The 139913-nt window shown below is 40.1% G+C and overlaps 1 protein-coding gene across 1 annotated transcript; it reads right to left on the bottom strand.

Annotated features, from left to right (window-relative positions):
• Positions 1 to 25686: 25686 nt before the first annotated feature.
• On the bottom strand, positions 25687 to 87085 carry chrna9a (cholinergic receptor, nicotinic, alpha 9a). The gene is made up of 6 exons (XM_059988631.1): positions 86896 to 87085; positions 41754 to 41899; positions 40531 to 40685; positions 35528 to 36060; positions 26034 to 26336; positions 25687 to 25985 (listed from the first exon to the last, which is right to left on the bottom strand). The coding sequence occupies exons 1-6, from the start codon at positions 87083 to 87085 to the stop codon at positions 25687 to 25689; spliced, it is 1626 nt and encodes a 541-aa protein (XP_059844614.1).
• Between the last annotated feature and the right edge of the window lie 52828 nt (positions 87086 to 139913).

Below are 139913 nucleotides of genomic sequence, written 5' to 3'. Positions count from 1 at the left end.
ACAAATATAATGTTGGCATTCATTTTGAGAGGATTGGAATATAAAAGCAAGGATGTAATGCTGAAGTCTTATAAGGCATTGATCAGACTGCAGTTGGAGTATTGTGAGCAGTTTTGGGCCCCTTATCTATAGAAAGAGGTGCTAGCATTGAAGAGAGTCCAGAGGAAGTTCAGAAAAATGGTTCTGGTTAACGTATGAGGAGCATAGGATGGCTCCGGGTCTGTACATACTGGAGTTTTGAAGAATGGGGGGGGGGGGGGGGAATCTCAATGAAACCTATCAAATATTGAACGGCCTAGAAAGAGTGGATGTGGAGAAGATGGTTGCTTTACTGGTGGTGTCTAGGACCAGAGGATACAGCCTCAGAATAGAGGAATATCCCTTTAGAGCAGAGATGAAGAGGAATACCTTTACCAAAGAGTTGTGAATCTATGGAATTCATTGCCACAGATAGATGAGGAGGCCAAGTCATCAGGTACATTGACCAAGTCAATAGGTACATCTCCAAAGATCAGTAGGTTCTTGCTTAGTCAGGATGTCAAAGGTTATGGGGCAAAGGCAGGAGAATGGGATTGAGAAGGATAATAATCCAGCCATGATGGAATGGTGTTGCAGACTCTATGGACCAAATGGCCCATTTCTGCTCTTATGTTTCATGGTCTTATGATGCTGTGATTCAAATGTCCAATTTTAGAACCAGTCACATTCTTACAACACCATTTGATATTCATGTTCATCTAGTGTCTTTAGGGCAGGAAAGATCTGAATGAACATGACCTAAAACAAACATGAAGGCCTTGGATGATTTCACTCATTAACATCTATGTCACCAAGGTATTATGTGCCTATGCCACAGGATTCCTCCATTTTGTGGCTTCCAGTTAAGCCAGACCACAGTTCATTCCTGAATTAAACTAACGCTACAAGCATGTCAGTGGAAGCAATATGATCATAATGGAAAAGTGATTCTAATTGGAAAGGACATATAGGAATTATCTTAGAGGAACATTTAATGGGATTCCACTATGAGTACACTTCAGATGTTATTCATGAACTGTTAGATATTCCAATTCTGTGAAAGGTGTTATGTAGATGGAAATCTGCAATTCTTTTACAGCTGCAATTTATCTGGTTATGGGACTTCATACATCAGCTCTAACATATGGCTTCATGATGGAGTCAATTATTGTCAGACCTCAGAAAATTAACCTGAAACAACAAAGGAAAGGCAAAAAAGAATGTTAAGCCCTACCAATCAACTTTAGTGTTAACACTTTAGGGATTTTTAACACTAATTCCATGTTTGTGTTCCATTGCTATATCCCTCCTTCGGTTTTCTATCTTATTTGTTCTTGAATGCTGGCACGACCACTACTTCAGTCATTCCATTCAGTGGATGAAGCTCTTCTTCTTGGAAGTGAGTCGAAGAGCAAGCTTCCAGAATTGAGTAGCTGCTTCAGGCAGTCATGTGGCTGCAGTTAGAGCTTTACATAGCAGTATTAAAACGTGTGCTGGCACGATGAGGGCTTATGATGTAGAAGTAATTACACTAAAATATGAACTGAGTCCAGATTCAATTTGAGTAAGAGGAAGCATCTCATGGTCAGAATATCTTGTCCAGAATCTAGAATCATCCGGCAGGCGACATGATCTAGAATCTGGAATCATCAGGCAGGTGATATGATAGGAGAGATTGAGACGGTGGAGATAGGCAGTGTGATGACACGTGAGCCGACCAGCTTTGCCATCACATAATCAAGTTCCACATCCGAAATTATGGATTTTGCAACAAGGAAACAGGTAATTGCATAGCCACAGGTAGGGAAGTGTGAGTACTGGGGGAGTGGGGGGAGGTGATAGTTCAACAAAGAATTTGTCACTTTAATAGATCAACTAGAAATTGAGGAAGAACCTGATCCTAATATAACTTTGCTGCCCGTGAAGAATGTGTGATAATACGCACAGCAGATGAGGCAACATCTAGATTAACATCTCCAGAATTTCATAGTTACCATTGCAATAGGAGGACAAAACATTTCCTCAGAGGCGTTTTGTGTGTTACGTATCCCGTAACTGGATAACTTACCAGCAAAGATAGAGAGGTCCTTTGAAGTCTGATGTCACTATTTTCAAACGTTTTTATTTATAAAGGGGCACAAAAGTAAGGTTAATACAAACATTCAGATAATGCACGTTGTCAATACTCAATCTAATGCGTGGGTATAGTAATAATCATCATTAAGAAGTGAGCTCTACTGTTGTCTAGGGGTTAATATATTGTCCGTTGGAAATATAAAAGTCACTCAGAAGTCTGCAGGCGTCAGACTTTTGGGAATCGCTGGGTTTCACGTGGGGCGACTGAGAGAGAGAGATTGGGGAGAAGAGGAAAAACTTGCCGGGTCTTTATGAAGCTTCCGTGGAATCGGGGGAGCGTTGGTTCCCTCTCCCCGCTGTTAGTTAAAAGCGGATTTCCGTGATTCCAGCCACAAATTCCAATCCCGGAATCTAACGCACGTGGCTTCCTTCAAAATGGCTTCCCGCTACAGTGGGATCACTCTCGTGTCTTCTTGGTGCGTCTGAAGGGGCTGTCCCCCTTAGACCCTCCTTTATACTTCCTCACGGGGTCGCAGGTATCAATCAGGTTGGGATGATGCAATCTCTCTCTCAACCAGCCCACTTTGCCCGAGGGCTTTTCACGTGGTCTCCATGGGACAATAGTCACTGTCGCCTTATTTGGCATTCCGGGTGGGACGTGCTATTCGGCACGTTTCTCTCTCTCCCACTTCCTGGGTCTATTCAGCACGTCTCCCTCTCTCCCACTTCCTGGGTCTACTGACCCCCCCTCAACGGGTGCTCTTGCAATTCTCACAAAGGAGGGGGCTGGGATCATAACACCTCCCCTCTTAAAAACATTTTTACCAGTGGTTAAAACGGAGTGGTACACAGTCTTACAGGATTTTTGAATCTAGCACAATACACAAGTTTTTCTTTTCACAGAGTACCACCGTTATACATTCAAGTCAGTATCTAAATAGTTAACGATTACAGTGTCCCTTTCTTTAATATCTTAACATCGCATACCATACTAACGTCTTGTAGCATCAGACTTCAATTCAATAACCACCTATTTATTTTTTTTTCCGGGTGTGACCTTAGCTTAGGTGCATTTACAAAAGTTTATGCGAATACTAATCATTTCAGTCGTTTTACTGCAGGTCTCCAAAGGGGCTGTCTTTATAATTCACAGGCTTTGGCACAAACCCGTTCAACCTGCTTTGCTGTTTAACAATGGCATCCCCATTAACCGTCGCCTCTTTTTCGGCGAGACCCCCCCCCCCCCCCCCCCGTGGGGAACTTGAGTAATTTTGCGTGGTGTACTCCCGCCCACCTCGTTCATCAGGGTTATTTTAGCAACACCATGCCCCAAACTTAGACCATTTCCACCCAATTCTTTGATTTTACCCAGGTGGCTGGCCCTTTTATCAGTACCCTTCAGGCTATTGGTGTTTAATTCGAACTCTTCGCTCAAGTAGCATTTTGAAGGCGGCCTCTTCACACCCCATCCTGGCATAACAATAGAGTGGGGGGCCCCGCTATCCCCCGGCTCACTCTGTGAGCGATCTGCCAGGTTTAAGATTTCTTCCTTCGATTTGGAAACTACAGACTTTCCGTTTCCTTCAATAACAATCCTCATCCCCCCCATTCTTAAATTCTGCGTTAACTTTGAACCCACCTTCGAGTACAAACACCGGGGAACTCACACTTCCCCTGATTACCAAGATTAACCCTTTTCCCACTGAACCAAGTCTATCTGACCCACAAGGACGGCTGCCCCGTTCCACTGAATCAGATACCTCAGACTTCTTCTGAGCTCCGTTACCAGGTTCAGCACCACGTGCATCCCCATCTTGGACACACTCAAACGGGACATTGGCCTCTTCCAGGCTTTCAACACCCGTACCTTTTTCAAATTCTAACTTCCCCCGATCCTCCCAGTTACTCTCTGGGCAGCTCCCTCCCGGGGAAGGTGCAACCCTGCGAGCTGAAACAACCTCCTCGGCCTTTTCAGCAGACTCCTTCGAGGCAAGGGTATCCTTTCCATCTAGGACTGTCCTCACCTCATTATCGGGAACACCTTTAGAACTCTCAAGTTCTTCAAACAATTCTGCCAAACCAGACGGATCATCCGTCCAACTCTGGACCTTTTAACAGCTTTATCTGTTTCTCATCTTTATTTCCTACCTCTAGGACCTTTCTCTTCGCTAAGGGCAGATCTATCTCCTCTCCCTTACCCCCTTTCACTTTACTACTCTTCGTCTTACCACCATCTAAACCCTCATGGCACAGGGTCAGCAAAGACGTCTCGGCCAAATCAAAACTGGCCAGATTTAAACTGCTCTTGTTCTCAGCTGCCTCTCTCGACATGCTGCGAGTGACCGCGCATGCGGGATAGATCTGGGACTCTAGGGGCGGGGCCACCACACTCGCCGGTCGCCAGGTTGGCAGCATGGCTGACCAAACCTTACCCCCTGCTAAGTCGTTCCCCAGCAGGATGTCCACGTCAGCTCTCGGGAATTCTGATGGCACCCCTATTTCAACTGATCCATACACCAGCTCACAGTCCAGAATGACTTTATGTAAGGACACCATTTCTATCCTTTTATTTATTCCATCCACCTTTACCATGCCCGTTTTCCGACCAAATTCTAGTACCTTACTGCTGATCAGAGACAGCACCGCCCCCGCGTCTCTCCAGATTCGTACGGAAACTGGTGTGTCTCCCTCCGTCAAAGACACGGTTCCGTGCGACAGACAACTCTCAGAGCCTTCCCGTACTCTGTCTACCCTCGGCTCTCTGGTCGATTTACTGATTACCACGGCACACCCGATAGGGACTGCGGCTTTCCCTCTTCCTATCTCTTTCCTTGGAGCAAAGCATCGAGATGCAATATGCCCCTCCTTTCCACAATTAAAACCGGTCAAACCCGGAAACCTCTGGCTGTCTTGCCTTTCCCCCTCAACCTTACCGCTAGCTCCCGGTGGGACCTCTGCCTCACTCGTCGGACTTTCTCGATCGTTCCCACGGTCTCTCTGGGGACCTTTATTCGAGGAAGTCTTTCTCATGTGGGTTAGGACATATTCGTCCGCAAACCTAGCAAATTCTGAAATGGACTTATCGGGCTTCTCATTCAAATACATCCGGATCTCCTCCGGAACACAACTTTTAAATTCCTCAATCAAAAGTAACTCCCTGAGACACCCATAATCCTCATCCACCCTTTCCGCGGTGCACCAACGGTCCAAGAGCGCCCCCTTCTCATGGGCTAGCTCGGTATATGTTTGATTCCACCCTTTCCTTAAATTTCTAAACTTTTGTCTATTGGCCTCAGGTACCAATTCGTAAACCCGGAGAATGGCCTCCTTTACTTCAGCATAATTCTCCGCTTCTCCCTCCTCCAGGGACAACGCCGCATATGCTCATTGGGCCTTCCCCTTTAACACACTTTGTAACAACGCCACCCACTGCTCCTTTGGCCACTTCTGATTTACAGCCACCTTTTCAAAAAGCAAGAAATAACTATCAACATCTGTCTCCTCGAACGGAGGTACCAATCTCAACTCCCTACTAACATTAAACCGCTCCGCTCGGTCTAACCCCTGATCTCTTCGCTCGTTCCTCATCTTCTCAATTTCCCAGTCATGTTGCCTCTGTTTCTCTTTCTCGGCCCATTCCTTCTCTTTCTCGACTGCTTCTAGCTCCTTTAGCTGTATTTCATGCCGTCTTTGGTTCTCAGCCGCTTCCAGCTCTTTTAACTTAATTTCATGTTCCAACCTGAATTTCTCCACCTCTAACTGAACCGTCCCACTTGATGGTACCTTTTCAGGGGTATCTTCCAATACCTCAGCTTCAAACACATTCTTCCCAATGTAATACTGAGTTATGGCCCTTCGCACCTCTCGCTTTTTCATGGACGACCTCACTTCTGCGAGGTTCAACCCCTTCGCTAAATTTAACAAGTCTGATTTGGTGGCCGCCTCTAGCGCCCCCACAGTCGGGTTTTTCATAAACTCACCCACGTCCATCTTTGCTGGTTTCCCGTCTGGCTACCCGCGTAACCAGATTCAAGTTTTGGACTTACAAGCCCGATTCACTGGCCTCCCAATTTGGTGTCAAATCCCGAGACGAGAAACCCCAAGTTGTTACATATCCCGTAACTGGATAACTTACCAGCAAAGATAGAGAGGTCCTTTGAAGTCTGATGTCACTATTTTTATTTATAAAGGGGCACAAAAGTAAGGTTAATACAAACATTCAGATAATGCACGTTGTCAATACTCAATCTAAAGCGCGGGTATAGTAATAATCATCATTAAGAAGTGAGCTCTACTGGTGTCTAGGGGATAATATATTGTCCGTTGGAAATATAAAAGTCACTCAGAAGTCTGCAGGCCTCAGCCTTTTGGGAATCGCTGGGTTTCACGTGGGGTGACTGAGAGAGAGAGACTGGGGAGAAGAGGAAAAACTTGCCGGGTCTTTATGAAGCTTCCGTGGAATCGGGGGAGCGTTGGTTCCCTCTCCCCGATGTTAGTTAAAAGCGGTTTTCTGTGATTCCAGCCACAAATTCCAATCCTGGAATCTAACGCACGTGGCTTCCTTCAAAATGGCTTCCCGCTACAGTGGGATCACTCTCATGTCTTCTTGGTGCGTCTGGGGCTGTCCCCCTTAGACCCTCCTTTATACTTCCTCACGGGGTCGCAGGTGTCAATCAGGTTGGGATGATGCAATCTCTCTCTCAACCAGCCCACTTTGCCCGAGGGCTTTTCACGTGGTCTCCATGGGACAATAGTCACTGTCGCCTTATTTTGCATCCCGGGTGGATCGTGCTATTCGGCACGTTTTTCTCTCTCCCACTTCCTGAGTCTATTCAGCACGTCTCTCTCTCTCCCACTTCCTGGGTCTACTGACCCCCTCCTCAACGGGTGCTCTTGCGATTCTCACAAAGGAGGGGGCTGGGATCATAACACGTGAATCAAATGAACAGGTCAGAAAAAACTAATAGTTGCTGATGTTTACCCTACTTAAGGGATCTCGCAAGGGAAAATATATATAGCTTAAAATATCACCAGCTTATTGAAATTTTTTGTCATCTTACCAAAGATTTTTTAGAAGTACAATTTCTACATGTTACAATACCATCTAGTGATTGTGGGGAATGCTGATCCAATTGATGGCTTACATGCTTTCATACTTATAATCTATAGTGGAGAACTATCTAGAGCAGTATTCATGTCTTGGGGGCATAACTTATTAACAATCTTGGCCTTAAAATGTCAGCAATGTAATAGAAGCTGTGGAACTGGCCAATACCATAACAGAGAGGCTGTAGATAAAAGACTAAGATAAAATAATGGTAGACCCAGTGCCAATAGCTTTCATTATAGACAGAAATATAGTCCTTTTGGCCTAATCTGCTTCTAGCAGAAAGGATGGGTTTCAGATTTTGCAAAGCACGCCCTGTTCAAATGAACTACAAGCCTGAGGAGAGCTTGCTCAGAGCTGGTCTATATAGCTCAGCAATGACGGGGCAGGGCTGCTACGGGGCTGCAACTCACCAGCAATGGGGAGTTGTGGTGACAATCAGGCTGTACATTGAACTGAGTTACGTAGCCACTGTCACTTCTTTTAACGCCACGTAAATCCCGCTAGAGAGACTGTCCAAAGAGAGCAGTACTGGTTTCAAGACAAGACATGGCAGCTGTGCTTGTAGCCTCTGTGATATTCTAAAGGGCACCAGCAATATTCAGTGTCATAGGCAGCATTGCAGGGAGTGTCATATTAATGAACTTCCAAGTGTTTTGTTGAAATGAGAGCTTGTGAATTTCTTGAATTATTCTCCCCCTGTATTGATTGCAATCCATAAAAACTGGTTGACTTCAGCTGAACTGGTTTGAAGACAGTGTGGTAGATTGACACACCAGATCAAACCAAATTGCTATAGAAGAGTCTGATCTGGTAAAGTCAATACTGCTATAATGTTTCGCTTGGCTGCAAGGACATGCATTAATAGAAATTAAGTTCCTAGAACAGTAATCCGAAAACCTGAATTTAAATCTCACTATTTTAGGGGGTTTGGCTTACCACTGAACACTCTAACAAACCACAGATATATGAAAGTATCCTGTGCACAATATCCTGACTAGTTGCTTCATGACCTGGTACAGCAATTGAAATGCTCAGGAACGTAAGAAGCTGCAGAACGTGGTAGATTCTGCCCGATACATCACAGGCACATTCCTCTCCACCGTTTACAGGAGGCAACACCTGTCAGCAAGGATCTCCACTATCCTGGCCTTGCCACATTTTCACAGCCACCACTGGAAAGGAAGTCCCACACCACTGGGTTCAACCTTTCATTTCTTGAACCAACTGGCCAAACCCTAATCAGTACATTTCAGCAAGACTACTAACACTAACCGGCATGAACATTCAACTCACAGACCTCACTGCCCCCCCCCCCCTTACCCCATCCCTATCTATAATTTTAGTCTGGTTCTCTTTCTCTCTCTTTTACCCCCCTCATTATAATCTCCCCCCAGCCCTTTCTTTCTTTCTCTTTTATTTCCTATAATTCTCCACCTTCCCCCGAGCCCATTTCCCTTCAGCTTATCACTTTCCAGCTCTCTACTTCATCCCTCCCCCCACTTCTTACCCCACCTCGACCATCCCATGTTACTTCACTCCTGATGAAGGGTTTCGGCCCGAAACGTCGTCACTACCTCCTCCCATAGATGCTGTCTGACCTGCTGAGTACTGCCAGCATTTTGTGTTTTTACTACTAACACTTGGATGACTTCACACTGTTGTCTTTGTTCTAGTTGCGTTTTCTTGTAAAAATGATGCATGTTTAGCTTGTGATTTTCTTGTGCATACTGCTTATGATGCAACGTGCCTCAGATGTTGCTGCAAGTAAGTGTTTTATAGTCCCTGTGTATACATGTACTTTTGCGTATTCCAATAAACACAAAGTTGACTTTTGAGTATTTAAAGTCAGTTTGGAAAAACAGCAATTGGTCAACAAGAAGATGAAAACTGTAGATATTGGAAATCATTATGGAATTATGTATTAATAGAATTATACAGCATGGAAAGGTGTTTATCTTGACTCGTTTATGTTAACCAAGATGCTTACATAAGCTAATCAAATTACACTGTGGGTTGTCCATTCCCTTCTTAAACCTACATATCATGTACCCATCCAAATGCTTTTAAAACATTGTGATTGTACCAACCTTTTCTGGGTCCTCCGAGACTCATTCCATATACCTACCACCTTGTGTGTAAAACTTGCCTCTAAGATCCACGTTAAGTTTTACCTCACTCATCTTAAAAATAGGTGGCATTGTTGATAATGAAGTAGGTTTTCAAAACTTGCAGAGAAACTTAGGCCAGTTAGGGCTGAAAGATGGCAGATGGAATTTAATGCTGATAAGTGTGAGGTGCTACATTTTGGTAGGAATAATCAAAATAGGACATACATGGTAAATGGTAGGGCATTGAGGAATGCAGTAGAACAGAGTGATCTAGGAATAATGGTGCATAGTTCCCTGAACGTGGAATCTTATGTGGATAGGGTGGCGAAGTAAGTTTTTGGTATGCTGGCCTTTATACTTTGTAAATCAGAGCATTGAGTATAGGGGGTTGGGATGTAATGTTAAAATTTACAAGGCATTGGTGAGGCCAAATTTGGAGTATTGTGTACAGTTCTGGTCACCGAATTATAGAAAAGATGTCAACAAAATAGAGATTTACTAGATTTACTAGAACGTTACCTGGGTTTCAGCACCACAGTTACAGAGAAAGGTTGAACATGTTAGGTCTTTATTCTTTGGAGCGTAAAAGGTTGAGGGGGGACTTGATAGAGGTATTTAAAATTATGAGGGGGATAGATAGAGTTGACTTGGATAGGCTTTTTCCATTGAGAGTAGGGGAGATTCAAACAAGAAAACTTGAGTTGAGAGTTAAGGGGCAAAAGTTTAGGGGTAACACGAGAGGGAACTTCTTTACTCAGAGTGTGGTAGCTGTGTGGAACAAACTTCCAATAGAAGTGGTAGAGGCAGGTTCGATATTGTCATTTGAAGTAAAATTGGATAGGTATATGTGTGGTGAACTATGTGCCTGTCGGGACACGCCCCCTGCTGACTGCTCCTGTGGCTCCTCCCACAGGCCCCTGTTTAAAGGAGATCTGAGGCCTGACGCTCGGCCTCAGTCTCCAGGACATTGTATGATAGACACTCACTCCTGGTTCCTTCTTCCAGTCAATAAAAGCCGATATCTCGCCTTACGTCTCAGTGTGAGTTATTGATGGTGCATCAATATGGACAGGAAGGGAATGGAGGGTTATGGGTTGAGTGCAGGTCGGTGAGAGTAAGCGTTCAACATGGAGTAGAAGGGCCGAGATGGCCTGTTTCCGTGCTGTAATTGTTATATGGTTAAATCTATGCCCACTAATATTGGACTCCCCTACCCTGGGAAAAGTACTGTAACCATCTACCCTGTCTATGCTCTTCATAATTTTATAAAACCCTGTAAGTTGGCCTACTTTGCTACAGGAGAATCAGACACAGCCTCCCAGAATCTCTTCTTATAACTCAAGCCTTCCAGTTCAGGCAAGATCTGTACGAAACTTTTCTGCACCTTCTCTAGCTTTATCACATCCTTCCTATAGTGTGGAGAGCAGAACTGCACACAATACATAAGTGCAGTGTAACCAACGTGCTGTAACATAACATCCCAACCCTTGTACTCACGGCCATGGCCAATATAAGCCAGCATGTTTTATGTCTTCTTCACTCTGTCAATTTGTCCCATCAACCTGTGTTGCCACCTGCAGGGGTTTCTCTAATTGTATGCCCATGGGCCCCAGGGCCCTACCATTCACTGTGTGTACCCTACCCTGGTAAAACACTCCAGGAAATAAGAGCAGAAAGTGCTAAAAAAGTACTTGAGAAAAATAGAGTTTAAGAGTTAAAAAAGGAGTGTTGTTTTTTTAACTGTATAGCCCTAGTCTAGTGATCCTGATATTTCTTAGTATCTTAATATCATTTCCGAAATAGAAAAATTTTATAAAGATTCATTGTTAAAGCAAACACACAATGCACTGACATGCAATGGCTAAAAAGCAAATTAAGTCAAAATTGATGCTAATTAAATAGAACGGTTGAAACAGAAATGATTTAAAAGTTGTTGGACTTCTTTGAAGAAGCAAGTTGCGTTGTGTGTAAAAGGCAACTGGTACTATAAATAAATCTCCGCAGGACATTTGATACGCTACAAAATCGAAGGTTATGTTGCGAGAAAAGCTCATGCTGTGGGTGATAACCTATCAGCATGGACAGAAGACTATCTGGGTAACAGGAAATAGGTAAGTGTAAATAGATACTTTTCTGGTTGGCAAGGTGTAACAAGTGATAGAGAGATAGGTATTGGGGTGTCAGGCTTTTACAATTTAATAAACGTTTTGGGTGAAGCACTGAAAATTAGTTGCTAATCAGATGCCACAAAGATAGATGGTAAGGTAGTTGGTGAAGAGGAAATCAGGTTATAATGGGATATAGATAGGGTAAGTGAGCATGCAGAGAATTAGCAAATAATGATAAATACAGAGAGAATAGAGAAATCGTCTGTTTTGATTGGAAAATAAAAAAGGAAGCACTTTATCTGAATAGGGAGAGGTTGCAGAGTTCTCGGACAAAAAATGATCGAGGAGTTCCAGTACATAGCTCACAGAAAGCAAGTATGTAGAGAAGGAAGTTATTATTTAAGCCAACAGAATGTTATTATCTATTACTCGGAGAATTGATTTCATCAGTGAGGAGGTTATGCTAATGTTGTACAAAGTGCCTGTGAGAATGGAGCTAGAGTATTCAGTATGCTATCAGCCTTCTTATTTAAGTAAGGATGTTCAGAATAGGTTTGCTGAATTGATATGATAAATGAGCAGGTTGATTTATGAGGAAAATTTAGAGGGTTCGTTTGTGCCTTCTGATCGAAGCACACAAGATTCTGAGAAAAGAGAGTGAATGTGATGAGTGTGTTTCCTCTTATAAAAAAATCTAGGGCTAAGGGTCATAGTTTAATGTTGTATCTAATTATTATAATCTATATCTAATGTAACTCTTCTCTCAGGGTCATGACTGTTTTGAACTTGCTTCTTTAAAAGGTAATGAAAGACAAAATAAATTTGCAGCCCTGAAATGGAATCATTCTTGATAAGCTAGAGAGTTAAAGGTTATTGAGGGTTGGTGGAAATGCAAAGCTGAGGTTACATTAAGATTAATGATGACTTTATTGAACAGTGGACCAACTCAAGGGGATGGATGACGAATTTCTGGCCTTAATTTGCATGTTTGTGCAACAGTATGAAGGTCAAGGTACTTATTTGGACTATGGCATAAAGTTTGAAATCAAAGTAAGCAAATTATGGGGAAATGCAATTTAGAAGGCAGAAGGAAGGAAGTGTTCACACATTCAAGATGCTGAAACAAAAATAATTCATAATTTAATGTAAGTCAATTAATGTGAAGATCATAATTCAAAGAACAGCTTAACCTGTGTGGGAGCACTCTCCAAAGAAACAGCATTGGTTATAAGTAAAACATAAATTATATTCTTTAAATGACCATAAGTAGCAAAGTTCAAGAGATTAGCACTTAGCATACAAGATCAAGTGAAAAAGCAAATAAAGGTACCGAGTCCAAAAAAGACAGAGCAAGCATGCCTAGGGTTCAAAGATCCTGTGGTCAATAGAGCAGAGCAAGAGGAAAAGCTGCAGTACCACAGAAACACCCAGAATGAGACTCTGACATTACCAGGAATGGTCTCTGACTATTGTCTTTGTTAACTTGCTTTTTGGAGTGGATGCAAATGACAAAAAATTTGTTCAACTTATAATCAATATCCATCCTGATTTGTTGCAGTCATGAACAAGATCCTTTAAATTAAACCTTGAACTTAAAACAAAGCTATGCATTGACATATAGTTTCAGGCAAGTGATCTACCAACAGTAGATTGTTATTTGATTAAACTATCGTCAGAGCTTACTGGGAATATGAGAAGTTTTATTATCAAAGGAACTTATGAAAGGTGACTGGCTTGAAATGTTAACCTCTGTCCTCTGTCCACAAATACTACCGGATCTGCTGAATATTTCCAGTAAGTAGAAGCTATACCACACTCACTTAACTGTCCTCCCACAATTAACACATCAAACTTGCTCTAATTTAGTATCTTCCTTTTTGGTGCTCAGACTAATACTGAATTACAGTAGTTGTAATTTGGTTTTCAAATAATCTTCTAAAGCAATTTTTCCTCATGCACCATATATAACATATATATGTTTTATATATATGTGTGTCTGTGTGTATGTATGTATACACACACACACACACACACACACACATATATGTATATTTGTGTTGAGTATTGTAGCACCAAGTGCTGACATGTACATCTTGTATAGATAAACAGACAAAAGTAAATTTCTAACTAACAGTTTGTTTAACTTCTGGTCAGTCTTCAGTTCTTAAAATGTAAAAGGAAAGCAATAACCCATTTGAAGTTAAAAACACAGCTTTTCAAACAAGCTCTGTATTTAGAAGACACTGTCTGTAAGGAGTCCCTGACCTGCTTTGTTATTGCTGAAGATGTAGCATAATTTGGGTTGTTTCAAAGCGGACAAGCAGAACGAAGTTGCTTAGTTCAAGGAAGTTTGCAGAACCAGATGGATAATATCATTTAGCATATCAATAACTGATGTGTCTATAGCTGCAAGGTTTATGTCTTCAAGGAAATTAGCTGCACACCATGTCTCAAATAAGCTTTTAGATCATTTCTGTCAATAGTATCTGAGGATATACAACATGCACATGAAGTCATTCAAGTGGAAGAAAAGGAGTATCAGTGTAGTGAGCAATTCATGCTTATTAGGAACGGGCTAAAGAACATCAAGAAGAAACCATGAAGGAAACACCTTCCTCCATTCCTCCAGCTTCAGTTTCTGTGATGGACAAACTTGTTTACCTGTAACTCTTGGCATGTCTTTTTAGTATATAAGAATTGTATCTGTGTTTTGGAAATCCTTGAAGGTTAATCCTTTGTTTTTAAGAAATGCTTTATGCTTTGAGTTTAAGAAATGGTTTATGCTTTAGTACTTTAGAAATGGCTTGTAATTTGGAAATGTTTTATAAAGTCTCAAGATTCAAAATAAGATAGAAGTCCACTAAGAGTTTTAAGTGTGTTTTAAGAGTGTTGTTAGGATGTAAACATGTATCACTAAATAACTATGTTTTAAACTACTTTGTTAGTTGGAAGCATATTCTCCTTGGTAGGGAGAGGAGACCCACCATTCAAATAATGGGTACTGGCAACTAAAGTCCATGACGACCATCAAGTGCTTTTTTTAAAATAATCCTCTTTTGTTCTGCCCACGTTCCTGGATTTTTCCACCCCGTCCTGCTTGTCCACTAGGTTCAATTTACAGAGGCCAATTGATTTACCATCCTGCAGCCCTTTGGGATGTGAGAAGAGCAGACACGTACGTTCGAATGCTGTTCATAGACTTCAGTTCAGCATTCAACACACTCATCCCTCAGAACCTGACTGGAAAGCTGAGCCTACTGGGCCTGAATACCTCCCTCTGCAACTGGATCCTAGACTTCCTGACTGGGAGCCCTCAGTCAGTCCTGATTGGGAGCATTTCCAACACCATCACACTGAGCACAGGGGCTCCCCAGGGCTGTGTGCTCAGTCCACTGCTGTTCACTCTGCTGACCCATGACTGTGCTGCAACACACAGCTCGAACCACATCATCAAGTTCGCCGACGACACGAACGTGGTGGGTCTCATCAGCAAGAATGACGAGTCAGCTTACAGAGAGGAGGTGCAGCAGCTAACAGACTGGTGCAGAGCCAACAACCTGTCTCTGAATGTGAACAAAAGAGATGACTGTTGACTTCAGGAGGGCACGGAGCGACCACTCCCCGCTGAACATCAACAGCTCCTCGGTAGAGATCGTAAAGAGCACCAAATTTCTTGGTATTCACCTGGCAGAGAATCTCACCTGGTCCGTCAACACCAGCTCCACAGCAAAGAAAGTCCAGCAGCTTTCTGCTTTCTACTTTCTACAGTCTCTACTTTCTGCGAAGGCTGAGGAAAGTCCATCTCCCACCCCCCATCTTCATCACATTCTACAGGGGTTATACTGAGAGCATCCTGAGCAGCTGCATCACTGCCAGGTTTGGAAATTGTACCATCTCTGATTACAAGACCTTGCAGCAGATAGTGAGGTCAGCTGAGAAGATCATTAGGGTCTCTCTTCCCGCCATTACGGACATTTACACTACACGCTGCATCAGCAAAGCAAACAGCATTATGAAGGACCCCATGCACCCCTACAAACTCTTCTCCCTCCTGCCATCTGGGAAAAGGCACCGGAGCATTCGGACTCTCACAACCAGACTATGTAACAGTTTCTTCCCCCAAGCTATCAGGCTCCTCAATACCCAGAGCCTAGACTGACACCAATTTACTATCCTCTACTGTGCCTATTGTCTTGTTTATTATTTATTGTAATGCCTGCGCCATTTTGTGCACTTTATGCAGTCCTGGGTAGGTCTGTAGTCTAGTGTAGTTTTTTTCTGTGTTGTTTTCACGTAGTTCAGTGTAGTTTTTGTACTGTTTCATGTAGCACCATGGTCCTGAAAGGCATTGTCTTGATTTTACTGTGTACTGTACCAACAGTTATGGTTGAAATGACAATAAAAAGTGACTTGACTTGAGATGTACCTGCAAGTCATCACAGAGAAAATGCAGGCTTCATTCAGAAATGGCCACGGTCAGGATTGCACCCGGCTGCACCACCTTGACATACCAGTGCTGAAGGGGTTAAAGTGACTTCTGGAGAAAAAAGTGAAGTAAATCATTTGTAGTATGACGATGATGAATTTGTAACGCAAGTTCTGACAGTGGCCAATGGTGATAGAGAAATGAAAACAGAAAATTATGGAAATAATCAGCAGGTCAGGAAATCACCCAGTTTCAAAATAGATAAAGCAAGTTTTGCATGATCTAGTTGTAATAGATGATAAGAAGCATAGATTGAATGGACAGCCATAGACTTTTACCAAGGGCAGAAATGGGGCATAATTTCAAGGTGATTGCAGGAAAGTATGGGTCAGAGTATGTCATAAGTAAGATTTTGTTTTATACAGAGAGGAGGGTGTGTGGAACACCCTACCACGAGTGATGGTAGAGGCAGGTACATTAGGAGCATTTAAAAAACTCTTAGAAAAGCACATGGATGATAGAAAAATGTAGGGAAGACTTAGATTTCTAAGCTTAGGTTAGTGGGTTGGTAGTAGATCATGGGCTGAAAGACCTATACTATACTGTAATGTTCTATGTAAAATATATCAAATCCTTTTCAAAAAACACTTGAAATAATGAACTCCATTTAATTTGATGCATCTTTACACAATAGTCCCCATTTCCAACTCTCCCCATGACAGACCTTGAAAACGGGGGTCTGCTCCAGAAGTATGATATTAGCTATGCAAGCAATGTGGCCAGCCCAATATGCTCTACTGACGTGTAACTAGTCCACCAGACACTGAGATTAGTTCACCTTTCTTTCTAGAGAATTTGAAGGGTTTTGAGGAGTTAGCACTGACGGTGACTTTCCAGTGCCGTGGGCCTCTTGCTTCGGACATCCCAAGTCTAAGAGCATATTGTAGGGCAGGGATTATTGCCGCTTAGTAAACTATGAACTTTGTGCTTGGTCTTCAAACCTTGCAGAAGAAAAACATTAAAAATATTCAAAACCTCCTTGAAGAAATGCAACGTGACTACTGGGACCCATTGGTCAACTGCCTTTCAATATGGAGGAGTATTGAGAACCTCGAGGTCATGCATTGGGAGCACCGAGAAAATCTGCATATGTAGTGGATACAGAGCATCACCTCACAAAGCACTTTCAGCCTGTGGAGGGGAAGGTAGTGTTGAGGAAACTGGTAGGCTCTAAAAGGAATTAGACAGATGAGGAGAATGGTCAAGAGAGTGGCAAACGAAATACGTTGGAAAATGCACAGTCATACACTTTGGTAGTAGGAATAAATGTGCAGACTATTTTCTAAGTGGGGAGAAAATCCAGGAATCTGAGATGCAAAGGGACTTGGGAGTCCTTGTGCAGAACACCCTGAAGGTTATCTTGCAGGTTGAGTCGGTGGTGTGGAAGGCAAATGCAATGCTAGCGTTCATTTCAAGAGGTCTACAATACAAGAGCAGGGATGTGATGCTGAGGCTTTATAAGGCACTGGTCTGACCTCACCTTGAGTATTCTGAACAGTTTTGGGCTCCTCATCTAAGAAAAGATGTGCTGGCAGTGGAGAGGGTTCTGAGGAGTTCACAAGAATGATTCCGGGAATGAAAGGGTTAATATACAAAGAATATTTGATTGCTCTGTGTCTGTACTTGCTGGAATTTAGAAGGATGAGGTGGGATCTCATTGATACCTTTTAAAAGTTGAAAGGCCTAGACAGAGTAGATGTGGAAAGGATGTTTCCCATGGTGGAAGAGTCAAGGACAAGAGGGCACAGCCTCAGGATAGAGGGGTGTCCATTCAAAACAGAGATACAGACAACTTTCTTTAGCCAGAGGGTGAACTTGTGGAGTTTATTACCATAGGCAACTGTAGAGGCCAGGCCTTTAGGGGTGCTTAAGACAGAGCTTGATAGGTTCTTGATTGGAGAGGGCATCAAAGGTTATGGCGAGAAGGCCGGGAGGTGGTGCTGAGGAAAGATAAAAAGGATCAGCCATGATGGAATGGCAGAGAAGACTCAATGGGCTGAACTGCTTAATTCTGCTCCTATGTCTTATTGTCTAAAATGGAAGAATATTAATTTAAACATTGCTACTCATGTCATCTAGTTAAGGCATCTACACAGAGGGCCAGTTAGGGAACTTATATCTCTTATTGACAGAGGCAGATAGACTTACAGCTTTGAACTACACAAACAATACAGACCATTAGAGATGCAATGCATTATTTAATAATGATAGCTTTTACTGCATCACTTTACTCTCTCATTAATGTTTAATGCATTATATATAGGACTACAAGGAATGTTAGTTTTAATTGTTAGGGCCTCTTAGGATGCAACTCATCGCTAAAGACAAAATATAACAAGGTGCGCATAAGATCATAAGTGAAAATCTACAATGATTTGATAACTGAAGACTACTTTATAAGACTGAATTCTCTAAACTTAGATGGCAGATCTAGAATGGATAGGGAACTACTGAAGAGGGTGTTAATGCCTACTGTTTTCATAAGATTTTGTTTGCTTCCTGCTGAAAAATTCCTGAGGTCAAATGCAAGGTTCAGGCCATTTGGAGATCAAATAACATGTTACTGAGTTCCTCAGGGCCGACCATCTCTGCTTCCATAAGAATCTGCCCTCCATCAAACATTAGAAGTGGGAATACCTGCTGAGAATTGTTGTGTTTGGTTGGAATTGCCTCAGGTAATAAAACAGTTTTTGTCTACTTGCCACTGATCCTGGATAATACCAGACTTCAGCTGCGCGTCACACTCAATGGCAGTGCCATCATCCCAAGTGAAAGCGTCCCCAGGACTGCAGTTGCCCACCATCCTTCCAGCACGCTGACAGGAGTGAATTAGTGTTACTGTTGAATGACTCATTTGTCAAGTATCAGTGACAGAGGTAGAGTTCATTGCCTATTCCTAATCGCCTGTGGAGTGACGACAGTGACTTGCTCCAACAGCTTCAATCCACCTGGTGAAGGAACTCTCGGTGGACGACAGGACCGTAGAGTGCTCCAAGATCTTGACCCAGTGACAGACATCCACAGCAGGTTGGTGTGTGATTAGGAGAGAAATCTTTCCTAGTGGGGTTGGTCCTCCCTTTAGAAGCATAGAAAACCTACAGCACAATACAAGCCCTTCAGCCCACAAAGCTGTGCTGAACATGTCCTTACTTTAGAAATATTTAGAAATATAGGTTACCCATAATCCACTACTTTTCTGAGCTCCATGTACCTGTCCAGGAGTCTCTTAAAAACCCTATCATTGTTTTTTTTTTGTCCAGGTGGGTTAGGGCCAGGTGGAGGGTGATGGCAATGCATCGTCTGTTGAGCGGTTGGGATGGTACGCAAACTGCAGGGGATCCAGTGAGGGGGGCAGCAGGGTCTTGATGTGCCTCATGACGAGCCTCTCGAAACACTTCATGATGATGGATGTAAGTGCAATGGGACGGTAGTCATTGAGGCAGGACACTGAAGACTTCTTCGGCACGAGGACGATGGTGGCGGCCTTGAGGCACGTTGTAACTGTGGCGCTGCTCAGAGAGATGTTGAAGATGTCAGTGAGAACATCTGCCAGCTGGTCTACACATCCCCTGAGCACTCTACCAGGGGTGTTGTCTGGTCCAGCAGCCTTCCGTGTGTTGCTCAAGATTTCTAGCATCTGCAGAATCTGTTGAGTATATGAACCAGATGCAAGTGGCAGTTATAGAAGATAGGATGGGAGAGTTGGGAGGGAGCACAGTGGAGCAGCAGTTACTACTGTTCTCTCAATGTCCCTGAGACCCAGGTTCTGCTCTGGCCCTGGGTGCTGTATGTGTGGAGTAGGCACTTTCTCTCTGTGACACACAGGATGGTTCAGTTAGCTCCCCCATCACAAAAGCATGCTGTTAAGATAAATAGCCAATGCAACTTTCCCCTTATTGCTGGTGACTGGTGTAAGAATTAAAGGGGAGCTGACGGGCATTCAAGAGAAGATAAGTTGCAGAGCTTTGGGGAAATGAGGAGAAATGGCAAATGGGACTAATGGAATCCGCTGGGAGTCGGGATTGACACAATAGATCGAATGGCCTTCCTCTGAACTGCAGTAGGTAAATAGGTGGGAAAGGGATGAGATCCTCCTGTCATTTTATATTACATTTTTATGTTCTCATTTAGACCATTGTCACTAAAACCAGATTAAAAAGGGAAGTTGGAAGGCAATCAAAATGAATCAACAGGATAAAGAGTTTCCATTGTGACATGCAGCCGTGAGAATGTTATATTTCCACAACAGAAAAAGTTGAATTGCAAATGACTTTGTGTCTTAATGTCTTCGGTATTCTTAGAAATGTAAATAGTTTAGGTGATGGGAATCCATTTTAACCTGCCCTGAAAGGAGAAATAAAACAAATATCTGTCCCATGCCTAAAAATAAGAGGCTGGGCAGCTGCTACAGAATGAATTTTTCAGTGCATCGTTGTGCAATTTGAGGCATGGCACCGGGGGGGGGGGGGTGCTTAACAAACAAAATTACAATGAATTGAGAAGCCAGCGCCACGTTGATGCTCTGCATTTTATTTATGTGTGTCAAGCTCAGTACAAGCTCCCTCAATTAAAATGGAAGATTGCAGGATTGCAGGTTTCCTGGAACTTCTCAAATTACAAAAAAACAATAAGTGCAATGTAGGTAATCATAATCACGAGAGATTCTGCAGATGCTGGAAATCCAGAGCAACACGCACAAAATGCTGGAGGAACTCAACAGATCAGGGCAACATCTATAGAAATGAATAAACACTCGCTATTTCGGGCCAAGACACTTCCTTTTCGGTCTTTCCAGTTGGCCTGAAGTGTCAACCGTTTAATAATTTCTATAGATGCTGACTGACCTACTAAGTTCTGCCAGCATTTTATGTGCGTTGCAATGCAATGTAGAAGCCTGATGACTAGACAGGGGTTTCTGTCAATAACCAAGTCAATCTCACAGCTGCTTTCTTCACTGCTTCTGTGAAATGTTTTGGTTAGCACACTTGGGAGGTAACTTCATATATTTACCACATTGCATCACCACTGATAAAGGTCTCTGAACTCTCATTGCAGAATTGAAGCTACTTACCCAGTGTTACCCGGGAATTCAGAAAAAGAGCAGAATGCGAAAAGGCAGGGTAAATACCAGCAGGAATAGAAGAACAGGAACAGACGCACCCTATCCTTCACAGCCCGCAACCCAACAGCTATCAGCAGACCGGTGCAGTTTACAGATAACTTTACCTACTACAAAGGATGCAGAGACAGAGATAAGCTTCTTCCACATGTTGCAAACCCAATGATCCAAGAAACTAAAGTCCAGCTCAGGTGATGATGTTAGACATGCACAAATTGCAAATGGCAACCGTGGCTATCAAAGGTACCATCTGTCTTGTACAAACAGAAAAAAAAATGCTGGCTTCTAATTCATATGTATCATTAGCCATTGCTTTCTCTGTCAGCATCTCAGAATTAAATGTCTACTGCAAGTTCATTAAAGATCAACAAATGGAAGTATGGCTGCTGACATGCATGGTACAGTTACATCTTGTGATTCAGACTGAGTCAAGGCTTTTAATAACATCTGTGGGGCAGGAGAAGGTACCAGGATATATATATATAATTAATTTCCAGGACAAAACAAGTCATAATAGACAAATTCCTTCATGTTTACTGATCGACTCCTAATCGTAACCTAATAATCAGGCTTTCTGTACAGCAATGTGCGTCAACAGCTCAATGTTTTGTGGCATGTGTGTGTGCAAATGGTAGACAGACACTGGCTTATTTACTCACATGGGTCAGGCCGTTTTCTTTTTCACTCTTTGCTGGACGAAAAGGTGAAAATTAACATATGGGTTGTGGATTTTCTACTTTTCACAAGGCAACAAATGAAAACAGAGAGCTGGTGCAAAGAACCGACAAATACTTGAAACATTTGTAAATACCTCACTGTACTGAATTAAGCAGGGTTTGGTGTTTGGAGATTATAAAAAATATGTAGCTTTAGCTTTAACCACGTCAGGGTTTGGGAACAGCCAAGCTTATGTCAAACTTCTACTCTTTCCTTGGCCATCATTTGAATAATTCTAATTTCAACTTTTCTAAACCATCACTTGCTGGCTTATTTAATGTTGTCTCTTACTTTTCTAATGTTATTGTAAACTGAATATTTGATAGTATTAGAGTAAAACAATTACCCTGCAGTTAGGTTACCACAAATGACCAAACATTGAACATTTCACAAAATTTGTCAGTCACTAAACAGCAGAATTGAGAATGTGGTTAATGATACTCACAAGAGAAACCTGATTTAACGTTCACCATGCATGTCTAAGCTTATGGTGGAATTAGGATCACGTCTAGGCATAATTCAGTCATCCAAGCAGCATCCAAAGACAATTGCAATTTTACGACAAATACGTTCACTCCAGCACTTGGAGATCCGATCTGTAATCATATTTATAGCAGCATCTTCCACTACCAGTGGCAAACATTGCAAAAGCACTGTCTGATTAGAAAAGAAAAAATAAAATACTAGAAGATCCTGTTTATATACCTTTATACATTTTGGATACAAGGAGGACACTAAGGAAATAAGCTTCTGAAGATGTGATCACTTCTTTTACACTTCAATTGCACTCAATTCCACCACATCAAATGATTACTTTTGAATTCCAGTTTAATGTTAGCATTTTGAAACACTAACTTTAAAAAAAACTAAGTTGTCAAATTTTCTTCAGAAATTGCCCTAAACTGAAATGCATTAATACCCATGCTATAGAAACAAACAGAGCGTGTTCTTGGCTTTAAATAAGGGAAGAGATCCTTGGAAGCGTTTGCCACAGAATGCAGGTTCAGGAGGTGTCAGGAGGGAAGAGTACTCAGAAAAAACTTTTTCATCTAATGGTTTCAGGTGAGCCAGCTGCAGCCAGTAGAAAACATTTATAACACTTCACTCTGTCAGTTATTTTTTTTTCTAACTTCCAACCAATCTCAAAAGAATTCCCAGTGTTCAACCCAAAACATTTTTCTTTTTAACTTGACCTCATTGACAATGTGAATAAGCACATTTTTACAATAATGATCTGGATAATAAATGCTCTTTGAGGAATTTTCAAAGATTTATTTGAAGGTTAGTGTGATAGCGACCTCACTTCCAATAGCTCTGACACAACTCAGAGTTTTCCTCTTCTCATTGCAACACCACATGTCAATTAAATTTATATGGCCATTCCGAATCAGAGCACTCAAGTGAAGGATTAACTAAGAACTATTTTTATTCATTAGTGCACAAAGAACTTGCTCTGGCACTTACATATATTGAAAAACAATGCCAAAAATCTTCATTTTTAAAATGTTATTACTGATTTTGCAAACATGACGAATGAAACTGGAACAGCAGCTTACAGCAGATTTCATTATTTATACACATTGATTTTTAAATTAACATTTATTTTGTCCCCTTTTTCACGAGTAATGGATTTGCCTCTTTAACTTCGAATGACTTGGAGATAGTAAATCTGCTATGACCCGTTATGCCTGCATAAGTTTGTACAGGGGAAAGCAGAACTGATGCAGAACCTCAGTGGTACAACGAGTCACTATTCTATTTACTTGTTTCACTTTGGTTGTATTCTCTGTAAACAGGAAGGTCTAATAAATTTATGTCACTGTTACATTTTTCCAAGTAATGCTGAATTCAAGAACAGCTGCTTCAATTGAGTGGCATCACAGTTACCCATCTGGTTCCACCTCAGAAATGACTCTTCTGTTATGTTTTCAATATAATCTGCATTACGTTAGAGCTTATTAATCACCACATTCATGTTGTTACAGTGTTAACAGTCCAGTATTGCATATTTTAGGCATCTATTAGTCTCGTGAGACCATGGGTTTGCACCTTGGAAGGCTTCCAGGGTTGTATGGGAGACTGGCAGTTGCCCAAGCTGCAAGCCTTCCCCTCTCCACACCACCGATGTTGTACAAGGGAAGGGCACTAGGACCCAAGCACTGATGTCGTTGCAGAGCAATGTGTTGTTATGTGCCTTGCTCAAGGACACAACACACTGCCTCAGCTGAGGCTCGAACCAGTGACCTTCAGATCACTAGACCAATGCCTTATCCACTAGGCTGCACGCCAACAGTATTGCATAGTACAGTGATTAAGTACTGTATTTTGCTGTAACTGCTAAAGGCACAAAATCCAAGACCTTGTATTCCTATCTCCAAGATTTCTATTGCAACAGTGGACTCCTAGAATAAAAGTCTGCGCTCCTCCCGTCAGTGTAAGCCATTGTCTCTACCACAGATTTACAGAGTTGGTTTGTGCTCGCTGGAGATTACATGCAAAACTGCTGGCCACCTGCACTGTGTAGTTCACCACGTTCCTGACTTCCATGCCTACAAGCTACAGGACAGAAACACGGACTGCACTGGTGCTGAGGCGGTGGTGCTTTTAGAATGCTGCTCTCTACCTCTGCACTCACCAAACCTGAATTGTCAACTTAGGGGTCAGCTAGGATGAGCAAAATTTGAGTAAGGTCATTAAACTTAAAAACATAAGATCTTTTAAACAGTTTTGATTCCTCCATAAGTTTTGTTGTAATTATACTTTAACTTTACTTTACAAGAGGGAATGGTTGTACTTGAAAGAAACAGTTATGTACTGGATCAGGTGCTAAAGTAGGGTAAAAGCTCCAGGCTCCGTGACGTTTACAAGACCCTGCGCTGAACTCGGGCTGAAGCATAGCCTGCCTCAGCTGCTCCGGGCTTCATGCCCATGAACTCACTTTTGTTCAGAACGCCAATTGCTTAATCGCTTGCATGATTTGGTTTCTTTTCTCTCTGCTCAGTGTGTGTTTGACGGTCTTCTTTTCATGGGTTCTTTCAGGTTTCTTTGTAGGGCGACAAATCTCAAAGTTGTATAATGTGCACATACTTTAATAATATATGTACTTTGAGCTGAGGTATTACTATGGTGTAGGTCAAACACAACATTTACATTCACCTTTCTGACTCTTCTTAGGTTACTTAACAGCTTCTACATTGAACGCTTCTGCTGCACTCATAGGCAACCTCCAGCCATGCTCTCTTTCTCCTACGACTAGAAGTCTATTTTCATACCTATCTTTGCAGACCAGGCACCACTCACCTAAAAAATTCAATGCAAAAGTACTTACAGAAATAACAATGCAACCATATTGGTTACAAAGATGCCAATAAATGAAGGAATACTTCTGTTCAACAAAAGCAATGGATTAAAATTTATTCTGCACCAGGTACTTAATGTGCAGAGTGAATGAGTAATTGATCTGACTGACTATACATATGGCCTGAGTACAATAATACATACTTCTTTCCTTTGCTACCTCCACCTTTACAGAATTAGAGGACAAAATTACTTGCCACTCTGATTCCATGAAAGTTGGGAGGGAGTATGAGAAAATGACACAAGATGACCAAACTTTATCAGACTCTCAGTTGTGTAGCAGGATGCAGGTGTTGCTGAACTCAGCTCCAACGTCAGTAGATCTCACAGTATATGTCATGATTCAATAATCTGGTCAGACAATGAAACCTGTAAAACCTAACAGCTGATAGTGTTTGCAGATGAATTCTATATGCCCTAGATTCAGATTCAGGGAAATAACTTAAAATTTCATGAACCTATTAATTTATGAACCTCAAAGGGTTATTCAATTTCCAAATTTCATCAGCACTACATGTGGAACTACAATACTACTGGAATTGTAATTGACAAACCAATTAAACATAATAATACATATCAACATAAAGTCATGTTGCCTTTCCAACAATCAAAATACTCATAAAGAATACCATGACAAAGAAAATCCACATGAAGAAACGATCCATTACCTTAGCCACCTTTTTCCACTCTGCAGATTTTGCATTGTTTGCTTTTTGCTCTCTAAAGCAATTTGCTATAAATTCAATGTTTCTTGCCACCCTACCTCTATGTAAGTAACAGAAACAAGAGGACATATTCAGATCCTCTTCACTGGCACAACTATTTCCTATGCTTCCTTCAAAATGTCCATTACTTTCCTTGAGGTTGCAAACTGGACATCGATGCACTGGTATCATAGGCAGTGCAGAATCTTCCTTCAATATTGTATTGTTACATTGGTAATTTTTAGAAAGTTGGTCCTTTATTGTTAACTCTTTCTCTTTTTTAAGTTTTACATTTGTTTTGGAGTTATCTGACCGCACTTTACAGTTCTTTTTCTCATTTTCCTTTTGTATGGTTGTGCAGGTTTCACCAATGTCATATACAAAGAAGATCTTTGACATGTACTGCAGTATGATCACTTTAGCCCATTTTGGAACTGGCTTGGCTTCTGGCCCACAGTGATGGATATTCATGATGAAAATAGTCAGTGCAGTTGAGGCAGTGATCATTGTCATTGTTGCTATGTAGTATTTACCTGAAAGCAAACAGAAATAAATATTAGAATGATTTAATCAACTTTCTTTCAAAATCGTGCACAGGATTAAAAAGAAACATTCTCATCAAATCTGTTGCCTTCAGTGTAACATGTGAACAATGTTTCATCAAACACAAAAATAAAACTGCAAATTCATTCATTTAATTCTCCCAAATTTAAGGAAGGTAAATTATTAAACACAGATTTTCTCTTATTTTGTCAGCACAATCAATTCATGTCTTCACTTCACTGAAGAGCCTGTGTTTTGATTTTTATTTGCTTTACTGTTTATTCCTCTTTCCTCTCTCTCAAAGACATGGATTTTGTCTCAGATTTCTCCTTGAAGGCCACCACTTCCCAATGTCATGGACGTGACCATTGGAGTGACTAGATTTTGAGATTAACTAATAATTAGATCTAGAGTATCATCAGAAATTCCTCATCTAATGTCACAAGTCACTGCTGAAAGCAACTATAGTTATCAATACATCAAATAATTTTCCTAACGTAGCCAGGATGCAACAGAATCTTAAATACCTGTAATATTGCCCCCCACCAACACTATCTAATTCATTCCAAAGATGTGTAAGTTGATATCAAGTCAAGACCTTATATGTACATTCGCTTCTGCCTTCATATTTATTGTTCTAAATACTGGAGACATCATCATCACAATTTTTTAAAGTCCCTTAAGGCAGTGGTCCCAGCCATCGGTCGGCAGCCCAGTGATTGGGGACCACTGCCTTAGGGGTTCTACCAAAATAGTTACAGCACCAAAAATCACAGCATCAAAGGCACAACCTGGCATATGATGTCACAGGTCCTTCTCAATTAGTTGGTAGCTTTTGACAGAGCTGACCACAGAACCTTCACAATTGAACATTTGCATGGGGGCTTCTTCACCCGATTCCATTCTTATCCATCCACTCCATCACACGCACTGGTTTCTCTTTGAGCTCCTCTATCATAACTACTGATACCAGCCATTGATACTTGTCCTTCACTCGATTACTATTATCATGTTGATTTCACTCAAATGTTTTTCATACCACCACCAATGTCCATATACTTGCTGATTTACCTAACCAACACCTTTCAATCCCTATAAAAAAACCGCCAGATTTAGGGCAAAAGGTCTGCTGGAAGCATTGGGGAGTTGAGCAGCAACAGGAATTGCTGATGTTTCAGGTTGAGACCCTGCACCAGGACTGAGAGTGAGGGGGAAGATAGTTGGTATAAGGAGTAGGTTCTCAAGCTGAGCCTGACTGAGTTTCTGCTTCATCCACCCATCACCCTGTTTCATTCCCTCCTCCTCCTCGTTCCATCCACCCACTCCACCAACTGGACCCCACTCCAGCTGGTTCCACCTGCCCTTCACCTTTCCCTTTATTATTCCCACTATCTCCTTCCTTACTTAACAGATTCCAGCACTTGTTGTCATTGAGTCCCTTCTCAACTCCCTCTAGCCTCTGTCTCCACCTTCACCAGCTCTCCCCCCCCCCCCCCACCTGGCTCATTCTGGCCAGGGCTAGTAGGGGACAGGTGGACTGAAGTGACATGAGAGATGACGGGCAGAAAGAGGCTGGTGGGAAAGGCTGAGAGGCAGGCAGGTGTGATAGATGGGTGCAGACAAAAGGAAGCTGACAGAGGCTAGAGCAGATAAATGGGACACAAAAGACTACAAATTTGATATCTGATAAGGATGCTGATAAGAGTTAAGGGAGAGATGAAGAGCATTCAGAACAGGATGGGGGAGGGACACCTGTGGTGAAGTATGTGGGTCGTAGGTGGATAGAACCAGTTTGGGGAGGGGTGATGAAGATGAGCAATGGTGGGTCTGGAGCAGAGATTCAATACAGCTAAACACTACACCCATCTTGAAAACTAACTCTTTAAAACATGATCTTGATCATCCAATCTACCATTGTATGCTCATAATGTCAAATCTGTTCATCAACTCTCTGGAAGATGTTTTGCTTTGTTAAAACCAGTATATAAATCCTATTTATTGATACGTGAGGGCAGGTAGTCTAAAATCAACATAATTAGGTTAGTTTCCTCACTCACTTTTGTAGCATGCTCCCTAGCTCATTTAAATCAAACTTCTGAACTACTGCAAAGCAATCATTAAAACAGAAGTAAGACAACTTTCATTACAGTCGCAGTTTAAACATATAAATTGTGCTAAAATTACTAAGTAGTGGAAATTCAAAAATTTAAAGTACATTTATTATCAAAGTAAATATGCACTATACAACCCTGAGATTCATCTTCCCCACAGACAGACAACCCATTCAAACAAAAACAGCAAACCCTTCCCCCGCTGCGCCAGAAAAAAACAAATTGCTCAATCAGCAACAACAAAATTAAGCGAGCGGAAAAACACAAAATCGAAAGCGCCCAGGCATATTCAGTTCAGCTCAGTGTTCGTTAGCTGAAAGCCATCCTGATTCAAGGTCGCCCAAAACAACAACGAAAAGAGAAGCAGAGCGCATGATAACGTGAACTACAGAGTCCGATCCACGGATTCAAACTTCCCCAAGAAATTATACCCTGATATTCACAATGGAGAAATAACTTTACGATGTTACGATGGGTAGATAAAGTAGAAACTCAGTCAGGCTAAGCACTACATTCAGCTTGAATACTGACTTGAAAACCGGCTCTTTATGCTAACGATCTTCTCCCTTCACTTTCCATCTTGGTGCAGGGTCTCAACCTGAAACATCATCAATTCCTTTCCATCCACAGATGCTGCTCGACCTACTGAGTGTTTCAGCAGACCCTTTGCTCAAAACCTCTGCTCATCTAGTTCATGTTATACGTATTTTTGTTACTGCTATTTTGCGCAGTTCTGCTCAGTGTGATCTGGCTCTGAGGCTTGCAGTCAACTAACGACACAGCGCTAAACTGAGCCAAACTGAACATTCCTAGACAGTTTCGGGGCCTCTGTGGTCTGATGTTCAATATTTTGTGTGTTAGTCCCTCATTTTTTGCTAATTGCACAATTTGTTCTTTTTTTTCACATTGGGTGTTTGATGTTTTCTCTGAACAGATTCCAGGGTGTTTCTTTGTTCTGTTGCTGTCTGCAAGATGACAAACATCAGGGTTGTATGCTGCATACATACTTGGATATTAAATCTACTTTGAATCTTTGATGCATGGGCGAGTGATTTGGAAGCTTATGCATGATATAGTGGAATCATCTTCATCTGACAGCTACTTGGTGTCTGGCTCTCTGTTTAACAGTGATATATAACAAATAATTTACATTCAATGAGCAAAAATACAATTCAACTCGAAAGCATATTGTTGTTCCAATAAAACACAACCTAAAACAAGTTTAAATACTTAAAACTCTCAATAATAAAAGCAATGTATCTAACTACTGACACTTTGCAACATAAGGAAACTTGCTGCATACAAACTGGCTACAATGAGTTTAACATTATAAACAGTGATTGCATTTAAAGTGCTTCAGTGGCTGGAAAGCAGTTTGGGTAGGGAAAGATGCTATGTAGACGTAGAACACAGCACATAGATTAGTACAGCACAGTGCAGTCCCTTTGGTTCACGATGTCATGGTGACCCTTTAACCTTCTCAAGATCAACCTGACACTTCCCTCCCATGTAGCCCTCCATATTTCTTCCTGAGTCTCTCAGATGTTCCTAATCTATTTGCCTCTACCCTAGGCTGCACATCCTATTCCCCCAGCACTTTCTGTGCAAACAATCTACCTCTGACATTTCCCCATACTTTCCTCCAAACACTTTAAAATTATTCCCTCTTGTATAGCAATCTCCGCTTTGGGAAAAGGTGGAAATGGCCAATACTAGACAGCATAATTTTAAAGTGATTATCTATGCCTCTTATCATCTTATACACCTCTATGAAGTCACCTCTCATGCTCCTTCACTATAAAGAGAAAACCCCCAGCTTGCTCACCTTTCCTCATAAGACATGCTCTCTAATCCAGACAACATCTTGGTACATCTCCTCTGCACCCTCTCTAAAGCTTCCACATCCTTCTTGTAATGTGGCAACTAGAACTGAACACAATACTCCAAGTGTGGTGTACCCTTTACGTCACAGCTTTTGAATTCAATTCCTCAACTAATAAAGACCAACACACCATACTTCCTTTACCCCTCTATCAACCTGCACAGTAACTTTAAGGGTTCTATGGAGTTGGACCCCAAGATCCTCCTCTTCTTCCACACAGCTAAGAATCCTGCCATTAACGCCTTCACATTTGACTGTTCAAAGTGAATCACTTCTCACTTTTCTTGATTGAATTCCATCTGCCACTTCTCAGCCCAGCTCTGCATCCTATCAATGATAAGTTGTAACTTATGACAACCTTCCACACTATCCATAACACCAACCTTCGTGTCATCTGCCAACTTACTAACCCACTCTTCCACTCCTCACCCAAGTCAATGATAAAAATTAACACTTACATTTATTTTATACTAATTATAATGCTGGTCTATTCTGGTTTTGAAGCAAAATTTAATAGTTTTTGTATATGAACACTTAGGGAAGATGTTTTGAGGCCAAGAAAGCATTCACCAAATTGCCACGTGTACATGCTGTTGGTAGGATGTGGTCAGTCCTAAAGCGAAGCCATCTATTTTGAACGAAAAGTGCTAAGCAGCCAAAATAGATAGCTTGAAATTAATCTCCTCTGCAACACAACTTCTATAATCACAACACACCAAGAATGAGCGAGTTTTACATTGTTCATCTATCTTAAGATGTAAAGAAGACAAATCGTTGCTGGAAACCAATATTGTTAATTTACATTTTTCTACTAAATGATATCACAGACAGCAAATATAGAAAAAAAAATATGAAAGAATTGCACTTGCTTAGTGCCTTGCCTGGTTTCAAAACATCCCAAAAACTGTGAAATTCATGCATTTATCATCAAGAATAAATAAAGGTTTCCAATGCAATGGGTAATTCAACAGTAATTAGGAACTGATGCTGCATTAGCAATTTCATCAAACTGAAAGGAATGAGACAACTTTTTTTCTGCTTAGTATATTTCATACAGAGAGAGGACAGTAACATCGTGTCCCACCAATATATTAGCCTAAAAATTCATAAATTTAGAGGGGTTTTTTTTCCAGCCCCACACATTTGAAAACTCGTTTTTCAAACAGAACATTATTCTGAACATTGGGTTGAAAACTGGCTATCACATACTGTAGAAAGCAAGGAATTCAATTAAATGCGTCCTTCTCGGGCTGGAGGAATACACTTAGATAGACTTATTGTTTATATGTAAGCTGTTTGTTTACTATCATAAGACTAAGGAAATTCATTATGTTCCGGTTTACCCTTTTATAGATGCACAATAGAAAGTACCCCGTTTGAATGCATTAAGAAACACATAGAGTGAGTGGGTGAAAATCTGGCAAATGGAATTTAATATGGAAAAGTATGAAGTCATGTTCTTCAGTAAGAAGAAACAAAAGGCAGGTTGTTAAAATAGATCCTGCAAGTGAGCAAAGTTCAGAGGGATTATAGCATTCTAGTTAGCAAGCAGTGAAGAAGGAAAGCAGCATGTTATCTTTATTGCCAAAGGGGTGAAGATTAAGAGTTAGGAGATCTTGTTGCGTTTGAACAGGGTGTTAATGCCGACACGCCTAGAATACTGTACCCAGTTTTGGCTCTCTTACCTCAGAAAAGGATACAGCGACTTAGTCGTCAGTTCAGCAGGCTAACTTCCTGGATGAGAGGGATGTCCTATTAAAAGAGGCTGGAGAGTTCAGGTCTGTAATCCTTGGAGTTTAAAAACATTGAAGATTGAAGGAGACTTGACAGGATAGACACTGAGATGGGAGATGGGAGAGTCACTGCAAAACAAAAGGCCATTCATTTAAAAAAAGGAGTTCGAATTTGTTTATCTCAGAGGGAGTAAATTACTGGAATTCACTGCCCCCAAGAGTGCTAGAGGCTAGATCGTTAAAACTACTGAAGGTGGAAACAGATAAATATTTGAAAGATTGAGGAATTAAGAATATGGAGAAATAGCACAGGAGTTGAGGCCAGTTGTAAAGCAGCAATAATCATACTGAATTGGCCAGTCAGTGGTGTAGTGGCATCAGCATCGTATGGTCCTGAGTTCAAAGCTGGCTCTTTGCAAGCTTTCCATCCATGCTGGGTTGAGCATCAAGATAGCAACTCAGCCTCATGAAACATGGTCAAATGCTGCAGGAACAGCAAAAAATGTCGCCTGATGCGTCATAAGGCACGAACAGGAACAACAACAATCATACTGAATGGTGGGGCAGGAATGAGAGCCCTGGTGGCTTTGCTCCTCCTCATGTTTTCTGTCATCCGAGTGTTCGTTTCCATGTTGAATTTTACGACCCTGGTAGCCAATAGACTACTTTTTGCCAAGAGTCATCTTTGCAGTTTCAATATCAAATGATTTCAATTTCCAGTGGTGTACCTTTGGCAGGTAGTGCTCATTGCCCTGGGAGAATCTGTTATTGAACACTCCAAGGCCACAATGTAATTCTGAACTACTAGATAACCCACACCAGGTAAACCCTTCACTTGTCTCTATTCCTTCTGTTGGCCCCTGTATCCACACAATACAAATGATACCAACCCTCTTACCTGCAAACTGCACTACCTACCATAGCCTCTAATTGTCCATGGTCTTTAATTCCCAATCTTCAACTTCCTCCTGACAAAGTGCAAACTTCCAGTCAAACACCATGACCAACAACTCCACATCCTCAGCAGGTCTTGATCAGGTCCCAAATGCCACCCAAAGGTCACATTCCCCAAACCTGGCCTTGGACCCATTTTAATTATGCACACTGCTACACATAAAAGAAAATGAGCAAACGGCCTTTCAGAATAAGCCTAACATGATAGTTGTCTGCAGGCTATAATCAAAACAGTTGCTGGTGTGTGACACAACACCTATGCAGCAATCTATCAGGGCTTAGAACAATTTCTAAATCACCATCTTTTCATAGCTTTGGAAGTAGCGTAAAACCCACACAGATTTCCAAAAGTTTGGATTTAGTTGTGCATTCAGTCACCATATGTTGCCGACAGTCTTTCACTGTAACAGTATAAACAGTAGAATAGCTATTGTTTCTGCAGTAAAATCCAGTCCACTTACGAGCTGAACTGCAAATGGGTATATGAGGCTAATTTCCAATTGATACACAGAAGCAGTATAATGAATGAGGACAGTGTATCAGTCAAGTGAAATAGACAGACCTGGCAGATAAAATTTCACACAGTGGTACATAATGATTCACCTTGACAAGCAAGAATTGTCTGAAAAAATCTGAAGGAAATACAAGAACAGTGAAATATTGACACATTTTTGAAGGATGAGATGAGAATGCTATTAAAAAAAGCATTTAATATGTTGAACCTTGTACACATAGCTAGAGTATACAAAAGTAGACATACTATCTATAAAACAGTGATTAAACCAATGCTGGAATATTGCAGCCGATTGTCGCCACACAGTTAAGGGTATTAGCAATTGATGCAAGAATGAGCCAAATGACCCCTTAAGCTTGTTTGATCATTCACCGAGCATAAATCCTGCATTTCAAGTACAATTTCATACTCAATTCTGATATCTATCAGTCACTTCAAGCACCTAAAACTCTTATCAGTTATGATATTACTAAGCGACTAAGTGAACACAGCCCTTTAAGCTAAACGATATCACACACTTACAGCCCTCCTCGTCAAAGCCTTGAGATGAAGGAGAAGTTGTTTATTGGAACAATGCCAGGATTGAAAGCTTCAGGCTAAACCTTGTGACAGAAGAAATCAGAGTTGTTCTCAGAGCAAAGTAGGTTAAAGAGAAATTTGGAGAATGTGCTTGAAAAAAAAAGTTGAAAACTGTTTTCAAAAGAGAAAAGTGATTGCAACCATTTAAGACATTTTATCTAGCAAGTCCAAATGCAAATCAGCCTGTGGCAATGAAATTATTTCTACCACAGTCACTTCCAGATTGATATCATTGATTGAGGGTCAAAATAAGCTGAAACCACTTCAGCCCTTTCGTTCAAAACCATCCTCTTGTCAGATCACTGACACTGTCCTACAGAGCTCCATCCCATCCAGAAGATAAAATGCAGATGAACAGCAATTCAGAAAGTTGACCAGCTGATCAATGGTCTCAAAGGATAGCTACTTAAATTTACCATGCCATGTATTAAGGATGAAGGTAAAATTTAAATGGTATATATAAACAAAAAAAAAGGAGAGATTATATTATAAAGGCATATTTCTAGATGACCTCTGTTCCTTTCCTGGATGACATATGTTTGCTAGAGAAGCAAGATCAAGGTCATTGGTGTTAGAATAACATATTTCTTCACATTGCGTAAGAAGAAATCTTCACTCAAAGCTATTGCAGTACGTATTGCAATTTAACCTGTTGACACCAATACCCCAATCGTCAACTGTGCTGAGTATAGGCAGAAAGAGATTGAACCAGATTTTGCTGGGACATTCAGAAACTCTGAGGAACATTGAGAACTGACAGAAAGCTGAGAGCATGATAAGGACATCTGCCAAAGGAATTTTCAATGGTTTCATTGTCTGCATTTATTCTGGCTCAGACAAGTGACCCAATTACAACTCAGGAGGTCACAGCATTGCCAAGGTCATTGTCAATCAGAAGGAATCCGTACAAACCAAGTTTGGATGTGCCCATAATTTAGCTGTGAGTGCAGGCATCATTAAGCCAAGTCTACATTATTAAAGGGGCAAAATAATCTATTTCACTCAAAGAACTGTATAATATGAATATTGATATCAAAAGTTTGGAGTTAATTTCATTATTTCATTCCATTGCTGGGACTTAACAGAATGTGTACATATGTGCAAGGATAATATTACAGCCCAAGTACAGCATAAGAAGCCCAAAGTACGGAACCTTCAATAACTACTGTTAACTAGATATCAAGTTATGTTCAAATTCTGCAAGGTTTATCTAAAGCAAGTTTAATGATTCCACATGTCCAAGCTTCATTTAAAAGGTTAATTCTGAAACTCCAACTGCCACAATGTTCTTTCAAACCTAGTTTAGTCTAAGAGATTCTACATTTACGGGAACTAAAAAACTGCAAAAATGTACTGTATGCACCGACTACTTCAGAGCTGAGAATAGTACTCTAGGATAGCCACTTACCAATCAATGGAACACTTTCAGATGGAGGCATGCTTTCTGCAACCATCAGCTGAAACACAGTCAGTGCCAGCAGAACGGTCACACCAAGTGACACCTTCTCTCCAGAGTCAGCTGGTAGGTAAAACCCTAATGGAGCCAGGAATGAAATCATTACACATGGGATCAACAAGTTAAAAATGTAAAAGGAAGACCTCCTTTTGAGAATTAATGTGTATGTGACATCTGGGTAGGGGTCTGAACAACAGCCATATGTTATCACATTTTTTGTTACTGGCATTCCAAGTACTTCCCATTCCACATTCTCCACAAAATCAGTCAGGTCTCCACTACCAAGTCCATTTGTGATATCAACCTGGTTTCCATTGTAGGTCCACGAGCCAAAAGTAAGGTTACATCTCTGATCATCAAATGGGAAATAAGCCACATCGACGACACACGAGCTCTTGGTAATTGCAGGTGAATCCCATGTAATCTGCCCATCGTATCTTAAGACCACATTAGTCTCCATGGATCCAATAGATTCATCATCAGCTCTAAAATAAGTTACCAACAGAACTTACAGTTGGTTACAAAGACAGAACTTCATTAAAAATTTCAGTAATATCATAGTTCAATACTTGAAGGTCAAATAAAATGATTGAGAATTTATCAAGAGTTTAGAAGTATTTTGGAGAAATTAGAAGCAATTACAACATGATAGAGAATTAGACATAGTTTTTAAAAATCTAGCTGTTCAATGCATGGAACTAACAGATGGAATAGATGAACTCTTGACCTCACAATCTACATCTTCATGGCTTGTGGCTTATTGTCTATCTGCACTGCCCTTTTCTCTGCAACTGTAACACTACAGTATATCCTGCTTTCTATTATTGCTTTTCCCCCTGTACTACCTTGATGCATTGATGTGATGAAATTATCTGTATGGATGGCATGCAAAACAAAGTTTCTCACTGTACCTTAGTAAGAGGGCCTTGTTGGTCAGTGTTGACCATGGATGTTGCATCCTAGCTGTCTACGTTATCGATAGGCAAGCCAGAGCAGTACGATATAGAGAGCGAGCTGTCACCCACTCAGCAGGTTCCTCCTCTCCGTGCAGCTGATGAATCCAAGGGAACAGCAGAGGCTGATACAGTTTGGCAGCAGCAGCTTCACAAGAATTGCCAGTCAACGTTGAACTCAACGTACGACTGCCTTAGGGACTCCAGCTCTAGGTTTTTCCTCGGGGTTTACCCACATGACTAGGTATAGCCACCAGTCATAGTTTAATCAGAGTTTTCCTTCTCCTAGATGAGCTGCCTACCACAGCTGATGAGCCCCATCTGCCCAAAGTGACTGGGTTTGAGACACCAGGAACCCACCTTTGCCCCTTCTCCTGTCAGTAGAAATGGTTCCGCTGGGCTAAGTAGCTATGCCACAGATGAAAGCCAGGAGCTGGGTTGTTTGTCAGAGGGTATTTGAGATGCACGCAATAGGGAGCATTTAATAGGTAGTGGGAGATTATCCTCAGTAACCCCCACCCCCAGCTATGACAACCTTTAGGTTCCTGTACCTCAATACATGTGAAAATAGTGAATAAATTTATCAATTTCATTTAATTTACCAATGAAAGCAAAGTATGGTGAAATTACTTTATTGGGAAATTGGTAAATCTAAAGAAATAGTGATATTGATGAAGGTAAGAATGATTCTAGATATTCATAATTTGATCTCTGACACAGGGGAAATGAAATTTCAAATACTGAGTACAAGAGGATTAAATAGTTAAAAAGTTACCAAAACTGAAGAAACCACCACATAATGCTCAGAGGGATGATAAAGATAAGAAAAACAAATGTTAAATAAAGGAAAAGACATCTGAGGAGGGACTACAAGAAAATGAATCACCTGAATGTATTAAACAGAGCATTCACCAGTGACTAATCAGGACATCACAAGATTGAGAGGATTGGATTTCAATCAGGTCCATTGCCCAACTAGAAAAAGGCAGCATCAAGCAGATCAAGGCACTGTAATAGAGCATTGACCAGCCACCAATCCGTGTCTGGGATTGATTAACAGCAGAAATTTAAAGGAAGGTGGGGCACACACGCTGTCATCTGAGTGGACAGAGTCAGAGTGGTGATCTTGAGGCTTTAGCTCTTCGGTTCTTCAGCAAAGTGAGGCTTCAGTCAGAGAAAGCAAAGAAAAGAAAAGCTCTGTGTTAAGTTCTTCTTCCCTTCTTTATACCTACGCAGTTAGGACAGTAGGGATGACAGACAGAACAGTTGAATGCTCCTCTTGGGGGATGTGGGAAGGCAGGGAGACCTCCAGTGTCCCTGATGACTACAACTCTGAGAAGTCTGTAATGAACTCTGGATCATTCGGGAGGCTGAGGGGATGATAGATAGAACATACAGAGAGGCAGTTACACCAAGGAGCAGGACACAGGAGATAGGGTGACAGTCAGGAAGGGGAAAGGGGTTACAGAGACAGTGCAGAGTACCCTTGTGGCCATCCCACTCTACAGCAGGTGTATCACTTTGGATACTGTTGGGGCGGGGCGGGGGAGTTGACCTAACAGAGGAAAATCACAGTGGTTGGGTCTCTGGCACTGAGCCCAGCTCTGTGATTCAGAAGGGAAGGGGGAAGAAGAGATATACTATGGCAATCGGGTATTTGTTAGCTAGAGGAACAGACAGGAGGTTCTATGGGAGAGAATGAGATTCCCAGATGGCATGTTGACTCCCGGGTGTCAGGGCCTGAAACATCTCAGACTGAGTCCACAGCATTCTTAAGTGGGAGGGTGAACAGCCAGTGGTCATGGTTCATGTAGGTACCAATGATATGGGTAGGATGAGTGACAAGGATCTGCATAGGGAGTTCAGGGAGTTACGTGTCAAGTTAAAGGGCAGGACCTCCAGGGTTGTCAAATCAAGATTGCTACCTGTGCCACGTGCTACTGAGGCCAGAACTAGGAAGATTATACAGTTTAATACATAGTTAAGGAGTTGGTGTAGGAGGGAGGGCATAAGATTTTTGGATCATTGGGCTCTCTTCCAGGGAAAATGGGACCTTGTACAGAAGGAGCATTTTCCACCTGAACTGCAGAGGGCTAATATCCTAGTGAAAAGGTTTATTAATGCTGCATGGTGGGGTTTAACATGGAGTTGCAGGGGGTTGAGAACCAGAGTGTCAGAACAGTTAGAGGAGAGGTTGTGGAAGCAGATGTTGGTCAGACCTCAGACAAAAATAAGAATCAAACGATTGAGCATGATGTGACTAGTGTCCTGAGTTGTGTATACTTCAATGCAAGAAGTATCATAGGAAAGGCAGATGATAGTGCTGAAGATAAGGTTTACAACAGAGGCAATATGTCTAGAGGATAAGGCAAAACTGTAGTCACTAGGGTGAGTTGCACATAAAAGGTGGACAAAATCGAGAAGGGTGAATACAAAACTGATGGTATTATGTTTGAATGTAAGCAGTATACGGGATAAGGTAAATGAACTTCTAGTGCAGCTACAGATTGGCATGTATGATGTCATAGGCATCACTGAATCATAGCTGAAAGAAGGTAACAGCTGGGTGCTTAATGTCCAAGGGTACACATTATATCAAAAGGTCAGGCAGGAAGACAAAGGTGGCAGCATATCTTTGCTGGTAAAAAATGAAATCAAATCTTTAGAAAGAGGTGACAGGGTTGGAAGATGTTCAATCATTGTGAATAGATCTAAGGAACAACAAGGATAAAAAATACCTTGAAGGGAGTTGTATACAGACGCCCAAACAATAATAATGAAGTGGTCTACAAATGACCATGGGAGAGAGGAAGTGCATGCCAAAAGGGCAATGTACAATAGTCATAGCAGATTTCAAAATACAAGTAGATTGGGAAAATCAGGTTGGTGTGGGATTCTAAGAGAGGCAATTTCTAGAATGCCTATGAGATGGATTTTTAGAACAGCTCATTGTTGAGCCCACTAGGGAATCAGCTATTCTGGATTGAGTGTTGTGCAATGAACAAGAATTGATTAGAGAACTTAAGGTAAAAGAACCTTTAGTGAAAAGTGATCATAATTTGATCTAATTCACCCTGAAATTTGAGAAGAAGCTAAAGTCAGATATATCACTATTACAGTGGAGGAGTAAAGGGAATCACAGAGGCATGAGAGAGGAGTTGGACCGAATTTGATTAGAAAAGAACACCGGCAGGGATGATGGCAGAGCAGTAGTGGCTGGAATCTCTGGAAGCAATTTGGAAGGCACAGGATATATACATCCTAAAGAGGAAGAAGTATTTTAAAGGAAAAATGACACAAACATGGCTAACAAGAGAAATTGCTGTACCCCTTGACAATAAGTACTCCTGATCTGGTTGTTGCTCATTTTGTTGATGTTGCAAAAAAAAAAGTATTTTACACTTCATGACTGAAGCATATTAGGAAGTTTTATGAATCTTTCTGCACTGTACACAGATGGCCCTTACGGAGAAAACCCCAGCCATCCTACTGTTCTCCAGAGTGTCTGATGCCCATTCCACCAAACACACTCAATAAGCTATAAAATGGCTACTGACAATCCAAAACCCAATGAAGGAGAACAGAAGGCTGGGACGTGCAAAAGAGGGGAGTGTGGTAGTAAGGGTTTAAACAGAGTGGACCATGCCAGTAAAAGTCAGTAGACCACACAAATAAATGGATCTAAGGTTAACCCCTTATGTTCAAAATGCACAATGCGATGTAAATTTCTAGCTTAACATAAAGCCTAGGGCCAATAAAATCACCGAACTTTGGGCCAACTTAGTTTTCTGCAACACCAATTCATTTATACAAAACCAGCAAACCATCAACAAATTAATTATAACCTATACACATGTGTGAAAATGCAAATCGTTCTTATGCATGTCAACAAAATATCTTCTAATATAAAGAGAAGTACAACATCAAAAATGTGGTATTAAATTTCTAATGCATTAGGATTTTTAAATGAAATATACTAATAATCGATGATGTTCCACATACTTGTTATACAGAACAATGTCAGGTCTCCATACAGAACTACTAGGTATTCGAATAGCATCAAGTCCATCATATTTGTCTCGATCCCACTTGAGGAAAGCATCAAACCAGATTTGTCGAATCCAAAGGTAAGCAGTCAGAATTTGGTTCCTTTCATCCTATGTGCAAGAAATATAATCTCATAAATCAGAAATTTAAATCAATACTACTACAAAATATATCTACATTCTTCATCATATTTTATATACCCTCTTCTTCATGATTATCGTTACTTCCAACTTTATATTCACACTGTAAACTATCCTTTCTAATAGTCCACACCAATGAGGCATACACCATAGATGGAAACCTTTTGCAACACTCTAAATGATATTCTTATTGTTGTTAGGGAGACAACACACTGGGATTTGTTCACTGGCCCACTGAGTCAATACTGACAATTACCCATTTATATCAATCCTACATCTACCTTTTTTTATCTTGCCCACATTTTCATTCACCCCTTCTAAATTCATGCTACTCGTCCACACACCAGGGGCAATTTATATTAGCCTACCCGTTGTGACGAAAAAGGCACTGGATTGATTAATATTAACTCTGTTGCTTTCAGTATAGATGCTGCCTCATCGGTGGAGAATTTCCAATATTTCTGTCTGTACTTCAGATTTTTTGACAGGCACAGTATTTATCTTTTGTTGTTCTTATTCTTTGAAATCAAGACTTTAGCAGCATTCTACCATTGCAACTGTTGGATCTATCCAACAATGACACAAGTCAATCAGCAGTTACATCCTCTTTTCTATTACAGCTGAAAATCCAAATAGTAAAGCATACATGAGTAATTGATCGGCCTGTATTTTACAGAATATTGAAGAGTTGTTCACCATCGTTAGCCCACATCAATGAAGTAACTTTGCCATTTGCACGTTCACACACTGAACGCAGCTATCCAGATATCACTCTCTGTTTCATAACAAACTGGAGGGATGCTGCAAGTTAGTCCCTGCCCCCTGGGCCATTAAGACAGAAAATGGAAAATCCCATGTCCAATTACCCAAAACTCAATTAATGAACAACCCATTGACAGTTACTACCAAGCTTCAGAAGTGAATGCTGTCCACTTGAGCAGGGAAATGGTAGGACAAGTAATCCTGCAGAACTGTATCTTCAAAAGACGAAAGTATTTTCTGAGAATTTATAGAGACAGCTATCCAAACAGCTCTTACCATATCTTTAATTTGAGAAAGGGTGACTTTCAAAGTGACATTTAGCACGAGATCTGTATCTTCTACAGGCCTGAGTGCATCTGTATAATCTTCAAATAAGTTCTTAAACAGCATTTGAGCGTATCTTCCATCTGCTGACTCAATACCTGTTCAAACATGATTCAAGTTTCTGGTTAGTCAACCACGTCGATTTATTTAGAGTTATATACTGTTCAAACCAAAATGAATGGGAACTGGACAGTGATAGGGCTGAGAATGCGTCAGTTGGTATACAACTAGATGCAGTGCGTAACAGGAGCTCAAAGTCAAAAAGTATGATGAATACAGCACTGAATGTATTATATTTGAATGCACGCTATATATATGGAATAAGGTAGATGATTTGTAGTGGAATTAGTCACTGCCGAAGGAAGATCATAGTTGGGAGCTTAACATCCAGGTTGGTACTGGATCACAAGAAAGGGAATTTGTAGAATGCCTACAAGATGGCTTTCTGGAGCAGCTTGTGATTAGGCCTAACTGGAAAAAGGCACTTCTGGATTGGGTTTTGTGTAATAAACCAGATTTGATTGGGGAGCTTAAGGTGAAGGAACCATTAGCAGACAGTGGTCATAATGTGATATAACTTACCTTGAAGTTTGAGGGGGAGAAGATAAAGTTAAATTTCTTTAAAAAATATCAGGCAGAATAAACAAAGGAGAGTCAGTGGATTACTTGGGTTTTCAGAAGACCTTTAACAAGCTGCTGCACATGAGGCTGTTTAAGATAAGAGTCCACATTAATACAATGAATATATTAAAATGGATAGTAGATTGGGAGACTTGCAGAAGGCAAAGAGTCGGAATAAAGGGGGCCTACCCTGTTTGTCTGCTGGTTACTAGTGTTGTTCCACAAGGTATCGGGACCATTGCTTTTATCGTATTTGTCATTGATTTGAATGATGGAAATTAATGGCTTTGGGCAAACTATACAGAAGTAGGTGGAAGGTCAGGCAGTGTTGAGGAAGCAGGGAGTCTGCAGAAGGACTTGGACAGATTGAGAGAATGGGCAAAGTGGCAGATGGAATATAGTGTAGGGAAGTGTATGGTCATGCACTTTGGTAGAAGGAATAAAGGTGTGGACTATTTTCTAATCAGTGAGAAAATTAAGATGTGCAAAGTGTGTGTTTAATATTTCAGTAATATTTGAATCATATTGTAAATATATTTGATTAAGCATTCTTTGTTTAAATAATTCATTATGGGTTATACATAATAGTACGGGAATGGCATACGTCATTATGCCACCACATCGTATGTGCACTCCTCTGAAAGTAAGGAAGTAAAACTAAGAATGTACATGAGTTATTCCCAGCTCTGTGTTTTCCTTTCAATGAATCTTCATGTTTTGGAATTACAAAACCTAACACAAAAGGTCTTGGGAGACCTTGTGCAGTATTCCCTAAAGGTTAACTTGCAGTTTGAGTCAGTGGTAGGGAAGGCAAGTGCACTGTTAGCACTCATTTCGAGAGGACTGGAATATAAGAGCAAAGATGGGATGCTGAGTCTTGATAAGGTACTGGTCACCCTGCACTTGGAATATTGGGAGCAGTTTTGGACCCCTTACCAAAAGATGATATGTTGGTTTTGGAGGGGGTCCACAGAAGGTTCACGAGAATGATTTCAGGAATGAAAGGGTTAACATATGAGGAGCATTTGAAGGTTCTGGGCCTGTACTCACCGGAGTTTAAAAAAATCAGGTGATGTGCCATTGAAACTTGTTGAATATTGAAAGTCTCAGATAGAGCAGATGTGGAGAGGATGTTTCCTATAGTGGCTGAGCCAAAGACCAGAGGGCACAGCCTCAGCATAGAGGGACATCCATTTAGAACAGTGGTGAGAAGGAATTTTTTTTAGAATAGGGTAATGAATTCATTGCGCAGGGAGTTGAATTAATAGGCTGCAGAGGCCAAATTATTGGGTATATTTAAAGCAAAGGTTGATAGTTCTTGGTTAGCCAGGGGATCAAAGGTTACACTACAGAGAGAAAGCAGGAGAATGGAAAACCAATAAGCCATGATGGAATGGCGGAGCAGACTCAATGGGTAAGTGGCCTAATTCTGCTCCTATGTCTTACAGCCATATGGTCTAAACTTAATTAGAATGGTAGATTCACCTTCCCTGAAAAACATAAGTGAATAAAATAGTGGTGGTTTTTTTTTACAAGAAAGCACTAATTTCATAATAATTAGCTTTTAATTTCAAAGTAATTAAATTTAGATTTCAGTCTGTCCTGGTGAGATTAAAACTCATTTCTGTCCCATCAAAATAGTATCTTCCTAGTCTTTAACTATACAAACATATGAATTAGCAACAGAAGCAAACCAGTCAGTCCCTCAAGCCGCCTGCACCACTTAGACAACAAAGTTGAGGTGACAATCAGCCGTACTCAAATGTAATCTCGGTCTACCTGGAATAAACCTTCACAGTCTTGTTTATTAGATGTCTATCTATCAATCCTGAGTTTTAAAAAAAAGTCAAAGACTCTGTCTCTATTGCTCTTTGAAGAATAAAGCTCCAAAGACTCATCATCCACAAGGGTATTTTTTTTAACCATGATCCTATCTTAAATGTGACATCCTTTTATTTTAAATATCAAACCCTAATTCTCAGTTTTCCTGCAAGAGAAAACAGTTTGTGCACATCACTTTTCTCAGAATACCTTAGGAAACTTCCATTTTTCAAATTCTACCATAGATAGTCAAATCAAATCCAGAAGTGGTTAAATGAGAAGACAGTGAACTTCATATAATCTTCTAAAATGAGGTAATGAGTAATTTTGTGCATTTGCATTTTCCTTTAAAACCACATGAGGTTTTTAGCTCATTTATCCCAAGCTAACTCAAATTCTAATTCACATTTTCAGCTTATCAATAAGCATCCTGTTAAACTAAGCTAGTTCAGTCCAGCTTTAGTCCAAGGTTTGGAGCAGTGCAAGTGAGACACAGTCAATTCAGATCACCAAAATGAGATTATGCTTATCTTAGATATTGGGCCCACTGATGCAATTTATGCAAGAGACTGATGGGTTACAATAGTGCCAACACAATTATACATCCGTTGGTTAATCTGCTGATACTTTCACTGCTTCCCAACAAGAGCAAATTCTATTGAAAATACAACTCATTTATTTCTTTCCAAGAGATCACTAAAAATACATTTTATAGTGGTGCTAATAGCAATAATGATAATTGGATTATGCTAATGCTTTTGTCTTTTTTAACTGTGTGGAATGGCTGACTATTGTTTATAATTCATTCATTTTCTGAAAGTTGGTTATTACTGGCATGGCTGCTTTAAATGCCTTTCCTTAAGTTCCATCAAGTGGGCAGTGGTGAGCTGTGTTGGTGAAAATATTCCTATAATATTATTAGTAGTGATTTCCAAGATTTAAACTCACTAAAAAGAAGGGCTGGTGACATGTTTGCAAATCAAGATCAAGTCTGACCTAGAGAGAACTTGCAGGAAGTGGATTACTTGGTATCCTTGTTCTCTCACAGTCACAGATTCATTAACTAGGTAGTATGTTACAACTGCTGTCCACGCTGACCTAGATTCACATTTAAACCAATCCCTGTTGACCCATGCTTCTCCAAACCTTTCCTATCCATGTATTTGTTTGTCCAACTCTCCTTTAAATTTATTATTGTACCTGCCTCATCCATTTCCTCTTTGCTGTCAAAATAGCCAGAATGAGTAAACACCATGGATTTTTTAGGTGGCACAAACTTCAGTCACTCTACCTGTTGATGGTAGGAGTGACTCCTTATGTTAGGCTGCTTTGAGCTGGATGGTGTCAACCTTTTTGAGAGTCTTTGGAATTGGTTTCCTCCAGGCTTACAAATCAGCATGTGCCCCGTGATGCACATGACAAACATCCACTAACTGTTAAGGAAAATAGTAACTTAATATGGGTGGACTGCCACCAACTTTGGTTGAAGGTTAAAAGGCCACAATAAGCAGTATTTAATACTCCAGGTCAAAATGGGTAGGTAAGGTGATGTGACACACAGCTTCCAGCAGTCCTGAAGAAGCCACATCACAATGTGAATGAACCCGTTGCCTGATTGTGTTGCATGTGCAGTGTTAGTAATTGATCGTTTTATCTGGTATGACTGTATGTAGCTGGGACAGATTACTCTGAGCAGCAATCTCCCACCTTTCTACTTCAGTTAGACGGGCTCCTGATGCTTCCACTCCTTTGGTTGGTACCCTGACAGTAGAACTGAGGAGAGCAATGTAAACCTGTCCTAACCATTTGATTCCCAATGTGATGACAAGACCAAATAGCCAATCAAAGAGCATGTTGTCTTTGGATCCAGTAGAAGAGTCGGGCTTAGGTCCACTGTCATCTAGCAGGAAGGGAAAACGGAGGGTTGCAGAGGCTAGATCATTGTGGGTACATGAAAAGGAAGTAGATTTGGGAATTGAAAGCTACAGGGAACTGTCACAGAAGGGGAAGTTGTAATAGATCAGCAATGATCATATAGAAGGCAGGGTAGATGAGGGGCAGAATGGCTTCTTCCTCTTATTTTCTTATCACACTTCAGACAATACCACAGAAGGCTGATGTTGTCACACAAGCGACACTGGGTTACAACTTAAGCCAATCGTGAACATTCCTCCACTGTCATTGCTAGATTTTAGGCAACTTTCCACAAATTACAACGTAAAGCAGCAGAAATTAACTAGTACTTAAAAACACATAATTTAATTATTTCAATGTTCTGGAAAAATAAAAATTTGCTCCAACATGCGCCAATGAAACAATTCCTCGAAAAATAACATCAGAAACATTTAAATTCTACTCCGCAAGTTTGCTTTGAGGAATTCTCCTAGTGATTTAAAGAACATTATTGTCCCTTTTAGATAGAAACAAGTTTGAAGTGACAAGTCTAGAAAAATGCTTAAAAATTAGTCCTTAAATATCTGCCACAAGAGATTCTGAAGATGCTGGAAATCTTGAGCAATACACAGAAAATACTGGAGGAACTCAGCAAGTCGGGCAGAGGAATAAACAGTCGACGTTTCTGGCTGAAACTTTTCATCAATCTTAGCCTAAAGCATTGAGCTTATTCTCCTCCACTGATGTTGTCTAACTTGCCAAGCCCCTGCAACATTTTATGAGTGCTCTTTAAATGGCTTCTGCATAAAATAGTTTCCTTACCCAAAGCTATTCGATGAAATAAGAGAGCAATAAACCTTTAAATTATTTTTTTTCTCTCCAGACTACTTTTTTCCTCTTTTTGTATATTTTGAGATCAGCAGTGAACCTGGCCAGACCCAGTTTGAGAAATGCAATTTGATATTTCCATAACTTACTGTACAAAAAAAAATGCATAAATGAAAATAGCCAGTACGTAATATAGTCTTACCAATTATGAACAGTGCATTAAAGAGGAAAATAAATTCATAAGCCAAGAGGCAGGTGGATAACTTCATTCTCCAATATCTTCACCTCAGGATCGACTAAGAAGGAGTGCCCTTGCAGAAAGAAAATATTATCAAAAACGTAATACTTTTTATCGAACCAATAAAGTTATTTAATTGATGGGCATAATCACCAAAGACAGTCCTGTGCAACTCGCTGGAGTGCTCCAGGTGAGAGCTGGCCTGTGCTACACGAGACGCGCGCGACCAGGTGAGTTGCGGGTGACAGGTGGTTCTACTCAGCGTCCAGCTGGTGAGTGGCGAATGAATCCAACGGGCTAATCTGTTCAATCCGCTTCAGGAAAATAATTCAGCTCCGTGTTGCAGACTAACATAATTCTTGCCTTAAGACCACGAACAGGTGGATGAGATACTCGTTCGTAATGTTATGGTTATTTCGCCTGTAGTTCTGAACAACCGGGCGTCATTTTTCAATGTAGGTTTATTATGTGTCCCCGAGGCGAATGATCTACTAACTGCGGTTGACGAATCAACTGGTTAAAAACGGTCTTGGAACAAGAAGGAGAAATGCACAAAGAGACGAACATTCAAGCAGTAAAATTCTCCAGTCAATGAATTATGCAAGTGAATGCGAAGACAGGGATATTGCACGGATCAGGGGTGTACATTTTCAGTTACTCCTTCAATACACCGCTACTGAAATACTATTCGGTTGGTGCAGAGTGAGATGAAACACGTGGAGAACGCACAACAAAAGCTGTATTTAAAGGAGAAATCGAATGTATCGGGAAAGTCTGATAAAATCACTTAAGCTAACATAAGAGGAAAAATACCGCAGATACTAAAAATCTGAAGCACACAAACAGAAAATGCTGAAAAATGTCAAGCAGGCGATGTGATTGAGCCAACCCATCAGATCAATAAATATCAGAAAGCAAACAATTTATTTTTAATGAATCTCAGGAAATTGATGGTTTGATTAAAATTCCAGCTGGGCTTTTTGATTAAAATCAGAATTATTTCTTAAAAAATAATGTATTTTGTGTGTGTTGCATTGAGTACAAGAGCTGTGATGTTATGTTGAAGTTGTACAAGATGCTGGTGAGGGAAAATTTGGAGCGTTGTGTGCAATTCTGGTCACCCCCCTCCAGAAAAGATTCCAATAAGATTGAAAGAGTACAGAGAAAATTTACAAGGGTGTTGCCTTGAGTTACAGGGAAGGTTTGAATAAGTAGGACTTATTTCCCTGGAGCATTGGAAAAAGAGGGGAGATTTAATAGAGGTATACAAATTTATGGGGGTATAGATAGGATAAGTACTAGCAGGCTGAGGTTAGGTGAGACTAGAACCAAAGGTGAGAGATGAAATATTTAAGGGGAATTTGTCGTACGAATGTGGAATGAACTGACAGTGGATCTACATTCAATTGAAACATTTAAGAGAAGTATGGAGAACTGTACAGTTACAGGTTGATGGGACTTGGTGTGGGCTAGATGGACTATAAGTACTGCTTCTGTGCTGTTGTGCTCTAAAACTATAAGTCATCTTTATCACACAACAACTCCCTTCAAGAGTCTTAACAACAGGACAGAAACTTATCCTCAACCTGTGGCATGTGCTTTCATGCTTTTATATATTTTGTCTGAAGGAAGAAGGAAGGAGAGAGAATGACTTGGGAGAAGGGGTTTTTGATCATTTTGGCTGCGTTCCCAAGGCAGTACAAAGCATAGATAGGTTCAGGGAAAGGGAGGCTGATTTACATGATAGACTTGACTGCGTTGACAACTCTGCACATAGTTGCATGCTTGGGTAGAGCAGTTGCACAACAAACTGTGATATATCTGGATTTGTGCTTTCTATGTTGCATCTATAAAAATTAGTGAGGGTCAATAGGGACCTACTGAATTTCCTTAGCATTCGGAGGAAGTAGAGGCAATGATGTGCTTTCTTGGCCATAGTATCAATGTGGTTGGACAAGATAAGCTGTTGATAATACTTGCACCAAAAACTTGAAGCTCTTAACCATTTCCATCTCAGTGGCTTTGAAACATAGAGGGGTGTGTGCTCCACTCTATTTCCTGATGTCAAAGTTTTGCTGACATTGAGAAAGAGGTTGCTGTCTAGCCACCATACCACCTGACTCTCTATCTCCTTCCTGTGCTCTGTCTCATTGCTGTTTGAGATTCCACCCACTATGGTGGTATCACCTTTGAACTTGGGGATGGAGTTAGATCACAGAGTCGTGAGTGCATAGGGACTAAGGTAAAATATGTAACTCACTTATTAATGATACTATGGAATCTGCTTAAGCTACTTTCTAGCTAAATCAGCCTCCCTTTCCCTGAGCCTATCCATGCTTTGTACTGCCTTGGGAAAGCAGCCAAAATGATCAAAAACCCCTTCTCCCAAGTCATTCTCTTTATGTCACACTGTCTTGCTACTTTAATAAACTTTTTCTTTTTCTGTATCAGTTGCCAATTTATCTTAATTCAGTTTGATTTTTATCTTCTATTTGAAGAAGGTGTACTATCTACATTTAGCAATCCATGTAATGTAGGTTTGAAACATTACATTGACTGTAAGATTGTCTTCCATGTCCATTAAATCCTTTGCACATTAGTCATCTGTTTGTCATTTAACAGCTCAAATGACACTGACCAGGTTTAATGGCTGTATCCAAATGTCAAGTATCGTTTAAATTACTCACTGTAGATTTGACCATGCTGATATTACTCAGAGGACTTTTATTTATGACATTTTCTCTCTGCTAGAAATAATTCCATGATTTAAGAGTAATAATTTTAAATATTATTTTAGGAAACTGAATTTAAGAAATCAGTTTATTAAGGAATTAATATTAAGGAATTTGAATTTCAGAAAAGAACTATTGCCTATTTGTGCAACTACAGCACCAAATGAAAGGCTATTGAAAGTCCATTGCTTTTAATTGAGTTTCCAGGAGAACAAAGGAAGGTTCTGCTTTTGCCTTTTGGATACTATTAGTGGATCGGCCAAAACCCTGTAATACGAGCTTTCATCGGAGGTCAATTTTAGCACAGAATGCTAACAAGTTTTATGTTTCTGAATTTCATTTATCTGCTCTAATTAATAATGAGTGGCCATCACAGCCACTTTCAACCTCTAACAATTATTTAAGTTGTATAATACAAATGCAGTATCATGTTGCATTGCCGGTGTGATATCAGGGTGACAAGGTAACAGAGATATTGTTTGCTGGGATAAGATCATTCAATGAAGAAAACAAGTACATGATTTTCTACATTCCTCTGACAGTGTGAATTTTACATAATCAAATCTCCACATTCCCAATGTTCCTCCTAAACTCAATGTATTTTCAAATCCATCAACACTGATGCTTGTGCAGACATGTCTTTGTAGGGATAGTGAGGATTAGTCGGTATGCTATTTTGGTTTCTCCTTTATTAATAAAATGTTTTATACATCATAAATAAGGGAAAATCTGCAGATGCTGGAAATCCAAGCAACATACACAAAATGCTGGAGGAGCTCAGCAGGCCAGGCAGCATCTATGGAAAAGAGTACAAGCGACGTCTCGAGCAGCCTTTGGCAAGGCGTTACTTTTTTTCACAAACACAGTGCTCTAGATCATGCCATTTAGAAATAAATGGTGCACAGCTGTCTACCAGGAGGCAATTACCCAGTATGTTGACTAATTCACAGGCCATCAGTGAGGAGGAAGAAAACAGAAGTGTTTGGAGTCCAAAGCTAGTGCATCCAAAAGCATTGAAAATGCACATTTTGAAGTCACAAATGATATACTTTGTGAATACGATAATAAGATTATAGCCTTCTTGGTCTGCCTTGATCTATCAGATTGATCTGATAAGCAAATAAGCATGGTAGCCTAGTGGTTATCATAACGCTTCAGTGTGCAGTGACCCAAGCTGAATTCCCACCGCGGTTTGTAACAAATTGTACATTCTGCCAATGACTTGTGGGTTTCTTCTGTTTGGTGGACAAATTTTACATGTACAAAGGAAATGTAAGTTTATGCAACTCACTCTCTCTCTCTCTCTCTCTCTCTCTCTCTCTCTCTTCTCCCCCCCCCCCCTCTCGGAGCCACCATTTTAGAAAACCAGGCCCTTCAGCCCTACTTGTTCATACACATTGTGTTGCCCAACAATCTAGTCCTATATCCTTACGTTGGCTCATAGATCTCCATCCTCTCTTATCCTTGGCTTTCAAACTCATATCCAGATTTACTTATCATGCGTACATGGAAAGATACAGTGAAATGCCCCTTTTGCATTAACAGCCAATGTGCTGGAGGTACCCTACAAGTGTTGCCACACATTTCAGTAGAGTACGCTCACGATGCCTGGCAGAGCAAGACAGAACTCAACAACAGAACAACAAGAGAAAATTCAAACAACAACACACACAAAATGCTGGTGGAACACAGCAGGCTAGGCAGCATCTATAGGGAGAAGTGCTGTCGACGTTTCGGGCCGAGACCCTTCGTCAGGACTAACCGAAAGGAAAGATAGAGATTTGAAAGTAGTGGGGGTAGGCGAAATGATAGGAGAAGACCGGAGGGGGTGGGATGAAGCTAAGAGCTGGAAAGGTGATTGGCGAAAGTGATACAGAGCTGGAGAAGAGAAAGGATCATGGGACGGGAGGCCTCAGGAGAAAGAAAGGGGGGGAGAGCACCAGAGGGAGATGGAGAACAGGCAAACAACTAAATATGTCAGGGATGGGGTAAGAAGGGGAGGAGGGGCATTAACGGAAGTTAGTGTTCATGCCATCAGGTTGGAGGCTACCCAGCCGGTATATAAGGTGTTGTTCCTCCAACCTGAGTTTGGATTCATTTTGACAATAGAGGAGGCCATGGATAGACATATCAGAATGGGAATGGGACATGGAATTAAAATGTGTGGCCACTGGGAGATCCTGCTTTTTCTGGCGGACCGAGCGTAGGTGTTCCGCGAAATGGTCTCCCAGTCTGTGTCGGGTCTCACCAATATATAAAAGGCCACACTGGGAGCACCGGACGCAGTATACCACACCAGCCGACTCACAGGTGAAGTGTCACCTCACCTGCAAGGACTGTCTGGGGCCCTGAATGGTGGTGAGGGAGGAGGTGTAAGGGCAGGTGTAGCACTTGTTCTGTTTACAAGGATAAGTGCCAGGAGGGAGATCGGTGGGAAGGGATGGGGGGGACGAGTGGACAAGGGAGTCGCGTAGGGAGCGATCCCTGTGAAAAGCAGAAAGGGGGGGAGGAAAAAATGTGTTTGGTAGTGGGATCCCGTTGGAGGTGGCAGAAGTTACGGAGAATTATATGTTGGACCTGGAGGCTGGTGGGGTGGTAGGTAAGGACAAGGGGGACCCTATCCCGAGTGGGGTGGCGGGTGGTTGGGGTGAGGGCAAATGTGCGGGAAATGGGAGAGATGCGTTTGAGAGCAGAGTTGATGGTGGACGAAGGGAATCCCCTTTGTTTAAAAAAGGATGACATCTCCTTCGAAAGAAAAGCCTCATCCTGAGAGCAGATGCGGCGGAGACGGAGGAATTGTGAGAAGAGGATAGCCTTTTTGCAAGAGACAGGGTGGGAAGAGGAATAGTCCAGGTAGCTGTGAGAGTCTGTAGGCTTATAGTAGATATAAGAGGAAATTAAACTTCTTTCCTCACCCCCATCCACCCACATTGACTTCTACCAACTCCAGGGCAGACCTTCTGTCCCAAATCTCCAGCCTTCCGTCTCCAGGCTTTGGGCACCGGGCTTTGACTTCTGAGCTTCTGATCAACCTTTGGGCTTCAACCTTATTTTAAAACAATATCCCTTTGTTCATCAGAATCAAGTTTATTATCATTGTCTTATATGATGAGAAATTTATTTTTGTGGCCATAATACAGTGCAAAGGCATATGTGAAAATACTATAAAATACAAAATGTATAAATTATAATTATAAATTATAAAATGATAAAAAAGGAATAATGAGGTAGTGTTCATGAATTCATGGACTGTTCAGAAATGGTCCATGAATCATGCACTGGTGAAGCATATTTGCAGCCACCATGTCAAGCCTCCTTAACTAAATCCCTTACTTAACCTGCATGCTTTCCCCTCCAACCACACTGGATTAACTGGCTCTCATCACCGTCTAACCCACTTTCTGCCTACCCCACCCCATCAGCCAGGCCAAATGATCATCTCCTCATTTACTTATCACAGCAGGCCCCCGAAGTCTTTGCTCACACTGTCAACCACCCTTCAACATAGATTCCAGCTTTCTCATACCCACACCCTGACAATCCTTCACAGACACCTATTTCTTGCCACCATGCCCTCTCAAGTGCATCCCTTCCTTACTCCAAACACCCACACAAGATCATCCAATGTTGTCACACAGTGACATAGCATGTGGAGGCCCACTAAGACCACACCTTTCCACTAATCCTACACTAATCTCATTCTATTCTCCCCACTTTCTTCTCAACTCCCAGATTCCACACTAGGAACAATTAGCAGTAGTGAATTAACCAACAAACCTGCGTGACTTTGGGTTGTGGGAAGAAAACCAGCGCTCCCATGGCAAAACCATGTGGTCATAAGGCAAAAGTACAAACTCCACATGGACAGTGCCCGAGTCAGGATCAAACCGGATTCTCTGGATCTGTGAGACAGTTCTCTACTTTTGTTTATTTAATAAAAAACATTTCATAAATATATTTATTCAAGAAATAGATAGAAACAGTATGTCTTCCTTCACATTCATAGTGTCATCAAAACAATGTATCGAAGACAGCTTGGTGTTCAACACAATCTTTTGTGTATTTAATATTTCAGTAGTATTTGAGTAATATTGAGGATTAAGCATTCTTGTTCATTTCAATAATTCAGTATGGGTTACTGTGTAAGAATAAGTGAACTGCATACGTCATGATACTACCATATGATACATACGCACTTCATGTAAAGCAAACACGAACTAAGACTCACATCTCCCATCTTTACCTTTCAAATTACTTTTATGTTTTGGAATTACAAATCATAACAGTGGCAATGAGGATTTTTTAAATGAACCCAAAATAACTACCTGCCCATTAAAGCACTGCAAAACTTTCAAGTTCAAAATAAGCAATTTTGGAAGGGAAAACACAATTAAATTAAACAAGGCAGAAAATGGAAGAACTCATGCATTCATAAACAGTGAGTACTGGGTGATAGTAATCATAAAAAATAAGAACAGAAATAGCTGGCTACATCAGAAAGATAGACACATTTAATTGCTCAATGGTTAATTGGCTCACGTAAATTGAGCTACTTGAACAGTATTTTGAAGCAAGTGTAATAGCCAATATGTACCAATTTTGTTGAGTGCATTAGGTTCAAAGGCATACAGTTTGCTTTGAAGTTTAACTGCTACAACCAAACCAGCCAAAATGAACTTTGCTGATATCATGAAAGTAATACAGAAACATTTGGAACCAAAGCCATTGTTGACTACGGAACACTTTCGGTCACATAGCAAAATCAAATGAATTGAAGAGAAATCTGAGCACTGCATGTTCAATGATGGGTTTAATGATGCACTGAGAGATCACTTAGTTTGTGGTATCTTACAAAAAAGCATTCAAAACAGCTTCTAACTGAAGCATAACGTTTAAAAGAGCAGCTGAAATAGCTGTATCAATGGAAACAGCAGAAAGGGATGCAATTGAATTGCAATCAGGATTGAACGTGAGCATGAACAAAATTGCAGCATCTAGATGGAAAGAGCATGTTAAGCAATGAAAATCAATAGACTACACAGTAAAAAAAAGCTAAAAAGTCAAGTTGCAGTTTGAAAAAGAAACACTAATTTGCATGCTGTTGATGAAAAATCTGATAATGATGATCATGACACAGGAGTGGCTAGCCTTGAGGTTTATGATGTGAAAGTTATCAATAGACAAGCAGTATGTCTTGTCTTGTCATGCTGCACCAACCGCCGCCACTGGGCTATAAACGTGCAGTCCCCCATGCATGCAGTTGTAATTTAAATTGCAGTGTTTAAGAGCAGCAACTTGACAGTTTTACTATCAGTGGCAGATTTAATGTTCCAAACTGGAATGGCCCTAGAGTACAGTGAGTAGCGGTAACAGGCCTCATTGGTCTGGATGGCCTTGTAGTTCAGGAAGTGGTTTTGTCAGGTTGCTGGTCTGTTATTCTGTAGTAAGCCTGGCTATTGTGCGGCGTCTTTGGAGGGTATCCCATTTGAGGTCAAGAAGCATATCTGTAACTCTACTGGTCTTTCTATAATCACTGGCTACAAGCCTGGCAGCTCTTCTCTGGACTTACTCAAGGTTATTGATGTGAATGGTTTGGTAGGGATCCCAAATGGCACTGCAGTATTCAAGTCTTGGATGGACTAGAATTTTATAAGCAATTTCTTTTGTAGTTCTTAGAAGGCCAAGGATTTTGTTGGAACTTAAAATGGTTTGGTTGATGTATTTTGCCCAGCTAAGGTTATCTGACAGTTCAATGTCCAAGTAGGGGTGATGTTTTACTTCCTGGAGTGCAGCGTTTCCCATGAAGTACTGATGATGGTAAATTTTTTTCTTGTGAGTCATTCTTATAATGTAGCACTTTGAGATGTTAAATTTCATCCGCCAGGAGGACTCCCACTTGCACAGCAAGTTAATGTCTTGTTGAAGGGTATTGCAGTCATTTGGAGAATTTATGAGTCTGTACAGAATCAGGTTATCTGCAAACAGTCTGACTTCAGATGTAACACAAGTTGGAAGGTCATTTATATAGGTTAAAAGAAGCAGTGGACCAAAGACCAAAGTACCCTGTGGTACTCCCGAAAACACTGGACAGCTGGATGAGGATTGCCAGTCGATTAATACCCTCTGGTGCCATTTTGTTAGAAAGCTTTTGATCCAATCCTCGGTAAAGCCTCAGATGCCAAGATGGTCAAGTTTAACTAATAGGCGTTGATGTGGTACAGTATCAAAAGCTTTACTAAAATCCATTATACAAAGGTCAACTTGACTCTTTGCATCCAGAATCTGGGCTAGATCATTAACGAATCGGGCTAACTGTGTTTCACAAGACCGTCCACTCCTAAATCCATGCTGTCTGCCGGAGAGAAGTGAGAATCTCTCTGGATGACCCATGATATTGCTGTGAATAATGTGTTCTAACTGCTTGCTTGCAATACAAATAAGTGACACAGGACAGTAATTGGATGGTGAAGACTTGTCCCCTTTCTTGTAGATTGCTATGACATTGGCATTGAGCCAGTCTTTAGGCAGGGTTCCAGTAGACAAAGACTTCTGATAGATTTTTTGGAGTATTGGAGTGGTACTAGTGGCACATTCTTTGAGAATACAGGCTGGCACATGATCAGGTCCTGCGGCTTTGTGGGCCTGGCGGTTTTTCAATAATCTTTCAATACCTGCAGTGGTAATGTTGATATTCGGCATATTTGGAACACTACTACGCCCTAAAGCTGGTGCTAATGATATATCTTTCCTTGGAAAACAGAGCAAAACTGTTGGTTGAGTACTTCCGCTTTCTCCTTTGCACCAGAAACAATCCTTCCCATAGATGATAATGGGGAAACACCAAATACTTCCCAACGTATAGCTTTCACGTAGTTCCAGAAAGGTTTGGTATTTTCACTCTGGAGACTTGTACCAATATCCTGCACATAGTCACGGTGAAGTTTTCTCATCTGCCTGTCAACCTTTCTACTCATCCCAAGCTGAAAAATCACCTGTCTTTCTGGCACGATTATACAGCTTACATTTCTTCCTAATACTCCTCTTAAGCGAAGCATTAATCCACGTTAAGCTTGGTTTGGAAGAGCTCATTTTGTGAGGAACATTAGCATCCATAGATTTCAGTGTTGTGAAGGGAAATTAATTAAACTGAAATTAGACACTGGTTCAGCTGTTTCATAAAATGAGGTTGAATTACATTTCAAAAATATTCAACTGAAGCCGACAGATATCCAACTAAGAACTTATAATGGAGAAAGGAGAACTCCTGTGGGAATGACATTTGTAATGTCGAGGTACGTCAACTCAGGCCTAGGCGGCCGGTGTCGAGCACGATGACGGACTCTCCACTCCTCCTTCTCCCTCATTAGTGTGTTCAGTTCATCTACATTAGCTGCGACGCTATCTTCTAGAAGCGTGTAGACCATAGTCTTGGGAGGGCGCCAGGGGTTCATCCTCGCATGCTTGGGCTCCCATGTGATGACTAGGCTGGCAGGTAGCTCAGGGTGGCGTAGACAGTGCCCCGCTAGTTACAGTCTTCTCGCCTCGATTTTAGTAGTGAGCATCGGGAGGCTGTCACAGCGCTCGACGTTCGTCATGTGCTGTTGTCAACTCATGTCAAGAGCCATCTGAAGCATTCGTGAAAAGCAACCATCTAGAGACTTTCGCTTGGTCTTGGTGAGTGTCCATGTCTCGCATCCGTACGTGAGAATGGACTCTATGACTGCTATGAAGAATTGTAACAGATGAAACAGAACAACCAACAAGCCACGTTGGGCTTGTATGTGATCGAAACAGGTGGCCAGCATTATGGGGACATGATTAGATGCGGCAACTACAATTTGATTGGAGATCCATCCACCACTTGCATGCTACATTCCCTGCGATAGAGTCAACTGAAAGCAAACTAAGAAAGGTACTGGATGATGCCACAATTGTCTCCATGCTGTACAACATGAACTGATGCCCCACAGAGGGCAAACAGGTGTTGGTGCCTGTGCCTCTGGTTGGAAAGTATATTGGACCAAGAAAGGACCATGCTGCTCAGAGGGATCGTGAAAATAATGAAAACAGTGATTCAACTAAAACAGTTTTTGTAGGTAACATATCTGTTAATGTTAATCAGGCAATTACTTGTGAAATGCGACGGTTTTATGGTGGAAGAGAGTTCAAGGGGTTTCAGGGAAGTTCAATTATTCAGCTTTTGTAAGTATAAAGAACGAAAATGTACTCCATATGCATTAAGCTTATCGCATGCACTTCAATTGGGAGACAAAAAGCTGCTTGTAAAAATAGATACAAAAACCAAAGCCCAGCTGGATGAATGGAAGTCCAAAAGAAAGGAGTCAATGAAGGTATGAAAACAGAGGATTCATCGGGTGATGCTTTTCTTTTCTTTCTTGATTTCATGGCTACCCAGAGAACTGAAGAATTTCAGTGTTGTGTACTTTGATAATAAAATGTATCTTTGAATCTTTGATGAGGTTGTGGATGAGGAAAGCCAGAGGAGTTCTAAGATCGTAAAGGGATCAATAAAAGGATTAATAAGAGAATACTCCAGTGAGCTAAATGCACCTTCCCAGGATCAAGATGCACTCCCTAGAAAGAATGAGAATGAGAGTGAGAAAGAGAGAAGGAATGTGAGAAAGAAAGAAGTCGATCCAGATTGAAAATGAGAAGAAAGGTGCCCAGAGCTGCTAGAACCACTTCTTGCTGTCAACTCCTAAAACCACCGTGGAAGGAGCCCCAGAACCTGAGATTGTTTCATTGCCATAAGTTCCTCCTGTCAAGCAGAGTGAGTCCCCCATAGGGAAAGACATTAACCCACAAGAGTAAGAAATCCTCCACAGTGATTAAATGTTTAGGCCTGAGTGGGTCTATTTTGAGTTGGAGTTTATAGCTTAGCAGGGAACAGTGTTGTGTATTTAATACTTCAGTAATACTTAAGTAATATTGTAAGTAGATTGTTGCATATGTCATGATGTTACCACGTGATACGTAGACGACTCACTTAAAGTAAACATGAATTAAGACTCGCATCTCTTGGGCTCCTGTCTTTTCCTTTCAAATTAGTTTAACGTTTTGGAGTTACAAAACTTAACAATATTCCCATGCAAACACGTCATCAAGCTTCAAGGCTGGGGCATCTGTACCTCCTTCTGCAACTTAACTTCCTCATCAGCAGACCTCCATCAGTGAGGATTGGAACAACCTCTCCTCCTCGCTGACCATCAACACAGATGCATCTGATGGCTACATTCTTGGCTCCCTGCTCTTCTCTCTGTACACACATGACTGTGTAATGAAGCAGAGTTCCAGTGCCATCTTCACATTCACCAACACACTCCTGTTGTTGGACGAATCACAGGTGACAATGAGGCAGACTACCAGAGTGAGATAGGACACCTGCTTGAGTGGTCTGTAACTACAACCTCTTGTTCAACATCTGTAAAACAAAGGATGGTCTTATTCAGAGCTGTTTGTGCACAACAGGAGCAGGAAGGTAAATATGCTGCAGTCGACATTGGGGGCAATCGGTGGTGAAGTGAGACAGCAACTTTAAACTAGTGGATATTATTGTATCAGTGTCAATCAGGCTTTAGATGATCTGAGCAATGGGATCAACATGCACGAGAAAGCACACCCTAATGCCTTCACCATCAATTTGGGAGATTTTAACCAGGCCAGTCAGAAAAAATCAATAAGCAATTACCATTATCAGATCACTTGCGGGACCCCACGAAGTACTTTGGTCAACTTTTAAAGGATGCGTTCCCTTCTGTATTCCCAGACGATCCTCCATTACTTGATCGCGCTCATAGAATTAAGCAACGATCACCGAGTGCTTCAGCTAAACCACCGGTTATAATTGTCCGATTTCATTATGTGCATGTTAAAGAGCAACTTAGTCGTGTGGCTCGGCGTGTAGGGATGGTCAAATTTCAAGATCACAATTTTCGATTAGTAGAAGATTTTAGTCCAGAAGTAATGAAGGTAAGGCTTCTTTTTAAACCTCTGATGTCTGAATGTTATGAGAAAAATCTAACACCTGCGCTCTTATACCCTGCGAAGCTCAGAATCTCGCCTCCGAATGCTCCACAACGTGTTTTTCTTTCTGCATCTGAAGCGAGAAGCTTTCTGAAGGAGAACTTCCCTACTGCTATGGACACTCCTCTCTAATAAATGAGCGATTTTGATCGTGAAAGATGGTTTTTATTTCCAAAACCAGATTTTGTTTCTGGCTATTGGTGTAGGTTTACTCTATATTTTATACTCGAGTTAAAGTTTTTTTTTCGACATACTAATCTTTTTATTTTACTTACTTCAACCACTGTACTTTATCTTTGGTTATTATTATTAATCCTTCGAAGGTGAATTTTTAATCTTTTGAAGGTGAATATTTTTTTACTAAGATGGCGGTTTTTTCTTTAAAATATCTCTGGCTTTTTTTTATTTCACTTTTGTTTTCTCCCGTCTTCTTCCTATAATGCATTTCTTATCACAGTTTAAATTTTTTTGATTTGTTTGGGTTTTAACCCGATTTATAAGTTACTAGTGATTATATTCTCTTTGTTTTTTTTTAACTACCAATTATATTAAGAAGTTTGGTTTTAGTATAGTGATTATAATTTCTTTAGAGTTTGGGTGGATCTTTTATCCTTTATATACGGAGTTGTCTTCTGCTGATATAGGGGTAGATTTAGTTTCATCTTTCCCTTTCCCAGCCTATCCTTGGCTGAGGTGGTCTTTTTTTCCCCTCTTGGGTGGGGGGTAGGAAGTCTTTTTCTAAACCTTATGTTTCTTATATCAGTTTTTTTCAATTCTTTCATTTGGGATGATTTTGAACTACAAAAATGTCCACGATGTCGTCACTTCCGGGTCCGCTCCATATTTTTGTTCCTCTTCCGGGTGCATGAGTTCATAATTTGGTTAACCCTTTATTTACCAAAGGGTTGATTTCAGAAATATGGCTCAGATCATTAATTTTGTCTCTTGGAATACTAATGGCTTAAACCATCCGATTAAATGGAAAAAGATTTTAAAAGTATTCCAAAGGCTTAATGCTCGTATTATTTTTGTACAAGAAACTCATGTGAGGAAAGAGGACAATTATTGCTTTTTTAGGTTTTGGAGGGATCAACAGTATCATTCGAATTCGAATGCCAAAATAAAGGAAGTTTCAATTTTTATTGACTCCTCTATTGCATTTGTCCAACATGATATCTTTTCGGATCCGAATGGTAGATTTTTGTTAATTACTGGCTTACTTTTTAACAAAAAGTTTGCTATGGTTAATGTTTATGCTCCAAATGTGGATTGTCCTGATTTTTTTAAGTCCTTCTTAACTTCTCCACCTAATCTAAATGAATATAAGTTAATAATGGGTGGTGACTTTAATTGTTGTTTAAATCCTTTGATGGACAAATCTATATCTACTCAGACTTTACCCAATAAGTCGGCCACTTGTATTAACTCTTTTTGACTGATAATGGAATTTTTGATATTTGGAGATTTCGGCATTCTAAGGACAAAGGGTTTTCATTTTTCTCACATCTTTATCATTCCTACTCGAGAATTGATTATTTTTTTTATTGACTCTTGTTTTATTCCATCGGTAATTGGTTGTAATTATGATATTATAGCCATCTCTGACCATGCACCATTAAAACTTTCTATTAAATTTACGGATACAGCTTCTAATGCTAGACAATGGTGATTTGATTCTACCTTACTGCAAGATCCGGATTTTATTAAATTTATGAAGGAACAGATCGATTTCTTCTTTTCAACTTATTCCACGGATGCTATTTCTTGCGGAACACTTTGGGACACTTTTAAAGCATATATACGTGGACAGATTATCTCTTACTCTGTTGGTCTGAGAAAACGCATTAAGAAGGAAACTCTTTTATTGGTTGATAAAATTAAAGTGATTGGCAAGAAATATTCGATCACTTCCTAGTAAGGAGCTTCACAAACAAAGGGTTGAACGTCAAACGGAACATAGTTTATTACTTACATCTTCGATTGAAAATCAATTAATGAAAACCAGATCTGATTTTTATATACATAGTGATAAATCGGGTGAACTGTCAATTGAAGAATGCTTTGGTTAAACATCAAATTACTAAGATCTGTCAGCAGAATGGGGATTTGACAGTTAACCATGATGAGATAAATAAATCATTTCAAGATTTTTATACCTCCCTGTATCATTCTGAATTCCCTCATGATTGTAATACCATGTGTGATTTTCTTGGGAAATTGAATTTTTCAAAATTATCATCAGATGATCTTTCAATATTAGAAACTCCTATTATGGATGCAGAAATTAAAGGGGTTATTTCCTCCATGAACTCTGGGAAAGTACCAGGTCCAGATGGGTATACAGTAGAATTTTTAAAATGTTTTTCCACTACTCTTTCTCCTTGGTTATGCAGGGTTTTTGAAGAAGCAATTAGATTGGGCAATTTGCCACAATCTTTTTATAGAGCTTCCATTTCTTTAATATTGAAGATACTGACTGCGCATCCTATAGACCAATATCTTTATTGAATGTAGATTCCAAGATCCTTTCCAAGTTACTGGCATCCAGGTTGGAGAAGGTATTACCCCAAATTATTTTGGAAGATCAAACCGGTTTTATTAAAAATCGCTATTCTTTTTTCAATGTTAGGAGATTATTGAATATTGTTTATACTCCTTAACATAGCACTTTAGAATGTGTTATTTCATTAGATGCAGAGAAAGCATTTGATAGAGTTGAATAGCCATACTTATTTAATGTGATGGAGAAGGTTAATTTTAGTCCGACATCCATTTCCTGGATTAAACTGATATATCATACTCCAGTAGCCTCGGTGCTTACTAACAATCAAAGATCTCCCTTTTTTTGTTTATTTTGGTGCACTAGACAAGGCTGTCCTCTTAGTCCATTATTATTTGATATTGCTTTAGAACCCTTGGCAATTGCTATCAGAGAATCACAGAATATTTTTGGCATTAATCGTGGGACAGATAAACATAAGTTATCATTATTGCAGATGATTTATTATTATTTATTTCTGATCCTGAGAAATCCATTCCAGCAGTTTTATCATTGTTGGCTCAGTTTAGTGATTTTTCGGGGTATAAATTAAATCTTAATAAGAGTGAATTGTTTCCTTTAAATAGACAGGTTCCAATTTATGGAAATTTACCTTTTAAATTAGTTAATGACTCTTTTATTTACTTAGGGATTAAAATCACAAAAAACTATAAAGACTTATTTAAGGTTAATTTTTTGCCCTTAATCGATCAGATTAAATGTTTGTTTACTAAGTGGTCACCACTATCTTTATTTCTGATAGGTCGGATTAATGCTATTAAGATGGTTATTTTACCCAAGTTTTTATATATATTTCAAGCGGTACCAATTTTTATTCCAAAATCTTTTTTTGCTAATGTTGATTCAAATATTTCCTCATATATATGGCAGAATAAAAATCCTAGGTTAGGTAAAATATATTTACAGAAGGCAAGGAAGGAAGGTGGATTGGCATTACCTAATTTTAGATTTTATTATTGGGCAGTTAATATCCGATATTTGATATGTTGGTTAAAGGATTGGTATTTATCTTTTAGCCCTCATTGGGTGAACCTGGAAATTAAATCTGTACAAGGATTTGCATTGGGTTCTATTTTAGGGACTTCTCTTCCCTTTGCTCTTTCTAAGTTGCCGAAACGAATTGACAACCCGATAGTTAAACATACTTTACGTATATGGTTTCAATTTCGGAAATTTTTTGGGTTGACTCGGTTTGTTTTAAATACTCTTATTGTATCCAATTGCTTTTTTTATCCTTCTATTATAGATCAAGCTTATTCAGCTTGGAAAACTAAAGGATTACTACGATTTTCCGATTTATTTTTGGATAATTGTTTTATGTCTTTTGAGCAATTATCTAATAAATATAATTTGGCCTAGATTTCATTTTTTTAGATATTTACAGATTAGGAATTTCTTAAATACTGTACTTTCTACTTTTCCAAATTTTGTGTCCAGGTATTTTGGAGAATTTGTTTGAACCAAACCCTTTTCAGAAAGGGCTTATATCAAAACTTTACAATATAATTATGAAGATACATTCAGAGCCCTTTTATAAGACTAAAAATGATTGGGAAAGAGAACTTAACCTTACTATCCCTATTGAGAATTGGGATAAAATTCTTCAATTAGTTAATACATCATCTATATGTGCTAAACATTCATTAATACAGTTTAAAGTTGTGCACAGGGCTCATATATCCAAGGATAAATTAGCTCATTTTTATTCCTATATAAATCCTATTTGTGACAGATGTCATTCTGAGATAACCTCTTTAACTCATATGTTCTGGTCGTGTCTACTTTTGAAAAAATATTGGAAAGATATTTTTGATATTATTTCTGCGGTATTGAACATTGATTTACAACCTCATCCTATTACTGCAATTTTTGTTTTACCAATGATGGACTCACTCCATTTATCCTCTTCCTCTTGTTGAATGATTGCATTTCTTACACTAATGGCTAGAAGATCTATTTCATTGAATTGGAAAGAAATTAATCCTCCTACTGTATTTCATTGGTTTTCTCAAACTATGTTAAGTCTAAATTTAGAAAAAATTAGAAGTGGTGTATTTGCTACTTCTATTAAATTTGAAAAGATATGGAGCCCATTTATTCAATAATTTCATATGATGTAATGTGACCCTGTTCCAAGCCTATTTGTTTTTCCAGTTTTGATTTTATATATGTTGAGAGGATCGGAGTTGATGACACTGATGATTTTGTATTTTTGTGAGATATTATAAACAGCCCTTTTATTTTCTTTTTCCATTTTTTCTTTTTCTCTTTTTTCTTTTTTTTCCTTATTAGTTACTAGATTATTAGATTAGGTTTTTTTGCATAATTTTTTTTCTTTTTCTTTTTTCTGTTTTTTAAAATTATATATTATGATATACCTAGGTTTGCCTTGTTTATTTGTACTGTATCGTCCATGATTTGGGAAGACTCATTTATACTGTAACCATTGCTTATGTATTCTTTCATGTTCAGTTGAAATGTGTATGTTTGTAATCCCATTATCTATGTATCAATTTTATTTTGTTAATATTAATAACAATAATAAAAAGATTGAAAAGATCTCTTGCAATACCAGAGGAAACGACACACTGGACCATTGCTACACCACCATCAAGAATGCCTACCGTGCCCTCACTTTGGGAAGTCTGATCACCTGGCTGTACTTCTACTCCCTGAGTAGAGGCAGAGATTGAAGACTGCAGCACCAGTAGTGAGGACCAAGAAGGTATGGACATGGGAAGCACAGGAGCGCCTACAGGACTGCTTTGAATCCGTGGACTGGACTGTATTCAGGGATTCATCTTCGAACCTAGATGAGTATGCTGCAGTTGTTACCAACTTTATTAAAACCTGTGTGGATGAGTGTGTGCCCACAAAGATTTACTGTACATTCCCACACCAAAAGCTGTGGATGAACCAGGAGGTACATCATCTGCTGAAGGCTAGATTTGTGGCATTCAAGTCTGGCGACCCAGGCCTGGACCAGGAGACCAGGTATGATTTGTGGAGGGCTGTTTAAAGGGTGAAGAGACAATTACGAATGAGTTGGAGGTGACACCAGATGCACAGCAACTCTGGCAGGGTTTGCAAGAAATTACTTCCTAGAAAACGAAACCCAATAGCATGAATGGCAGTAATGCTTCACTATCAGATTAACTCAACGCCTTCTATGCCTGCTTTGAAAGGGAGAACACAACTACAGCTGTGAAGATCTCTGCTGCACCTGATGACTCTGTGATCTCTGTCTCAGAGGCCGATGTTAGGCTGTCTTTAAAGAGAGTGAACCCTCGCAAGGTGGAAGGTCCCGACGGAGTACCTGGTAAGGCTCTGAAAATCTGTGCCAACCAACCAGCGGGAGTATTCAAGGATATTTTCAACCTCTCACTGCTACGGGTGGAAGTTCCCACTTGCTTTAAAAAGGCAACAATTATACCAATGCCTAAGAAGAATAATGTGAGCTGCCTTAATGACTATCGCCCAATAGCACTCATATCTACAGTGATGAAATACTTTGAGAGGTTGGTCATGACTAGACTGAACTCCTGCCTCAGCAAGGACCTGGACCCATTGCAATTTTCTTATCGCCACAATAGGTCAATGGCAGATGCAATCTCAATGGCTTTTCACATGGCTTTAGACCACTTGGACATCACAAACACCTACGTCAGGATGCTGTTCATCGACTATAACTCAGCATTTAATATCATCATTCTCACAATCCTGATTGAGAAGTTGCAGAACCTGGGCCTCTGTACCCTCCCCTGCAATTGGATCCTCGATTTCCTAACTGGAAGACCACAATCAATGTGGATTGGTGATAACATATCCTCCTCGCTGACTGCCACACCTCAGGGGTGTGTGCTTAGCCCACTGCTCTACTCTCTGTATACACATGACTGTGCGGCTAGGCAAAGCTCAAATACCATCTATAAATTTGCTGATGATACAACCGTTGATGGTAGAATCTCAGGTGGTGATGAAAGGGTGTACAGGAGTGAGATATGCCAATTAGTGGAGTGGTGCCACAGCAACAACCTGGCACTCAACATCAGGAAGACGAAAGAGCTGATTGTGGGCTTCAGAAAGGGTGAGACGAAGGAACACGTAACAATCCTCATAGAGGGATCAGAAGTGGAGAGAGTGAGCAGTTTCAAGTTCCTGAGTGTCAAGATCTCTGAGGATCTAATCTAGTTCCAACATGTAGATGCAGTTATAAAAAAGACAAGACAGTAGCTATACTTCATTAGGAGTTTGAAGAGATTTGGCATGTAAAACAAATACACTTAAAAACTTCCATAGATGTACTGTGGAGAGCATTCTGACAGGCTGCATCACTGTCTGGAATGGGGGGGGTGGGGTGGGGGCTACTGCACAGGACTGAAAGAAGCTGCAGAAGCTTGTAAATCTGGGTCAGCTCCATCTTGGGCACTCGCCTACAAAGTACCCAGGACATCTTCAGGGAGCGGTGTCTCAGAAAGGCAGTGTTCATTATTAAGGTCCTCCAGTACCCAGGGCATGCCCTTTTCTCACTGATATCATCAGGTAGGGGGTACAGAAGCCTGAAGGCGCACACTCAGCGATTCAGGAACAGCTTCTTCCCCTCTGTCATCTGATTCCTAAATGGACATTGAACCCTTGGACACTACCTCACTTTTTAAAATATACAGTATTTTTGTTTTTTGCATCTTTTTAATCTAGTCAATATACATATACTGTAATTGATTTAATTATTTATTATTGTTATTATTTTTATTTTATTTATTAAGATTTTTTCTTCTATGGTATGTATTTCATTGGACTGTTGCTGCTAAGTTAACAAATCTCACATCACGTGCCTGATTCTGATTCTGAGATAACTAGTCCTAGGCTCAGCATGTATAGTTAGATGCAATCATAAGGAAAGTACGGCAGTAGCTTTACTTTCTTATAAGGTTGAGGGGGTCATGGAACAAGCTAATTAATTCCTGTAGCTGTACTGTTGAATGTATCCTGACTGATTGATCACATTGTGGGCTGGTATGTCAGTTTAAAAGCACAAGGACATAAGAAGCTGCAGAGAGTAGTGGATCTTACACAAAATATCAGGGGCACATCCATCCCCACGATCAGTAGCATTGACAGGAGATGCTGTCTCAAGAAGGCAGCATCCATTACAAGTAACCCCCCCCCCCACCCCACCTCCAGGCCATGCCATATTTTCACAGCTCCCACCGGGTAGGGGTATAGAACCCTAAAGTCCCACACCACCAAGAACTGCTTCTTCTGTTCAATCATTTGGTTCTGGAGCTAACCAACAAAACTCTAATCATCACTGCAGTTCAGCAACTCTGTAACTACTGATCATTTTGCTCTAAAATGGAATTTGTTTTTTTGTGCTAATTATGTTTTTTCTTGTAAAAATTATGTGTATTTTCCTGTACCCTGGACCACAGCCCTCCATACACCTTCCATCCATGTACAAGACCTGTCCAAATTTCTCTTAACTATTTCAATCTAACCCAAATCCATCACTTTCACTGGCAGCTCGTTCCACACTCTCACCCTCTGAGTAATGAGGTTGCCCTTAACATTTCACCTTTCACCCTTAACCCATGATGTCTAGTTTTGGTTTCACCCAACCTCCGTGGAAAAAACCTGCTTGCATTTACCTATCTATACCCCCCATGATTTTGTCTATCTCTATCAAATCTCCCCTCAGTTTCCTCCGCTCCAGGAAAATGCAGTTTGCCACTGACTCCGCACCGTGCTGTTTACCTTAGTTCTAATAATAACACTCCAATCTCCCTCATCACATACAGTATGGCTGCCTCAGCCTCCTGAATACAATAGTGAGCAGCACGCTCGAGCTGAAGCTGACCTGCAAGACCTGTTAGGGCCCAGGTGCAGCTGAAGTCTGCAGAACAGCCGAAAGGAGCTGCTGCACCCCACCCAGCAATGTGGCGACAGTTGTCTGCTGACAAGGGATGTCGAGGTTCATTGCTGGGTGACACCTGGCAAATAAGGTGGAGGATGTGGCAGCCCGCACATCTTGGGGTTTCGTGCAAAGCATTTGAGTGCACTCAATCAGTGGAGGCTCCAGGCGTGGCAGGATCTCCTCAGAAGAGGTCACTGCGCCAATCGAATTGCCCAGGGTTGGTCAGGGCGCTGTAGCTGGGAGCCTAATGTCGCTCTTTATGTCTTCTGAACAGCACAGCTGGTTGAAGGTGCAGGATTAGCGGTTTAAGTGGTGTCATTGCTGGATCGGTGGGGTCATCAACATTGCCGCGGACTAAGCCGCTCGGCACGTAGCGAGTGACTGCATGCGAGATCTTATCCTCTTTGCTACAACTGTCATGCTTTTGAACTGACCTGCACAACCCCTAAAACTACCTCAGCCACAGAACATCACAGACCAGCTATGCACCGCAGTGAATCTTGTCTCATACTATGCTTACTTTTCCGCTAATGTCATGTCTTTTCTCGTCACTGTCTTGTGTAATAAATGTTCTGCACATAGTCTGAATGTACATAACAATGATGCTGCGGCAAGCAAGTTTTTAATTGTACTTCTACCTCATCGCATTAGTGCATATGACAATTAACATAGAAACATAGAAAACTACAGCATATTACAGGCCAAACACGAGGAAATCTGCAGATGCTGGAAATTCAAGCAACACACACAAAATGCTGGTGGAACACAGCAGGCGAGGCAGCATCTATAAGGAGAAGCACTGTCAACGTTTCAGGCCGAGACCCTTCGTCAGGACTAGTCGTAGCGTAGACAGTGCCAACCTTTGTTGTTGTGCCAACCATGTAGCCTACTCTAAAAACTTGTCTAGAATTTCCCTACTGCATAGCCCTCTATTTTTCTAAGATTCATTTACCAATCTAAGAGGCTCTTAAAAGACCCTATTGTATAACCTCTACCACCTTCTCTGGCAATACATTCCACGCACCCACCACTCTCTGTGTGGAAAAACTTAATTCTGACATTCCCCTTGTACCTCACTTGACTTGACTTAACCCATCTCCCTCTTCTCCTGAGAACAGATAAAGTGTAAAGTGCAGCTGGCCTGGCCTATCACCTGCTCTCAGCCCTGGTTCAATGAGGATTACAGAAGGGCACACGAAAGACAACACCATGTGTACCTGAAGATAGCACAGTGAAGCTGCAAGTTTGGACAATGTGCTCATCAGTAAAAACAACATGTCAAAAGAATTAAGTGACTCAGCTTGTTCTGAGACCTCTTCTGTCCTATCACATCTAGTCTGAATGGTACTGCACAGTTAAACTGTGAATGGGATGAGGAGATTCCAAGGACATCCCCATCCTCAAAGATAATAGAGCCCAGAATATGAGTGTGAAAGATAAGATTGATGCATTCTACCTTCAACCAGAAATTCCAAATAGATGGCCCATCTCTGTGGTGTCCTGAGATTCCCACTATCACAGAAGCCAGTCTCTAGCCAATCCACATAATATCAAGACATAGCTGGTAGTGCTGAATATAGCAAGGGCAAAAGATAATGCCTTAGCTGTGGTTCAGAATTATATTTCAATAACAATTGACTACAAAGCAAATTGTGAAGACTCGTAGTCATGAATGATACTACAAATACATACTTAGCTATTTCAAATCATTTTTATATTACAAAAAATACTGGAGCTGATAATGATAGTTGCTCCACATGCTTGTAGTTGTAACCAAATCATTAGAATGCCCTCCTTTGATAGAAAATGTGCTATTAAAGCCAACATTTTTGCATCTTTTCCTAGTAGCTCCCTATGAGTTGGAGAACCCTGTAGTAGTTTTCCATTTGTTTGAGTAACTTGCAACAGAATTTTTTATTGCCTTATATAGCAACTGATTACTTTACCTTCGCTCAGTGACGCAGCCTGCTTTGCATGGCTGCTTGGTCTTTATAGAAGATTAATTTCATTTTCTCTGTACTTAAGCTAGTGGAGGAGCAGTTCTGTTTCTTTTTTCGAGGAAATAAGCTCTTACTGTCTTCATCCACGAGCTCCTCTCTCACTCCCGTCACTTCCTCTCTTAATGCCCTGACTCTAAAGCAAAGGCTACAGTTGCCTTCTGATTGGGCTTGTCTTCCCTTCCTTTGAAAACTGCCTTCATAATATGGGTAAATGCAGCTCAGTCCATTTAAACAGGCTTCATTAACCAGAGGTATAATATTTGTTCCTGTTAAAAAAGTTCAATGTGTTTGGTTTCACACATGGGAGAGCACGCTGCTGCTTTGCCACTATGTGATTGTCACAGGTAGGCCAACAGATGCTCATTTTATAAGTTGTAATATTCAATGGAAATCACTGCCAGTCAATTTAATATAATCTATTTGTTTGGTAAGTGATTAACACCCCTTCAAAATTAAATATGTTAAATTACATTAAAAATTTATAATTGAACTCTAACCATTATCAGTGATCAGTTTTACATGTGTTATCTTGTGTCAGTGCACCAGTTAACACATTTTAATCATGCCATAAATTTCTTGGTACATTTCCTTTATTCATGCCTTCGATACCTTTAAGAACAAGGGCAAGTCAACAATACTACCGCACCTGCTTTCACCAGAGCTCAGTACAAACTTACTGCATTAAGATTTATATTAAATTATTAAACCCCACAAAGGATTTAGGAATCCAATGTCACAAATATTTATCCACCTTTCTTTTGCTATTAGAAAATCAGTTTTCCCCAGAATCGAGAGAGCAAAGCGACTTGTAAAGATGCAGAATGCATACATATCCTCTTGAATTTGCCTCTTTGTTTTGTGGCTGCCTGCAAGAAGATGAATCTCAGGGTTTATACAATATACATATTTTTTTAATAAATATACCTTAATGAGATAAAAGCTGGGGAAAGCCAGAAATGTCTCACTTGTTCTAATATGATGTTACAAATTCCTTTTCAAGATGGATGCAATGCAAATGGTATGTAAAAAATAAATAATCATTCCAGTTCAATTTGCCATTAAAGTTCAAAATATTGCAGGCGAAGTGAAGGAAATTACGTTAGGACATGGTTTGTTGGATCATTGTGGTCCCTGGAAGTGTGTCCACTTATATAGCACACAGGATCCAACAGTCCCAGTTACTGCCAGCTAAGTCAAAAAATACAGATGAGGTGATCCTAATTCTGGGAAATTCTACCGGAGAACACCAGACCTTTCTTTGTGTTTGGTTTTATTTTATTCATATTCTTTTATACTAATTTTATTGAAATGTAAATTGTTTACCTCTGTTATCCTTTTTATACCCCTTGTTTTAGTTTGCTCTGGAGCATTTACTACTATTTTCCACTGCTTGTGCATGTTGGTGGATATGAAACAAAAAATAAGTAATTTTGTTCACAAAAACCACAAACCACATAATATTCATCTATAGTGGATTCAATACTATGATGAACCATTACAGGGGAATTTTTAATAAGCCTCTCCCTTATCAGGCTGCCTGTCGGCTTAAGATTTTGGCTGTACTGAGTCTGCAATCCTGCATTGAAATTATTTCCTGCGTTCAAGGTCTACAGCAAAGTCAGTGCGTTATTTTGTCTGCCCCTTGACTGACACAGACTGTCCCTGCATAATTAGATATGCCAATTTTTATTACTTTCTTTCATTAGATGAACATAAGAGGCATTATTTGGAAAAATAAAATACTAGAGTGTTTTATTATAGAAATACAGGATACTACAACATAGTACATAGAACAGTACAACACAGGAGCCCAGGCCATTCGGCCCACAATGTTGTGCTAAACCAGCTGAAAAACAAATCAAAAACACCCAAACACTTATCCCTCGTACCTACACAATGTAAAGATGCCTTCATCTTCCTTACATCCATGTGCCAATGCTAAAGCCTCTACGGTATTCACCTTTGCCACCAGAACCAGGCAGCTCATTCCATCCATCCAGCACTCTCTGAGTAAAAAACTTAACTCTCACATCCCCCTTGAACCTAACCCCTCACCTTGAATGCATGCTGTCTGGTATTAGACAGAAACTCCCTGTCAACTTTATCTATGCCTCTCATAATCTTATTCATATTCTGTTAGATCTCCCTCAGCCTCCACCACTGCAGAGAAAACAATTCAAGTTTAGCCAGCCTCTCGTGATGGCACATGCTCTCTAAACCTCTTTTGAACCCTCTTGAAAGCCTCAACATCCTTCCTACAGTAGGGTGACCAGAACTGTATGCAATACTCTAAATGTGCCCTAATCAGAGCTTTATAAAGTTGCAACATAACCTCTTGACTTTAGAATTCAGTGCATTGACTAATAAAAGCAAACATCCCATAAGCCTTCTTAAACACCTTTTCAACCCGTGTAGCCACCTTCAAGGAGCTATGATCTTAGATCCCAAAGATCTTTCTGTTCAACAAAACTTTTAAGGATCTTACCCGTAACAGTGTGGTGTCTCTTTGCATTTGCCCTACCAAGGTGCAACACCTCACATTTATCTGGGATAAACTTCATCTGCCATTTCTCTGCCCATAACTGCAACTGATCTGTATTCTTTGCCAGTCTTCTACACCATCCACATCTCCACCAATCTGGGTATGATCCACAAATTTACTAACACACCCATCTACATTTTCATCCAGATCACTTACATACATCACAAACAGCAGAGGTCCCAGCACAGATCCCTGCAGAACACCACTGATCACAGATCTCCAGCTTGAGTAAGCCCCTTCAACCATTACCCTATGTTTTCTATGGGCGAGCTTGTCCTGAATCCAAGCAGCCAATTTGCCGTGGACCCCATACATCTTAATCTTCTGGATTAGCCTCCCATGAGGGACTTCCTCAAATGCCTTACTAAAATCCATGTAGACAACATCCACTGCCCTACCCTCATCAGTCTCTCCCATCACCTTGTCAAAAAACTCAGTTAAGTTGGTAAGACATGACCTGCCCTGCACAAAGCCATGCTGGCTCTCCCTAATTAGGCCATGGCTTTCTAAATGCTCTTATATCCTATCCCTAAGTATTTTCTCCAGCAATTTCCTTACAACTGACATGGGCTCACCAGCTATTTTTTTTCCAGGATTTTCCTTTGTTCCCTTCTCAAATAGAGGTACAACATTATTCATTCACCAGTCCTCCAGGGCCTTGCCCGGGACCAGAGGGAACACAAAGGTATCGGTGAGGGGCCCAGCAATCTCATCTCTTGCCTTCCTTAATAATGGGGTAAATCCCATCAGGCTCTGGGGACTTATCCACCTTAATACTCATTAGGAAGCCCAACACTTCCTCCTGCTCGAACCTTAAATGCCCTAACGTATTTATACACTCAACATTGATCTTCTGGTCCTCCATATCATTTTATTGATAACTACTGAAGCAAAGAAATCATTAAGTACCTCATTCACATTCTCCACATCCAAACAAATGTCCCTTCTTTATCCTTGAGCGATCCTACCCTCTCCCTAGTTATCCTTTTACTCTTGATGTATTTCTAGAATGCCTTGGGATTCACCTTAATCCTACCTGCCAAGGACTTTTCATGATCCCTCCTGGCTTTCCCAATTCCCTTCTTTAGTTCTTTTCTGGTTTTATACTCCTCATGTGCTTCATTTGATCCAGAATTCCAAAGCTTTACATACTTCTTTTTCTTCATCACTAAATTCATCATCTCTGGACAGCCAAGGTTCATTTATCTTTCCATTCCATCTTTCCTTCTAACAGGAACATACCTTTTCTACACTTGGGAATCTAGCACAAAACACTTAAAACAGGTGGAGTTCAATGGGTCAGACAGTGTCTATGAAGGGAAATAGTCAACATTTTGGGTTGAGACCTTTCAACAGGACTCATGAAACTGTCCATTTCCCTCCATAGATGTGGCCTCATACCTGCTCAGTTCCTCTTGCTTTTTGTGTGTTGCTGAGTAATTTTATTGTGTCCTGCTCGATGTTCTTGCTTCAATAATAAATGCACATTATCTGATCACTTATTTGTGGCAGACTAAAGGAACTTACCTACTATTCATCTACTGATTAATTAAAAGGTAGCCTATTGATTATGAATACAAGGGATTCTGCATTTGCTGGAAATCCAGAGCAACACACACAAAATACTGGAGGAACTCAATAGGTCAGACAACACCTACAGAGAGGAATAAATAGTTGACATTTCAAGCCAAGACCGTTCATCAGGAATGGACAAGAGGGGTCAGAAGCTGGAATAAGAAAGTGGAGCTAGAGGAAGGAACACAGGCTGGCAAGTGATAGGTGAGACCAGGTGAAGTGAGATCCTGGAAGATGATAGAGAAGGTAAAGGACTAAAGAAGAAGGAATCTGATATGAGAGGAGAGTGGACCATGGAAGAACGAGCAGAAAGAGGGGCATCAGAGGGAGGTGATAGGCAGATGAGGAGAAGAGAAGAGGTTAAGAACACATTATCTTAGTAGCCATAACCTAGCAAGGATCAGGACTCTCTACAGCTGAAGTGGGAACACCAACACAAAAATTCTCTCAGACGGTTCATCTTCTCTTGCATGCCTGCTGTTAGCTAAGTGAAACACTACTGCCACTTTAAGTCCAGTTTTCCAAGCACACAATAACAAAATGAGATGGGCATCCCTGCAGCTCTGGAAACTATAAACATGCACCCACCTTAGCAAGGAACAGTGTTATATTCGTGATATATATATTTGATATAAATCTATATTTATATAGATATTTGTGGTTCAGTTAGCCGGGTCTTCTCTGAAATGTGCAAAGTGCTCCATTCCAGCTGCTTTGTCAATGATTGTCATTGTCACAGTGAATGTTACCACCTGCATGGTGAGCAGTATCACTACTTACAAAGTGATGCAGTATATCTTCGCATAATGAAGGCCATGTACAATCCCTATTTCAGGAGAGCTGATGGCTTGTCATTCTTTGTTGCAGAGAACTGCAGGCAGAGCAACATGTGGTTTCGCCGGGACCGACAGCTTTCCAGTCCCCACGCCAAAGATGTGTCATAAACAGGAAAGGATTCGATTCTCTGAATGTCCATTAGGTTTAGGACCATAGGGAGGTGACAGGTGGAAAAGGTAAAAAGCGGCACAAGAAAGAATCTGATAGGAGAGTGAAGTGGACCATGGGAAAAGGGTAAGGTGGAGGGACACCAGGAGAAGGTGAAAGGCAGGTGAGGAAGATTAGGCAAGGGGTAACAGAATGGGGAATGAAGAAAAAGGAAGGGGGAGGGGGAAATGATCAGAATTTGGATAACTCGAAGTTCATGCCATCAGTTTGAATGCTACCTAGACAGAATATAAGGTGTTGCTACTTCAGCCTGAGAGTGGCCTCTTTGTGACCGAAGACAAGGCCGTGGACCACCAGGCCAGAATGGGAAGTGGGATTGGAATTGAAATTGTTGACCATCAGGAAATACGGCTTTCTGCAGACTAAATGGTCCCCCTATCTACTTCGGGGCGCACCAATTTAGAGGAGGCCACATCAGGAGCACTAGATACAGCAGACAGCCCAACAATTTCACAAGTGAAGTGCTGCCTCACCTGGAAGAACTAGTTGTGGCCCCCAGTGTAGGTGAGGAAAGAGGTGAATGGGTAGGTTTAGCATTCTTCTGCGGGAAGGGGTAAGTGACAGGACGGAGATTAGTAGGGGAGGACAAATGGACAAAGGAGTCACTGAGGGAGTGATTCCTGCAGTAAGAGTTGGGGGTGGGCGGGGGGAATTTCTCCCTCCATGATTCCCTTATCCATTTGTCCTTCCCCACTAATCTCCCTCTTCACACAGATTCCTCCTAGCAGAAGAAATGCTACACCTGTCCATTCAACCCCTACTTCACCTCCATTCAGGGGCCCAAATAATCCTTCCAGGTGAGGCAACACTTCACTTGAAAGTCTGTTGGGGGGGGGGGGGGGTCAAAGTGATTAAATGCTTGGCATGAACCTCCACAAATATGCAACAGGTTATCAGGCAAATTTTATGGCTTCCTTACACAGGTGCACACCTGATATTACAAAGCCTTTACTGCAGTTGCTAAAACTCTGAAATAACAGGCAATATATTTAAAATAGCTTCTGTGGAGAGTGAAAGAGATTGAATGCTTTAGATCTGCTTTTCTTTGCATATGTGGGCTTCTAGATTCTCTCTCTGATCATGTAAGTGATGCACAAAACATTAAGCTTGACCATATTTTGTGGGCAGTCTAGGTTCGCCTTCGTTCCCGGGGCAACACTGCCTCACACCCAATCGTGCGGCAGCTCAGTCACCAAAGGCCAAACTGAACGTTGCGTTCATTCAGCAGAGATTCCAGACATAGTTTGTCCCCATGCATTCATTATATTTTAATATCATTTCCTTTAATTTTCTCACAACTTTTTACAGCAATAACAGGACCCCTCTCACAAACCAATCCACCAGGCAGGAAGTCTGCAACATTAACTGAACTGCCAACTGGAAATTTTGTAAGATCACGAACAACTGAAGCAGCCATAACTTCTTAGATTTTTATTTAGTACGGCGATCCCCTATTATTTTGAAATCAATGCTGCCTTTACTGTAGACTTTTGTATTTCCTTCTGTGTTGCATTTGTGCTAGTTCTAATAAAGTGTTTTCTTGTGGTTGAACATATGTGAGGTGTCCCCTTTGTTTGTGGATGCATATGCAAATACCCAGAGTTGAATAAAGAAAGAACACATAAATTAATAATAATTTTTGTTTCAAAGACTAAGTTGCAGGTTACCAGGGGAAGAAGAGATTGGACTGGTGGGGTAGTTCTGTTGGAGTTGGTACAGACCCAAGGGTCAAAAGCCCTCCTTCTGTTTCACAGTAAATATTTAACTCTTGATGTATCAGTAAAGCCAGAGACTTGTGTCTGTGAAAACAATCTCAGTCTCTGGGGATTCCTCTGTGGTGTAGGAGTAGAAAATGGTTCTGATAACTCTGGGCACCTTTCTTCTCTCTGGGTCTACTACAATCCCTGTCCTTTTCTTTCCCACATTCCTTCTCTTTCACATAATTCTCTTTCTCATTAATATTATTTCACTCCGTCTTTTCCCTCCTTTTTCTTCTTCTAGTTTGTGCATCTTTATATTGGGAAGGTCTATTTAGTTCACTGGAGTATTTTCTTATCAATGCTTCTATTGTTCCCATTACAATCTAATTCCTCATTCACCAGGAAATAACTGATCGTACACAGGCATAAAATTAAAATGGTAGTATATTTACCAATATTTCAACTTTAACAAACAGTTAACAGCAAAATAAAAGAGAAAGGACCCATTACAGGTAAACCTGTCTAACATGCACATAGACGTTTGGAGCTAATTTCTGAAGTAGTTGGGTGTGTCACTTTACTCACAGTGCTGAAGCCACATCACCAGCCACAGCTTCAACTTCTCTCGAAGAACATGATGAACTAGCTGGTTAACTTTGAAGTATTAGCATTTCCTCCTTGGAATCATTAGTCTACGCAAAGTATTTCTTGCAATAGGGTCTTCTTCTCATCCAATGCCTCCCAACAAAAGACCTAAGGCCAGATCACTGTCCCTCAGAATTCTGGCCCTGCCTAGCCCTCTTGAATGTTCTATGGCAACCCACTGGTCAGACTGCTACAACATGTTACCATGACAAACCCAACAGGCTGACCCAACATTCCTAAATTGAGCAAATGGCTCCTTATCTCACTTGAAACTAAACCACTAGTCTACGAAACTTAACTAACAAAGCCACAATGTGTTTGCAGAAAACTGCTAAAATAAAATACCTAATAGCATAGCAGCAGAAATACAATAAACCATGTCCTTAACCAGGGCATTACATAAGATTCCACAAGCTAAACGATCTCTCAGCCAAACTGACAATGCTCAGACAATCTCTTCAATTCAGCCATATAAGCTGAATGAATTCCCCCTTCTTTTTAATTCCACTTATGAGACCTAAAGTACTCTGTAATCAACAATGGCTTTGATTGTAAGAGTTCCTACATCACTTTGAAAATATTAGGAAAGTTGGTTTGGTTGGACCAGTCAAACGGAAGCAAACCATATGCCTTTAAACGTAATAAACTCAGAAAAATTGGCATTCGCTTCTCATTGCCTATTTCATTTGCTTAAAAATACTGTTCCAATAGCTCCGTATAACTTGAACTGATTACCCATCATGTAATCAAAGTCATCAATCTTCACGATGTAGCCAACTATTTCTGATTTTGTTCAAAAATTATTATTATCTCTGATAATAAATGATTATTAAATGATTAATAAATGATTGTTGTCAGTCACCACCGTCTCTCTGACGGTGGTGACTGAAAAGAGGATGCTGTCCAAGTTGCATGCCATCTTGGACAATGTCTCCCATCCACTCCATAATGCACAGGAGTACATGTTAGGCACAGGAGTACATTCAGCCAGAGACTCATTCCACCGAGCGTCATAGGAAGTCATTCCTGCCTGTGGCCATCAAACTTTACAACTCCTCCCTTGGAGTGTCAGACACCCTGAGCCAATAGGCTGGTCCTGGACTTATTTCCACTTGGAGTAATTTACTTATTATTATTTAATTATTTATGGTTTCATATTGCTATATTTCTACACTAGTCTTGGTTGGTGTGACTGTAATGAAACCCAATTTCCCTCGGGATCAATAAAGTATGTCTGTCTGTCTGTTATCACCTGATACTCTTTATGATTCCGTGAATTTTTCTGTTTACTAGCTTTAATAAAAAACTTGATCTTGACTTCCCTTCCGAAAACGGACTCTCCAAGTGCTGGGCTTCCTTTTTACCCACCGACACTTCTGCAGAGATTTGAACGTCTCGCTGCACTTTGACAGGTACGCAGCCTTCTCAGATTTGTTTCAAAAATACCTCATCATCAATGTTATGTTTTGAAAATTCAAATAAATGAGTGATTATGCAGTAAGTTTGAAGTTAATAACTCATCTCCTTCTACCTTAGGACACAAACTTATCAATTACCCCTGTTGTGAACACTTTCTGGAGGTCCAAGATCTGTATGCTCCACGACTGCTGGACTGTGTGTGTAAATGTAGGAGGGGACTATGTTGAAAAATAAATGTGCTAGGTTTTCTAAAATTGACTCTAAATTGACATTAGGCCACAAACTTATCAATCACCCTATATATATTTATCAGATTACTCAAATATTATTGAAATATTAAATAACAATAGAATACCCCACAACTCTCCATTGGAATGTAGAATACAGTATATTCTCCCACCCAATCCCAGTAAATCACCTTTCCAGAAGGCTTGCATTCTTTCTTCTTCCCTTGTTTTTTGGAGATATAAAAGGCAGCGTCTGCTTTATAAAGAGCTACATCCGCATAAGCAGAAGGAAAATTGTGAATAAAGTCAGTTCCTCACTTCCAATTCTCATCAGACAAAAACAGCAGTCTGCAAATGCTGGAAATCTAAATTAAAAGCGGAAAATGCAGGAGACGAAGCTGAGGAGGTAGGCGGGTTCTGTAGGGACCTTTCTCCATAGGAGCTGCCTGGGCTGCTGGTTACTTCCAGTTTTTGATAAAGGCATTGATTGGGGCATAATCTGGTAAAGTAAGTTACATGCCTGATTTGTATACAATACAAGGAAAAATAAGTATCTGTATTTATATATTCCCCCTTAGTCCTCTTTCAAATGGTCCCATATCACTTTAAAGTGAAATAATACACTTGTCCTTACAGACCAGAGAAAAAATAACTGAGTGAGAAAGCGCCTTCCCCAGCAATTGACCATTGTTTTCTCACAGTAAGGAAAATAGCAACTAACCACATCAGAGGGAGCATCACAAGCGACAACAAAACTTCGTAGCATTTCTTGCAGTGGGTGTAGGTGACTCATGTGGGTATTTTACACAAGGAACCTTTTTTCCTCTTTTAAAGCTCCAAAGGAAATAGTGAGTTTTATTTAACATTGAGTTCCTGTATTTCCCCTCTTCACGTAAACGGACTATTAAATCTTTTATGCTCAATTAGTTCAGTTAATCGAGTATTTCCTCTCCTTTTATTTATTGCACCCAAAACAAACTACCTTGAAGTCCTCAGCTTCATTGTAGGTTTGATTACACTTAACAGGTAAAAATTCTGCACCCATTAATGTATATAGAACATAGAACATAGAATAATACAGCACAGTACAGGCCATTTGGCCCACAATGTCATGCCAACCCTTAAACCCTGCCTCCCATATAACCCTCCACCTTAAATTCCTTCATATACCTGTCTAGAAGTCTCTTAAATTTCACTAGTGTATCCGCCTCCACCACTGACTCAGGCAGTGCTTTCCACGCACCAACCACTCTCTGAGTGAAAAATCTTCCTCTAATATCCCCCTTGAACTTCCCTCCCCTTACCTTAAAGCCCATGTCCTCTTATATTGAGGATTGCTATGGGGAAGAGGCGCTGGCTGTCCACTCTATCTATTGCTCTTAATATCTCGTATACCTCTATCATGTCTCCTCTCATCCTCCTTCTCTCCAGAGAGTAAAGCCCTAGCTCCCTTAATCTCAGATCATAATGCATACTCTCTAAACCAGGCAACATCCTGGTAAATCTCCTCTGTACTCTTTCCAATGCTTCCACATCCTTCCTATACTGAGGCGACCAGAACTGGACACAGTACTCCAAGTGTGGCCTAACCAGAATTTTATAGAGCTGCATCATTACACCACAACTCTTAAACCCTACCCCTCGACTTATGAAAGCTGACACCCCATAAGCTTTCTTAACTACCTATCTACCTGTGAGGCAACTTTCAGGGATCTGTAGACATGTACCCCCAGATCCCTCTGCTCCTCCACACTACCAAGTATCCTGCCTGCCATTTACTTTGTATTCTGCCTTGGAGTTTGTCCTTCCAAAGTGTACCACCTCACACTTCTCTGGGTTGAACTCCATCTGCCACTTCTCGGCCCACATCTGCATCCTATCAATGTCCCTCTGCAATCTTAGACAATCTTCAACACTATCCACAACACCACCAACCTTTGTGTTGTCTGCAAACTTGCCAACCCACCTTTCTACCCCCACATCCCGGTCATTAATAAATGAGCAGCAGACCTATTTCTGCCTGCATTATGTCCAATGAAAGTAGTAACTTGCATCTAATGTACCCTAATACCTCCATTTGTATACAGGATTTCACAAACAGCATCACTTCTTAACATTACAGCCTCAAAATCCTCAAGCTGCACCCAGAGCATTTACAGTACATCAGTATCTTGCTCAGAATTAACTTCTTTGGAAGTGACAGTCCTTTTTGGAATACAGTATCTAAAGGGATGATTCTAAATGATATATAGAATTTGCAGAGTATTCAATACCATAAATTAAGAGTTATTAATGACAAAATGGAACTTCTGCAGATCAATGTCAACCAATTTTCTGGTCGAGTGAGGGAAGAGAAACAAAACATTTACATTTATATAGCACTTTTCACATCCTTGGAATTTATAAATTCCTTGGCAGCACACTGAAAATACTTCTTCCAATTCAAGTAGGAACAATCAGGACTTTAATCTTATCATCCCATTTGAAGTGAACCATTATCAACAATTCAGCACTGCCTCACTGTTGCGATAAAATGTTAGATTTTTGCACCAAAGTACTTCAAAGTTCAAGGTAAATTTATTATCAAAGTACATATATGTCACCATATACAACCCTGGGAATATTTTTATGGGCATACTCAGTAAATCCAAGAAGCATAATAGAACCAATGAAAGACTGCACACAATGTGCAAAAGACAACAGATTGTGCAAAAACAAAAGATTCTAAAAAAAATTAATAACAATAAATCACTAAACAACAAATATTGAAAACATGAGATGAAGAGTCCTTGTAAGTGAGTCAATAGGTTGTGGGAACAGTTCAGTGATGGGGCAAGCGAAGTTATCCCCACTGGTTCACTGATGACAGAGAGGTAATAACTGTCCCTAAACCTGGTGATGTGAGTCCTGAGGGCTCCTGTATCTTCTTCCTGATGGCAGCAGCCAGAAGAGAGCGTAGTCTGGATGGTGGGGGTCCCTGATGATGGATGCTGCTTTCCTGCGATGGTGCTCTGTGCAGATGTGCTCAATGGTGGGGAGAACTTTACCCATGATGGACTGGTGGACAAACTTCTTGCTTAGAAGTGGGAATAACATCACTGACCTCAAGTTTGGCAGTATTAGGGAGTACTCTTTTCAGTTATCCTAGATAACTTCAGCCCATCTCAGATCCTATACTATCTAAATGCAGTAACTTAACAGTTAGAATAGGACTGGGGACAAGCCAAACAGTTAAGGTTAATTACTGCCCCAGCTATAAAGTTCTAGAAACCTTGCATAGTTATTGTTGTTGTCAGGAATATTATTGTGATATTAATATTTTTTACTATAAACAGAGTGATCTTTGTACCCTAAAACTTCTGCCTGTCTGCCCCTGTTGGACACTATTTCTTTTATGTGGTCCTAACATTATTTCCTGTAGCGAAGCTGGCTGGATGAGATCCTGCTCCGCTGGTCCATCATCCTGATGCCTGAATGAATGTTGCCAGCTGTCAGCTATCAGAGTCAATGAAAACTTTCTGATGCTGAGAAATTCCAAGAACATCTAAAAAAATATTTTTAAAAAATGAATTAGTTAACTAGCTGAAAGAAATATACAAACAAAATATTAATTAAAATCAATAAACCTATTTGAAATTAGTAACAAAATAATATGATTTACAATCATGGTACCAGGTTTAAAGCAGGCTCGTGCTCAGTAGACAGATTCCCCAGCTGAGAGCTGGGAAGTTTGCATAAGGTTTTGGATTTCATGAAGATCAGCCTCAGGGCAAGCAGTACAAATGTAAAGACTTCCAAAGAGATACCTGGCTAAGTCCCAGCAGATTTACCCTGATACCGTGAAATACTCTAGTTATCACTGTAGCAAAAGACAAACCGCTGGTGGAATTCGGCGGGCTGAACCACATCTGTACGGGGAAAGGAATTGTCAATGTTTCGGGTCAAGACCCTGCATCAGATAGTGTCACCACGACGTGAAGCACAGTGCTGGATGCCCCAATATCCATTTGACGTTTCTCTTCTGCAGTTCAGGCGAGCTTGTGAATCTCCTTGTAGTATTCTTCCATCTCTTTCGTTATTCTTCACATTGGCGTGCTGAGCCAGATCTCCGGTAAAGCAAAGAGTGCAGGAATCTCAACTAGGGAAGAATGGATAAATCAGCCCATCAGCTGTACAACAGCAACAGCAGAGGTTTATACTTAGTAAAATGTTCCAAGGTGTTTTATAGGAAGATGGGGAGGTGGTAAGAAAGGAAACTTATTCAAGAGTTTCACCCTGACAGCTAGGAGTGGTGGTGAATTGGTAAAAAGGTAAATTATTATTACATGTACCAAAGTACAGTGAATGAACACATATTTTTCATTCAGATCAATTAATTACAATAGTACATTGAAGTAGTTGAAGATAAAACAATAACAGAGTGCAGAATAAAGGTTACAGTTGCAGAGAAAGTGCAGTGCAAATAGACAAAATGGTGTTACATCATGGCAAGGTATATCATCCATCTCGGGAACTGTTCAAGATTTATTTTGATGACTGAAGTTTCCCTTTCACATTATACCACTAAATTGAGGGGGTGAATGTCCTTAGTTTACAAGTTCTAAACAAAATGGTTGTTCCCCCTTTATTTCTTTAAATGTTACCAGAATACGAAATCTAGAACAGGGCTTTGCGCCTTCATACTCCCACGAGCCTGCACTCTATCATTTAAGCAAATTTGATAGTTCGCTCTGCCGCCCTGATCTGCTTTGTTTAAGTAATGATTCGCTATGTAGTAGTGATTTTATTGATCTTAAATACCATTCACCAAGAACAGAGATGGCTTGCTTCAAATATAAAAAAGTCCTCCTGAGATGCATCTGGAATATAATGGTGAAGTCAATACTTTGTAGCTGGCTGGTGGCGTAGTGGCATCAGCGCCAGACTTCGGAGCGAATGCTCCCCAGTTCAAATCCAGCTGGCTCCCTCGCACGCTTTCCATCAAGCTAGCAACTCGGCCTCATAAAAATAAGAAAGCCTGCTAAATAAAATGCTGTCATGACAGCATCCCGATGACTCCATTTGGAATTAAGGGCTTTCCTCTTCTTCATTACTTGGAAGGTAATACAATCAGGAAGGTAAATTTGGAGGGAGGTAAACTAAAAATCGGATTTGCAAATTGGACGAGCGAAGAATAAATAGGCCAACAAAAAAATGCCCTGCCTCAGAATTCCACACCCACAATTATTCTATGTGCATCTACATATACCCTATCACCCCTAATGGCTACCTACAAAACGCTAAACAGAGAGATTGTTCCAGAATATTGAACGTCTTTAAAAATGCAGCTTTGCCTGGTGGCTCCCTGACAGCTGGCTGATTGCAGCTTAATCACATTTCTTGTATTCATGCATTCATTCTCTGGTAACTAAAACTCTCCCTTTCCAAGGTAAATTTGTCAGGCTCACAGGCTCCCTCATCGACGCACAGGTCAATCGCTGGCCAAGCTGCTGTAAGGGCCCAGCTCATTTGTACTCTTCCTCCATTCAGACTGGGGCTGCCTGTCTTCAGATGCTGTGCGCAGTCTTTCTCATTGAAGTTTTGCAACCTAATGTCTCTGCTCTAACTTAAATCCCTCCCTATCTATTTTCCCCAATATCTTTCCTATTCTATGCTATGCATCTCATCTTCTACCTTCAGTAACCAGCCTCCATTACAGAGTGCCATTTCCATCACACTTCAGCATGCTATTTACGGTTTTCTGTCACACTCTCGGTGTCTTCTGCCTTCGCATTTGCTGTGGGCGTGTTTGCATCAACTGTGGTCAGGTCTGTTGTGGCCAGCGATGCTCACCACTTACGTTCTCCGTAATGACATGGTTACTGCGTACACATGGTCCCCTGCTCTCTCTGTGGGAGCAACAAGAAGGAGAGTCATATGGTTTAAACTGAGTCCGGTGTTCCCTCTGGCTGCCTCACCGAGTCTGCACACAAACGCAATTTGTTAAAATTAACGTCTGTGGTCCTATCCATCTGGGGGCAAACCTTTCCGGCAGCACCCTCGCCATGACTTGATCGCCGGGCTGCGGAAGGACTACCTGTTTTCTCTCTGATCAGCGATGCGCTGCTGTTGTTTCACTCAGTCCTTCAACACTTTAAGTTGGTTACAAAGGTCCTTCACATACTGTGTCTTTCCATCCCTGTAAACCCCAGGCTCCCCACAACCGTAATTACCCCAAAAGGGAGTCACATTGCTCACCCCATCAATAATTCATAGGGGCTGTGACCCAATGTGCAGTTCAGGTTTGCGCGCAATCTCATCAGGATTCTCAGTAATACATCAACCCTTGTCTTTCCCGTCTCAACTATAGCTTTGGCTAAGACGCTTTTGATTGTTCGGTTCATCCTTTCTACCATCCCTGAACTCTGAGGGTGGTAGGGTACATGAAACTGTTGTCAAATCCTTGACAGTTGGCACATTTCCTTCATCACCTTCCCCATGTAATGTGCTCCCTGATCCGAGTCCACCTGGACCGGGGTTCCCCACCTTGGAGGATTTCCTGAACCAGAATGCGTGCAGCGGTACTGGCGGTGCAGTCCCTTGCAGGGAAATCGTCTACCCACTGGGCGAAGTGTCCATAATTACTAGGCAGTAGCTTTCCCCCTGCTTTTTGGCAGGGGCCCCATGAAGTCTATCTGGATGTTTTCCCAGGGTCCCCTCGGCAGAGACTGATTTGCCAGCTGTAGCCTTCTGCCCTTACCAGGGTTATGCTGGGCACAAATGATACAACAGCGGCAGAATTGCTCAACATCCCCGCCCACCCTGGCCACCACCAGTCCTGCCGGAGGGATGTGATCATGCTCTGCTTTCCGTGATGCATCACCCCATGATATAACTTCAGTGGTTTCTGCCTAGTACATGGTGGGGCCACCGCGACTCTTTCCTCCCATGTGTCCAGCACCCGCCTGGTCCCTCCCTTTCTCCTCCATTTCTGCTTCTCCTCTGCCTCCACCTCTTCATATAATTTTACTAAACTGGCTTCAGTCATTTCTTCCTGCACACTTGCGATTTCAATTACCTCTCATTCCTTTGCTGCCCTCTCCACACTGATATCTGCCCACTCCTCTCCTTTCTGCTCGACTCTCCCCTCTCTGGTGACCTTTCACTTTGCTTTCTGCCCCCTCTGCTGTCAGACTCACTGCTTCCAGCCGTTCTTGTATCAGGTGCCAGTGCTGACTATCTGCTCCCGATGAGGTTGCAAATCCTCGCTATGCCCATGCCGCCAGATAATCATGCACCACCCGGCAGGCGTTCTGGCTGCCTATATATATATTTATTTGTCTGGCTTTACCGTAGCACGGCGTTTCTATCAGGGCCACCAGTTCCACCACCTGACCGAGGGATTCATTCCAGTGTCCCTGACCATCGTTACTGACTTTGATGAGAACCGACCGTCTGCTGTCAGAGACTGCTCTCAGCCTCCCCGTATTCAGCAGCTCCACGGTGGTGTCGGGTGCGGGTAGCATGAGTTGTCCCGACATCCTTACTCACACCGCCCAGGCGGCACAGGGGTCTGTTTCATTGAATAGTATGCCACTGGCCTTCTTGTGACCCCATGGTTCTGCACCACCACTGCATTGTAATACTCTCCCTCTGCTGCAGCACAGGTGAAAGGGGCTGGTGCAGGCAAGAGCTTTCTTCACATCTGTAAAAGCCTTTTCCTCGTCTTACTTCCTCCAGAGAAGGCTTTAATTAAGGCCTGTATCAGCGCCACTAGAACTGAGAATGCTGGTATGAAATTACAGCAGTAATTGAATAGACCAATTACCCATCTCGTTCCCCTTGGGGCATGAAGCTGATTGCAGAACATCTGACATGTCCTTCCTCCCTGAGAAGTGGGGTAGCCTAGGTAGTGTACGATTTGCTTTCCTGTCTGAGCTTTGTGTGAACTGATTTTAGTCTCCTTATCTCACAGTATCTCTAGGACACTGGCTAGAGGACTTGCTTCATCTTCCAAAGCAATTGTCACCTATGTATTGTAACCTGGTCGACCGGTAGGCATTAGATTGAGCTTTACCAAAATCTACACCATGACCTTGTGAAAAACAGCTGGGCTATTGTGGAATCCCTGGGGGAGTCTGGTCCAGGTATACTGCTGCCCACCCAGGGTGAAGGCAAACCAGTCTTGGGACTGTGGTACTCAGAAAAGACCCCTAAATCCATTAGCAATATCCAGGACCAAAACAACGTTGTTCTGGAGACAGGCCATTCACCTCTCCCCAGTCACTGCCTCACCCCTCCCTTAAAGAAGCAACATCCTTCTTCACTGCTGGCATCCCTGGTAGTTGCCCATGTACCATGCTGCACACCCAGGCCATATTCCTCGGGCACTTCACTTTTACAAGCACGTGTATATCTTGAAGGTGCATGTGGTGAATTTCAATCATTTCCTCGAGCTAACGCCAGAATTCTGAATTCCCACATGCAACTTTAAGTGAAGACAACACTGACAAAATGCTCTGTTTCTCACGGGGTTGGGAGTGGGGGAATGAAGAGCTTATGAATGGTCGTAATCATGGTCAAGGGCTGGCTTGGGCCTTTAGGGTTCTCGGTAGGTGCCATCCTGACAGATACACCTAGGTCAAACCTCTCACTGAAATATCTCCATACTAAGTCCACATAACGCCAAATATAAATGATGGATCCAAGTTAAACAGTAGACACTTAAAACCGCAGAGTATGTACTCCACAGTCTGATTCTTCGGTGCAATTAAACTCATGATGCCTGCTGCATTCCTTTTTTTAAAAATTATTTTTATTGAATTTTCAAATAGGTTACAGAAGAAAAAAGAAAATTATCAACCCTTCCCCCCTCCCTTTAACCCTTGCCCCCTAACATATCCCTCTAGAAAAAAAAGAAGAAAAAAGAAAGAAAGAAAGAAAGAATGCCTGGATATCGGAAGATCCCCACATGCTCCATGGAGTTCACAATAGCTTTAATATTTATATTTATTTCTTTCCCCAGATAACCAATAATTTTATCTTTGGAGCACCTATATATTTAATCCTATCTTTTGTAAATAAGGGCGACAAATTTTCAGAAATATTTCATATTTATCTCTTAAATTATAAGTAATTTTTTCAAGTAGAATGCAGCTAAAAATTTCATTCTTCCAACGATCTATACTTAAGTATGAATCCTATTTCCAAGTAACTGCAATAGCCTTTTTGGCTACTGCCAATGCAATTTTTATGAATTCTTTCTGATATTTATTCAATTTGGATTTTGATTTTATCCCTTCAATATCGCCTAGTAAAAATAATATTGGCTTGTGCAGAAGTTGTATTCCAATAATTTGTTCCAGTAAAACTCTGAAATTTGTCCTAAAAGGTTGAATTTTAGAACAAGACCAAGTAGAGTGTAAATAAGTACCAATTTCTTGATTACATCAAAAACATTGACCAGATAAATTTGAGTTTAATCTATTTATTTTTTGTGCTGTAATATATACTGATGTAAAAAGTTATATTGTACTAATCTTAGTCGAACATTTATTGTATTTGTCAAACTGTCAAGACATAATCTTGACAAACTTGTTTCATCAATTTTAATATTCAAATCAGTTTCCCATTTTTTTGTCTTGACTTGTTTAATTGCCTGTTTTTGAATCAAATTATACATACCAGAAATATTTTTTTTAATTTTTCCTTTATGAATTAAAGTTTCTATTTCATTAGGTTTCGGCAATAACATTGTTTGACCCAGTTTATCTCTTAAATAAGCCCTTAATTGGAAATAACAGAAAAGAGTGTTATTTGATATTTTATATATATTCTTTAATTGGTCAAATGACATTAATATACCTCCTTCAAAACAGTCTCCTATATATCTAATCCCTTTGTGAAACCAGTTATATAAAAGTTGATTATCCATTGTAAAAGGGATACGTTTATTTTGAATTAAAGTTCTCTTTGCTAATAAAGATTTCTTTATCCCATCATCAACATTTATTTTATTCCATAAATCAATCAAATGTTTTAGTATAGGAGATTCTTTCTTTTCCCTTATCCATTTAGATTCCCATTTATATATAAACTCTTCTGGTATATTTTCTCCTATTTTGTCTAATTTTATTCTAATCCATGCCGGTTTATCTTCATCAAAAAAAAAGATGCAATAAATCTAAGTTGATTTGCTTTGTAATAATTCTTAAAATTTGGTAATTGTAACCCTCCTAGGTCAAATTTCCATGTCAATTTTTCCAACGATATTCTTGACATCTTACCTTTCCAAAGGAATTTCCTCACACATTTATTTAACTCTTGAAAAATTTCTGTGGTAATTGTATTGGTAATGTTTGGAATAAATATATTTTTATATATATATATATTTACAGCATTAACTCTACCTATTAATGTTTTTGGTAACATCATCCATTTATCAAGATCCTCTTGAATTTTTTTCAATAATGGCAAATAATTTAATTTATATAAATTCTTTATTTCATTATCAACTCTTATACCTAAATACTTTATACCATTTATTGGCCATCTAGATTGAGTTATTAATCGACATTGACTATAATCTCCTTTAGTAAGGAGTAGAATTTCACTTTTATCCCAATTTATTTTGTACCCTGATATTTTCCCATATTCTTCCAATCTAGAAGATAACTTACGCAATGAATGTAATGGGTTAGTTAGATAAATCAGAACATCATCAGCAAATAAGTTAATCTTATATTCCTCCTGATTAACTCTGAAACCCATAATATCTGAGTCAGTTCTAATTAATTCAGCTAATGGTTCTATCGCCAACACAAATAAAGCAGGTGATAATGGACAACCTTGTCTAGTTGACCTTGTTAACTGAAATGATGTTGAAATTTGGCCATTTGTCACCACTTTAGCTTTGGGGTTAGTATTTAAGGTTTTAATCCATTTTATAAAAGATACTCCTAATCCATATTTTTCCAATACAAATAAAAAATCCCATTCCAATCTATCAAATGCTTTTTCTGCATCCAAAGCAACTGCTACACTCATTTCTTCCCTCTTTTGTGCCAAATGAATTATGCTAAGTAACCGAGTTACATTATCTGCCGATTGTCTATTTTTAATAAATCCTGTTTGGTCCATGTGTATTAATTTTGTTAAGTATTTAGATAATCTGTTAGATATAATCTTTGCTATTATTTTATAATCCGTGTTCAACAAAGAAATAGGTCTATATGATGTTGGTTTTAAAAGATCTCTGTCTTTTTTTGGCAATACTATTAAAATAGCTGTCGAAAAAGATTCTGGAAGTTTATGCGTTCTTTCTGCTTGGTGTATTAGCTCCATAAAAGGAGGAATTAATAAATCTTTAAACTTTTTGTAAAATTCAGGCAGAAAACCATCTTCTCCTGGGGATTTATTACTCTGAAGTGATCCTAGAGCTTCTTCGACCTCTTTTAGTGTAAAAGACATACCTAATTCCTTCTGTTCTTCCAAATTCAATTTTGGGAGAGTTATTTGTGATAAAAACCTTTCTACCTCAACAATATCATTTTGTGATTCTGATTGATACAATTCAGAATAAAAAATTTTAAAAGTTTCATTGATTTCTAAAGGTTTATAAGTAATTTTATTTACACTTGTTCTAATTGCATTTATCTTTTTGGAAGCCTGGTCTGTTTTTAACTGCCAAGCAAGAATCTTGTGTGATCTTTCACCTAGTTCATAATATCTCTGTTTAGTTCTCATAATTGCTTTTTCTGTTCGGTATGTCTGAAGTGTATTATATTGTAGTTTCTTATTAACAAGTTGTCTTTGTTTTTCTTCTGTCATATATCTTTGAGATTCTTTTTCTAATTTTGTAATCTCTTTTTCCAATTGATCTATTTTTACCATATATTCCTTCTTAATTTAGAAGTATAACTTATTATCTGGTCTCTCAAATTTGCCTTCATCGCTTCCCATAATATAAATTTATCATCAACTGAATGTGAGTTTGTATCTAAAAAAAACTGAATCTGTTTTTTCATAAAATCACAAAAATCTTGATGTTTTAATGATATTGAATTAAATCTCCATCTGTAAATCGATTCCTCCTTATCCACCATTATCATTGTCATTATCAAGGGGGAATGATTTGACAATATTCTTGGTTTATATTCCATATTTTTCACTCTGTCTTGAATATTCACTGATAGTAAGAAAAAATCTATCCTTGAATAAGTTTTATGTCTATTTGAATAAAATGAATAATCTCTTTCTCTTGGGTTAATTCTTCTCCATATATCAATCAAATTTAAATCTTTCATCAATGATAAAGTTAATTTTGCTACTTTTGGTTTTGTAACAACCTTTGTTGACCTATCTAAAACTGGGTATAGACAAAAGTTTAGGTCTCCACCTGTTAATATTTTATCATGTGCGTCAGCCAACTTCAAAAAAGCCTCCTGTATAAATTTTACATCGTTTTCATTTGGTGCATAAATATTCATAAGAGTCCATAATTCTGAAAAGATTTGACAATGTATAATTACATATCTTCCTGCAGAATCAATTAATACATTTTGTATTTTAATTGGTAAAGTTTGGTTGACCAAAATTGCAAATCCCCTCGCTTTTGAATTAAATGAAGCTGCTATAACATTTCCGATCCAATCTCTCTTTAATTTCTGATGTTCTATCTCTATTAAGTGTGTTTCTTGTATAAAAGCTATATCTATTTTCATTTTCTTATATGTTAAAATTCTTTTTCTTTTCACGTCTATTTTTTCCAACAGCCGTTTTCTTTCTGATGTCCAGGCAAGAATATTATCTTCCATTTTATTCACTCTCTCAATAGTGTCTCCCATTATTTCTTACAGGTTTTTAACTTTCTTGTCCATTTTCTCCTGTTTTTTCACCATTTTATCAAACATAACCTTCATATTTTTAATATCTTCTTGTATTATTTTTAATTTTTTAAATTCTTTTAATTCATGCATTATTTGCACCAAAGCTTCTCTTATGTCTCCAGAATATCTTCCACCTCCAATCTCTTCCTGTTGTTCTTCTTTTGCCTCCTCATCTTCATCTGTATGTTCCAGAGAATCCGAATCCACCTCGGGTTCATTTTCACTTCCACTTCCAATCGTAGCTGGGATTTGTAGTTCTAATTGCTCATGTTTGCGCATGCCCTTTCCTACGCGCACATGCAATTCCTGTTGTTCCTTCTTGGAGACTGTTGATGCTGTGGCCAATTCCTGTTCTGTGTTGCCGGAGGTAAGATGCACAAGTCCGAGGCTTCTTCATGGTGGCCGGCTCAGCTTGTACTATCTTCAAAGTAGAAGTTTTCTTCTTTGTCTGTTTAGGAGGCATATCTAAGGAAAATCCTGAGTAGTTTAGACGTAGTTTTTAGAAAATATTTACTAACTTTTCTTCACTTAAACATTAATTTATTAGTTTTTTTTTACGGGAGAGCTGGATATCTGCATCTCGATCCTACGTCATCACGTGACGTCCCCGGCCTGCTGCATTCCTTGATATCTAACTATTACACCAAGGCTACAGGCTTATTGGTAAAACACCCACACACAAACACTCACTAATGCTTATGCTAAAATAGAGTTCCTGGAATGAGTATACATGGTCCACTAGTGTTCTCAATCTTCAAAAACCACTCTTCTCAACTGGAGGCCCCGTCTCACCAAATTAACACCCAAAGTTTTATCTCTTACACAAGCACACGTGAACGCACACAACTTCGTTATCTACTAGTTCACCTCTCCATCATGTTCATAATACCTAGCAACCAACCCAAACAGGTCCAAGTGTGAGTGCTCATTTTAAAAACAATCACCCCTTTAGACTGCTGAGACTGCTAGCCACACGATGAGTCGAAAGAAGATATCCCACTTCTGACACCAAAAGTTGTTGCATGAACAAAGTCACTGGAGAGAAGAACTGATAGATACAAGGCAGTCTCTTTATTTGGCAAATGAGATACAGCAGACATGATATTGGTACTCCTTTCTGGGGGGGAAAGGCCTACTGAACCCAACATTTTATGGGCTAAAGATCAAAGGACAGATCCATATATACAATTCATCCACAATGCTTCCTTTGAACTATACACAAATTTCACACCCACACCACAGGCACCCAAATAGTGAATTTAAATCAGCATTGTCTGGTCTTCCAATTGACTGCAGTGTTTTCCAATTAACTTAGTTCACAGTTCCTAGGAACCCACTGTTCAGCAATGCATTTCAGATTTAATCCACAGTTCATATTTGAATATGAGGACTGGTGGCTGGTCCATTGCTTAAGTAGTTCTTCCAGTAGTTCAGCTACTTTCGAGATAGAGCCCTCCACATTCCAGGCTCTTGTACCTCCTGTTACTCTTTTTCAGTCATACGTAGTGTTGGTTGTAAGACCATTGAGACCATGAGACATAGGAGCAGAATTATGCCATTCAGACCATCGAGGCTGCTCTGCCATTCCATCATCACTGATCCATTTTCCTTATCAGCCCCAATCTCCTGCCTTCTCCCCACAGCTTTTCACACCTTGACTAATCACGGACCCTATTAACCTCCACCTTAAATATACCCAATGAGCTGGCCTCCACAGCCACCTGTGGCAATGAATACCACAGATTCACCACCCTCGGGCTAAATAAGTTCCTCTTTATCTCTGTTCTGATGAACATCCCTCTATTCTGAGGCTGTGCCCTCTGGTCCTAGGCTCTCCCACCATAGGAAACATCTTCTCCACTTCCACTGTGGCTAGGCCTTTCAACATTCAATAGGGTTCAATAAGATCCTTCTCATTCTTCTAAATTCCAGCCCGTACAGGCCCAGAGCCATCAATCACTCCTCATAATTAAGCCTTTTATGCTCAGAACCATTCTCTTAAACCTTCTGTGAACCTTCTCCAATCTCAGCACATCCTTTCTTAAATAAGGGGCCAAAACTGCTCACAATACTCAAAGTGAGACCTCTGCAGTGTCTTATAAAGCCTCAGACAATGGCAGCGATTCATCCTTGCTTTTATATTCTAGTTCTATTGAAATGAATGCTAACTTTTGTGTGCATCTTATGGATTATGGGCTACCGAACATGAAAATCACTGTGAAAGGTTTCACCAGGACATTGTAGTCATGGAGAAATGGTATCAGGCCAACTGGAATTAATCAGTACTGGCTGATTATTGTTGGACACTTAAGTGAGAAACCTCAGACACTGAGTACAAACAAAACTCATCGACAAAACATTTTTAGTTTAGTTGAACTAACGCAAAGCACCAGCACTGTTATGTAATTAAACATATAATTCAATAAAAGGTACTTTCTTGTTTCTCCAAATTCCTACGTGAAGCAAGTAGTCTAAAATTATATTTGTGCTCAGTTTCAAGTGGTCTATCATAAAAATAAAATAAATTCTGAGGAAGTATGCACTCTCTTTTAGTTTTATGTTGGCTTTGACTTCCCTTGTCAGCCATGGCATTCTTCCTTTAGAATACTTCTTCTTCTTTGGGATGTTTCTATCCTAACACTTCCAAATTGCTCTCAGAAACTCCAGCCATTGCTGCTTTGCTGTCATCGCTGGAAGTGTCCCCATCGAATCAACTTTGTCAGCTCCTTTTTCATGCTTCTGTAATTCCCTTTATTCCACTGCAATACTGATATATCTGACTTCAGCTTCTCTTTCTCAAATTGCAATGTAAGTTCTATCATATTATGATCACTATCTCCTAAGGGTTCCTTCACCTTAAGCTTGCTATGTATGGTTGTGATTGATTTTTTGACAAGCAGAGATCACATAGAATGACTGACATGAGAATTCTAGGTACTGCTAACTGTTCTGAACTGCCTGTGTTTCTCACGTAAGCACCACCGACATGTGATTTTCCACTGAAGTACTGAGCTTGCCGGCTGCTGTATGCTGAGGCATTCCCAAACACATTTCAAATTCAAAGTCAAATTTTTTCATCAAAGTATGTATATGTTATCATGTAGTAATTTTAGATTAATTTTCTTGCAGGCACTTACAGGAATATAAAGAAATACAATTGAATTTACTAAAATCCATGTATAAGCAAAGACTGACAAACAAACGTGTAAAAGCAGACAAAATGTGCAAATAAAACATTAATACTGAGAACAGAGTTGTAAAGAGGCAATGAAACTATTGAAACTCCCCGGAGGGCAAACCTGCCCGCTGAGGAGGCTTCTGAAGGACATGCATAATATTTGTCAATTTTATTTTTTTATTTAATTGAATTTATATAAATCTGCTAACTATTTGAAATATTTTAAGCTTTCTATTTTATTTAATGTTTATAATAATTTTACTTTTACTGAACTGCTTTATTGATTTTTAACAGTTTGTGAATGTTTCTCAGCATTGGGGATAGCCAAAGAATTCTAAGTGAAACCTGTTAACCCAGACCTGCCAATGTGATGACATTATGTTGCCGTATAATTCGACCCTTACACCTCAGCGTAGGGACAGTACTCAACCAGCATGTGAAGAATGGCAGATTCATCATCAATTTCCATCTTCTTAAGGTTTCAAGAGCAACCATAACAAATCTGGATTCTTAATATATAAACCTGTATAAATCTCATAGTTATGAAAGCTACGCAGGAAGAAGATTATAAAAAATGGACTTCCTGCAGTTAAATTCAGCTAAACCTCCATATTCCCAGGTTTTATCAGAACTCCGTTGTTCTACAAACATACTCCCCTGCCTTTCCCTGCCTTCCTAATACTGTATTGATTTAATACTTTAACCCCTGTTCAGCAGGAAGTTGCCAATACCATTTTAAGCACACTTTAGCAGTGGATGCAGTTCAACAGCATCAGATAGAATTCTGTCCAGGTTTTGAAATGAAGTACCAGAGGAAAACTGGTGGAAGCTGGACTTTGACCAATTGAAGACTCAGGTACTGAAAGGAAAGAAACAGAGAGAAGGTGGGGAATGGAAAGAAGAATGACATAAAATACTTAGATTTGGGGGATGAAAGCTCCTATTGAAAATGCAGAAGACAAGAATTTAATAGGATTTGACAACAAAAAATAGCGATTGTTTATAAGCTTTGAGGCTGCTACCATTGTAAATGCTTACACCGACGGAAAACTAAAACAGGTCATGCAAAAAAATTGTGTTTCAGAACCAGATTGAAACTCCTGCTCTTGCACTGCTTGATTGATGCCTGTTGTCAGTCTGTAAACAGCCGTCACTGGCTATATGTAATATTGCTTTGGGAGTTTGATATCACTTCTCTATTTCCCTAAAGACAAAGCTTATTTTCCTTGAAGTTAGTGACAATGACCATGTGCTCATTTAACAGTAGTCTCAAGGTCACAAAAAGGTTCTAATACTGAGAACTGTTCATAGACCAATTTTAAGGAACAAACAATTTCAATTAACATGAACATTTATTTATCATCTTCTCCTTTGTAATTACAATGATACAGAATCAGAAGTGTCCCACATCCAACAGGGAAGTTCAATGTATCAAGGGTTGTCACATTGTTAGATAACTTATATTAACTTATTCCCAAAGCAAGTCTCTCCATTTAACTCCTGCTGTGAACTAGTCTTAAAAGATAATGGTATCTGTTTGACTATTATGGAGAGATTAAAGGTAAGCAGTTTCTGAAGACTGGTGGTCGTGTGAATTAACCAGCTCCTTCCCCTATTCCATAACTTCAGAAGATGTTTGCATTTTTGTAGTTACCTTACCTATTCTAAAAATCTTTTAAAAATGATGTGAGAAATTAGCTTGAAGTCAGATTTCTGTAGGTCAGTCCTTCCATTACCCAAGGATGCCCAATGTTACATGCTGTATCTCCAGCCCCAAGGACAGCCACATAGCAATGAAAGGGAACAGATGCCTTTGCAGAGGCTCAAGTTCAGCAAGGAAGCAGAATTTAGCCTTTTCCATTTGATTAAAAAATACAACGAGAGCAATGTCCATCACCATGGCCAAAAGCCTGTATAACAAACAATTGTCACCGTTTGCATTCCCTACTGACTAACGCATCTGCAGCCCGAGCCAGAATGAAGTCCCACAGCTCATATAGGTGATTAAAACTTTGTTCTGCAGATTCATCATGTTCATTGCTGAAGACTGGTTGTATACAATCAATGTCTGCTTCCCAGAGTTCAAGAGTTCAACCCCAAAAGCCACTCTACAACTGTCAGTGTAAATAGAAACAGATTAAATCCGTCAAAATGGAACTGGCCATTGACCACCAACTGCATCCCGTTCAACAAGCATAACCTTTGCAGCAGACACACACTGATAGGGTGGCAGTTCTCATAACAACACTCCTTTCTTCAGAGCTGATACATACCTGCTGTGCCTATGGAAGGAAGTAGAGTGCAGATCTGGCAAAGCCCATTTAGTCACTGTAATATCAGTTGTGAACTGTGGTTGTTACTGCAGATTGTATCATGCATCTAACTGCTCTCTGAGTTACAACACCTTTTTTTATAGTAAGTATGAGATATACTCCATGAAGAATGTTTGAAATCCTCATGTCGGACAATGTTGGACACCCTTAAAGGTTAAGAATCCATTAATCACATCTTATTTATACATATGCCAGGTACATGTTCTCGCTTCCCATAATTTAACCATATGGCTGCTCTGAACTTGGCTGACCTGAGTGAGTCCCATTGCAGCAGTAGCAGAGCTTCCCACAAAATCTGCTCTTCATACCATTCACGTTCACCCGGCCCAAACTTAGTGTGGGAGTTACTACATTAAGCTACACCACTTGTAAGGCCAAAAATTCCTTCCCATTTTTAGATATCATTTCCATCAATGTAGCTATTTTGTATGTTTAACTGAATATTGAATCTTCAATGTTATGTATTAAACTGGGTGTGCTCATCCTTTGGCCTACATGCAAATTTATTCAGCGGTGCATGGTCAAGAAATGAACTGAAGCAGCAAAGCAAAAGAGGATCTTACAGAGCAACTACGTATCTGCACGACCCCTGAATATAGACTTCGGACTTACAACTTTGCACAACCACAGGGTTGGAATGATCTTGTGATTTCTGTGTAACTTAGTTAAATGGAATGTCAATTGTCCCACTAGCAAGTAGTTTTTGCCAACAACACACAGAAAATGCTGGAGGAACTCAGCAGGCCAGGCAGCAACTACAGAAAAGAGTACAGTTGACATTTTGGGCCAAGACTCTGTGACAGGACTGAATTTTTGCCACTATCACTCAAGTTTCTAATCTTGTTTCTATTAACAGGGTTAATTTCTTGCACTCACAGAAGGCCTCATTCCAAGCACCTTTACCCTCTCTCTCCATCTCAGAATCAGAATCAGAATCAGGTTTATTATCACCAGCAAGTGACGTGGTATTTGTTAACTTAGCAACAGCAGTTCAATGCAATACATAATCTAGCAGAGAGAGAAAAAAATAATGATAATAAATAAAATAAAACATAATAATAAATAAACAAGTAAATCAATTACGTATATTGAATAGATTTTAAAAATGTGCAAAAACAGAAATAATGTATATTTTAAAAAGTGAGGTAGCGTCCAAAGCTTCAATGTCCATTTAGGAATCGAATGGCAGAGGGGAAGAAGCTGTTCCTGAATCGCTGAGTGTGTGCCTTCAGGCTTCTGTATCTCCTACCTGATGATAACAGTGAGAAAAGGGCATGCCTTGGGTGCTGGAAAGTCTTTATTAATGGACTCTGCCATAATAATAGATTAGCATTGAAGATCTCCTATGTCTTTTTGTAATCACTGAGGTTTCTGATATTACTGATTGGTAATTCCCTCCGAACTTGTGTTGTCTACCATTTCAACTATTACCATTTTTGGCTTTTTATCCACGCTCAGTTTCAGTGCAATATCCTTTTCACTTCCTCCATTCTTGAGTATGAATATAGAATATAAAACATAGGATAGTCCCGTGCAGGGTTTTTGAACTACCATGTCTGCGTTGACCATGATGCTAATTTAAACAACCTGAACCAGCCTATAGCCCTCCATTCTCTATCTGCTCCATCTGAAACATTACCATCACATATGCTTCCACCACTTCTGCTGATAGTGTGTTGATAGTGTGTCCACGGTCTGTGTAAAAAACTTGCCTCACAAATTTCCTCTCACTATAAATTTATGCCTCCTAGCATCAAACATTTTCATTTCAGGAAACAGACTATCTACCCTATCTAAACTTCTCATAAATACTGCAGTCACCCACAAATGCAGTCATACTATCCCCTCGGATCCTCATTACTTTCAATGACTGTGATTCTTTGCTACCTTGGCAGCCAGGCTGTGACATATGTGCTCAGTGAATGTTTAACTTACAAAGAACATCCGGCAAAGGAAATTTGAAATAAAGCTGAAATTTCTGCAAAACAACACATCAAGAGTTCTGCTAAGTACTCTCAGCATTTTCTGTTCGGTGCTTGGAGGTCTGCTGAACTTAGAAAGCAGCGCCAGTGCATCGGTTGTTTTATCCTGATCTGACACTTGGTGTTGGAGATGAAATTATAAACCCAAGAGAATCTGCAGATGCTGGAAGTCAAGAGCTGTGCACATGGACTTCTGGAGGAACTCAGCAGGTCAGACAGCATCCACGGTAAGAAATAAACAGCCAATGTTTCAGGCCAAGACCCTGCCTGCCCTGCTGAGGTCCTCCAGCATTTTTGTGTGTGTTTCAGTGCGTCTGATATTGCATTCACGTGGCCATCTGTGGTTTGCAGCTTCAGTATTTTCATTACTGAAAGTGACAGCACACCTTCCTTTTATTCTGTGGTGCTATCCCCTGGTAAATTCAGCTGTGTTGGATCATTCAACAGAAAATCTGGAATTCAAGGTGCAGTTCTCTAGCATTACAAGTGACAGTCTCACCGTTTCGATGGTCACTGGCTATTTTAAACAAGTTCCATTGAGTGGCCTGGTGGAAGTTCATTCTGAGTAAACAAAATGTGCAAGGATTTTATTCCCCAGAGCAAAGGAGAATGTGAGGAGAGTTGATAGAGGTATACAAAATTTTGAGGGGTATAGATGGGGCTAATGCAAGCAAGCTTTTTCCACTGCCATTGGGCAAGACGAGAACTGGAAGGCATAGATTAAGTGTGAAGGAAGAAATATTTGAGAGGAACCGGTGGGGGATCTTCTTCAGTCAGAGGGTGGTGAAAGTATCAAATGAGCTGCCAAAGAAAGTGATAGATGCAACTTTTAACAGAAGATTTATTTTTAAGCACATGACGGGAGTGATATGGAGGACTATGATCCAGTAGCGGGTCAATGGGATTAGGCAGGATAACAGTTCAGCAGGGACTAGATGGGCCAAAAGGCCTGTATTTGTGCTGTGGTGCTCTACGACTCTATATCAGGCCCAGACACTTGGTGTGAATGCAGATACTTTCTCAGAAATCAGTAATAAGAAATTTCTAACATCAAAAAATAGAGGTTCAGGCATTGAACAGATGATGGACAGGTTTCAGTTCTCGTCCCCACTTGATCTTCTTGGCCATTGGAGGTGCATGTGATGCATGTAACACAAAAGAGTACTTCTGAATTTCAGACTTTTTTTCATTGATAGCAAGCTTTAACTTCATCACACTTCAAAATGCTCTGTTTTCTATCTATGAACTTGTACAAAAACGATTACAGAGTTTGAGATCTCTGAAGAACATTTGGCAGTTTTTTTATCTCCACTCAACACTGTAGCAGGTGTTTCCTGTACAAGACAAGCATCTCCCCTTGTGGTCAGCCAGCTTGAGCTTACTGGAGTTTCAACAATAACGCTATTCACTCTAATTCAAATGATTAATTTGCAATGTTTACTTAAGGAGCACAACATATTTTAATTAAACTTTGCTTAATTTCTTGTCCAGTTTCCCACAGGCTCTCCCCTCACTCATGTAAGGTGGATTCACAAGAAGTAGGGATTCCTGAAGATCTTAAAGCATTCAATAGACTTATATGTCTCATTTCAATCCCAGTTTTCATTACAGCCAAAAATTTTGCAGATTCCACCACTTGTTTTACAGGACACAGATCAAGAGCCAAACAATTTCCAGCTGTGTCAGATCTAACAGTGGAGCTGGAAATGATAGAAGAGTTTATAGGTAGAGAAGATACCAAAAAATAAAAATTAAGTGGCCTCAAAAACTGTAGGTTTGCATAAGAATTGGATAGCAGGGTAACAGATCCTTTGGCCGACTGTATTTATGCCTGTCGTACTAATCTTACTTTTCTGCATTATTTCCATATCCCTCTATGGTCTTTTTACTGTCTAGGTGCCTTTTTAATGTTGTTAAATTTTGCCTCTACCAATTCTACAGCAGCTCATTCCAGATACCAGCTGCTCTTTGTGTCAAAAAAAAGATATTCCCCAGCTGCCCTTTAAGCTTATTCCCTCTCATTTTTAACTATCTAATTTCTTCTGATATCTCAATACCATTATCAATTTTTTCTGCACCCTCTCAAGCTTAATTACAACTTTCTTAACAAGTGGGGCCTAACCACCATTTTGTACGAAAGTGTCATGCCGTCCCAAGTCTTGTTTGCAATGACTCAGCCAATGAAGGTAAGCATGCCATTTGCCTTTCTCACCAGCCTACCTACCTGTGTTCCCATTTTCAGAGAAATATGTACATGTATCCCGTTGTTTCAGTGTTCTCTGTTGACATTCATAGTGTGTGTTCTGCCCTGGTTTAACTTCCCAAAAGGCATCACTTCACAGTTGACAGAGTTAAATTATATCTGCTATTCCTTTGTCCACATTCCCAGTTGATCAATATTCAGTTGTAACCTTATACTGCCTTCTTCACTGTCCACTATCTCACCAACTTTGATGTCATCTGCAAACTTACTAATCATACCACATGTATTTTCATTCAAATCTTTAATATTTATGCTAAACGACAGGTGACCCAGCACCAATCTCTGCAGCACATCATGGTCAGAGGCCTCCAATCTGTAAAACAACTTTCTACTACCACCCCCTAGCTCTATTACTAAACCAAGTTCTGAGAGGGCGATGATGAACATGTATGCATAGAGTGGTAACAGACAGTTTTGTGAATTTAAGGGTGGGATGATCACAGAAATTGAGATGAAATCATCAAGTATGAAACAGCAATCAATTTTTTTTGAGAAGGCATACATTTGCATTTCACTTTTTCACAATATTAAAGCTGTTCAAATTGTATCACACAGTGAACTATGTCAGTGATTAATATTCCAACACAGGTAAAAGTCAGAGCAGCTCACAAATAGCAGCAAAATGAACAATTAAATAATGTGGCTTGATTGCAAGAGGAGTAATGTCCAAGACCCCAGAATTTTCCCTATCCTTTGATCTCCATCCACTGATACTGTCAGACCTGAGTACAGCAATTTCTCTTTTTATTCCATTAGTGCTTGGGCAAACAATGAAAATGGAAAAACTGCTCTACTAAGTTCATTGCAAATATCTAAGCAAGGAATCATTCCTCTATATGTTTGTCTTGAAACACAGGGCACCTTTTCTATGATCTTATCTCATTGGCTGGTTTTCCAGACACTTAAAGTTAATTAGAAGTGTAATATAAATCCTTGCTGAACTGACACTTCATTTCAGAATTTAAGCTTCTATCAGTTTTTAAGATTGTATGATGGATATTGTGTTCTTCAGTACAACCTGGACTGCAGATCATTGACCTCACTTCAAACTTTCAAAACCAGTCGCAAATATATTTATCACAAACGAGAGAAAATCTGCAGATGCTGGAAATCCAAGTGAGACATGCAAAATACTGGAGGAACTCGGCAGGCCAGGCAGCATCTATGGAAAAAAGTACAGTCGACATTTCGGGCCAAGACCTTTCAGCAAGATTGGAGTGGAAAAGAAGAGGGATCAGAGTTAGAGGGTGGGGGAGGGGAGAGGGATAAACTCAGGGTGATCGGTGAACCTGGGATGGGGCAGAGGTGCAGTAAGGAATTGGGAAATTGATTGGTGAAAGAGATACTGGGCAGGAGAAGAGGGGGATCTATAAGAGAGGACAGAAGGCCATGGAAGAAAGAACACATGGTAGAAGGGTCTTGGTCCGAAATGTCAACTGTACTCTTTTGCACAGCTGCTGCCTGGCCTTCTGAATTCTTCCAGTACTTTGTGTGTGTTGCTTGCATTTCCAGCGTCTGCAGATTTTCTCTTGTTTATGATGGATTAATACACCACGAAGTCTCTTCCAAGGATGCCTACACTAAAGAAGTTTAAATCTTCCCTTCGACAGGAGTTCAGTGAAACCCTCTCTCACTGCTCCCCCTCTGTGATCTCTGCTGCGTTCTGACTCTTCAACCATGTCCTCTTTCTTCTGGCCTTCTGTCCTCTCCTATTAGATTGTCCCTTCTCCAGCCCTGTATCTCTCTCACCAAATCAACTTTCCAACTTTTTACTTCACCCCTCCCCCCACCTCCCCTTCTCACACCCTCTAACTCTGACTCCACGTCCTTTTCTCGCCAGTCCCGCTGAAGGGTCTCGGCCCGAAACATCATCTGTACTCTTTTCCGTAGATACTGCCTGGCCTGCTGAGTTCCTCCAGCATTTTGTGTGTGTTCCAAATATATTTATGGAATAGAAATGTGCTGCTTACTGCACATCTTACATTTCCAGTTTTGCTACAAAATAGCAGGCAGAATGAAAGGGCTGAGCATATACCATTTGTTAATTAAGCCCTAACCAAGGGAATTATGCCACTTAAAAACTTACATAGAAGTAGCATCAACTCTTGTCAGGAAAATAAAAGCAAAACTTGCACCTGCTGAAATTTGATGGATCCATGAAAAGTTAATAAGAATGAAAACTGTGTATGTTTGACTAATGCTGAAGCAGTGCAAATTAGAAAGAAAAGAAGATTGGCTTTATTTGTCACGTGTACATTGAAACATCAAAAGATACAGTGAACTGCACTGTTTGCATCAAACCAAATCAGGAAGGATTGTGCTGGGCATCCCTCATATGTCACCAAGCTTCTGGCACGAACGGAGCATGCCCACAACTCACTAACCTTAACCGTATATCTTAGGAATGTTGGAAGGAGACAGAGCACCCAAAGGAAAGCCATGCGGTCACGGGGAAAACAAACAAACTTCTTACAGGCAGTGGCGGGAATTGTACCCCGATTTGTGATTGCTGATACTGTAGTAGCATTACACTATCGGCTTTGCTATTGCGCCACCCCATTATAATTCCATGAAATTTGAAGCACTGCCTGCACTTCTACAGCAATCCTGCATATTTTTGTGATTCAGATGTTTCTCAATTTCCCCGAAAGATGCAATGGTCTCTGCATCAACCACTTCAAGTAGCAAAACGTTGGTGCCCAGAAATTTATCCCCAGCTGGCAGAGCTAAACATGTGGAATAGTTGCATAGTGCATTGTACTTTCCCTCCGAAATTCATTCCTTTCAAATCAATTAAGTACATTTCCTATGTGTGTAAAGAAATTTCATCTAAATTCCCTCTTCATCACTCTCCCCTCAATGGAACAGATAGGTTTCCCCCATTCACTTTAGAATGATTTCAAAAAACTGGTCTAATTCCTCTTTTCAGCTTTTTCTGTTTAAAATAGTCGCACCAACTCTTCTGGTAACTATAACTTATCATCATCTCTGACCTTAATTAGTTAATGTACAACATGCTCATCTTGTAAATGTATTGTAATTTCCATAATGGGAAACCCAGTTCTGAATTTAGTGCCTGGGTTGTGATCAAGCTAATATTTTGTACTATACAATATTTGCTAACACCACAAAATGTTGTTTCATATACAAAAATAGAAGTGACAGAGGAAGACTTTCACAAGAGTGGGGTAGAACGTGCAAATTATTTTGGAGCAGAAAGCAGAAAGCAGACTTAAAATGTCGGACTGATTTCAGAGGTTTGTGGAAGTTTGTAAAAATGCTAAAGTTGAAGATTCAAGATAGTCTGTGAGATGGGGCATTCCATGGGAAATGTAAAATGAACATATACTCTAGTTGAGCTGAGGCAGCATGAATTTGAGGGGAATTAAACACAAATACAGTAACAGAAAAGGAAATGTCACCAACCCATTGAAAGCATCCAGTGGGGGTGGTTCAGAAAACTCCTACTTACTAGGGAGAATAACAACGAGCAAAGGATTCTGTGGTTACTGAATACCTAATTATGAAAGTGAACAACATAGTATTTTACAAATCATATCCCTACTAACGTAAATGTATAATAAATAAAGAAGCATTTTTTCACATTTCTGTTTATAATTAAATGTGACAAATAGTTTACAGTAGGTAACAGAAGAAATTTTAACTACACAGATACCTGTGAATAATTTTGCCTTTGTGACAGCTTTAACACTGTAGTGAAAAAATATTTGTAAAATACAGGCATTCTCAGCTTTCTGGATTATCAAATGTGCGGATTATTTAATGGATTCTAATGGAAACGATTGTTTTCAGTTTTTTTGTTTTGGGTAAATTATCAAATTTTAAAAGTTAATTCTCATAAGGTTAATTAAAACTGAGAAACTGTTTTTTCATACAAAATTACAGTGGTTATGATATTGTTGTTCTGATGTTCCTCAGTACAAGATGTGAATCTTATCATTTTATGTCCAGATTAATTTCATAATTGAAGCAATCCGCACTTCACTGCAGTGAAAAATCAATTTTGGTAGAGAAGTCATTTTCATCCGGATCTTGCAGTACATGGCAATCCATCACTGTTTGCTGTTGATATTAGTTTTAGAAAAGATCTTACATGAATAATCACCAGGGCGAGACCTTCAATGATTTCAGAACCTGAGGCATAAACAGGACAAAACATAAGAACAAAACCATCCCGATCCAAATAATAGAAATAAATCGACAGTTAGTTAAGTGGCATCTACAGACTTCACAGAAGTTGTCAAAGGCTTATAACTTTTATTCACTTTTCATCAATTCTCAAGTATTCAATTTTTTTAAATTAATTATTAAAATGTATGAAACAAATTCTTTTAAACACATTAATCATTTCTAAAAATTTAAAATAACAAGCCCTTGAGAATTTTTTTTAAATTTCTAATGAAATGAAAGAATATTCTTAATCTAACAAATCATAAAATATGGGACATTTTATAATGTTACTTTTCACGTTAAAACACTTGTAATATATTATTTGCAGTCAACATACTACATTTGAATTTTGTACAGTAGTGATTTCAAACTGAGATTCTGAGTGGTTGAGCTATCTCAACCTCTTCCTCTAGTCCATGCTACCACAGTTGTCAAACTTCAGCCATTTAATGCTCTTTATGGTCAACTTTCAACCAAGTGATATTCACGCTACAGAGCACCAGGTAATAATCATACCCAAAAAGATTGAACCTGCAGTAACTATCTAACCATTGCCAAATCTCTGGATATCAACATCAACATTCTGGAGGTCACAATTTACCAGAACCTTAACTGCACCAGCACATAAATGGAGAGTTCACAAAAGACTCTGTTTTTTCGTAAATGTGACAGAACTCCAGATACTTCAAACCATTTACAAGGCACAATTTGGCTAAATTGATGAAATACTCCAGTTGCCTAAATGCATGCATCGCCGTAGCACACAAGGAATCTCAGTGCTATTCTGGATAGAACGCCTTGCTCAATCGATATCTATCCACCTCCCTAAATATTCATTCTCTGTATTGGCAGCACACCTGGGCTCATCTAGGAGATGCTCTATAGCAACTTGTCATTCACATTTCACAATGCCACAACACCTACTATCAGGAAAACCAGCAGGGAGAGCAGCACTGTGGGAATATCTTCAGACTGACCAGAGTGGTATAAGAAGGCTTCTCATCTTTAAAGGCAATTAGTGAAGACAATTAAATATTGGCTATGTAAGTGACCATTTAAACTAATTCCTCTCTGTCAATCAAAATGCTGACTATGAACTTCTTCCTAAATTACTTTATCAAAAAGTTAGTAACATATGAGCAGCATGAAAGATGGGAATGCAATAATGTTGTGTAACAAAAGCAACTGATACAGAAATATTTCCAGCTAATGGCATATAAACAGAGGGATGACAACAAGGAAAACTTAACTCACAGTACTATGTACTAATTAATATCCCTTGCACTGTACGGCCGCCACATAACAACAAATTACGTGTCTTACTGTATGTCAGGGATTAAAAAAACACAGATTCTGACTCCAACAATATTCGCAGTAGTATAACATCATACAGCGTAAGTTGGGGCATTTGAACCTACACCATGCTAATTCTTTAGTTCCTCAGGGCATTCCGCATAGCCTTGCAAATTATTTCTTTTTGGTTATATTTCCAGTTCACTCTTCAAAGTTACTGTTGAAATAGCTTCCACTGCCCTTTCAGCCAATGTATTCCAGATCGTACAACCAGAACACAATGAAAATGTTGACTGCTTATTCCCCTTGCTAAGTTCCTGAAGCATTTTGTGTGCTGTACAAGAAGTTTCCTTAACTTCCTCAATTAAAACTGCAACTTGAAGAAAATGTATGAATCATTTTACGTTCTGAAAATACAAATATTGTTGAAATATATTAGACCACTGAGACAGTAAATTTTTATATTATCTGAAGGGTTTCTGAACTGTAACTATTTCCCACAGATGTGACTTGCTGTGTATTTCCAGCATTTTCTGTTTCTATCTTAGATTTCCAGCAACTGAATTTTTATTTCATTCTATATTATCTACATTTTACTTGAAATAACTAAAACTTTATATTTAAGAGCTACAACCTAAATATCAAAGATAGAAAATAAATTTTAAATTCCTAAATGAGAGATCTAAATGCTCACCCAATATTAAAGATATTCTTTCTAAAAATCTATCTATTATACTGTTTCTAATTGTTCAACAGATTTCATTCAAATCATTTAAAAAATAAAACTCTCAAATCCAGACAAAGCTATTTCAGAAGAAATGGTGTAGGGTATTAGTACTATGAACTAATAATCTTATCGCCATCACATAAGCACTTTGTATAAAAATCTTCATTTACTGTATGACTTGTATACGTAACACTACTTTAATCACTAATCAATTAATCAATCACGAATTACACTAATTAATCACTACTTTAAAATGCTTAACAATGTATTTTAATATAAAATCATAGCTAAAATCATTTAAGAAAGCTGATGTGCATTATTAGTAATTGCAGTTCACTACAGCAATTGTTGACAGATGTCAAGAATTACAGGAAATGCAGTGTTAATTAAACTTGACTGCTTTTCACTACCACGTATATTAGAATGCATTTTTTTACCAATCAATCCTTCCTACTCAATAATCTTTTAATCTAACATTATCTTGGTTTTCACTAATTTAGCAGTAAATTAATTTTTTGTGAACACTTCAGAGAGTGAAAGCTATTATTTTAACTAAGTTTGTACTGCTTTTTTAAAAGAAAAAGAAAAAAATTTGTATTGTGAATTACATAAATTTTATACTTTCAAATAAAATTTATATTAAATATTGTGTTCACTGTATTAATCACAGTTTTATAACAAATCCTAATAAAATATTTCCATAATGGGCAGTTTTTTTAATTTTCATTTTCTAATCCAATTTCATTCAGGTCCAATACACTAGAAAACAGTTTAAGGCAAATTGGTAGTGATCTGAGCCATTAAGTTAAGATGCAACTACTTTTTCATAAAGTGAATATTGAACAGACAACAAACAACATAATTGGTTTTAGTTTCATAGAGTAATTAATGTGGGACCAAAAACTCAGCAATAAAGTTTTGCAGCATTGAAAGACTGCACACAGCTGATACTTACAAGGAAGAAGCTTCATAAAGTCAGAGAACAGTCCAGAGAATACTTCAGTAGCACCGAGAGATGCTTGCAAATTATGAAATCCTCAAGACATTTAGATTGATATTAAAATGTGATCAGTACATCCATTCAAGACCTATTTTAAATCAGGTCATAATGATGAAAAAAAGGAACACTTGAGAACAAATAGGCAGGGCTGTAACGGTAGAATGCATTTATCTCAGTAAAAGGAAACTAAGAATCTTAAAGAGAGAGTAGTTTTGTGAGTTGATGTCGATATTGTGGTTTTATCAGAGAAGAACTGAATGTTGTTTTATTCCAAGTGTTTTTACTGCTGAAGTAATTAAATGATTTATCCATTCAATTATTTTGTCGAGATAATTTCTGTTCAAGTGCCTATGTTAGATTTACTCTAAAATAAATAATTCAAGTATTTTCAATTAATTCATTCACTTTTTTCCCTTAGCCAAATGGCACCTTATTTATTTATTTGCTTGTTTATTTACTTATTCAGTTGCAGGACAGAATAGACTCTTCCAGCCCTTTGAGCCATGCCCCCCAACAATCTCCGGATTGAATCCTAGCCTAATCGTGGGACAATTCACAATGACCAATTAACCTTCTAGCCGGTACGCCCCTGGACTGTGGGTGGAAACTGGAGCACCAGGAGAAAACCCTGATGGTCACGGGGAAAACGTACAAACTCCACACAGGCAGCAGCAGGAAATGAAAGCGGGTCGGCAGAAACATACCACGGTCGCTTAGCCGTTAGTGCGACGCAATTACGGCTCAGGGTGTCAGAGTTCAGTTCCAGTGCCATCTGCAAGGAGTTTCTGTGCGTCTTCCCTGGGGAAAGTGTGTGTTTTCCCCGGATGCTCCAGTTTCCTCCCAAAGTCCAAAGATGGGTTACGTGGTCATTGTAAATTGTCCTGAGGTTAGGTTTGGGTTAAATCAGGATTGCCAGGGATTGCTTGTGCAGCATGGGTCAAGAGGACAGAAGGACCTACTCTGCACTGTATTGCTAAATAAAATAAATCGGTAAATATGGATCAATAGATAACTGGAATCTTGGGGTGCTGGTAGATTTTAAACTGCTGAAAGAATATTCCAGTAAATCTGCAGACGAAGTCACAAGCTGGCATCTGCAGAGTACAATTCAATAAAACAGGCCTAAATTCTTCTGCTGTGGTGTTTACAGATAATTACATTCAAGTCCTTCAGGGCAGTACCACACATGCACAAATCCATTGGTGAATATAGAACATGAAAAAGCAAATTTAAAACAAAGAAGAGCAAATGCATACAGTCGCCAGCAAATCTCAAGGCAGCAACGTCTCTCCGCTGGGCTTCTATTTTGAAAGGTTAACGCTCAGGTGGGACGCGTGCTACTCTCAATTCAGAACCCAGGTAAACAGGATCCAGGTGATTCACTGCTCTCCTGCCAGTGGTTTAGTGTTCAACCTCAGGGATCTGATGTAGTCCTACCCTCAGGTGCTGTCTGTGACAGAGTTTGCAGGTTCCCTCCTTTACCGTGAGGATCTCCTCTGGATGCTCCTATTTCTAAGAAAATCCCAGAAGAAGCCAGTAGGTTTATTGGGGACTGTGAATTAATCCTGAGTGTAGATTACTGACAGAAAAAATAATCAGAAGGGAGTAGACGGAGATGTGGCAAAGAATAACAATGGACAGTAGAGATTGTGCTTCCAAAGACTTTGGGGTGTATCTTATGGATTTTAGGCTGCTGATCATAAACATCACCACGAAATTTCCCTATCAAGCACCACTTTAAAAAAATCATCTATATTTGTTATTTTAATCCATAATTCAAGTCAGAATAACTGATGCCAAGAATAAGGAAGGTATTTTTGTTGGTCCATAAATAAAACAGGTCGTCAATGATAGGGAATTCACAGAACTTTTAGTGAGACTGGAGAAAGTTGCATGGAAGATATTTAACGATGTTGAGAATTTTCTTGGCAACTAAAGAGCATCAGACTATGTGCAGCTGGTTGAAAACATGCTTCAAGCATACAAAACCATGAAGTACAAAGTGTCACTAAAGATTCATTTTCTGCCTTCCCATTTAGACTTCTTCCCTGCAAATCTTGGCACTGTCAGTGATGGACATGGTGAAAGGTTTCATCAGGATATTGCGGACACGGAGAAACAGTATCAGGGCAAATGGAATCATTAATGCTGGCTGATTTTTGTTGGAAACTTAAGTGAGAAGCCTTAGACACTGAGTACAAATGAAAATAATCAACAAAACATTGTTAGCTTAGTTGAACTATTGCAAAGCGTCAGCACCGTTATGCAATTAAATGCATTATAATTCAATAAAAGTTAATCACCTGTTTCCCCAAATTCCTACGTGATACAAGTAGTCTGAAATTATATTTGTGTTCAGCTTCAAGCAGTCTAACATAAACTGTAAAAAAATCTCAGGAAGCAGCACTTTATCCAGTGCAACTTACAAGGGTAAAGAGAAATAAGTAGAGGAACTGGAGCAAAAACAATTGGTATGAAAGGAGCAGCTTCCTTCAGGAGATTTTGAGTAAACATATCACTGAATTAGCTATTTTTTTTGTTCCCTTGAAATAGATTGTCTTCAAACAATTTTGCATATCCAGAGACATTTTCCCCAGGGCAGAAATGGTTAATACAAGGGGACATCATTTTAAGGTGATTGGAGGGAAGTTTAGGGGAGATGTCAGAGGTAGTTTTTTTTTGTGCAGAAAGTAGTGAGTGCACAGAACACCCTGCCAGGGCTGATAATAGAGGCAAATGCATGAGTGCATTTAAGAATCTCTTAGACAGGCACATGGATAGAAAAATGCAGAATGATCTAGGATTAGTTTAAAAGGTCAGTGCAACATTGTGGGACAAAGAGCCTGCTTTGAGCTGTAATGTTTCATGTTCTATGCTCTAACTTTCTGGTGATATTTATTTTTCAATTATGTTATTTCCAGAGTTGACAATTCTTCAGGAATATTTTCAGAAAATTTGGGGGCTTGCTGAGGATTGGCAGTACCAGTTACATGCAGAGACACACAGCCTGGATTCGATGGTCTCCTGTTAGATGCAATGCAAGCTGCTGGTGAGAGAGGCTGCTGGGATCTGGTCAGTCCCATCAACACATGGGCAGTCACTGTCATTCCCCACGACACCTACACTTATTACACTTTCTGCAGTTTCATTGCTCACCACTGACCACCCAGAGCCTGTGCTCTTGAGCAAAATTCACTGCAAACCAAGCTGAGTAGCAGTGAGACGAGCAGTTCAGGGAGCAGCGGAGATTTAACAAGATACGGCCTGGATTAGAGAGCATGTCTCATGGGGACAGGTTGAGCGAGCTAGGTCCTTCTCTTTGGAGATAAGGAGGCTGAGAAGTGTACAATATTAGAGGCATATATAGAGTGGACAGTCAGGGACTTTTTCCCAGGCCGTAAATGTTAAATATGATGGGGTGGGGATAATTGTAAAAAGTTTGGAGGAAAGTACAGGGGGGTATCAAAGTGTTTTTACACAGGGAGTGGTAGGTGCGTTGAAAGCACCAGCAGAGGCAGTTACATTAGGGACATTAAAGACTCTCTAAGATAGGCACATGCATGAAAGAAAAATGAAGGGCTACGTGGTGGGGAAGGGTTAGATTGATATTAGAGGCGGTTAAAACCTCGTGGGTTGAAGGGCCTCTCCTGTGCTGTAGTGTTCTATGTTCTATGCTCTTTGCTTCAGGAGCTTCAGCTGAAGTGAGAGTTTGCACCAGGGTGCTGGCACAGTAACGACGAACCTCAGGAAATATATTTCGGTGAATGTGCCTAGATGCGTTTGCACTGCAGGACAAAAAGCACTCAGCAGGTAATCAGTTTATGGCTCCAGTGTGGAATCATGAATATAGGGTTTTAAAGTGTAGAGGCAAGTCCTTTGGCCCAACATGACTATGCCAACCACAGTGCCAATTCATACTAATCCCACTTGTCTGACTTGATTCCATTTCCCTCTATGCCAGGGGTTCCCAACCTGGGGTCCATGGACCCCACGGTTAGTGGTAGGGGTCCACTGCATATAAAAAGGTTGGGAACCCCTGCTCTATGCCCTACTCATTCGATTAACAGTCAAAATGGGTCATAAATGTCGCTACTGCTCCTGCCTCCACCACTTCCTCAGGCAGTTAATTCCAGATACCAAATACTCTGAGTGTGGAAAATTTCCTCTGAATTTAGTTTCACTATGGCTCCGTGATGCCATACTGGACCATATGCCAGTAAAGGGCACTAACTCTCCCCTCACCACTGGAATTCAGCTCTCTGCCCCATGTTTGGATGCAATAATGAGATGTGCAGGTGGGCAGTCCAAAGGAAACTCAACTTGGGCATTGGTGAGTATGTTACTGACGTGTGTTACTCGATAGCATTGCAAGCAATACCGCCCATCAGTTTATGTTTGAGAGTCAATCGATTGGACAGAAGTTAGCCACATTGGATTTAGAGAATAGAACATAGAACAGATTAGCACGGGAACGGGCCCCTGGCCCATAATATCTGTGCCAATCATGACGACAACTGGAACTAATCCCATTGTCTTCACGTGGTCTATATATCCTTCCTTAATGATGTTGGCATCAATCATTCAGGACAACCATCATCCAGGTCAAGCCCTCTTTTCATTGCAACCATCAGGGAGGAGGTACAGGAGCCAGAAGGCAGACATTCAGTGATTCAGGAATAGCTTCTTGCCCTCTGACATCTGATTTCTAAATGGACATTGAACCCGTGAACTCAACTTCACTCTTCTTGTTCCCTCTTTCTGTATTACTTACTTAATTTAACTTTTTTAAAAAAAATATGTCCTTCTTACTGTAATTTAGTTTTATTATTATGTATTGCAATGTACTGCTACCATGTAACAACAAATTTCACGACATATGCCTATGATATTAAACCTGTCTGATTCCAATTCCATTCCCTCCTTTGTCAGATGTCTGTCCAAGTGTTCAGATTTTGGATTTTATCAGATTTGGAATACTTGCACCAATATAATGAGATAGCTTGTGTTGGTGCATGGCCTAGTTGATAAGGCATTAGTCTAGTGATCTGAAGGTCACTGGTTCGAGCCTCCGCTGAGGCAGCATGTTGTGTCCTTGAGCAAGGCACTTAACCACACATTGTTCTGTGACGACACCGGTGCCAAGCTGCATGGGTCCTAGTGCCCTTCCCTTGGACAACATCGGTGGCATGGAGAGGGGAAGGCTTGCAGCTTGGGCAACTGCCAGACTCCCATACAACCCTGCCCAGGCCTGCGCCCTGGAAACCTTCCACGGTGCAAATCCATGGTCTCACGAGACTAAAGGAGGCCTATTATTAATGAGACAGCTTGAGGGTGGGACCTAAGTCTAAACACAAACTTCATTTAGATTACTTATACAGCTTATACATATACCATGAAGGTAGTTTTATACAATATTTTTAATAATTGAAAATATTAATACCACTACCTTGGCCACCCATGTGGACAGTCAGTGCCTGTTTGGCATCGTCATCATTCCCGACTCTGAATTTATGTGTTACTGGTAAGCAGTCTTTGTCTTACACATGTTCACCACACTTTTATACTGATGCAGCCATTCAGTGTGCTAGATTTTCATCAGCGATGATCTTGGCAAACTCATCAATGAATTTCTCTGGTGTTTCATGATCAGTAGAAGCTCTATCACCACAAATCTTCAAAAACTGCAGATGCCTCACATCTGAACTAAAACCTGAAAATTCTGGAAATCCATGAAGGTCAAGTTCTGCCTGTGAAGAGAGAAGCAGGATTGCACATTGGTGGGTTTTCAGTAGACCTGGAAAAGTGAGACACCAAGCACATTCTGGAAAGGTGGGATGAGTGGTGGAAAATAAAGAGAATATCTGATAGGGTGGTGACCAAGAGAACATAGATAACAAAATGCTGATAGTGCTGCCCAAGATAGTTGGTGAAGGGTTTTAGAGAGGGAAGAATAAGTAAAGCAAAGAAAAAAAATAAGGCTTCAACTTAGTCACAGAGTCATAAAGTTATGCAGCACCTAAACAAACCTTTTGGTCTAACACATCAATGTCAGACAATGTGTCTTTCTGACCAAGTTCTATCTGCCTGCATTTAAATTGTTAGACACAAAACAGCATGTAACTTAGAACTAAAAGAGCAAGCTAGAAATACTGAGATCAGATAGCACCTGTAGAGACAGAGAGAGAGAGAGAGAGAGAGAGAGAGAGAGAGAGAGAGGAAAACTTGAATTAATGCTAGGGGTTGATGACCGTACATGAGAACAGTTTTAACGTAAATATGGAGATCATTTATCTTTGGTGGTTGAACTCATTACTCAGTCTCCAAAATTGTGATGTCCCTAAACAGAAGATGAGATGCTGACCTTTCAAATTTGCATTGAACTTTATTGAAACAGCTCCAAAGTTCAAATTCGGAGAGCTCAGCAGGAGAATAAGATGCAGAATAGAGTGACAGGTGACCGGAAACCCAGGATTACCCCTGCAGTCTGAGCAGTAGCACTCTGCAAGATGGTCACTCATTTTGTGTTTGGTTTCTCCAATGTGCCATTCAAATATAGTAGGATAAATTAGAAGATATGGAAGTGAATCACTGCTTCATCTGGAATGAAATGGCTAAAGGACATTTGTTGACCATCCTGCAGTGGCATGGAAAAGTGATAAATAGAGATGGAAGGGTGCACCAGGGAGTCACAGAGGGAATAGTCTCTTCAGAATGCTGCAAGGGAAGGCAAGAGAAAGACAAGTTTGGTGATGGTGTCTCTTTGAAAGATGATTATTGAATGTGGAGACTAGTAGGGTAGAAGGTGAGGACAAAGGGAGATCTTTCATTGCTCTGGATGAGAGGAAAAAGGAAGGACACAGATGTGTGGGAAATAGAATTGAGAACCATCAACAATGATAAAAGAGAAACGACAGTTAAGAAAAAAAGGAAGTATCATAGAAGTACCTGTGTGAAATGTCTCATCACCAGCACATGCATGTTAGAGCCGGAGAAAATGGGAGAATGGAGTCCTCAATAGGCAGCAAGGTGAGGAGATGTAGTCAAATTAGCCGTATGTAATCTCTGAAAGGGAGGAAGAAAGTGTTTTGCAGCAAAGCCGGAAGTGGAACTGGAAGTGGCAGCGTTGAAATAGAGTGACTTAATGTTGTTGCTGTGCAACAGTCAAAAAGAAACAAGCTGTTTTACATGGAGGAACTTAGGCCAATTGAAAACCCTTAGTTACAAATGATTGCAAGATTGAGCCCAGAGTGGATTGAAGAAGTGTGCAATGCAACCATGCTCATTGTAACTTTTATACAAATACATAACTTTTCAAATGCAAACAGTTGTTAACCCTTTAATACATCCCACCTTCATGTGAATTGCTTTCATTAACTGAGATATTGATTGACAGTCTTGGATTAAGTACATTTCTTAATTTAATTGGCCATACAATTAGGATCATTCTAGTCATATTAAACATTAAATGTTAAACACATGGGTTAACATTTTAAGTAAAATGATCTTTCCCACATCTTAGACTTTATAGTGATTTAAATCCATACTTTCATATATGATAGAATATTTTGATGGACCAGTTCATCTTTTGCTCTACATCAAGTATGTATATTAATAGGTTCAAATTAACCTCTTTAATTTGACATGTGGTTGTTTCAGAAACTATGAATGCATAATTTCTGCTTTCTATCGTGAATAAGGTGGAAATTGGAACAATTTTCCAAAACTCCTTGGAAAAGCCCTGCTCAATTTAGTTTCCAAACTTTTAAATATTTTGTAATTATGTACCTTCACTTTTGATGTCCTAGTTTACCAGTCAATAAAATAAGCCGAATTTGAGTCGATTGTTAACAAACTTTACCTAGATCATCTGTAGTCTTTGCCAGTAATGAATTTTACCTTTTCTTACCTTTTCCTGCTTTATCACTGAAATACTGGGAATAACTTATGTGTCTTTTGAAATAGTACCATAGTACCAATATTTTGAAAGGCAGAGGAGCATGAAAAATTGGACCAAACTTCCTCAGCAATGCATTGGTGCGTCAGCCAAGAATTTTGAATTTGATCCTCTGCAGTGGGAATTGAACCTACAATCTTTCAACTTGTAGATGAGAGTGTCACCCATCTTTTGGAGGTTGAAAGGTTGTACAAGTTTCAAGTACTCTATTTCTTTCACCATCTCCACGTGAAGGACTTTATTCATGACTTCACCCAAAAGCATAGCCAGGCTTTAGTGTGTTACATGCATTATATGGGACTTCCTGCTGTTTATTTTATCCTGGTTAATTTTAATTCTTTCTTTTCACATTTTAAAGATTAAATTGTTGCTTTTCTAGATTTCCCAGTTTAACGTCTTCCTTATGTACCAACCCAGTTTACGTTACATGGGACCACAACAACACACACAAAATGCTGGGGTAACTCAGCAGGCCAGGCAGCATCTATGGAAAAAAGTACAGTCTATGTTTCAGGCTGAAACCCTTCAACAGGATGCAGCCCGGCCTACTGAGTTCCTCCAGCATCTTGTGTGTGTTACTTGGAATTCCAGCAACTGCAGATTTTCTCTTGTTTGTGATGCGACCACCGTCCTACTTTTAATCCCCTCCTGGCAACTAGGAACAAGGAAATAAATACTGGGAACATTAGTGAGGCTATTTTTGGGCCAAGTATTTATTGTAATTTAGCAACAGATCTGAATCTTCAGAACAAAAGATAAATAAATTCAGTGGGAAGCATTTCTATGTACTTATTGTAAATTGGTTGATGGTAGGAAAGAATAACACAAAAAAGCTCACTATCTAAGCTTTTTAATTCCATTTTTTAAGTTACTGGTATTTAATTCCCAATGGCATTCAAATGCATAACTCCAGTATTGCAACTAAGACAATACAAAACCTTACTCTGGCCACATGGTCATTCTATATTACATTAATTTCTAATCACGTTATTCGAAAGTTGCTGATCTGGAGTATTTGGTGTAATGGATGGTCAGACACAAAAGAATCCATTATGTTTGTTCATTAAGCAGATCGCTCTGAAAAATACTAGAAGTCTGTGTATCAATGCTGACAGGATACTGTTGATGACAACCTGAAGACTTGTTCAGTCTGTGTGGTTAATCTCCGATAAAGAGAATCTTGATGGTATCTTTATCATTCACAATGCAGGTGTAGCAGCTTAGGGGACAGGAAAGGATATGATTGTGTCTCTAACGGAATCTGATGGGGCAGAACTGAAGGGAAATCAGTTTTGATTCCAAATCTATTTCCACCTACTATACCTAGGAGTGAAATTGGAATAGCTGTTGGCATAGTGAGGAAACCTGCAATATGATTTTATATTATTAATGAAAATTAAAATAAATAATTTTATGATGATTTTATTAGGAGTTTTTGACTAGCATATATTGAACATCCCTAGGAATGAAACGGTTATCATACAAGGAACACTTGATAGCTTTGGCTCTGTACATGCTGGAATTTAGGAGGATGGGGGGGGGGGGATCTCATTGAAACCTTCCAAAGACCGAAAGACCTAGACATGGTAGAAATATTTTGTCAAATTATAATTAAAATATTTATAGTAATATTTATTTGCAATTCAACTAATAATTAGACAAAATGTACTGCCCACTAAGTTACTTGGATAAGGAGAGTTTGATATAACCATATAATAATTACAGCATGGAAACAGGCCATCTCAGCCCTTCTAGTCTGTGCTGAAAGCCTACACTCACCTAGTCCCACTGACCTGCACTCAGCCATAACCCTCCATTCCTTTCCTGTCCATCTACCTATCCAATATTTTTTTAAAATGACAATATCGAACCTGCCTCTACCACTTCTACCGGAAGCTCATTCCAGGCAGCTACCACTCTCTGAGTAAAGAAGTTCCCCCTCATGTTACCCCTAAACTTTTGCCCCCTAACTCTCAACTCATGTCCTCTTGTTTGAATCTCCCCTACTCTCAATGGAAAAAGCCTATCCACGTCAACTCTATCTATCCCCCTCATAATTTTAAATACCTCTATCAAGTCCTCCCTCAACCTTCTACGCTCCAAAGAATAAAGACCTAACTTGTTCAACCTTTCTCTGTAACTTAGGTGCTGAAAAAATTTTCTAGTAAATCTCCTCTGTACTCTCTCTATTTTGTTGACATCTTTCCTATAATTCAGTGATCAGAACTGTACACAATACTCCAAATTTGGCCTCACCAATGCCTTGTACAATTTTAACATTACATCCCAACTCCTATACTCAATGCTCTGATTTATAAAGGCTAGCATACCAAAAGCTTTCTTCACCACCCTATCCACATAAGATTCCACGTTCAGGGAACTATGCACCATTATTCCTAGATCACTCTGTTCTACTGCATTCTTCAATGCCTTACCATTTACCATGTATGTCCTATTTTGATTAGTCCTACCAAAATGTAGAACTGCACACTTATCAGCATTAAACCCCATCTGCCATCGCTCAGCCCATTGTTCTAACTGGCCTAAATCTTTCTGTAAACTTTGAAAACCTACTTCATTATCCACAACGCCACCCATCTTAGTATCATCTGCATACTTACTAATCCAATTTACTACCCCATCATCCAGATCATTAATGTATATGACAAACAACACTGGACCCAGTACAGATCCCTGAGGCACACCACTAGTCACCAGCCTCCAACCTGACAAACAGTTATCCACCACTACTCTCTGGCATCTCCCATCCAGCCACTGTTGAATCCATTTTACTACTTCAATATTAATACCTAACAATTAAACCTTCCTAACTAACCTTCCGTGTGGAACCTTGAGTTAATAACTCATCAGGGGTGATTGATAAGTTCGTGACCTAAGGTAGGAGATGAGTTATTAACTTCCTGCCTAATCACTCAGAGTTGACCTGCATGTGCATGTAATGAGAGGTGTATAACTCATTTCCTTCTCCCTTGGGCCACAAACTTATCAATCACACATCTGTGGATTCTTTCTGGAGGTCCAAGATCTGTATGAAACATAGAAAATAGGTGCAGGAGTAGGCCATTCGGCCCTTTGAACCCGCACTGCCATTCAGTATGATCATGGCTGATCTTCCGACTCAGAACCCTGTACCTGCTTTCTCTCCATACCCCTTGATCCCTTTAGCCACAAGGGCCATATCTAACTCCCTCTTAAATATAGCCAATGAACTGGCCTCAACTGTTTCCTGTGGCAGAGAATTCCACAGATTCACCACTCTCTGTGTGAAGAAGTTTTTCCTCATCTCGGTCCTAAAAGGCTTCTTAAACTGTTTATCCTTAAACTGTGACCCCTCCTTCTGGACTTCCCCAATATCGGGAACAATCTTCCTACATCAAGCCTATCCAATCCCTTTAGAATTTTATACGTTTCAATAAGATCCCTTCTCAATCTTCTAAATTCCAGTTAGTATAAGCCTAGTTGATCCAGTCTTTCTTCATATGAAAGTCCTGCCATCACAAGAATCAATCTGGTGAACCTTCTTTGTACTCCCTCTATGGCAAGAATGTCTTTCCTCAGATTAGGGGACCAAAACTACACTCAATACTCCAGGTGTGGTCTCACCAAGGCCTTGTACAACTGCAGTAGAACCTCCCTGCTCCTGTACTCAAATCCTCTTGCTATGAATGCCAACATACCATTCATCTTTTTCACTGCCTGCTGTACCTGCATGCCCACCTTCAATGACTGGTGTACAATGACACCCAGGTCTCGTTGCACCTCCCCTTTTCCTAATCGGCCACCATTCAGATAATAATCTGTTTTCCTGTTCTTGCCACCAAAGTGGATAACCTCACATTTATCCACATTAAATTGCATCTGCCATGAATTTGCCCACTCACCCATCCTGTCCAAGTCACTCTGCATCCTCTTAGCATCCTCCTCACAGCTAACACTGCCGCCCAGCTTCGTGTCATCTGCAAACTTGGAGACGCTGCATTTAATTCCCTCGTCTAAATCATTACTATATATTGTAAACAACTGGGGTCCCAGCACTGAGCCTTGCAGTACCCCACTAGTCACTGCCTGCCATTCTGAAAAGGTCCTGTTTACTCCCACTCTTTGCTTCCTGTCTGCCAAGCAATTCTCTATCCACATCAATACCATACCCCCAATATCATGTGCTTTAAGTTTGCACACTAATCTGCCCTGTGGGACCTTGTCAAAAGCCTTTTGAAAATCCAAATATACCACATCCACTGGTTCTCCCCTATCCACTCTACTAGTTACATCCTCAAAAAATTCTATAAGATTCATCAGACATGATTTTCCTTTCACAAATCCATGCTGACTTTGTCCGATGATTTCACCGCTTTCCAAATGTGCTGTTATCACATCTTTGATAACCGACTCTAGTATTTTCCCCACCACCGATGTCAGGCTACCTGGTCTATAATTCCCCGGTTTCTCTCTCCCTCCTTTTTTAAAAAGTGGGGTTACATTAGCCACCCTCCAATCCTCAGGAGCTAATCCAGAATCTAAAGAGTTGAAAAATTATCACTAATGCATCCACTATTTCTTGGACTACTTCCTTAAGCACTCTGGGATGCAGACCATCTGGCCCTGGGGATTTATCTGCCTTTAATCCCTTCAATTTACCTAACACCACTTCCCTACTAACATGTATTTCCCTCAGTTCCTCCATCTCACTAGACCCTTGGTCCCCTACTATTTCCAGAAGATTATTTATGTCCTCCTTAGTGAAGACAGAACCAAAGTAGTTATTCAATTGGTCTGCCATGTCCTTGCTCCCCATGATCAATTCACCTGCTTCTGACTGTAAAGGACCTACATTTGGCTTGACCAATCTTTTTCTTTTCACGTATCTATAAAAGCTTTTACAGTCATTTTTTATGTTCCCTGCCAGCTTTCTCTCATAATCTTTTTTCCCTTTCCTAATTAATCCCTTTGTCCTCCTCTGCTGGTCTCTGAATTTCTCCCAGTCCTCAGGTGTGCCGCTTTTTCTGGCTAATTTGTATGTTTCTTCTTTGGACTCGATACTATCCTTTGTCAGCCATGGGTGCACTACCTTCCCTGGTTTATTCTTTTGCCAAACTGGAATGAACAATTGTTGTAGTTCATCCATGCGATCTTTAAATGCTTGCTATTGCATATCCAACGTCAACCCTTTAAGTATCATTTGCCAGTCTATCTTAGCTAATTTTCATCTCATACCTTCAAAGTTACCCTTCTTTAAGTTCAGAACCTTTGTTTCTGAATTAACTATGTCACTCTCCATCTTAATAAAGAATTCCACCATATTATGGTCACTCTTACCCAAGGGGCCTCGCACGACAAGATTGCTAACTAACACTTCCTCATTGCTCAATACCCAGTCTAGAATGGCCTGCTCTCTAGTTGGTTCCTCGACATGTTGGTTCAGAAAACCATCCCGCATGCATTCCAAGAAATCCTCTTCCTCAGCACCCTTACTAACTTGGTTCACCCAATCTATATGTAGATTGAAGTCACCCATTATAACTGTTATTCCTTTATTGCACGCGTTTCTAATTTCCTGTTTAATGCAATCCCCAACTGCACTACTATTGTTAGGTGGCCTGTACAGAGCTCCCACCAGCGTTTTCTGCCCCTTAGTGTTATGCAGCTCTACCCATATCGATTCCACATCCTCCAGGCTAATGTCCTTCCTTTCTATTGCGTTAATCTCCTCTCTAACCAGCAATTCTACCCCACCTCATTTTCTTTCCTGTCTATCCCTCCTGAATATTGAATATCCCTGGATGTTGAACTCCCATCCTTGGTCACCCTGGAGCCATGTCTCTGTGATCCCAACTATATCATATTCATTAATAACTATCTGCACATTCAATTCATCCACCTTGTTATGAATGCTCGTTGCATTGACATACAAAGCCTTCAGGCTTGTTTTTACAACACTCTTAGCCCTTATACAATTATGTATGCTCCATGACCGCTGGACTAAGTATGTAAATGTAGGAGGGGACTAGGTTGAAAAACGCTAGGTTTTCTAAGATTGTCTCCTTCTACCTTAAGCCATGAACTTATCAATCACCCCTCATATATTGAGAACTTGGGCAAACATTTTCTGCATAATTTGGAAAGAAAATTACAACCAGTGAATGCTGTAATTCCTAATTTGCTCTTTTGATAAATACACTGGAATACCAGAGGTGGAAATTAGAACAAATACCTCTTTTCACTTGTACTCCCAGACACCTACAAACATGAAGTTACATGTATGTTGTTAATAGTTAAGGAAAGTTGCTCCTTTTGGCCAGTTTTAGCATTCTAATGTTGGTTCTGAGGTTTTTAAAAATGCAATGCAATACCTTTGAATGAAAGGAATGAACTCTTACAGATATTAAAAACTAGACAATAATACACAATCAGTTACAATAAAGCAAAAGAGATCTCTCAAATATTTTTGAAGCGTTTCAGGCTTGCAATTGTGAAGATTCTACAATAGATCTTGTTTCGCTATCAATAATCTCTGATCCAGGGTGCTGAATTCAACAATAGATCTTGTTTCACTATCAATAATCTCTGATTTAATGTGGTGAATTCAGTTATGGATCTTGTTTTGCTATCAATAATCTCTGATCAAGAGTGGTGAATCCAGTTATGTTGACCTCTTCCTCCTGGAAAAGGAAAGGTCATTTAGGCAGGTCATAAGGGGTTACCAGCACCTGCAGAATCACCCATTAATAAAAAAGGTTAAAGCAGGTAAATGTAATGTAAAAGAGGAGAAATAATAAATTATGATTAAAAAACAGGTGAAAAACTTAAAATCCATGATTTATTTAACCTCTTCATTAAACAGGAGGGAAGCTCAAAACATGAATTCAGTTCTTACTGAAAAAGCTGACAAGAGGTGGGTTAAACTGACTGTTAAGCATAACTTTTCTTGCGGTTTCTCAAAGCTGTTCAACAGAAGCGCTAGCATTATAGTCAATGGCATAACTGGGGCTTATGAGAGAAGCGACAAATTAACCAATTTCCTGCCCAGAACAGCAGAGCAAGATTGAAACCTGTACTCAAAGTTAGTGGAACAGTGGTGAGGACTACACCACTTCACAACAGGTGAAAACATTGTCATGAAGAAACAAAAGTTTGAACTGAATTCAGTGGCTGCAGCTGTTTCAACATCCATGATAAAAACTGAAGATAAATTTCAAACCTTTGCTTATTGGAGCTCAGATGTGCTTTTAGAAATGCAGTTGAGATACCTCAATTGTTTTGCATTACAGTACTATAGATATTAGTGCAAGCTTTCTCTTTCTACCACCTAAAGATGTTTCAGGGAAGAATGGCCTGTATGCGAGTCGAGACCAACAGTGATGCAACTGACTCTCAGAAACAATCTAGTCAGTCACTATGTTCAACAGGGAAGGGTAGGGGCTGCTGATCCTACCATCACTACCTGCACTCCAAATAAATATCCCTCACCAACCCTTTAAATTGAAATGAAACAGTATTATATGTTTACTCATTGAAATGCGTGAAATTTTCTTTCCATAACACTGCTCTCGCGTAAATTCTTACTTTTTTCCATTTCTACTGAAAGGTCAGTGGTCAGAAATGCTAGTTCTCTCTCTTGCTGTCTGACTAATTAGATTTTTCCAGCATTTTCTGTTTTGTTTCAAATTTCTAACATCTTCAGTAACTTGATTACATCTTTAAACATCAATGCAGCAGAAAACGATAATGGAAGAAATCCTGCACTGATATCTAAAGTGTTTTACTGCAGTATCAAAAGGTTAAACTAAAATTTTAAAAACATAGTCTGCACTTGAAATGAGATTCATATTTTGTGTAGAAATCTTATTCAAAATGCACTAAACATGACAAATGGATTATGATCCGTAGAGTTCACAGAAGATTTTGCCATTCATTTCCAACATTTTCTTTTTGGACTTTATATTCCATATCTAGACATTTTTATTATTTTTATCTCATAATCAAATTGCTTATTCAATAATTAGTTCTGAGGAATACTATTCCATTATTTAACATATCAAATTCAGAAAATTAATGCATATCAGTAATTTAGATGCCAAAATTAACACCCCTAATATAAGAACTGTATAAATAATGACCAGAAAATTGTAAGTACTATAAATCAGACACAAGGACTATCAAAATTAAATTCGTGGCATTCATTCTCCTCAATCAAAGTTTTGTTTTTGCCAGGGATGCTAATTTAATACATTTAATCTGCTGAGCTGAGGTCTCCGTTGGTCAGAGTTGACCATAGGCATTGCATCCTAGCTATCTAGATACTCAAACCTGGGCAGTACAATATGGAGAGCAAGCTGTTGCCCATGTAGCAAGCTCCCGTTCTCCACCCATCGGAGGAACCCAAAGGAACAGCAAAGACCGATACAGTTTGGTACCTGCAGCACCACAGGAGTTGCCGGTCAACATTGAATTCAATCTAAGACTGACTGCTTTAGGGGCTTCAGCTCTGAAATTTTCCCTTGGGGTTTACTCCAGAAGCGTCCCCCATGAGTGGGTATAGCCGCAAGGCAGTGGAGGTTTGAGATCAGAGTTTTCCTTCTCCTCGATGAGCTGCCAACCACGGCTGATGAGCCCAATCTGCCTGAAGCAACTGGTTTTACTGCACCAATAACCCACCCTTGCCCCTTCTCCTGTCTGTAGAAACTGTTCCACTGGACTTAGTAGCTAAACCACACATGAAGGCCAGGAGCTGGATTTGGTTGTCAGAGGTTATTTGAGGCTAATATATATAATAAATTGCAAGGAGCTGTGTTTATTTACTTACAGTGAACATAATATATTAAAGTATTTAAGTTGACAAATAACAAATGTAATAAGCAATTTTGTGTTGTGTTTACTGCTATGAGCTCACTATTTTTAAAAGTGTAAGAAAGCTATTTTTTTCACTAATTTTTATTGCAACACCAACAAATTACACTCAATACAACCAGTTGCCAATTACATTTTGACTGTTTAACCCAGCCACCCCCCAACTTTCATCACCATCCCCCCTCCACCCCTCATTCTCTTCCTCATCCCCACCCTTCTCTCTCCCCCCCACCCCTCTCCCCTCCACCAACTGAGTAGTAGTGCATACACAGACAGAGCACTCCTATTTTAACAGAAGATCTTTTAAGTTAGATATCAAATTTGTCCACATTAAGATTGTGTTTGGTTGTGCATCATTTACTCTTGCTGATGATAATTCCAGGTAAGAAATGTCCAAAAAGCTCCGAAGCCAGCGAGTATTTGAAATATCATGAGGAGGTTTCCAACGCTGGACTACAATCTTCTTAGCTGCAGTCAGGCCTGCCAGCCAGATTTTGCATGTTTTCTCCATAAGGGAAAGGTGGGAGTCATCATTTAGAAGATGTACAACGGGGTCCATTGGTCATCATACCCCCATTAGTTCTGTAAGAGTACTGATAACCTTTCCCCACAAACCAAAAACCCCTGGACATTCTCATACAACAAGTATAAAAGAGCCAACGGTTCAGTAGGGGCAAAATGAGCAATATGGGTCAGGAACCAGTCCCATTTGATGTCTAATTCTCAGTGTTAAATATGCTCTACGACAAATATACACCGATGATTTGGGTTTTTCAAAGCACCGGCAGCATTATCCTAAATCGCATCCCAGTCTAAGTCTTGTCCCAGTTCAGATATGTTCCTATCCCAGGCTTTCATTCCTGATGTGGGCATATAGAAAGCTCCAAACCATTTTTGAGTAATGCAGATGTAAGTATAGCATGGTATTGATTACACTGATACAGCCATACGAGTCATGTTTTTCAGCAAACATATTCAGTATATAAACAATGCCCCTCAGTTCTAGTCTCTCCAGCCAAGTTAAGTAGCCTTTTACAATGTACTCTGCTGAGTCACAATTTTATGTCTCATTCTTTGAAAGTTGAAGGATCACTGGCTAATTCAATTTAACTCTCTGAATCAACCTAATGAGTCTTGGTCACATGGCTTCTGAGAAATAGAGGCCTAACGACACAAATGCTCACTAAAGGAGTATATAAATGTAACAAGAATTCTTTTGTCTTGCAGTCAAGCCCCTTGCAATAAAGGTTGACCTAACAACCCCTTTCTTAATTGTTTGCCATACCTGATGTTAACTTCCTGTGCTTTGTATGCAACACCCAAAGCTGAAGTATACCAAGATTAAATGATTACTCATCATTTAAAAAGTATTCTGTGCTTCTGATCTTCCATCATGCAATTAACCTCATGTTTCCATGTATTTCTCACATTGTGGTGATTTTGATGAGGATGGGAGAAATGCAGGAGGTAGTTTTAATCCCAGAGTATGGATGAATTTCTTGGTAAATCCACAGAAACATCAGGTTCGGCTGAAAAAGCCTCAAGCTGATGACACTGAAATTTAACCCAGGGAACCAAGATAGCAAGCGAGTCCCATTTACTCCTTAAGAGACAGATTTCCAATTTAATTATGTTAATTGCTGGTTAAGAAAGGGTTACAGAGGTTTGTGAACTTAGACAAAGGCCTACAAATTTCTTGGCCTCCTTGAAATCCACCATGCCAGCAGTAGGGCCCTATCAGATGGGCAGGTTGGATGTTCCAATCTGACAATAAAGGAGGTGGCTTCATAGCTGCTTCGCTATACGGCCTGTGAAAGACTGTCATAACAAGAAACATTAGAGAACATTGTGAGAGGATATTAGTAGTAAAATTATCACCTTTGCCAGTACTAAGATGTACTCTTCCTATTCATAAAAGCCTTATAGCTGAAACCCCAGTGACAAGATGCTCAGATCCCCTGTCTGCCAGCTATAATACTCTCGATCAATATTATCAGGTGTTAAATGAAGGGCCTTCCATAATCTGCTGTAATTATGAAGAGCAAAGCTCAGCCATTAGAGCACCCAGAACAGTGTGAGGTTGTGAGGTGGGATCATGGACAATGAGTGAACAGGGGAGATGCCCTGCTCATCGATCCCACGCTTCCACACTCACTGCCCCTCCCACATTTCCCAGCTGGCAGTGAGCTGCAGGGAAATATGCACTTTGCTGCAGGCCAGTGGACAGAACCAAAATGCCTGCATTCCAATTGAAGCTGGCGCTCCTATCTTGAGCCCCTCGGACCCCCTAGCACGTGTGGTGCTACAGAACTCCACTTCTTTCCGTGGAGGAAGATCATTTTATAAATCTAGCTCACTGAGAACCAAACAGCAAAGCACAGCTGCCAAACCTCACACTTTCTTCCATCTCTTCATGACATGCTGTGCTCTCTTACCGTGTAAGAAGAGGCCTCTGGTGCAGGGCTGAATGGTTTTAGAGGAGAGGAGAGGTATAATGCATCATTAAGTTGAGACCCAGTGCCTGAGAGGATGTACCTACCAGGGTGAGTAGGTTTGAGGGATGATATGCTAAAACTGAGTTAAGAAACTGAATTGAGGTTACTTGATCAACATGCATATTGAAGACATTAAGTAAAATGTTCCATTTTGCTTTCCTTTCTTGATTTGATGAATTAAATCACTTCAGGAACTGAATCAAGGAATGATGAAACACAGGCCTGCTTTCCACATCTGGGGCCACCTTCACTTATGCCTACTTGGTGTCAACTGCAAGGTTCTCCCACCTGCCATGACATCCAGAGAACCACACTTGACATGTCTACAGTCTATGTGCTTCTCCTCTGCAGCAGGCAACATCATAGTCCATTAAGTATAATGCTTGCAATGTTTCTTTACATAACTAAGCTGAAATTGAATCATGTGCCTGTCGTTGCAACCTTTGAAACAAAGCACCGCTAAAGATTCTGGTTTCCTGTAGCTGGCAAGCTTATCAATTCTCAATTCTTTAGAAGTCATGATTCATCTCAAAGAAATCCATTTATCAAGCCTCATGCCCACTCGCTCTAACTGATTCTTTTGAAAACTCCTTGTTTGGTCCTCACGTCTTACATTCTTACCTATTTTTACATCAACGGCAAACTTAAGATACATTATACAGCCCCTTCGTCTACGTCCTTGCAACGAATTGTAAATTGTTGGGACTCTTACCGACAACCCACTAGCTGCAGCATGCCAAGCTGAGAATGTATTCTTCCACGGTTTTTTTAATGGTCCTTATCCAACATGTACAGCAAGCTGGTGTTCATTGTCTACAGCTCAGCATTCAACACCACTATCCCCTCTGAACCTATCATGAAGCTCCAAGACCTGGACCTCTGTACTCCTTTCTGCAATTAGATCCTGAATTTCCTCACTGGGAGACCACAATCCCTATAGAGAGGAAACCGGAACTCCTTCACACGGAACATCGATACAGCCACACCTCAGGGTTGTGTGTTTACTCCCCCCCCCCCCCATTCTCTATATACCTACAGCTGTATGGCAAAACAATCTACAAATTCACCAATGGCATTGCTATTGCTGGCAGAGTCACTGATGGTGATGAAGTGGCATACAAGAAAGAGACGAGTCAACTAGTGTGGTAACAACAAAGTACGCAGGTATTTTTTATAGATCCATATGCAAGTCATCAAGTCCTGAGGTGGTTTTCAATTACATTAGTAATTCAGCATTTATGTATTTTCTAATATTAGAGGCATAGTGCTGTACAGCACTGGAACCCAAAGCCTATGCAAACTGTGGCACCTATCTGATCTAGTCCCATTTGCTTGGCCTATATCCCTCTGAGCCATTCCTGTCCATAGCTCAATCCAAATGTCTTTAAAACATTGTAATTGTTCATCCACTTCCACTGGCACTAGAATATAAAATCAAGGATACATTGCTGAAGCTTTATAAGACATTGGCCAGACAGCATTGGGCCCCTTATCTAAGAAAAGATATTCTGGCATTGGAGAGGGTCCAGAGGAGGTTCACGTGAATTATCTCAGGAATGAAAGGGTTAATGTACATGTTGCACTGGATGGTTCTGGGTCTGTACTCGCTGAAGATTAGAAGAATGACCTATCAAATTTTGAAAGGTTTACGTAGAGTTGACCGGGAGATGGTATTTCCTATAGTGGGGAGTCTAAGATCAGAATGAAACAGTCCCAGAACAGAGAGATGTCACTTTAGGACAGAGATGAGGAAGAATTTCTCTAGCCTCAGAGTGGTGAATATGTGGAATTCATAGCCACAGATGGCTGTGGAGGCCAAGTCATTGGGTATACCAAAGCAGAGATTGATAGTGAGGTTATGGGCAGAAGGCAGGAATGAGAGAGAAAAAAAATCAGCCATGATGGACTCAATGGGCAGAATGACCTCACTCTACTCATGTCTTATGGTATTTTGGACTAAATTCTCACTCTCATTTGATCTTTCTGATCCCTATATTTCCGATGAGGTTTTTTCTGTCATCTGCATTTAACATTGCAGCTACCTCATTATTCCCTATTTTACTTCCTCTTTCCTCAGCATCTAAATGACCCATATGTATTTAACCAAACGGTTCCATTTTATATGCTTGTAGAAGTGTTTGTAGTTCTGTTTCTATATTTATTTCTGGTTTATTTTTATTCTCTTTACTTTTTATCTTAATCTCCCAACACTAAGTCTTACTGCTGCTCTAGACAACAGTAAAAGCCTTTTCTTTTACTCTAATACTAAGCTTCTTGAATTAGCTGCTGATGATTCACTTCCTGTGGAGATTTTTTACTTCAAGGTGGTCTCTATAACACCAGACAAAGTAAAAAGTTGTAAATTGAAAAGTATCAGAATTTTCTTTAAATATTAGCCGTTGCTTTTCTGGCATTACTTGCACGCCAAACTAGCTTCCCGAAGCGGACACTCAGTACCTACAAACAAAAGAAAATCTGCAGATTCTGGAAATCCAAGTAACTCACACAAAATGCCAGAGGAACTCAGCGGGTCAGTCAGCTGCCTGGCCTGTTGAGTTCCTCCAGCACTTTGTGTGTGCCACCTTGCACTAACCTCTGTTGAAGGAAAAGGTTAGCAGTGGAGAAAAGGAAATGAATCAAGGACATGTTTAAAGCTTTTTTGAAGAAAGGTGACATCCCCACTAAGTCCTGGGAACCTCTCAAAGAGGAGAAGCATTTGGATGGCATTGAGACTATGCATTTGAAGCACGGGGACCTTGTATAGACAGCAGAAGCAGCCCATCGGTGTACAAATTATGAAGCCTCTGCACCTTTTCAGCTACCCCTTGCCCCATCAAAGGAACAATCTACCTTTTCCAGTTTGAACTCAGAACCATAACATAAGCAGACATCATCCTCGAACCCAAGGAATCACCTAAAAAGACATTCATTCAGTCACTTTGACCTAATTTTCCCCTCCATATTAGCCAACTCACCCCTCATATACATGTATTTAATAGATTTAACTCTAAGCCAGACATCAGCTTCAAATTTGTGTGCAATTCTATCATGTGATATGAGGATCAGTATTGTCCAGAGGACCACTTATTACTAAATAACTCATATTTCACAAAACCATATACAAAGTAGCCTAATGCCTAGTTGATTCCATAATTGTCCAGTCAATAGAGTTATAAAGTACTACAGCACAAAAACAGTTCCTCCAGCCATCCAGTTTGTGCCTTTGTTTTTTCTGCTTAGTCCCATCTACGTGAATTCTGACCACAGCCCTCCATACCCCTCTCATCCATGTACCTATCCAAACTTCTCCTAAATGTTGCAATTGATCCTGCATCCACCACCGCCACCAGCAGCTCATTCCACGCTCTCACCACCCTCTGAGTGAAGTGGTTTCCCATCAGTTCCCCTTGAATATTTTACCTCTCACCTAAGCCTATGACTTCTAGTTCTAATCTCACTCAGTCTGAGGAGGAAAAGCCTGCATGTATACTATTTACTCTATCCATACCCCTCATAATTTTGTACACCTCTGTGATCTACCCTCATTCTCCAGTGCTCCAGGGAATAAAATCCTAATCTTCTCAACTATTCCCTATAACCCAGGTCTTTGAGTCATGGCAACAGCTTTGTATGTTTTCTCTGCACTCTTTCAAGCTTATTGATACATTTTCTATAGGTGGGTGACCAGAGTTGCAAATAATATTCCAAACTTGGCCTCACCAAAGTCTTATGCAACTTTGAAATAAGATCCCAACTCCTGCACTCAAAACTCTGACTTATGAAGGCCAATGTGCTAAAAGCTCTCTTTAATGCTTGAATGTTTTCTTGAATGCTTTCTATGCTTTCAGTTTCCCCACTACCTCTGCTAAATTGTTATGCCTGCTCTATGAATTGTAAAATACTGGATGGTTATTGCATCACCATGAGGAAGTGCAGCGTAGATTCACTAGGTTGATTCCTGGGATGGCAGGGCTGTCTTACGCAGAGAGATTGGAGAGATTGGGCTTGTACACTCTGGAATTGAGGAGATTGAGAAGGGATCTGATTGAAACGTTTAAGATAATTAAAGGATTTGATAAGATTGAGGCAGGTAATATGTTCCAGATGTTGGGAGAGTCCAGTACCAGAGGGCATGGATTGAGAATAAGAGGTCAGTTATTTAAAACAGAGTTGAGGAAGAGCTTCTTCTCCCAGAGAGTTGTGGAGGTGTGGAATGCACTGCCTCGGAAGACGGTGGAGGCCAATTCTCTGGATGCTTTCAAGAAGGAGCTGGATAGATATCTGATGGATAGGGGAATCAAGGGATATGGGGACAAGGCAGGGACTGGGTATTGATAGTGAATGATCAGCCATGATCTCAGAATGGCGGTGCAGACTCGAGGGGCCGAATGGTCTACTTCTGCACCTATTGTCTATTGTCTATTACTCTTTTTACCAGCTCCTCATGTTTCACAATTAAAAACTACAACAGCACTAGATACAAAATCTTGAAACTCTTTACATAACAACACTGTGGAAGTACTTTCACCATGAGTTTAGAAGAGGTACAAGAAAGTAGCTTACAATTTCTCAAGAGCAAACAATGAACAGGAGGTAAATCCAGGCACTGCCAGTGAAGCCCATTAACAGAATGTTTTAAAAAAATCAGATCTGTTATTTGTTATCTACCTACAATCTCTTAAATCAGCTGTATTGAAATATTCTAGAAGTCAGAGCATGACAGCCCACTAGAGCTAAGTTGTATTCTATGACGTCATCATAATTATCCACTCATAAGCACTCATGCCAGTTAATAGTTTCCTTACAAATGACCTTTTTCTAAGTAATGAGTCATTTCTTTATACACAAATATATAATTCACTAAATCTGTGGGTGTAACTAAACCATGTGAAAATTAATGGTATCTTAACTTTAGGCTGAAAATAAAATTTCTGTATTTTAACCAGTTCAACTTTTGTAGTTGTAAAATGAGAACACCTGAAATATTATCGCGTATCTGCAACACTTTACAAAGCATTCAATATTAAATGGACTTAATTTCTTAAAATGTTAACCTCCAATTCATCCTGACTTGCCTTTCCTTACTACAAAGACACCAATAGCAGTCTACATGATCAAAGTCTATAATTATTGATGTCATTCTAGTAAACTCACTTTCTCTATTTCCCAGCCCTTGATACCTTGCCATAGTGGGTTTGCTGCCCAGAACTGGATACAGTATTCTTTGGCTTAACTATTTTAACATTGCATGATAAACCACACAACAAAAGGTTGTAAGGTTGGGAGAATCAGTATTTCCCCTGCTCTTTATAGTTTAGCTAAATTGGATTTAATAAATGTATCTAAATTAGAAGCCAGTGTCTCATCAAGAGACACTGAGAGGCATTAGACAAGGGTGTGTTTCCTCCCCTGATTTGTTTATTGTGTACAGTGAAACTATATTTCAAAAAGTAAGAGACATCTTGGGAATCAAAGTTGGCAGTGAAAACATCAATAATTTCAGAAATGCAGATGACACTGTGTTAATTGCAAGTGCAGAGGAAGAACTACAAAACTTAATTGATACAGTTGTTGAAGAAAGTGCAAAAATTGGTCTATCTATCAATTGCAAAAAGACAGAATGTATGGTGATATCCAAAAAGAAGGAAAATCCTATCTGCAGACTGAGAATAAACGAGGAAGACATAAAACAAGTACAGAACTTTTGCTACTTAGGAAGCTGAGTGACATCAGATGCCAGGTGCAACATGGACATCAAGAGAAGAATAGGGATGGAAAAAGACACCTTTTCGAGAATGAAGAGTATACTGACCAACACTAAACTAGGCATGACAACCTGCCTCAGAGTACTGAAATGTTACGTTTATCCAGTTATGTTATATGGCTCAGAATGTTGGACATTATCCAGTAACATGAGGAAATGAATTGAAGCAGCAGGGATGTGGTTTTTGAGGAGGATGCAAAGAATATCATGGACGAAACGAATATCTAATGAGGATGTCATGAACAGAGCAAGCACAAAAAGAGAAATAATGCGTGAGATCAGGAAAAGGCAACGTGACTTCATTGGACATGTGATTAGGAAAGAGGGGTTAGAATGTACGGTAGTTATGGGAAAGATTGAAGGGAAAAGACCAAGAGGAAAGCAAAGACAAATGACGATGGATAGGAAAGATTTAGATGTTGACCATCAACAATCTGTCTATATTAAACCTATTTATCAGCAGTTGGTCTGTGGCTAAAAAATGGTGGCAATTCAGGCACTCATCCAAATGCCTGTTAAATGAAAGAGTACCTACCTCAACCATCTTCTCAATCAGCCTGTTCCAAATGTGCACATTGGCACCAATGACATAGGTAGAAAGGGGGAATATGGTCCTGTGCAGACAGTATAGGGAATTAGGAAAGAGGCTGAAGAACTATGCCTCCAAGGTAGTAATATCTGCATTACTCTTGGTGCCACATGCTAGTCAGGTCAGAATAGGATGATAGCACATGAGTGTCTGAGGAACAGGTGCCAGGGGCAGGATTTCAGGTTCTTGGATCATTGGAACTTCATCTGGGGCAGCAGGGACCAGTACAAGAGGAGTGGGTTGCTCCTAACCAGGAGGGGAACCAATATCCTAGCTAGGTGTTTTCTAGTGCTACACAGAAGGGTTTAAATTAGCTTGGCATGGGATTGGGATCCAGAGCACCAAGTCAGCAAGCGGAGCGATGGAGAGGAAGGCAGATGTTAGGACAATAAAAACAGACAGAAGCAAAGTATTAGATACGATGGGATGGATAGTTTGAAGTGTATGTATTTTATTGCTGGGGGTATTATGGGTAAAGGTGATGAACGGTGAAATCACTCTGATGGGATTGTACTTCAGACCTCCCAATAGTCACCAGTACATCGAGGAACAGATATGCAGGTAGGTTAAGGAATGTGCAATAACCACAGGGTTGTTGTCATGAGGGAATTCAGTTACCCTAATATAAACAGGGGCTTAGTGCAAGAGGTTTATGTGGTGCAAATTTTGTTGGGTTCATTAATGATTATTTCTTCAATCAACATGTAGGTAGCCCAACAAGAGGGGTTGTACTGGACTTGGTGTTGGGTCATGAGCCTGGGCAAGTGACCAACCTTTCAGTGGATGAGCAATTAGGGAACAGTGACCGTAGCTCATTAAGTTTTAAGGAAACTATAGATAAGGCTAAGTCTGTACCTAGTGGGAGAATATTAAATTGGAGCAGGGCAAATTAAGACAGCATTATGCAGTAATTAGGGAGAGTTAATAAAGTTAAGCTGTTTTTGTTTAAGTGCAGTAAGAAGGAAGGACAAACAAAGCAAGGTAAGAGAACTTGGATGACAAGAGAGGTGTTGAATTCAGTCAAAAAGTATGTAAATCTAGGGAAGCTAAAAACAAAGATTATACAGAAGCCAGAACAGAACTCAGGAAAGGAATTATGAGACACAGAAGGACCATGAAAAGTACTTGACAAGTCGGATTAAGGGGAATCCCAAGGCATTCTATATATACATCAAAAGCAAGAAGATAACTAGGAAGATGGCAGTACCACTCAAGGATAAAGGGGGGGACATTTCCTTGGTTGTTGAGGATGTGGGTGAGGTCCTTAGTGAGTACTTTACATCTGTATTGATCAAGGCAAAGGACATGGAAAGGTAGGGTGATCACTGCAGAGATTATTAATACGCAAGGGTATTTTGAAGTATAGGAGTAGTGCTGGGTCTCCTAAAGAGAATTAAAGTGTGATATACCCCAGGTTATTGAGAGAGCTTAGTGAAGAGATTGCTGGGGCCTTGACCAAAATCTTTGTGCCCTCTCTTGCCGCATGCAAGGTCCAGGGAGAACGGAAACTAGCTAATGTTTACCTATTCCTCTTCTTCTTCTTCGGCTGTCCATCGATTTTTGATGATGACTGAGGCCTGAGCAAGGTTATATGGAAGACCTGCAGTTGCCCAAGCTGCAAGTCTCCCCTCTCCACACCACTGATGCTGTCCAAGGGAAGGGCAGTAGGACCGATATCACTTGGCACCAGGGTCGTCGCAGAGCAACATGTGGTTAAGTGCCTTGCTCAAGGACACAACATGCTGCCTCAGCCGAGGCTCAAACTAGCGACCCTCAGATCACTAGACCAATGCCTTAACCACTTGGCCATGCACCATTCAAGAAGGGCTCGAAGAATAATCCTGGAAACCATAGACCGATGTGAGTCCTATGGCAGTGGCAGAGAAGTTACTGAAGAGAACTCTTACGAAAAAGGCTTATGAGCATTTGGAAAACCATGGGCTAATTTGGGAGAGCTGGCACGGCTTTGTGCAGGGCAAGCCATACCACACTGACTTGATTGAGATTCTTGATGAGGTGATGAGGGTGATTGATGAAGGTAGAGCAGTGGATGTTGTCTAGTCTACATGGATTTTAGTAAGGCATTTCACAAGGTCCTTCATCAGAAGATTAAAATGCATGGGATCAATGGTGAATTGCAATTTAGATTTCATAGAAGACAGAGGATAGTGGTAGAAGGGATTTATTGTAGCTTGAGGTCTGTGATTAGTGGTATTACACAAATTAACAAATTTCACATCACATGCCAGTGATAATAAACCTAATTCTGATTTGTACTGGGACCTCTGCTGTTTGTGATATATATATATAAATTACCTGGATGGAAATGCAGATGATATGATGATTGGTGGTGCTGCAGACAGTATGGAAGATGGCCACAGAATACAGCTGGATATGGTCCAGTTGCAGATATGGGCAAAGAAATGGCAGATGGCATTTGACCTAGCCAAATGTGAAGTGTTGCAGCTTGGTAGGTCAATTCAAAGAGAGAGTACACTACCAAGGAAAGGATCCTTACTCGTGTTCAGGAGCAGAGGGATCTTGGGGCCCAATTTCACAGCTCCTTGAAAGTGGCTACACAGCTTGATAGGGTGGTTGAGAAGGCATATGGCATGCTTGCCTTTATTAGTCAAGGCACTAAGTTCAAAATCAGCAAGTTATATTGAAGCTTTATAGAACTCTAGTTAAGCTGCATCTGGAGTGATGCGTACATTTCTGGTAGCGTCATTACAGGCTTTGGAGAGGCTACAGAGGATTAGAGGCCATGGGCTATAACGAGAGGTTGGACAAACTTGGGTTGTTTTCTCTGGAGTGGCGGAGGCTGAGGGGAGATCTGACAGAGGTTTATTAGATTATGAGAAGCATAGATAGAGTAGATGGACAGTATCTTTTCCCCCAGGGTTAAAATGTCTAAAACCAAAGGTGAGGAGGATAATTTCAAAGGAGATGTGAGGACAAGATTTTTACACAGAGGGCGGTGGATGCCTGGAATGTGCTGCCTGGCGTTGTGGCAGAGGCAGATGCATGACAGACTTTTAAGAGATGTTTAGATAGACACATGAATATGAGGAAAATGGAAGGATATGGACGTTGTACAGACATAGGGGATTAGATGAATTAGCCATTTGATTACTAATTTATTAGGCTCGGCACAGCATTGTGGGCCAAGGGGCCTACTCCTGTGTAATACTGTTCTACGTTCTATATTCTACGTTTTAATTCAACCACCTTCTCAGTGAAAAATAATATTTCTCTGGCTCCTTCTAAACTTCACCTTGAACCTATGTTATCTGATTGAGTTGGAGTGGTTTTGTTAGTAAAAAATGAAATCAAGTTCTTTGAAAGAATTGACAAAGGATCAAAAATGTAGGATCCAATGGGAGCTATATACAGGCCTCCAAACAGTAGCCAGATTGTGGGGTACAAATTACAATGGGAACTGGAGAAGGCAGTTAAAAAGGGCAAAGTTATGATGCTCATGGGGGATTTCAATATGCTGGTAGATTGGGAAAATCAGATTGGTGATCGATCCCAAGAAAAGAAATCTGTAGAATGTCGATGAGATTACTTTTTTGAGCTTATGGGTCAGTGACTAGGGAAAGGCAATTCTGTGTTGGGTGTTGTGTAATGAACCAGATTTAATTAGGAAGCTTAAGATAAAGAAACCCTTAGGAGGCAGAGATCATGATAGAATTCACCTTGCAGTTTGACAGGGAAAAGCGAGAATCCGATGTATTTGTATTTCAATGGAATAAAGGGAAAAAACAGAAGTATGAGAGAGGAGCTGGCTGGGGTTGATCAGAACGGGATACTATCAGAACAGCAATGGTGGGGGTTTTCGGGAGTAATTCAGAAGGCACTGGATCAGTTCATCCCAAAGAAGAAGCATTCTAAAAGGAAGGATTAGGCAACTGTGCTGACAAGCTGATAGGTGGAGGGGCAGGTAGTGTTGAGGTGCTGGGAGTCTGCAGAAAGACCTGGCAGACAGAACATAGTGTGGGCAAGTGTATACTCACTCACTTTAGTAGAAGGGATAAAGGCATAGCCTAGCGTTCTGGTCACTTGTTTTTGCTGTTTTGAGTTGTTTGATCTGGCCAATCGATGCAGACTGGGCACTTCAGTAAAGAAGGCCCTGTAGCCGACAGCAATGAACTGAACTGAATACTTCTGGACTCCTGGTTTGATGTTTGATATTTTTTGCGTTTGCTCGCTTTTTGCCATTTGCACAATTTGTTCTTTTTTCACACGTTGCATGTTTGATGTTTTCTTGAACGGGTTCCAAGGTGTTTTTCTTTCTTTTGCGGCTCCTCATGGGAGGACAAATCTCAGAGCTGTATTCTGTATACATACTTTGATAATAAATGTATTTTGAATCTTGAATCTTTGAATTCTTGACGTATTTCCTAAATTGGAAATGATTTCAGAAACAGGGGTACAAAGGATCTTGAGAATCCTAGTGCAGAATTCCCTAAAGGTTAACTTGCAGGTTGAGCCAACGGTAAGGAAGACAAATGGAATGTTACCATTTCATTTCAAGAGCTCTAGAATATAAAAGCACTGATGTAATGCTGAGGCTTTATAAGGCACCGGCCAGACCACACTTGGGGAATTGTAAGCAGTTTTGGGCTCCTTAGCTAAGAAAGGATGTACTAGCTTTGGAGAAGGTCCTGCAAAGGTTTATGTGGATGATCTCAGGAATGGAATGCTTAACAATTAAGGGGCATATGGACCTGTACTCATTGGAGTTTAGGAGAGTTGTGGAGGGATGGGGGGGGAGGAAATATTCTTGAAACATAACAAATATTGAAAGGCCTAGAGAGAATGTTTCCAAAACTGGGAGAGTCT

Source organism: Hypanus sabinus, chromosome 14 (assembly GCF_030144855.1).
Source record: "Hypanus sabinus isolate sHypSab1 chromosome 14, sHypSab1.hap1, whole genome shotgun sequence".
Taxonomy (NCBI): domain Eukaryota; kingdom Metazoa; phylum Chordata; class Chondrichthyes; order Myliobatiformes; family Dasyatidae; genus Hypanus; species Hypanus sabinus.
This window is presented reverse-complemented; position numbering and strand designations above follow the sequence as displayed.

What these genes read in the sequence shown, in the direction of transcription:
- chrna9a (XM_059988631.1), bottom strand. Translation starts at nt 87,085, where the DNA reads ATGTCGGGACAACTCATGCTACCCGCACCCGACACCACCGTGGAGCTG. An exon ending in GACATTGTTCTGTATAACAA is followed by an intron (nt 36,061 to 40,530) that starts GTATGTGGAACA and finishes AACTTATTTTAG; the next exon opens with AGCTGATGATGAATCTATTG. An exon ending in TGAAAGTGTTCCATTGATTG is followed by an intron (nt 26,337 to 35,527) that starts GTAAGTGGCTAT and finishes GTTTGCTTTCAG; the next exon opens with GTAAATACTACATAGCAACA.